Raw genomic sequence first — 144179 nt, 5'->3', positions numbered from 1 at the left:
AAATCAGATCAAATTCATCCAAAAATTATTTTTGAAGAGTACATTAAAACTGGATCCTGGTCATATTATGGATCGAAGTTAAGCGAAATGTGCTTGTGATACATCCTACCATACTCTGTACTAATTATAAGGAATATAGTTAGTCCTGCCTAAAATGGTAGCGAGTCTCTAGAAAAGACAAAAAATAATTAAATATTGCAGGAAACAAAAACATGGAAAAAATCAGCAAATAAAAGAGTCTCTATATGTAAGTTCTCTTGAATATTCAAAAAGAAAATAAAGAAAAAATTGTAAAAAAGATTGGTAGGGTCTCACCAAATACAGTTGAAGCAGGGTATTTGAATGTTGCATTACCAGGTAGTGTGTGTCATAAAGACCATTCACTTCAACAAGTTCATCAGGGATCCGCTGGATTCCCCTATCCGTTTGGACGGTAGTAATCCCTCTGTGTACGTTGTGCGTTGTATGCAAATTTGCTCCAGGTCCAGTTCACTGGGGGGGCTGCGCGCTCGGGATCATCCTCCCTTCAAAGACCCTGGCGGTGTATGAGAAGATCAGGCTATTTAACGCCAGTACGTGAGGTGCGCCCGCCATTTCCAGCAAGGCATGCCCTTCGCACGGCTGTACACGTCATTACGTCACTATTGGTGACGTGATGTATCAATACAATCAACCTTATTAACAAAACTGGATTCCAACATACAGAATATGTTACCCTTATTCGGTTCACAAAACATTAAACACACTTAATACAGAGAGAGGGAACTTGAGGCAATAAGATTATGAATGCCAGTTGGTAATGTGGAATAAATTAAACTGCTAAAAAGCCTAACCAGAACAGACAATTATTGTAAATAACATGTCTATTATAATCTAAGGAGAAAAACATTTCTTAAACTCCTTTTGCTTGGAAAAAGGAAAAATGGGAAAAGAATGTGAGGAAATATATATTTTAGTTTTTTCGTATCTTGTAATATCTTTTTTTATTGGACTAACAGAATTTTTTCACTACAAGCTTTCGGGAGAACCTCCCTTTCTCAAGTCTAAAGGGTTTCTGAGCAAGACTACACATAGAATTCAAAGTTGAGTTGTGATACAGGGATTAAAGCTACATGAGTGCAGATAAGACACAGGTTTGATAGAAAATAGACACCATTCTTGCAGAGGGTCATAAATATATTTCTGAAGATCAGAGTGAGGGGGGAGCGGGAGAAAAAAAAACAAGCAGACAGTGCAGACGATGGTACACTTTATACATATATACACACACAAAAATATAATATATATATATATATATATATATACATACAGTTTCAAGAAAAAGTATGTGAACCCTTTGGAATGATATGGATTTCTGCACAAATTAATCATAAAATGTGATCTGATCATCATCTAAGTCACAACAATAGACAATCACAGTCTGCTTAAACTAATAACACACAAAGAATTAAATGTTGCCATGTTTTTATTGAACACACCATGTAAACATTCACAGTGCAGGTGGAAAAAGTATGTGAACCCCTAGACTAATGACATCTCCAAGAGCTAATTGGAGTGAGATGTCAGCCAACTGGAGTCCAGTCAATGAGATGAGATTGGAGGTGTTGGTTACAGCTGCCCTGCCCTATAAAAAAACACACACCAGTTCTGGGTTTGCTTTTCACAAGAAGCATTGCCTGATGTGAATGATGCCTCGCACAAAAGAGCTCTCAGAAGACCTACGATTAAGAATTGTTGACTTGCATAAAGCTGGAAAGCTCCTTCGGCACATGGATTTAATAAAAGGCCCAGGATTCAAATTTTATTAAGAAATGGAGATGAGTATTATGGTGCACTCTTTTTTTTTTGTTTCCCTCAGCAGCAAAAAAAAATAAATATTAAAAACCAGTATAACAATCAAGTGTCATGACGTAGCACGCACATATGTTCTGCCAGAGGGAGGTGCTGGGTGAAGCTAGGACGCGCAGGCTTTTTGCCGTGATGCGGGGATCATTATGTTTACAGAGGACAGAATATCATTGATAGTCAGATCGCCTAAAATTGAGTGCTGAACGCAGTCCATCTGAAGGTCACCTGCAGGACACTGTACATTGAATGACTACAGGTCACTTGCACCTTTTACTCCCCAAAAAACATTGAGACTAATAGAAGATCAATTTCCAAAGAGCAAAGAGAAGAATTGAACCTTTCTATAAACACCACACAGAATCAAGATATACAGATAAATTCTCCATTAAATATAACGCAACAGTCATTGGAAGAGTCCCTGAATAAAATCTATATTAAAATAAAGCAAGATCTTGACTCAAGTATTTCTATGCTCAAAGTTGAGCTCACTCATTTAACTACTACTCTAACAGAACAAACCCAAACAATACAGAAATTACAAGAAGAGAATACGAATCTGTTTTCATCAAATAAACTATTAGAAGATAGAGTTGATAAACTGGAGAACAAGTTAATGGGTATAGAAGATCGCTCCAGAAGGAATAATATTAAAATCAGAGGAATTCCTGAGTCCGTTTCCCAAGTAAATCTCGAAAAATACCTTATATCCCTTTTCTCATCTCTAATACCAGTCATATGTCTGGAAAATCACCCCTTTGAAAGATTTCACCGTCTTTTCAAGCCACAAAACATTTCTCCAACTTCTCCTAGGGACATAATTGTTAAATTCACAAATGGTTACATTAAAAACCTGGTAATGCAAGCAAATCAGAAATCTCCCCCTACCGATCCTCAATTTATGGATATCAAATTGTTTCCTGATTTATCGCTAGCGACCAGACAGGCAAGAAGGAAATTCAAGTAAACTACTGCAACTCTTAGAGCAAATAATATTAGATACAAGTGGAACTTTCCGACAGCACTAGTAATATTCTATCAGGACCATTTTTATACACTCAAGGATCCAACGGCGGCAAGAGAATTAATCTTAAAATGGTAAATTTAACTATCATAATGCACAGTTAGGAAGCCTGTTTTTAAAAAAAAAATACAATTATGTGTATACTTTAAGAGGTTTCTGGTCTGCTCCAGTCCTCTCGCCCCACCACCTGCTCCCTAGATCCAATTCCCTTGCATCTCATCCATACTCTGTCTTCTTCTCTTTCTCCACCTCTCACTAAAATTCTCAATCTCTCTCTCCTCTGGCATATTTCCATCGCCATTCAAACATGCAATTATAACCCCAATTCTAAAGAAGCCCAACCTTGACCCTAACTGCCCATCCAACTACCGTCCTATCTCGCTACTGCCTTTTGCATTCAAGATCCTTGAAAGATTTGTGTATGTGAGATTGACAGACTTTCTTGAGTCCAACTCTCTGCTAGACCCACTTCAGTCTGGTTTCCGCGCTAAGTACTCTGTGGAAACCGCACTGACCAAAGTATCCAATGATCTACTGGATGCCAAATCTCGTGGTCACTACTCTATCCTAATTCTCCTTGACCTGTCTGCGGCTTTTGACACTGTTGATCATCAACAGCTTCTTCTCATCCTCCACAATATCGGTCTACAAGATATTGCTCTCTCCTGGTGCTCCTCCTACCTCTCACAGCGCTCTTATAGTGTTTGTTTCTCTGGCTCTGCTTCTTCTCCCCAACACCTCTCTGTTGGTGTCCCCCAAGATTCAGTCCACTGTTCTCTATCTATACTGCCTCCCTTGGAAAACTCATTAGCTCCTTTTGGCTTTCAATATCATTTCTATGCGTATGATATGCAAATATACCTGTCCTCTCCTGATCTCTCCCCGTAGCTCTTGACTAGTGTCTCTGATTGCCTCTCTGCTATTTCTAACTGGATGGCTGCCCACTTCCTTAAACTCAACTTGACATAAAAACTGAAATTCTGGTCTTTCCTCCCCCAAGTGTTGCTACTCCTGTGTCTGTCTCCCTCCAAGTCAACGGTTCTACCATCAGCCCCACCACGCAGGCTCGCTGCCTAGGTTTTCTTTTTTACTCCGACCTCTCCTTCACGCCTCATGTTCAGTCTATTGCCAAATCCTGTCGCTTCCATCTCAAAAACATTGCGCGCATCCGACCCTACTTAATGCCAGATGCGACTACGGTGCTGGTCCATTCCACTGTCCTTTCTCGCCTTGACTACTGTAATCTGCTTCTCAGTAGTCATATAGGGCACAATTTAAAATTCTGGTTCTTGCTTTCAAATCTCTACATAATGCTGCTCCCACCTATCTATCCTCCCTAATACACAAGTATGTCCCATCTAGTCCCTTACGATCTGCTGAAGACTTACGTCTATCGTCTGTCCGAACTCCCACCTTTTGTGTCACTTTACCCCACTCCCTCTAGCATGTAAGCTAATTGAGCAGGGCCCTCAAACCCTCTGTTCCTGTGTGTCCAACTTGTCTGGTTACAACTACATGTCTGTTTGTCCACCCATTGTAAAGCGCTGCGGAATTTGTTGCCGCTATATAAATAATAACATAATAATAATAGTAATATTCTTAGTAGTCATATTAATAGCTAATATTCCAATAATGGGATTTGTAGCATGGTATGCTTAATTCCCACTTGGATATATGATTACATTTATAATTTAGCAATACTAAGTTGAAGACAAGGGTGTAAAAAGTCATATCCAGTCTATCTAGAAAATTTACTATAGCATAAAATGTATTACTTTGAGAGTTCCTGAAGTTAATGGAAATTGTTTTATAAATAATGAGACAACATTACATAATATCCTATTTTGAAAAAATAATTTTGTGCTTCATGTATTAATTTTCCTAGCTATCACCCAAACCTCGCTACCTGCGTAAAAAAAAGTAGCAGGTACTAGTTGGACAGGTTGATATGTTCAACCTTTTGTCTAATAATAAAACTATCTACACAAGGTATAGACAAACATAAAAACATGGAAACATAGAATGTGACGGCAGATAAGAACCATTTGGCCCATCTAGTCTGCCCAATATTTAGAAAGTAATGACAAGTAATGTTTTATTTTATGTTTATCAGTGGTGTAGGACTGCAATGTCAGGCTTAGGAGTTGTAAAGGTATTTAATGGTATTTAGGTGTGTTTCATCGAATATCCAGGGGCTTAAAGGACCACTCTAGGCACCCAGACCACTTCAGCTTAATGAAGTGGTATGGGTGCCAGGTCCAGCTAGGGTTAACTAATTTTTTTATAAACATAGCAGTTTCAGAGAAACTGCTATGTTTATCAATTAGTTAAGCCTTCCCCTATTTCCTCTAGTGGCTGTCTCACTGACAGCCGCTAGAGGCGCTTGCGTGATTCTCACTGTGAAAATCACAGTGAGAGCACGCAAGCGTCCATAGGAAAGCATTATGAATGCTTTCCTATGCGACCGGCTGAATGCGCGCGCAGCTCTTGCCGCGCGTGCGCATTCAGCCGACGGGGAGGAACGGAGGCGGAGAGGAGGAGGAGAGCTCCCCGCCCAGCGCTGGAAAAAGGTAAGTTTTAACCCTTTTCCCCTTTCCAGAGCCGGGCGGGAGGGGGTCCCTGAGGGTGGGGGCACCCTCAGGGCACTCTAGTGCCAGGAAAACGAGTATGCTTTCCTGGCACTAGAGTGGTCCTTTAACTCTCCTCAAAAACTGATGACTTTGTGAACATGTTTAAAAGAAAATAAGCTGAATATAGCTTTTATCCAGAAAACCCATTGGATCTCTTCTCCTACTAAAATATGGCACTTTAATAACTTCCCGATATGCCAACCTGGAAGGCAATCATAAAAAAGGGGTGTAGCTATTGTTTTGTCAAAAAATCTTAAATTTGAACATGTTCATTGAGAAAGTGAGCCTAACGGCAGATTTCTGCTTCTAATTGCTAAGATAAATGACACGATATTCACTCTGGTGAATATATATGCTCCGAATGATTTCTCATTGGGTTTCCTGGAAGATTGTATTTCCAAAATTGAAATGGTCAAGTGTAGAAACGTAATTATTGGTGGTGATTTTAATTGTGTTCCCAACTTAAAGCTAGACAAAAACAAAATTAACAATAAAGACTGGGATCCAAAAATGAAGACTTCCGCCAATAAATGTTGTCAATTTTTGCTGGAAAATTCCCTATACGACTGTTGGAGAACTTTTAACCCAGGTTCAAGAGACTTATACCTATTTCCCCCATGTCCATCAGTCCTACTCCTGTAGAGATTTTTTTTTAGTTAGACCCGATCTTTTGGATTCAGTTGTTGAATCTAGGATTGGTTCAATTAACGTGTCAGACCATGCCCCAGTAGTTCTAACACTTAAACCCCCACATTGTTTTAAAATTAGAAACTGATGGAGACTAAACAAAAAGCTATTATCAATAGATAAGGTAAATTCTGAATTAACTACAGAACTCGACTACTTCATTAAAACCAATGATAATGGTTTTAATGAGGTTTCTACATCCACAGTTTGGTGCACTTTAAAAAGCTTCGCCAGAGGGGTCCTTATAAAAGCAGGGTCAAGACAAAAGAAAAATAATGATGAAAATATTTCTAATCTATATATTAAGTTGGCCAAACTAGAAAGAGTAAATAAGGCTCAAATAACCCAAGCTATTACAAACAAAATCTCATCTCTGAAACAAGCCATTAATAAAAAAAATCTTGGATGAGGTGAATAAATCTATTATATTTCTTAAACAAAAATGGTATCACAATAACAATAAAGTTAGTAAAGTGCTTACGAATAAATTGAAAAACACTTCTATGGATAAAGCTATCAAAAAAAATAATAGTAGGGGACAAGTGCTGTTTAAGCCCTAAGGAACTAGCCCAGATTTTGTAGATACGCATACTGCTTTATATAATTTACCAGATTCCAGGGTTACAAATTTAGAAATGGGTGAATTTCTGAATACATTGTCTATCTAGTAAAACTTAATGAATTGAATGCACCCATAACCACTACAGAAATAATTAATTCAATAAAAAACCTTAACTCTAATAAAGCTCCAGGACTGGATGGCTTTTCAGCAAGGTTCTATAAAACATCTTGGTCCCTACTGGTGCTCCTCTTACCTCTCCCTATTATTGAAAGTATAACATGAAGTTTCTTCTAAAAATCCCTTAGCCTCTATTATTCCGATTCCTAAACTAGGTAAGGATCCAACAAATATATTAAACTATAGACCAAACTCATTAATTATACTGAAAAAAGTGGTATAAACTATATACCAACAAGTGGAGCGCTATATCAATATAAATATAAAATAATAGAGGGGTACAATTACCCCATTAGTACAGTAACATAGTTGGGAATATACACTAGACTCTAGACTAGAGGGTACATACAGAAAAAAACAGAAAATATATATAGTGCAGATGGTTTCAAATGAGGATGGGTGGTAAGAGTAAGTAACTAGAACCATTCACATGGACTGGTAAAAAGTAATATAAAATAATTTATTTGTAATAACTTAAAACAAAGCGGTACTAAATATATAGAATAAAAAGTCCCAAATCAGCTAAAACGCATTTCACTCTTCAATTAGCTACAGCTGACTGAGGAAGCTCATAGAAGAGTGAAACGTGTTTTAGCTGATTTTGGACTTTTATTTGGACTTTTTATTCTATATATTTAGTACCACTTTGTTTTAATTTGTTACAAATAAATTATTTTATATTACTTTTTACCAATTAGTCCATTGAGTCCTTCAAAGCATTCAGGAACTCCATTGGGGAGTGCCATCCCAACGAAATTGGCACACTGCTGATCACCCTTAAAGCTGGGAACTTAAGGCTCTTGTCAAGGTGAGCACAATAATTACCATAAGTACAAAATTATACTCCAATACAATACTGCACATTTGGTCTGTTTCTTCTTGTTCTATATCCCTGGAGGAACATCTTTGGAACAGGGGTTGTGTTGTTGCCCAAAGAGCAAAAAGGATTAACTTACGGAGCCAATACCACATAGGCTCCAATCCATGTGAGTGGTTCTAGTTACTTACTCTTACTACCCATCCTCATTTGAAACCATCTGCACTATATATCTTTTCTGTTTGTTTCTGTATGTACCCTCTAGTGTATATTCCCAAGTATGTTACTGTACTAACGGGGTAAGTGTACCCCTCTATTATTTTATATTTATATTGATATAGCGCTCCACTTGTTGGTATATAGTTTGTCACTTTTTTTCAGTATCTATAATTGATTGTAGAAAAAGGGTATTCCACTTTTCGTGTTGAGCTGCTTCTTCTGTCTAGGCACTTTATAGTATCACCTACTATCTCTGCAAAGAGAGAGCTGTTTCCTTAAACCTAGATATTAAAATGTATTCCCATATCTTGGCTAATAGAATGAAATTGGTTATTCCCGGTTTAATATCGGTTGATCAGTCTGGCTTCATCAGGGACAGAGGTACAACATACATAGAATACGTAATTTAATAATTAAGAGTAACCTTATGATTTCAGAAATGGTAATTTTAGCCCTCAATGCTGAAAAAGCATTCAATAGAGTCAATTAGATATTTTTATAAAGAGTATTAAATACATTTGGTTTTGTTGGTCCTTTTAAAGATAAAATCATGTCATAATATACTGACCTTATTTTTTTAAATCAACTTCAATTTCAATAAAAAAATGGTACAAGGCAGGGCTGACCATTGGCTCCATTATTATATGTATTATCTATTGAGCCATTGGCTATTCTTATAAGAAATTAAAACAATTGAGCGAGATTACAAAATCTCCATATTTGCCGATGATGTGCTTCTGTCCCTGATGAAACCCTTAATTGCTATTCCAGAGGTGTTCAAAGTAATTGAAATATTTGGGAAAATTTATAACTATAAAATAAACATAAAGAAAACTCAAATTTTGGCTCTGAACATATCTGAGGTAGAACTATCCACTCCTAAATCTAAATTTCAGTTCAATTGGAACTTGGAGCATATTGAATATTTAAGAATTAAATTATCCTTTAATATTCAGGATATTATACACAATAACTATGGGGATATTTATACCTTAATTGGTAAGCAATTTAATAAATGGAGTCAAATTGAAATTTCATGGCTGGGACGATTTATTATAGTCAATGCTTATTCAATTCCAAAATTGTTATTTTTATTTAGGTCTTTACCTTTTAGACTAGGCAAGGATAGGATTTTACAATTCCAAGGATTATTTTCAAACTTTATTTGGACAAATAAACGTCCATGAAGATCCTACAAAACAATTATGATAAAGGTGGTATTTCATTTCTGCAAAGTTACATCAAACGTGCCTAATCGCAAATGTAATGATATGGAATAAACAAAATATTCAAAGATATGCATGGTACCAGATAGAGCAAGAAAATTATCCATATGTCAATTTAAATACTGTATTCTGGTCAATTAACTTTGACGTAAAGAAACAAATAAATTATTTAAATACTTTGATTATGGACATGCTAGAAGTTTTGAAAAATGATCAAAATTAAACTTAATCTTTCAGATTCGATTCTCATACAAGCCCCATTTGAAACTCTGCATTATGATGTGATTGATTTGGATCTCTACAATTGGAAATTACAAGGGATAAATAAATATGCAGATCTTTTTGATAATAAAAAATGTATTCGTTTCCCGGATTTACAAGATAAATACAATATACCCTATAATATACCCAATAGCAAACTTTTCGTTACCTAAGGATCAAACATTTTCTAAACTCAAAACAGGTTATATTTGAACACTCTATCTTTGATTATTTAGATAGTGTAGGTATAAAGGCCTTAAGTTAATATCCCAATCTTCTAAACTTATACAAGGGGGGAAAGACGTGGAAAAAATACTACCAATAGTGAAATGAGAAAAGTACCTTAATATAAACCATACCCCTTTTGAATGGTACCGTACCACCGTTCAATTAAAACAATACATTCATTGTAAATCTTTGCTAGAACGTCATTTAAAGATCTTGTATAGATGGTACTTGGTTCCTTCTAAACTACATAGAATGTTTGAAGCCGATTCGCCTATATGCTGGAGAAGCCATAAGGAGACTGGTACAATATTTCATATTTGGTTTACCTGTGAGATACTAAATGATATTAAGATGTGTATATCTTCTCTGATTTTAGACTCAACCCAAGAGATAATAATTCTCACATGCTATTTTTATTTAATTTAGATATTCCATTAATGGAAGAAAAGGTAAATATTTAAGTACACATATTCTTTATGCTTTGAAGATTACTATAGCTCGTCACTGGAAATCTGACTGATCCTCCACTATGGCCAGAAATTTTAAACCAAATATCAGTATATAATGGAATGTAACTGTACTACTACATCAGGTAAATCTGTTTCATGTTACGATTTATGGCAACCCTGAATAGTATATAGGGAAAATGAAAACTTACTTTGTATTGAGGATGGCTTAGAGGTTTAAGAGAATTATTTTCATGATTTCCTAATAAAACAAAAGTTCCCTTGGATATACTGAAACTGTCGCACCCTACCGCTGAGCCCCATGGGTTTCAGTCCTCAATTATGTACGTCCACATTTTTTTTTTCATTTTTTTGTGTCTTTTATTTGTTTTTGTTTGATGTGAGTACACTGCAGTGAATTTGACTTATCTCTGTACTAGATCTATATGAATGTACTATGTCGGTATGTAATGAAATATTGGATCTGTTTGTATTTGTTTCTTCTGTTTTTGGTAATGTTGATAACAAAATAAAAAATTAATAGATATAAAAAAAATCAGTAAAACAACACATATATAACATAAGAGGTGAGCAACAGGAACAGCCATTGAGCATAATATCCTTCCTCTTTCTTTGCTGCTCCCTCAGTTAAGTACAGTTAAGTACAACCTGATCCCATGGTTTTTTATTGTGGGATCGATATATTAATGCTATTTCATTTTGTTTGGCCATATGTTTCTTGTTATTATTTTAATTGTTTTATTTAATTTTTCATATTTTATATCAGTTTTTATTAATTTAATTATTTTATGATCAGGCTTTAGCCTAATTTGTTCCCCCTTTTGTATCTTTGTTTCCTTTCAACCTACATGGCCCTACAATATATTCTAATAAGCCTCAGGGATGTTGTTGTTTTTGTTTTGTTTTTCCCCTTTTGGTGCTTTGCACTGTTTGCTTGTCTGGCTGTTATTTATTGAAAGCAACGCTTGTGCGTCTTTTCATTCCCTTATATATTCATTCACGGCACGACTTTTGCACCTTTTTTCTTTCGCGCTCGGACCCCAAACGTTTTCTTCTTTATTTTACTTTGTCTGTTTGGGACATAACGCTTTCCTCATTCATATTGTGTGATTTTTCGCACCCTTTTCATTGTCAGCCCTGCACCCTGTCTGACAACCTTGTTGGGCTTTAGTAGTTCAGGCGGCCAGACGGCTCTTAGCTTCCTCTGAATACTTATTCCATTATTTGCTCCTGTGGGTATTTATACTTTATACCCTTTTTTTCCTTTTTTTTCGGTAAATCAACCCTATAATTTATATTCACTTTAGTTTTTTAATTACTCATAAATATTTTATTTTATCTACCGAGCTCCATAAGTAAATTCTTCTCAAAATTGTGCCTAAGCTTGCGAACTTAGCTCTGAATGAGCCGGGTGCCCAAGCTAAATTAATGCTTTTTGGAAATTCTTCTGTGAAAGAATTAGGAGCACTTGTCCATACCTTCTAAGGATTTGGATACATCTGTGTGTGTGTATATGTGTGTGTCTGTGTGTGTCTGTGAGTGTATGTGTGTGCATGGGTTTATATATGCATATAAGTGTATATTATTATTTATTTTTTGGGGGGGAGGGTGTATCTTGGGTGAGTTCCCACATTTTATTCACCAGGACTAGACCCCTGGATATTACCATATTGTCCTCTCTCATCCAGCTTAAGTGCGAGGTTATGTATGATGGTCGACATAGTTTTCTTCTTCGGAGTTGATTTTCCTGTTCCTGAATTTTTTTTTATTTTTTTATTATTATTTTCTGTGATCTTTCGGTTGGCAAGAAATAGGAAGTGATTTACTGGGTACCACCTATTATGCCAAGCAAAGTATAGGAAGACTCACCTCTTATGTTATATGTCCATTATTATAATTATTTTTAATGTTATTTTTCTTTGCTGCTGAGGGAAATAAAGAAAGAGTGCAGCATAATACTCGCTTCGGTGTCATTAATAAAATCATTACTTTACGTCATGTTAATAGTAAAATCTCGGAATTAATATGTAAAATGCCCAAACCATTTTATATACTAATAATAAGTTTGTCTGCAATTTCCCCACCCTTTGTGTAATATCCCTATCACTGAGTCAGTGCATTGATTTCTAAGGTCTTGCAGATAACACACTCAGAGATTTGAATGTGCACAAAACTGATTTATGATGATTCTTTTAATTTTAGTGTAAAAGCTGAAAGGGCCAAAGATTGACATCCTTTTTTTATTCCAATCAACAGTCAGATGGAGACACTAAAGAAAGGCAGATTAGATGTGAAAAGAAACAAAAATATTGTTTTAATGCAAATTTCAGATAAGCTTGCACTAAGTATATTCATGGAGACTTTGTGGACATGAATGGACGTTATATAACCTTAATGTTGTATAGGAAGTCCCATAATTTACAGTGTCAATGTAATGCAAGCCACGCCAGCTCCATAGGATGTAAATTAAAAAAAAGTGACTTAAATCTCTTACTTAAAACAGTTTAGAGCTCCAAATGACATATGATATGGGATGAGACACATGGAGTTGTTTAACCATTAGTCCACAGGACAATGGCAAGTTCTTTAGAGGTAGCCCAATTCATCACCATGCCAATGCTATAAAGCTTGCAAACACTGAAGATAATATGACTCTAGGGAAATGGTCTTTAAAACATAAAAGGTTTACATTGGAAACCAAAATGCTTCCATGTGGCAGTGATTTCAGTCACTTGGAACTGGTTACTAATCTGAGCTCAGTAACACTCTCTACAATATGTTTCCACTTTAACTCTTCCTTTGTTAAATGGGATAGTTATCTGAGCTTGTTTTCCTATATAAAACAGTGAAATTGGTGGTCCTTAACGGAAACCTAAAAACATAGTAACTTTCTCGTTTTTTACTTATTCACTAAAGTATGATTTTTTGGGAACTTAATGTGAATTCGAATTTTAAGACAATATAACAAGTTAACTATGCGTTCGGTATGGCTAACTTTTTAGTTTATATTGAACTCTGTTTTAAAAGTTCCACACGTTCACATTTTTAGTAATAAACCAGTCAGGATATTCTACTAAAGGCTAAATGTAACTATCCGTAATTGTGAGATAGACTGGCACACAAACTGATATTAGCCCACACACACACATTCATAGACACACACTGGCAAATATAAAGACAGCAGCGCATGATTAAACATAATGTGACCATAAGAACCTGTTTGGGGCCCAGGGGTTAAAAAGGGGTCCCAAGGGGGGCGAGGCTTGGATGCTATACTGGATGGTCGCAGATACAATGAGCTCCAGATCAATCTTGCATTAAAAGCAACCTTAACCCCTTCAGGACGGAGTCAATAGTGCACATTCTGATCAAAACAAAACGTAAACAAAAACTGGAATTTGCGCTATATGTCTGTTCAACCGTAATTCACCGCTGTCACATTAGGTGCACCCACACTTATTATATATCATTTTGTTCAGGAGAAACAGGGCTTTAATTTATCATTAACTATTTATATATGGAACATAATTTATTATGAATACAATGTAAAAAAAATGTGAGAAAATAAGATTTTTTTAAAATTTGCTTTTCCGTCTGACATTTTAACTGTGAATGTCATAATACTGTTAGGTTTTACTGCGCAAAAATGCACATATTTGTAATCAGCGATGTGTCACGAGTACAACAGTACCCCCCATTAACAGGTTTTATGTTGTTTTGGAAAGTTACAGGGTCAAATATAGAACATTCCATTTTCAAATTGAAATTTTCCAGATTAGTAATGTTACCTTTGAGACGGTGTGGTAGCCCAGGATTGAGAATTACCCCCATAATGGCATAGCATTTGAAAAAGTAGACAAGCCAAGGTATTGAAAGTGGGGTATGTTTAGTCTTTTTTAGTAGCCACTTAGTCACAAACACTGGCCAAAGTTAGCGTTCATATTTGTTTTTGTGTGAAAAAAACAATAAACAAATATTTGGCCAGTGTTTGTGACTAAGTGGCTACTAAGAAAGACTGGACATACCAAACTTGCAATACCTCGGGTTATTCTACTTTTGCAAAAGGTATGCCATCATGGGGGTAATTCTCATTCCTGGGCTACCATACGCTCTCAAAGGCAACATAACCAATCTGGCAAATTTCAATGTGAAAAAAAATGAAATGCAAGCCTTATATGTGACTCTCTAACAGGGCCGGACTGGGGATACAAAGCAGCCCTGGAAAAAAAAAATCTATGCCAGCCCCATAAGTCATTGCCCCATATATAATGTCTTGCCACCCCAGATGGTTGAGTAATATATATATATATATATATATATATATATATATATATATATATATTTCTTTTTCTAATATATAATATTGGTCCTTTTAATTTAATAATACATTACGCATACTCACATGCAGTGTTTACATTGCTTCCTAGTGACACCTCTAGTGACAGTCACTCAGACAGTCACTAGAGGTGCTTCCTGTGTCAGTGCTGCACAGCGTGACTGCACAGTGTGCAGCACCTTTGCAGCCAATCCTATGGCAGAGCATTGGATTGGCTCAGATCATCATGCTTGATGATCTCAGCCATAGAGGCAGGGCCAGTCGAGGGGAGACCAGCACTGCGTGGGGAGAAAAAAAAAAGGTGAGTAAAAACACTTTTTAAATACACACAGACACACAGATACACCATGACACAGACACACAATGACACAGACACACACATAATGACACACGCACACACACAATGACACACGCACACACACAATGACACCGACACACACACCATGACACCGACACACACATAATGACACACGCACACACATAATGACACACGCACACACACCATGACACCGACACACACACCATGACACAGACACACACCATGACACAGACACACACCATGACACAGACACACACCATGACACAGACACACACACGATACAGACACACACACACAATGACAGACACACACACACACACACACACCATGACACACACACCATGACACAGACACACACACCATGACACAGACACACACACAATGACACACACACACACACACCATGACACAGACACACACACACAATGACACAGACACACACATAATGACACACACAATGACACAGACACACACATAATGACACACACACACAATGACACAGACAATGACACAGACACACACACAATGACACAGACACACACACAATGACACATACAGACACACACACTCACACTGACACTGACAGAATTACATATTTTACCTGTTGGTGACCGGCTGGGTGGGCTAGTGGACGCAGGGGGAGGTCTTCTGCTGGCCGCTGGCTGGGGGAGGTCTGCTGGCCGGTGGCCGCTGGCTGGGGGAGGTCTGCTGGCTGGCGGCCGCTGGCTGGGGGAGGTCTGCAGGTTGGCGGGCGCTGGCTTGGGAGGTCTGCTGGGGAGGTCTGCTGGCCGGCGGCCGCTGGCTGGGGAGGTCTGCTGGCCGGTGGCCGCTGGCTGGGGAGGTCTGCTGGCCGGTGGCCGCTGGCTGGGGAGGTCTGCTGGCCGGTGGCCGCTGGCTGGGGAGGTCTGCTGGCCGGTGGCCGCTGGCTGGGGAGGTCTGCTGGCCAGCGGCCGCTGGCTGGGGAGGTCTGCTGGGGAGGTCTGCTGGCCGGCGGCCGCTGGCTGGGGAGGTCTGTTGGCCGGCGGCCGCTGGCTGGGGAGGTCTGTTGGCCGGCGGCCGCTGGCTGGGGAGGTCTGCTGGCTGCCGCAGGGGGAGCAGGCTCTTCTGTCTCTGCTCCCCCGCCCTCGCGCGCTAGCAAGAGACCGGCGCCGGAATATGACGTCATATTCCGGCCCCGGTCTCATTAAGCTGCGCGCGAGGGCGGGGGAGCAGAGACAGAAGAGCCTGCTCCCCCTGCGGCAGCCAGCAGACCTCCCCAGCCAGGTCTGCTGGCCGGCGGCCGTTGGCTGGGGAGGTCTGTTGGCCGGCGGCCGCTGGCTGGGGAGGTCTGCTGGCCAGCGGCCGCTGGCTGGGGAGGTCTGCTGGGGAGGTCTGCTGGCCACCGGTCCCAGCCAGCCGCTGGTCCCAGCCAGCGGCCACCGGCCAGCAGACCTCCCCAGCCAGCGGCCACCGGCCAGCAGACCTCCCCAGCCAGCGGCCGCCGGCCAACAGACCTCCCCAGCCAGCGGCCGCCGGCCAGCAGACCTCCCCAGCCAGCGGCCACCGGCCAGCAGACCTCCCCAGCCAGCGGCCGCCGGCCAACAGACCTCCCCAGCCAGCGGCCGCCGGCCAGCAGACCTCCCCAGCCAGCGGCCGCTGGCTGGGGAGGTCTGCTGGGGAGGTCTGCTGGCCAGCGGCCGCTGGCTGGGGAGGTCTGCTGGCTGCCGCAGGGGGAGCAGGCTCTTCTGTCTCTGCTCCCCCGCCCTCGCGCGCTAGCAAGAGACCGGCGCCGGAATATGACGTCATATTCCGGCCCCGGTCTCATTAAGCTGCGCACGAGGGCGGGGGAGCAGAGACAGAAGAGCCTGCTCCCCCTGCGGCAGCCAGCAGACCTCCCCAGCCAGCGGCCGCTGGCCAGCAGACCTCCCCAGCAGACCTCCCCAGCCAGCGGCCGCTGGCTGGGGAGGTCTGCTGGCCGGCGGCCGCTGGCTGGGGAGGTCTGTTGGCCGGCGGCCGCTGGCTGGGGAGGTCTGCTGGCCGGTGGCCGCTGGCTGGGGAGGTCTGCTGGCCGGTGGCCGCTGGCTGGGGAGGTCTGCTGGCCAGCGGCCGCTGGCTGGGGAGGTCTGCTGGGGAGGTCTGCTGGCCAGCGGCCGCTGGCTGGGGAGGTCTGCTGGCCGGCGGCCGCTGGCTGGGGAGGTCTGTTGGCCGGCGGCCGCTGGCTGGGGAGGTCTGCTGGCTGCCGCAGGGGGAGCAGGCTCTTCTGTCTCTGCTCCCCCGCCCTCGCGCGCTAGCAAGAGACCGGCGCCGGAATATGACGTCATATTCCGGCCCCGGTCTCATTAAGCTGCGCGCGAGGGCGGGGGAGCAGAGACAGAAGAGCCTGCTCCCCCTGCGGCAGCCAGCCAGCAGACCTCCCCAGCCAGCGGCCGCCGGCCAACAGACCCAGCTGTCTGCCCGGCCCCAGGTGCCGGCGGCCCACCGGGAAATTTCCCGGTATCCCGGTGGGCCAGTCCGGCCCTGCTCTCTAACTTTCCAAAACACCATAAAACCTGTACATGGGGGGTACTGTTATTCTCGGGAGACTTCACTAAACACAAATATTAGTGTTTTAAAACAGTAAAACATATTACAACAATAATATAGACCATAAAAGTGCAGTTCGCTTGTAAAAAATGCGAAAAACTTCACTTTTACTTAAAATATCATCGTTGTAATACAATTTACCAGTTTGAAACACTAATATTTTAGTTCAACGAAGTCTCCCGAGTAAAACAGTACCCCCTATGTACAGGTTTTATGGTGTCTTGGAGAGTTGCAGGGTCAAATATAGTGCTTGTGAATTAAATTCTCTGCACTTTCTCCCTGTGTTGTCAGGCATGTCAATCACATTTTAATTAATCAAATCACATAATTACGTTAAAAGATTATTTAAATATACACGAAGAATTTTAATATATATGCATTTATAGGTATTTAAATTCTACGTGTATACTAATGTAATCTTTTATGTAATTATATGTATTTATCTATATATAAATATATTTGCAGTTATTTGCATTTTATATATAGATAGATATATATAGAATGTCATTCTAAGTGTATTTTGTTACCGATATATATATATTAATAACAAAATACAGTTAGAATGAAATTACATATGCATATATAATTTATATAAAATTTTGTTTCAATATTTTATTTATTTATTTTATTATTTTATTTATTTATTATTTTAATTATACATATTTATATATAATATATATATGTACATCTATTATATACATATTATATATATGTAACGTCATTCTAAGTGTATTTTAATATTAATATATATACTTATATTAATATTAAAATACACTTTGTATGACGCTACATATATATAATATGTATATATATTATATATATAATATATATATATATATATATATATATATATATATATTTATATATATATATTGTGACAAAAGTACTCCTTTCCCTTGGTACCTTGTCCTGGGATTGGGGTGTTACACACAGTCTTTTCAGGCTTTAGAGACACTTCACACGCTGGATAAGGTAAAAGGACTTGCTCTTTTATTGTGGTTCCAAAATAAATGCACAGTAAGGTATAAAGGTAACAAAAATATATAAAACAAAAGTCTTGCTCTTCTGAGCACTAACTAAACAAAATAATCAGCTAACTGGGTTGGATGGCTTGTCCATTTCCCAACATAAACATAAACATAAACATAAACAACCTTACTGTTTCAGGGTTTTCAGCTCTCTGTTTCCACTCACAGAAACCAAACACAATCTCCCTCCTTCCTTGGCAGGGGAGTACTTAATAGCACCGGTAATTGACAATCCTTTTCAGGTGAGTTAAATTAGGATTCAAACTCTGGAACTGGACTTCTCACCTGTAGGTTACAAGCAACTTCCAAAATGGGGAGTGGAGCACTGGCCCACCCTACTCTCCAAGTACTCCACCCCAGGGCCCAAATATACACATATTTGATGATGGACCACAGGTTCTCAATGGGGTTCAGATCAGGTGAACAAGGAGGCCATGTCATTAGATTTTCTTCTTTTATACCCTTTCTTGCCAGCCACGCTGTGGAGTACTTGGACGAGTGTGATGGACCATTGTCCTGCATGAAAATCATGTTTTTCTTGAAGGATGCAGACTTCTTCCTGTACCACTGCTTGAAGAAGGTGTCTTCCAGAAACTGGCAGTAGGACTGGGAGTTGAGCTTGACTCCATCCTCAACTCGAAAAGGCCCCACAAGCTCATCTTTGATGATACCAGCCCAAACCAGTACTCCACCTCCACCTCAGTCCATAAAACCTTAGAAAAATCAGTCTTGAGATATTTCTTGGCCCAGTCTTGACGTTTCAGCTTGTGTGTCTTGTTCAGTGGTGGTCGTCTCTCAGCCTTTCTTACCTTGGCCATGTCTCTGAGTATTGCACACCTTGTGCTTTTGGGCACTCCAGTGATGTTGCAGCTCTGAAATATGGCTAAACTGGTGGCAAGTGGCATCTTGGCAGCTGCACGCTTGACTTTTCTCAGTTCATGAGCAGTTATTTTGCGCCTTGGTTTCTCCACACGCTTCTTGCGACCCTGTTGACTATTTTGAATGAAACGCTTGATTGTTCGATGATCACGCTTCAGAAGCTTTGCAATTTTAAGAGTGCTGCATCCCTCTGCAAGATATCTCACTATTTTTGACTTTTCTGAGCCTGTCAAGTCCTTCTTTTGACCCATTTTGCCAAAGGAAAGGAAGTTGCCTAATAATTATGCACACCTGAAATAGGGAGTTGATGTCATTAGACCACACCCCTTCTCATTACAGAGATGCACATCACCTAATATGCTTAATTGGTAGTAGGCTTTCGAGCCTATACTGCTTGGAGTAGGACAACAGGCATAAAGAGGATGATGTGGTCAAAATACTCATTTGCCTAATAATTCTGCACTCCCTGTATATATATATATATAAATATATTTAATTTATTTTTAAACATGTTTAATTTTTTTTTTTTTTACTTTCCTACCAGCAGGGGGACTGTCTGATATTTCAAACAGTCCCCCTGCTGGCAGATCCATAGCCAGCTAAAGGGGGCCATGTGCTCTTTGAGAGCGATCACATGGCCCCCGGGGGCCTCATCTGTCAGGCAGCCCCCCAGAAGAGGATCGCGGCGGAGGTAAGTAAATCTCACCTCCAGGGATAGAAAGCCGTTACGGCGTACCATGCCGCCGCAACGGCTTTAAAGCCCACTTAAAGCGGGACGGCATGGTACGTCCTAACGGCGTTAAGGGGTTAAGAGTGAACAATCCCTAAAACTGGACTTTCCCACACGAGTACGCTCATCTGGCACCTTCTGGACAAATATGATGTGGGTATCCAAACCTGTCATTCATGTGCAGAGCATCTAAGGCCTCTAGCTTGTTGCGCCTGGTGTATACTCGGCGGGAGAAGCGGCCGATCTCCCTGCCAGTGGTTCCCTGGTCTTTTTTCTCTGCAGATCCTCAGATCCTTCTGGGCCGGTGGGGGTTATCCCGGCCTCCACCAAGCAAATACCTCTGTGTCGTTCCTGAGTAAATACTGTGAAGGAGGCTTACACGCTGCCTGTCCAAGATGCCACCGCTCATCTACTGCTGCTCGAAAACGGTAAAACATTATTTTCTGCATCATTTAACCCCTTAAGGACACATGACATGTGTGACATGTCATGATTCCCTTTTATTACAGAAGTTTGCCCTTCTCCTTAGTGGGGATCCAAGTTATGAATAACCATCCGCAACCCACGCACCGGAGTGCAGCAGGGGGTCTGTAAAAGTCTGTGAAAGTTTGGAGCTGGTTCCCGATCCCGCCTGGGGCTGCGGCAATGCTGCACGATGCGGCGCCTCAATAAGCCCGAATTCCCTAATGCACCTGCCTGGACCCAGCTGTGCAGATGCAGGTGTGTGCTGAGTGGACTGTGTTCAGCCGACCCGAGCATATACACTTGCTCAGTTACCACTGTTTGTTCTTTTCCCAAGCTACTGTTTGCATTCTCACTTTAAACACTACTGTCTTGAGCTTCGTGATTGATCTACTTGGTGGCTTTCTCCTCATGTTTTCCTCTTTTGCAGTCAAAATTTTCAGTAGAATTATTATTTCTATCTTTTTCTCTCTGTTCTGACTCACACGTGTTTTCAATATATTTTAAAATAGTGCACTTCCCTTACATGCCATGCCTATGTATCAATATGTACGCTACTGAAAGCTTGTCAATGCTGTCGTGGCATCACAAGTGTTTCTATAAATTGTTGCACTGCAAAAATAAAGAATATAAATAAAAAAATTAAAGAGATGACTACCCCACGAGAAACATCTACACACTCAGTAGAGAACCCCCCAATCTCACGACTTAGACGAATTCACTAGGAACACTTCACCACCCCCTTGACCCCTTAAGGAAACATGAGATGTGTGACATGTCATGATTCCCTTTTATTCCAGAAGTTTGGTCCTTAAGGGGTTAAAACCGCTTCATACTCACGGATATTCACACCTTATCATTAACATAAGTGAATGGGACACGATTAAAAAATTACATGTTTAACTTGAACGGACCTGCGAGTCCAATGCATACTATAAAAAAATATCAATGGTTTCTGCCACTCTAAGAGGCCCGCGCGCCTTGCTGTTGGAATTTTTCAACCATTCTGTATTAATACTGTCATGAAAAACATTTAAAAAAAACAAGTAATAAAAATAATTTTTACCTAAAAATAAATAAATAAATTTAAAGCGGTCCCAAAACCATGATTTTGCTTGTTCCATTAACCACCCCTATGTAAAGAATGAAGGTGGCCCCAAACTGGTAATAAACAAGTAAGGTGGACTTCATGATGGCCTGGTTGTCACACCATGCCCTCTTGCCAACAGACGTACAAGTATCACCTCATGATCCAGTGGATAATTGCATGAAGGACTTCTTATGATGCAATTCATACATTGTTACCTCTGCAGCTGCCACTGCTGGCCTTACCAGAACCTCCCTTTTATGTCAATGAGTCACGACATACAATAATTTGATTTATTTTTCGGACCAATAGTGTACTGAAGGGATTCTAAATGGCTACCTTCTTTTTTGGAAGAAGACAAGACATTTTACTTTTCTTGGTCTGACCCTCTACCTTTTCATTAACCTTGCATAAACCCCTCTCTACCTTAACCTATGTGTGACAGACCACCTGGTTACTGAGGAACAGTGCTTCTAACCACCACCTCCCTCAGAAAGGAGCTGTTATCACCATATCACCTTTTCACATTCCAGGTCGTGCCTCCCAGACCAGTGCCCTTCCTAGCAGCCTCTTGGAGCATCAGAGACCCGCAGGAAGGCTACAGAGGCACGTCTGACAGGGAGTAACCATCAAACACCCTGGAACTCTTGATTAGATCGTGGACCAGCCATGGTCTGGTAAAACAAGCGCTCTCAGTCCCAGAACCACCTGGCAGGGTGCTTTTTGGAGGGAAAATATAGGAGGTGGTGAGGCATCCAGGACTTGAGGAGCTCCATATATTCACAGAAAGTGCTGTTGTTTTGGGTGACCGGGATTTTCTATACAGCGTCATGGAACTCTGTGCCGGATCAGAGTATGGCTGTACCCTAGTCCAAATTTAACTTTCCTCTAAACTCTGGACAGCCACCTCCTATCCAAATGCTTTTTGGACAGAGTGGGAGCTCAGAACATAGCTTTCCAGTGACACCATTTGTTTGAGGATATGGGCATTGGAAACCTATGTTTGTGCCAAGGTGTCTCGCCGTTAATTAAATTAGTTGGAATAGAAGCAGATTCTTGATTCATGTTGGTGGAAGGGTAGGCACCCCTCGGGGTTTGCAGGGATCTCTGCATGTCCAGTTGCACAACTTCAGGTGGTGTATCCCACTAGTAAGTTGAGTTGGTGTGATCTGGGGATAAATTCCACCACTGCTGATGGGTCCAGATGAGATAGGCCTTTAGTATTCACCTGCTGTGGATTTTTGCAAGCCCAACTTTCAGAGATTGGACTCCAGTTCCTGTGGGCTCCAAGCCAATAGGTATTCCCCAGTGGTAGGGATTAGCCTTAGAGCAAAGATGTTGCTGCTGTGGTTGTAGTGTTTTTCTCCAGGCAAGGTCCATAAACAGCATCAGAATCATGCCCTCGATTTTGATTGGGGTTTTCCCTCGAGCAGCTGATAACAATTGGGCCTTGTCTTGGAGGTTTTGAAAGCAGACAATGAGGCCTTCTGTAGTGGTGGTGCGGCAAGTATCTGGTTTTGGGTGCCGAAACTTCCCATCTAGCTTCACAATTTTTGCCTGTTTAGGCGGCAATAAAGTGGCGAGGAGGCGTCGGATGAAGTGTGGTAAATCAGTAAGTCTTGTGGTTTCAGGTACCCCACAGATTTTTAAACTATGTCTCTGATCATTCATTACCCAGACTTTGTCAGCTGTCACTTGTTTTTGTCATTGGAAGTCAGCAACTTTCTGTTGCATCGAGGTAAGGACGGTTTCTTGAGTACTTGTTAAGGCCTCAAGTAGAGCGAACCCCGTAGTAGTGCCTTCAGTGGTGTCTTTATAGTAGGCTAAGTCCACCGATATATTGGGCTAGCATACAGTTCAATAATTCTGCTGTGACCAGTTCCCCAGCTCGAGGTGGTTTGACTTTGTGTGCTGGTGGTGGCCCAAATGAAGCCCCCTCTTCAGGATCAAAAGAGATGTCCTTAGACAAGTAAGAAGAGCCATCCTTCCCCAACGCCATTTTCCTCCATGCTGCCCTCTGTGAGCTCCATAGAAGATTGCCGATGTCATGGCTGGTAGGGGCATTATCAGCCTTTGATTTTTTGGTTTTCCAGAAAATAATGTTTTCTATGGGCTAGAGTCTGGTTTGCAAGATTGTCCGTACCTAAATTACATCTGTTTGGTCAAACTTATCACTAAGTGTCTGCTTCGGTTGACACCTAGCTGCACACACACACAAGGTAATACAAACAAATTTAATGCTATAAGCATTTGAGGCAGATCATTTCATGGCTGAGCTTTGGTGACATAATGTGACAATGTCCGTGTGAAAGTTATTGACCTATGCCTTACAGGCTATTCTACTGACAATATTTATCTTTAGGATTCTTGGTCAGGTTAGATGAAAATTCATAACAATTTATATTCTATAAAGACTGGGATATATTTTCACACAATCACAGTTTAAATTCCCACAATGTTGTTGTAATGTTCACATTTGAATGGGTGAGAGAGTCACCAGGGTCAAGTTGCACTGTTGGATGGATTTGCAAAGCCTGAATTCTTGGCATCTGGCTCTTGTGTATACCTTCTAAGCAGCCCTATTTGACTGCACCTACCAGCATGCAAATACAATATGAGGCAACTCTTAGCCATCTGTGCCATGTGCAACGATCAATGATATACGTGAACTCAAAGTACTGGGTGACAGGAAGGCTCAATCAAAAGATTGTTAACTCTCTGGCCTCTTCTGACTTTCAAACATTTATGTCAGGTAGAAATTATGGAAAGTTATCATCAAGTTTACACATGAAGGATTTTATGGTGAGTTCAGTCCAAGAAGTGATCTTATTTCAATAGAAAAGCAGATCTTTGTGGACATGTTTCATTACCACTAATTGAAAGCATACGTTACAGCTGTGTGGTGGGGAAAAGCTGGAGCGTCTTCTTAATAGCTTTGAAGCTTTGTGTTTTGAATTAAAAAAGACGTCACATTTGGTCTAAAAATTTTACACTATGCTAATAGATGATTTATTGTTTTTGCCCACCTCTGTGCACCATTGGGCCTTGGGGTTAAATATACATTAAGTAGGAGAGCAATATCAGAATACATTGGTCTCCATTTACTTGGCCTATGATTATACAGTTGCCATTCTTGACGTGCCCACCTAACGTTGCTATATTATACTTAAATTCAGGTTAGTGAGAACAAAAAAAATCATTACAAAGGGGGCAATCCAAGCAACCACACAAGTCAAGCATAATGCCGCAGTTACAGTTAGTTATGCTGTAGTTGTTGTAGTTTTTTTTTTATTAATCTTTAGTTTAAAAACATTTTATTTTACATTATAAGTGCCCCTTTCTGCTCACCCCCTGGCCACTGGGGATGGCTATGCTCTGCATACTCCCCTGAGCATGAATCACTTAGCTCTTTTAAGAGCTTGTTCCTGATATGCTATCCTTGGAGGAGAGGTCTTCCCCACACAGTCCTGGATGCTGGAGGCTCATACAGGGTGGAAGGAAGAGGTCTTTCCCACACAGTCCTGGAGGACAGAAGCTGATCCAGGGTGGAAGGAAGACGGCGAGACTCCAGTCAAGCTACGGCGGTTGCGGTGGTTGTGGTGTCCGGTTAGGTGCTTGTGGTTCTCGGCGCAAGCTAGGAAGTGTCCATCAATGGAGGGTACTTGGTCGGAGTACGGGGAGCTCCGTTACACATATCTTTTCTCCCTTGCCTTGCCAGCCTCACCCCAGCTGGCCCCACCTCCATGGCTGAAATCACCAGTCTTGCCAAGTAGACAACTTGAAATAAATGGATCACCCATTTCCATAATGATGCAATGAGATTATAGACCATGCACACTGTAGAGTATGCAGCTATTCTAACGATGCTGTATTTGTAAAATTACTATAATGGAAAATGTAAGTAATGCTGCAACTGAGGTTTTTATTTTTTTTGCGTATTTATGCTCTTAAATGAATGTAAATCAGATGTATAAGTTTGTAAAAAAGAAACAATTAGAAAAGTGCAGTCATGAGAAAAAGAAAGTACACTCTCTTTCAATTTTATGGTTGTACATATCAGGAGATCATAACAATCATCTGTTACAGGTCTTGAAATTAGGTAAATATAACCTCAGATGAACAACAATACATGACATTACACTGTGTCATAATATATTTAACAAAAATAAAGCCAACATGAAGAATCCGTGTCTGAAAAGCCAAGTACATCTTTACTGCTTACATATGAATTAAAGGGACACTCCAGGCACCCAGACCACTTCTGCTCATTGGAGTGGTCTGGGTGCCAACTCCCACTACCCTTAACCCTGCAAGTGTAATTATTGCAGTTTTTCATAAACTGCAATAATTACATTGCAGGGTTAACTCCTCCTCTAGTGGCTGTCTACTAGACAGCCACTAGAGGTCACTTCCTAGTTTCTAGCACAGGTTTCCTGTGCTAGAGCGTCACTGGACGTCCTCACGCTGTGTGAGGACCTCCAGCGTCGCTCAAAACCCCATAGGAAAGCATTGAAATGATTTTTCAATGCTTTCCTATGGGGAGACGTAATGCGCATGCCTCAGACTCTAGAGGCCTCAGTTAGCATATCAAATATTACAGTTCATGACAGTACAATTACAAAAAGACTGAATAAGTATGGTTTGTTTCGAAAGGTTTCTCTCTAAAAAGAACATGGCAGCACAACTTAGGCAGCACAGATGAACACAGCACAAGACTTCTGGAACAATGTCCTTTGAACAGACAAGACCAAAGTGGAGATGTTTGGTCATAATGCACTGCACCACGATTGTCGAGAACCAAACACAGAAAATCAGCAAAAACACCTCATACACAACTGTCAAGTAGTTGAGTGGTGATGAATTGGGCTTGTTTTGTAGCCACATGAACTGGGAAGCTTGCAGTCATTGAGTTGACCACCAAAGAATTCTAGAGTCAAATGTGAGACCATCTGTCCAATAGCTAAAGTTTGGACGAAATTGGGTCATACAACAGGACACTGATTCCAAGCACACCAGCAAATCTACAATCCTGAAAAAGAAAATAATTAAAGTGTTGCAACGGCCTAGTCAAAGTCCTCACCTCAACCTGCTTAAATGCTGTAGTGGGACCTTAAAGGGACACTATAGTCACCTGAACAACTTCAGCTTAATGAGGTTGTTCAGGTAAGAAACTATAGCTCCCTGCAGCCTTTCTCATGTAAACACTGTATTTTCTGAGATAATACAGTGTTTACATTGAAAGCTAGGAACACCTCCAGATGCAGTCACTCAGAGTGAACCAGAAGGACTTCGGAGTTGATGGAGGCATAATATGCCTCTATTCACTCAGATCTGCTGTCAGCAGAGCACAGGGCAGCACGGTGCACAGCATCCTGTGATTCAGTATCTCCTCCCTCTGCATGCAGACACTTAACTTCCCTCATAGAGTGTAATGCTTACATGAATATATGTGGAACACAACTGCAGATAACTCAGGATTTAGATTAATGACTAGGATAGTAGAGAATAGTACAGGTACTGTATCTTTAATTCAGTGGTGGTTTGTTTAAACGGAGTAAGCAGCTTATGATAGGTATGCAGTATAACAGGAAGCAATTTACCAGTCCATGGAATCAAGCAATTAAGATTTGTAGGTTGCAGCAGGTAAGAGTTAGTTTGGAGTGAGAGGTAAGCAGACTTGAAAGCAGGCAGAATCCAATACGGTTGATATTATTACTTAGCTTTTAAATGGAGGAAGTCCAGGTTTGCCTAAGTTCTCCTCCGGGGAGGAGAGAGTTTTTTTAGCAGTAAAGAGAAGGTCCTTTTACATTCCGTGGTCGAGGTGAGGAGAGAGTGGGGCAACAGTTTCCAGTCCGGGTTCGATACACAAAAGGGTTTGAAGATACTTGCTAGCCGGTTTTGATATTCGCGGTAAAGCTTTTCAATAATCTAGCGTTGTGAATCTGGCGCGGTCTCCCTATGTAGCGTGGGGAGGCCGCATCAGAGAAGGGGGTGTGGCCAAGCTCCCTCTACCCGGAAGTGTCAGGGTAGCGGTAATGCCGGCAGTTAAGACATAACACAGAGATTCATTGATTCAATTCATCTCTATGAGGAGATGCTGATTGGCCATGTTTGTGTTCCTGACCCTATAGTGATCCTTTAAGAGAACTGTGCCTGAACAAATCCAACAAACCTCAATAAATTGAAACACAGTCATTGGAGACGACCCTCCACCAAGGGAGGGAGGTAGATGCATTCCTGGAGTGAGCTCCGCGCTCTCTCCATATACAGGCCCTCCTTAGCATGATAAGAAATGTGACGCTTAATAATGTATGGACAGGCCGCCAATGCATTTTATGATAGCTACTAAATGAGGGGAGATGGGTTAAGGGTCTCTACTTACACGACAATTCCCGCAGCAGACTCTGCGGACGGGTGTTTTCACCTTTCGCTGGGTTAGAGTTGGGTGAGGTCTCATGAGTTGGTGGGAGGGATACGAGTGCGGGGGGTGGGGTGGGAGGGGGATCGGGACTCATCAGTTACTGACTATGGGGTAAAATGGGTTGATATAACAAAGGCGGCTATTGTGAAGGCAGGCTGCAGATCAGGGGGTGACGAAGGACATTGGATCAGTGTACATGAGGCTTCAGAAGTGGGGCGCAAGGAACGGTGGAGGGGACTGGGGATAACTGGTTTCTAGTTATATTTGTTTTCCTTTTGAAATGTTGATATACGAATTATTTCTGTTTGGTTATAATCAGTGGCGTTACCAAAACTGTGGGACACGCAATGATGGGGTACTAGTGAAGCGGAATTGACACGAAACACAATTTTTGTACCACTCTTTTGTGGGGCCTGGGCTATGGGCCTCAAACCATACTCGTGCAAAGACCCTTACAGCGGAGTTCTGGGGACGTTCGCATCTCTGTCTTCTTACTGGAGCGACCCCTAAGTGATTCTCATCTTAGCACGAGTCCCCCTTCTTTCAAGGAAGGAGGCTTCGGGGCTTCCTTTGCCCCACTAGGGATATTTCCTTTTGGAACCTTCCACCCCTTTTTTACTCTGTCTACTTCCTTACACCTCACATACTCTAATCCACACACACACATAGGTGAAAATCTTCTGGACCTGACGAGGATGGCGTAAGGACCTGGGTACTGTCCCTTATATGCGGGTCACATAAGCTCAAGTCTAATCTCATAGGGAACACCTGGTAGCTAACCCCCACCTGGATCAGAGGGACATGTTTAACCTCATATTCGCTCTTCTCTACAAGCTCACTCTCTCTACTCTCTTTATTTCCACTCTGCTCCTGGCACTTTCTATCGCCCTAACTTTTCGTCGTTTGTGGTACAGTCCGGGGTTCCAGGTTCTTCTGGGGCTCCTGCAGCTGGAGGAGGGGGAGTGGGGGACCTGGTAGCGTGCCTCCCTGTCCGTCCGTACTCTTAACTGTAGGGGATTGAATATTCCTGAACCACGAAAACATCTATTGTGGGAGTAAAAGAAAAGACACATCTCGATCCGCTGATCCGCTGGGGCGTTTCCTATTCCTGAAAGGCATCATAGCCGACAAGCTATATACATTGGTATAAATATATTTTCCCAATACAAAACCGGCACAATTTCTTCGGGGGTCGTTGAATAAACTAAAGGACTTCTCAGAAGGCACACTTATACTGGGAGGGGACTTTAATGTTCCCCTAGATCCACTACTTGATTCTTCATTGGGACATAGCTGCATATCCCAACTGTGCATTCGCTCTATCCGCAAATCACTGGGGGACCTGGGCCTGAAGGACTATTGGAGGGTACTTCATCCCACCGTCAAAGACTTCACACACTAGTCTGCATTCCATGATCGTCATTCCCGCATTGACTACCTGTTTATCCAGCAGGAGGATCTCTCCCGATTGCGGACAGCCACTATTGGACCCGCAACATGGTCGGATCATGGGCAGGTTAGCACAGAACTGTAATCCCCGTTATTTCGACCTGCGACTTGGACGTGGCGATTGAATGAGACCCTACTTCAGGACCCTGGGGTGCGGGAAGAGATAACCCAGGCCCTGGATTTCTACTTCCAAGAAAACGGATCAGAGGAGACGTCCCCAATATCAATCTGGGAGGCACATAAGAGTATCATACGTGGCACACTCATTTGCACAGCTTCACGGAAAAAGAAAGCGGCCCTGGAGGAGATGACTGACCTTTACAAGACCATATCGAAATTGGAACTCCAACACAAACAAACTCAACCAGTCGAAATATATGGGGAATTGATGGAGGCCAGACGATGGATGAAAGAACTCCTTTCCTGTATTTTCGCTTATTACACTATTTCAGTAATTTCTTTTTTACGCTCATGCACACAAAGGTGGCAAATTTCTAGCTCGCCTGTTGAAGGGTAACACTCCACGTATAACGATTCGCAAACTGTGCTTATCTTCAGGGATTTCCTCATCAAAGGACATTGCTGAGGAATTCCAACGCTACTATAGTTCTTTATATAACCTGACTACGCCAGACGGGAATGCCTCGGAACAGATTGACCTTACGCAAGTTCATGATTATTTTCAGACCAATGTCAAGAAAAAGGTTAGCCACGAAATCGCAACTACATTGGATGCGCAGATTGACGCAGAGGAATTACCCGTAGCTCTTAAAAGAACCAAAGTCGGCAGGGCACCGGGCCCCAAGCCACGATGGATTCTCCACGGGCTACTACAAGCACTTCTCCATGATACTCCTACCGTGGCTGACAAAAACACTCAATGTTGCGTGTTGGAGAGGTGGAGTTTTGGGGCAAAATCCTTAGCTGCAACCATAATGGTCTTGCTCAAGCCTGGGAAGGACCCGGTGCACTGCAATAGTTATCGCCCGATCTACCTATTGAATGTGGACACCAAGCTGTTTACAAAGGCGTTGGCAACCAGACTACAACTCGTCTTGCCAACTTTAGTCCACGCAGATGCTCCCGGGTCGGGAGGCACGAGATAGTACATTGCGCCTCTTCTCTATACAACACCATGTGAGGAAATTTCAGAAACGCTTCATACTGCTATCAACAGATGCTGAGAAGGCGTCGGGTTAACTAGTTGTACATGCTGGGGAAGATGGGATTAGGACAGATATTCATCACCTGGATTTCTGCCCTGTATGACAAGCCACGCGGGCCTGACTGCTGACTTTGGGATTAGCAACGGAACCAGGCAGGGATGCCCTCTGTCCCCGCTTCTGTTTGATATGACTGTGGAGCCTCTACTCCAGGAGATTCGCCAGAACCCCGATGTTCAAGGTTATTCCTGGCAGGGAGTGGAACACAAGGTCGCTGTATATGCGGATGATCTTCTCTTCTTTGTCTCTAACCCAGGAGTCACACTGCCCTGCTTGCTTTCAGAGTTTGAAAGATTCGTTAGGCTCTTCGGATTTAAGCTCAACTTAACAAAATGTGAGGTGCTAAACGTCATGCTCCTGGCGGAGGAATACACTGCACTGAACGCGATATTCCCATTCCATTGGTGCTTCGGTAAAATGAAGTACCTTGGAATATGGGTGACTACAGACCTACGGGATGTTTACCAACCTAATTTTGCACTTCTGCTGAAGGGGATATTGGCGGACCTGGACAAATGGGCTTACCCGCATGTAACATGGCACGGATGAATAGCAGCGCTTAAAATTAATGTGCTCCCTAAGGTTTTCTACCTTTTCCAGACCATCCCACTAGAGTTACCGGCGTCCTTTTTTTCCACACTGAAAACGTCAATCATTGATACGGGGAGAGATCCTGGTTATGCCATGAGCTGTTATGCATGCCTCGACACAGGGGAGGCCTAGCGCTACCCAACTTCAAAAAGTATCATCAAGTCATGGCATTGCAGCGTATCCTTGAATGGCACAAAAGCGACACACAAAAACAATGGGTGGCCCCAGATGGGGGAGGGGGGCGCGCCGGGGCGAGCTTGAAGTCAGCAGTATAGATGGGAGGATCGGCGAGAGAAACTACAGGGACAGTGGAGACCGGGTAGTGCAAACATTGAGTGGATGTCGATCAGAGAACTGCCACATATCTCACCTACCCCTAGACCCTCACTCCCAGTAACGAACAATAGCAACACAGGGGGAGGACTTCCCTCAAGTGCTTGGCCATTTCTGGGGGAGAGAGAATATATCCCCATTGCAAAGCCCTGAGAGAGAGGTCGCTACGATCTGCTGGAGAGGCCAAGAGAAAGGGGGACGCTAATACATCTCTGGTGGGAGTGCCGGGACATTATTCCATATTGGGAAAAGATCAAAGTGGATGTGAGAAGGAACCTAGGAGACGAAACCGAATGGTCGGACGAACTGGCTTTAGTGCACATATCCTCGCAGCCGGTCTCCCGCTACAAGAAATCGATTTTATGCCATTTACTCCATTTAGCTTTACTTTTGTTAAATAAACCATGGAACGGTGTAATATGTTGTGTTGTTGTTCACCTGAGGTTTGTATTTACCTAAGTTGAAGACCTGCGAAGGAACAGTTGATTGTTATTATATCCTGATATTTAAAACATTAGAATCTGAAGAGACTGCAAATTCCTTTTTCCTTGACTGTATGAAAGAACAATTAAAAAATGGTATGAAATCAGAAAGTTAGATATTTCACATAATCTGTTGTGGTCGTGGAGTGGTGTCATTGCCCGTTGAGTTTCCCATGGACACATAAATCAAAGTAAGAGATGGTGTGAGTGTACAATAAACAGGTGCTGGGAGAAGAGGCAATTAAGGACGAATGAATGAAGAAAAATAAAAACAAATGAAGTAAGGAAATAGGAGGATGAATAATACTAAGATGAAAATGGGGTTATTCACTAAAGTAAAAATTCTAAGTGAATTTCAAATTCAAGGTAAAAAAAAACCAGCCAAACTGGAAAAGTGCTCTGTCAGCTACGCTTCCAGTTCAGCTACTTTGGCCTTAAATGTTCTAATAGTTTGGGTCATTTTATCTGACCTGGAAAAGAACCTCGAAAAGCTTATTGTCTAATATGCATTGTAAGTCCAATAAAAAAGTATCACTGCTTACTAACTGCAATACCCATGTTATTAGCATCTGAATGACTGCAAGCTACAAGTTATAATTGCAAATTATTTACATATAAACAGATAAATATGTCTCCTGTAAGAGTCCAACCTAGTCTATGTTTAATGCATTTTGCAGACTATATTTAACACCGATAATATAAGCCTATACAACATTACCACTAAAACATGAGAAAATGTGACAAGAATGTACAAAATAAACCAAACCAAGCCAGAGGTGGGGCTCTCAGAATACTGCATGGAGGTATATTCATTGTTATACTAGATATGTCCCAGATAATTCAGCAGGCAATAAAAAAAACCACTTGAGTGAAAGGTAACTTTACAGTATAAAAGACATGTCTGTTCATTAAAAACAAATTATGGAAAAATGCTCCAAGATACACAATGTAATTAGAACCACTCGTTTCTAACCCACTATGTGATCAGATTTAAAGGGACACTCCAGGCACCCAGACCACTTCTGCCCATTGGAGTGGTCTGGGTGCCAACTCCCACTACCCTTAACCCTGCAAGTGTAATTATTGCAGTTTACATAAACTGCTATAATTACATTGCAGGGTTAACTCCTCCTCTAGTGGCTGTCTACTAGACAGCCACTAGAGGGCACTTCCGGGATTCTAGCACAGGTTTTCTGTGCTAGAGCGTCGCTGGACGTCCTCACGCTATGTGAGCACCTCCAGCGTTGCTAAAATCCCCATAGGAAAGCATTGAAAAGGAGGTAACTCTGAAACATATTTGGTGGGAGTGTTATATTCTTGACTCGTTAAAGCAAGCGACATCTACAAAAATCAAGAATATTTTTTACAAAACAATGAACCTCTCTCCACAATTATTTTTGTTACATATGAATATTCCTACCAAAAGTAAACTTATAAAATATTTAATAATTCATATATTAATGGCGGTTAAAATTTGCCAGATATTGGTAAACAGTAAATATCCCCTCATGGAGAGAGGTGGAATTTCAAATAGGATATTAGCAATTAATGGAGAAACAGGTATATAGATTTCTATATCTCAACATGACAAATATACACATCAAGATATGGGAACCCTGGATAACTGAGACATCCATTAACCAATAATGTAGAGCATACTAATAAAAACAGGTCCTTAAAGTTAGAAACTTTCATCAGATATTCTCTAATGGCTTTGGTGCACTGTTTGAATGAGTAGTTTGTCATGAATGTTTTATATGTTTAGTTTTATAAGGCATGACTATAGGGGAAGCAAGGTCTCAACATATTGGCTGATATAGATTACGATGGTACAATAGGTTGGATATTGATACCCTATGGCCGGTCTTACGTCTAATAAAAATAATATAATTTTTTTTTTTATAGAAATTTCATTATATATATAACAACATATGATGAATTGGTATTTATTCTATTATTAAGAGATAATGGCACAAACCTATGGGATAGATACCTTTCTGATGTTTTAAAAAATAAATAAATTCAATGCTTTCCTATGGAGAGGTCTAATGCGCATGCCCCGCCGGCTGACGTGATGAAGGGGAGGAGCGTGGTCGGAGGAAGAAGCAGCGACGAGGGACATCGGCGGGGGTCTCAGGTAAGTCCCTGAAGGGGCTTTGACCCCTTCAGCAACTGGGGATGGGAGGGAGAGGGGACCTGCAGTGCCAGAAAATCGGAGTCCCTTTAAGAAGGTCGTTATTACATTGCTCCGTCTCTAACCTATCACCACTTATAACAGTTATATTCACCTTATAAATGTCAACCTTTCAATACAATTTTCAAGTTCCCCTAGTACTGACATTTGTGCCGCACAACATTGTCTTTGGGTATTCCAATTAAAGCACACATGGCATTGGCAGCTCAAAATTCTGTTCATGAATTACATTTTAACATGGCTAAGGTTAAGGACTTGGTAGAGTCTGAAAAAATGCCCATTATCCTCATTTAGCTTGATTGAGATAGCTAGTTAAACAGACTGACGGTGGAAGGTGGGAAAACGCCTCGAGTAAGACATTATATTAAAATGGATGCTTGTGCCTGGACATCATGTGGCTACATTACAACATCCCATGAGGAATATTGGGAAGTGGATGCCAAGGACAGAGTTGCAAGTAATCCTCCATTAAAAAGTGAAAACTCTTAAGATCTGGCAGAGACAACCAAGGCTGGCTTTTTTTTGTTTTTATTATTTATAAAGCACCAACAAATTCTGTAGTGCTGTACAATGGGTGGACTAACAGACACGTAATTGTTTGAAATATGTTTATTGGTATCATGTCTAGAGTTCTCTTATCGGACAGATTTTTATGAAAGCAAACAGTCGCCTGCGCAGAGGCTAAATTATCGGTTTAAAAGGGTTAATGCAGAATATCACCTGCGCAGAGGCGAATTAGTCAGTACATATAAACATATATAAACTTTGCAGAAATGCATTTGTACATATTTCAGCACAGACTGCGCATAATGAACAGCTGTACCATGTTACGCTAGCTGCCCGTGAACGTGAAGCTTCATGGTTATGTATCTTATACCCGTGCTTTGTGGGCTTAAACACATATATGTCTTAATAAAAACGTATCGAAAACTAATAGTGCAAAAACTGTATGCATGGTACATGAGCTCACATATCCGCTTAAACATGTGTTACAGTAATCATATACGGCTGAAGTATCACATCAGTCAACTGTCTTAATGCAGTAATAAGTATGTAATCTGGGCGTTTAAGAAAAGCCTTTGGTGAGCTGTTGTGGCCGCGTTAATAGTGACGTGTAGCTACATGTGTGGTGTGCGTCTTGTTTTATATCCATCTGGTTATCTAGTCAACTAAAATAAACGGCCTTAAGCGGGGGCCCTAGGGGGCTTTTGAAAAGTAAATAGCTAGTGACGTGTAGCTACATGTGGAGCGTGCGTCTTCCTATTGGGATATGTTAGCATTTTAACCTACATCATGGTTGACATCCATCTGGCTATCTAGTCAACAAGAATAAACGGCCTTAAGCGGGTGCCCTAGAGGGCTTTTGAAATATGAATAGCAAGTGGCGTTTAGCTATATGTGTAGCGTGCGTCTTTCTATTGGGATATGTTAGCATTTTAACCTACATCATGTTTTACATCCATCTGGTTATCTGGGCAACGAAAATAATAATAATAATAATAAACGGTCTCAAGCGCAGGCCCTAGGGGGCTTTTGAGATGTAAATAGCATGGTCATAATTTTAACTAAGCATAAATAACACAAGGAAACAATGGCATATGTAGCCTTAGCAAAACTGATTCGAGCTTCAGAATAACAAAAACGATTATCCAGGGCCTTATCAGCTTCCTGTGATTCAGTGAATGAGTTCCAGTGGCCTTATCAGGGGCTTGACCGTTCCATCCCAACTTTGGAAAGTAAATGCAAACGTGGAAATTAAGTATGTGAACTGTAGAACAGAGCTTTGTTATTTAATCATGGCCAGACTAAACAGTGTCTTTACATGGTGTGGAGTGAGTGAAGCAATATCCGTTACCTCAGGTGAGGGCCGATCCCACACCTGCCGTTGTGGGCCCTTTAGGCCGTTTATCCTCCGTCAGTCCTCCCCGAGTCATATCCAGCTCCCCCGCGTGATGCCCTGAGGTTCCGTGGGCACTCAGAGTCCGGATTGGTCTTACAGACCCCCCACCAAGAGTCCTCGTCCCATCCGTCTCCTGCACCTCCCCAGCACCCCATATGCATCTGTGAAGCGTCTGGGCCTTCTCACCCCACTGAGCGCCGGCCACATACTTGGGACTGGGTCCACCCTCTCACGGCGACCGGTATACCGGAAAGGCTGGTGTGTTCCCGTCCCACAGGACTCACGGTGTCGGGGGCATAGTTCCTCTGGGCCACCCCCGAACCCAGCGGCCGGGTCCATATCTTCTCTCGGGGGGGGGGGGGCTGGTTGCTCAGGGGTCCTTCCGTACGACAGCAGCTGTCGGGGCCCGATCTTTTCCCCATCTGAGTGGACGGAGGCCTCCCTCTTCATCCGTATCGGTGTCTGCTGGCGGGCTGTGCCAGTTCAGGCGGTCAGCGTGGGACCAATGCGGGAGCTCCCGCCATTGTGTGGGCCGCCGCCATGCGGCCGGGATGACCCCCGCCGGCCAGGGGGGGGAAGCGGGGCCGAGCCCAGGGCCGGAGCAGGTCTCTGTGTGTGCTGGTACCTCTTGCAGTGCGTCCGTCTCTCACCCTGGTGTCTCATTTGGATGTGTCTCCGAGTCGTTTGTATGTCCTCGGCGGCCGCTTGCATGGAGGCTTATGGTGGCAAGAAGGCCGAGGGTAGCTGTTTTAGCACATCCCGGTTGCGTCTTCCAGGTATCTGGTTAAAGCCGGGGTTGTTCTCTATTGAGTGGAGGCGGACAATCCGTCCTTGACACGGTTGGTAATGTCTCTTTACGATGTTTTAGTAGGCTCGGTGCTGGAGCCTAAGCAGATGGCTGCCAGTCGGCCCGGCGGCCCGGCCCCGCCCCCCTAAAAGACACGTAATTGTAACCAAAGTTGGACGCACAGAAAAGGAAGGGTTGAGGTCCCTGCTCATGAGCTTACATGCTAGAGGGAGTGGAGTATAGTGACACAAAGGGTAAAGGTAGGGGTAGAAAAGTGGGTTGCTAGAAAAGTATTCACTGAGGACCTAGTAGGTTATTTTTGACAGTTGCAGGAGAGGAGTCAGGCTGCAGGGAGGGAAAGATGTTAACAGTTTAATTGATACGCTTTCCTGAAAAAGGGAGTTTTCAATGATTTTTTGAAAGAATGGAGACTGGGTGAAAGTCTAACGGAGAAGGAAGTTCTAGAGGAGCAGTGCAAGAGAAATCTTGAAGGCAAGCATCAAAGGTGGGAGTAGCGACAGAGGATAGTCTTTGGCAGAGTGCAGGGGCCTTACCGCAGCATTCATTATAGACTGCAACAGAGCAAGCTGGGAACACGTAAGACCACTGAGAAGGAGATTGCAGTAGTCAAGGGAAGAGAGAACAACAGCAGGGACCAGCACCGTAGCAATGTCCGACGTTAAAAAGGGCGGATGTGCGCTATGTTTTTTATGTTCTAAATTTCTATGGGCTTAGGTCATGAACAAAACCCTGCAAATACTACACCACAACACGATCTGTATTCAGTTGGAGCTGTTATACCACAGTTCCAGTGTAGCACTGCACTATACCAATAGCCTAGGCAGGGCCGCCACCAGAAATTTTGGGGCCCCTAACTGAGCTCAGGGTCTGTGCCCCGCCTCCAAAACCGCCCACAGAGACCGCTTTCAAATCCCGCCCACAGGAATACACACACAGACACAAACACATTCACTGATACAAAAGGACAGAGATACACACACACACACACACTGATACATACTAACAGACACACATACTGATACGCATATAGGCATACATACTGACACACAAATACTGAGACATACACACATATACAGACACACAGGCGTACATAGTGATAGACACATACTAACATAGATACAGACACACATGCATAAGGACATACAGACACATTCATAATGACATACAGACAGACATTCATACTGACATGCAGACATACGTACACACATAATGACATGCATACAGATAGACATACATGCATACATACAGACATACATACATTCAAACAGACATACATTCATACTGGCATACATGCATGCATTCATACAGACAGACATACATACATACACACATTCATAATGACATGCAGACATACATACACTGACATTCATACACACATAATGACATGCATACAGATAGACAGACATACATACATACATACATACATTCATACTGGCATACATACATCCATACAGACACTGAAATCCATACATACACTGATATTCATAATGACATACAGACATACATACACTGACATGCATACAGACAGACATACACACACATTCATAATGACATGCATACATACATACACTGACATTCATACACATGACATGCATACAGATAGACATACATGCATACAGACATACATTCACACACAGACAGACATACAGAAAGACACACAGACAGACATACATACACACAGACAGACATACATACATTCATACTGGCATACATACATCCATACAGACACTGAAATCCATACATACACTGATATTCATAATGACATACAGACATACATACACTGACATTCATACACACATAATGACATGCATACAGATAGACATACATGCATACAGACAGACATACACACACATTCATAATGACATGCATACATACATACACTGACATTCATACACATGACATGCATACAGATAGACATACATGCATACAGACATACATTCACACACAGACACACAGACACACAGACATACACACAGACAGACAGACAGACAGACATACAAACAGACAGAGACATACACACAAACATACATACATACACAAATATAGACAGACATAAACACATATAGACAGATATACATACACACAAACATACATTCACACACACACAGAGCTCATTTTCCAGCCACCCTCCTGTTTCTTACCTTGTCTTTGCAGGAGGGTGGCTGGCTGGGGCTGATGGGACTGGCAGTCGGCTGGCTCTCCCTCTTCATTGTCGGGCGGGTGCTCCCTCCTCCCGCGCGGAGTGAGCTGGGAGGAAGTGACCACTTCCTCCCAGCAGCACTTGCGCTGCGGCGGCAATTTATTTTTTAAAGGGGCCCGGTCGCGCTATACCACGACCACAGCGCAGACCGGGCCCCTGAAGATATGGAGCCCATCGGGTGGCCCTAAGTGCATGGGCCACCCGATGGGCCCCATCAGCGTGCGGGCGCCGGTGCAATTGCACCGGTGGCAGTTCCGCCGCTACACGTGGGGCCCGGGTGGCCGGGCCGCCGGGCCCGTGACAACCGTTATGGTTGTCACCCCCTGATGGCGGCCCTGAGCCTAGGGATGGCTCTGTAATGAGCAAGTTCAACATGATTAATATGTACCATTCATTCTGAGGTCTCTGATTGCTCTTCATACTGATATCTCTACATACTTCACTATGATTATTTAAGTTTCATGCTGATTTCTGTACCAAAATGTGGTTTCTTCTCTTGAGCAGTTTTCTCTCTCATTTCAGGAAGACTGCAGGGCAATTTGTACAGAAATAACCACTTTAAGGAACCATTTTGGTGATAACGCAGCCAATCTGAGCAAATTCATCTAGGTCACATCATTCAAACCTAAGGTTGGTTCCTGTCAAAGAATGGTGGGTAGCAACTAACAGGTGTACAACAATCTACTATAGTATACAATCAAACTGCATTGTATATAACTTGATTTATCTAATATGAGATATAACAATATTGCACTACTATTTGCATGCTTTCTAATTTTGGTCTGACATGATAAAATCCTGCAAATTCGATCTGTTTAGTTCCTTAACAATGGAGGCAACTATATAAGTTCTGACCAAAAGAAAACATAGAATCTGAGCTATACAGGTGATACTCGAAAAATTAAAATATTGTGCAAAAGTTCATTTATTTCAGTAATGCAACGTAAAAGGGAAAACTAATATATGAGATAGACGCATTACATGCAAAGCAAGATAGTTCAAGTCGTGATTTGTCATAAGTGCGATGATTATGGCTTACAGCTCATGAAAACCCCAAATCTACAACCTCCGTAAATTAGAATATTACATGCAATCAATAAAACAAGTAGTGTACATAGAACAATATGTGACCTCTGAAAAGTATAAGCATGCATATGGACTCAGTACTTGGTTTGGGAGTGGCATGGAAGCTATCAGCCTGTGGCACTGCTGAGGTGTTATGGAAGACCAGGATGCTTCAATAGCTGCCTTCAGCTCTTCTGCATTGTTCGGTCTCACGTCTCTCATCTTTCTTTTGGCAATGCCCCATAGATTCTCTATGGGGTTCAGGTCAGGCGAGTTTGCTGGCCAATCAAGCACAGTAATCCCACGGTCATTGAACCAGGCTTTGGCAGTGTGGGCAGGTGCCAAGTCCTGCTGGAAAATGAAGTCAGCATCCCCATAAAGCTTGTCTGCGGAAGGAAGCATGAAGTGCTCCAAAATCTCCTGGTAGACGGGTGCGTTGACCCTGGACTTAATGAAGCACAGTGGACCAACACCAGCAGATGACATGGCTCCCCAAATCAACACAGACTGTGGAAACTTCACACTGAACTTCAAGCATCTTGCAGTGTGTGCCTCTCCATTCTTCCTCCAGACTCTGGGTCCTTGGTTTCCAAATGAGATGCAAAAGTTGCTTTAATCAGAAAAGAGGACTTTGGACCACTGAGCAACAGACCAGGTCTGTTTTTCTTTAGCCCATGTATGACACTTCTGACGTTGTTTGTTGTTCAGAAGCGGCTTGACAAGAAGAATACGACATCTGAAGCCCAAGTCCAGGATTCATCTGTGTGTGGTGGCTCTTGATGTACTGACTCCAGCCTCAGTCCACACCTTGTGAAAGTCCCCAACACTTTTGAATGGCCTTTTCCTGAAATCCTCTCCAGGCTGCGGTCATCCCTGCTGCTTGTGCACCTTTTTCTTCCACACTTTTCCCTTCCACATAACTTTCTATCAATGTGCTTTGATACAGCACTTTGGGAACATCCAACTTCCTTCGCAATTACCTTTTGAGGCTTTCCCTCCTTATGGAGGGTGTCAATGATGGTTTTCTGCACAACTGTCAGGTCAGTAGTCTTCCCCATGATTGTGATTACTACTTAACCAGACAGAAACCATTTAAAGGCCCGGAAACCCTTTGCAGGTGTTATGGCTCACTTAGCTGATTAGAGTGGGACACTGTGAGCCTAGAATATTGCACCGTTTCACAATATTCTAATTTACGGAGATTGTGGATTTGGGGTTTTCATGAGCTGTAAGCCATAATCATCGCACGTATGACAAATCACGGCTTGAACTATCTTGCTTTGCATGTAATGCGTCTCTCTCATATATTAGTTTCTCCTTTTACGTTGCATTACTGAAATAAATTAACTTTAGCGCAATATTCTAATTTTTCGAGTATCACCTGTATGTCTGTTCAACCATAATTCACCTCTTTCATATTACGTGCACCCACACTTATTATATACCATTTTGTTCAGGAGAATTAGGACTTTCATTGCACATCAAATATTTAAATATGAAACATAGTTTAATAAGAATAAAACCTAAAAAAGTGTGAGAATGTAAAAAGTTATTTTACAAACTCTGCATGTCATTTTAACTTCGAATGTCATAATACTGTTAGCTTTTACTGCACTAAAATACATATATGTCTCACAAGTACAACAGTACCCCAAATGCCCAGGTTTTATGTGGTTTTGGAAAGTTACAGAGTCAAATATAGGGATTTCACCTTTTAGTTTATACACATTGAAATTTGACAGGGGGGGTGTGGCCGAAACGTCGATGAGACTAGACGTGTCTCGATAGAGCTCCGCTACAACCGCGCCAATAGCTAACAAAAGCGACCTTTACCTTGATAAATTATCCCCCACAGGGCTTCCGAAAATGAAGAGGCTCCCCAAGAAGCAGAGAAAAAAAATCGCGGAGGCTGGGGGCTCCGTCCTCGATCACTTCACCACACAGAGGCATGGAGGGAGTGGCGGCCTATAACGGAGGCTCTACGAGGAGCAGGCCTGAAATACGCATGGGGATTCCCCTTCAAGTTAATGGTATTCTAGGGAGACCGGGCGCATATACTGACACCGGGAGGTGAACCTCAATGATTCTTCAGGAGCCTTGGGATACAACCACCCCCCGTACTTCCAAATATCTCAATGTACCCAGAAGATCTTCAACAGCTACAGAACGAGTGGCGAGACGTAGGAGAGAGGGGCCATCGCTGATGCGCAGAGGGTATCGTATTATACTTGCACCATACACGGCCGTTCAAAGCCTTGTACTAGTTTAACCCCTTAAGGACCAAACTTCTGGAATAAATGTCATGTCATGTGTCCTTAAGGGGTTAAAGTGGTTGGGTTTATTGCGTTCTCTTTGGGTGGGGAGTTTTTTGCCTTCCTACATGGCATGGCGATATCCACCTTTTGATTCATGTACTTGGGGAACGGATATGGAGGCCCGCTTTACTTGTTACCCTTTTAAGTTCCAGTTACATTTCAGGTTTTTTTTTAATTTTATATCGTCAAGTTGCTCCTTCCTGATGCGGTGCTCTCCACGGGGAGGGAGGGATTTTTTTTTCTATTCCAAGGGTGCTCCACTGACTTATTGGGAGGGGGAGTGGGATACATGGTCTATAATAGCTTTAATGCCCCAGAGGATGGCCCCTGTGTGGGGCACATGCTACAAGGGCCCCGGGGCTCCTGTTCCGGTACAGCACACGGGGATGTGGGGGGCGCATGAAAACTCGCACCCTACGAAGGCCAAAGCTATATGTATTTGAAATATATAATCAGAGCAACGCGGCAGCTGTGGCTTGACTTCACCCGTAACAGACGTTCCACTCTTGAGAGACTTAAGAGACAAATGATATCATGGTCTTGGACACAATGGGGCGCATGGGGGTATGACTTGTATACTCTTTAGTAAACCCTATTGGGGACGCGATGATGTTGATCCTTCACCATACCAGGTGGTAGTTAGAACAGTGAGCCCCTCCCTCCCCCCCAGGTCACTCCAGAATCCTTACAAAGTGGAGCACACGAGAGGCTCAGAGGTAGAATTATATTTAAAATACAAAAAAAAAAAAAGGAAACAGGGGTGGGATTTTGCATTCATGCCTTATATGGGATCCTTCTCGGTGCGGCTTTGGGGGGCGGCGGGGGTGAGGGAGCCCCTGGGGGGTCACCGGGGCTAGAGGCTGGACAAGCAACGACAAAACTAAAGAACCGGGTCCAATGCAGCAGAGAAACACAATACACTATAATGCTTAAGATCACTACACTGAACGTGAAGGGCCTTAATGCCCCTAAGAAGCTCCGTCTCATGTTCAAAGAATTAAAGAGGCTAAAAACGGATATAGCATATGTTCAGGTAACCCACTTGCCTAAACAGGCCAATTTCAGTTTGAAAGACCATACATTCAAAGGATCATATGAAGCCAGATCGCACCGTAAGCATAACGGAGTGGCTATTCTTATCAGAAACAGTTGCCCCTTTCAGAAGATAGCCCAGGAAACGGACCCAGAGGGCCGATATATTATCGTCTCGGGCATTTTACACTCGCATACCATCCACCTGATTAATGTGTATGCACCGAACCAACCGGACCCCACGTTCTGGAACGCGCTCCGGGAAAAAATCCCAACACTACCACACGGTATGGCATTTGTGGGAGGGGACTTCAAAGCGACCCTGTGCCCATCGGATAGAAGCACAAGAGATGGAACACTGAGGTCCCGAGGGGGGGGGGGGAGAGAAGTCAAGATTGATTATTTAAAGAATTTATAGCGGACACAGGGTTAGTGGATGTGTGGCGAGCACACCACCGGGGAGACAAGGACTATTCATACTATTCGGCACCTCATGGTACGTACTCTAGGATAGACCTCTTCTTGACCAACGCGACGGGCACGTCCAGAATAGTGGGTCAATGATTGGTAATATATCATGGTCAGACCATGCCGATGTGTCCATCACATTGGGTAATTTGTGCATGGCTTCACCATGGATGTGGAGACTGATCACGTCACTATTGCGAGATCCTGAGTCAAGAGAACAGATATGGACAGAATTACTGGAGTATTTCACCACAAATAACACCCCGGACGTCAGTGCGAGCACGATATGGGCGGCTCATAAAGCAGTGGTAAGGGGTATCCTTAAAAAACTAGCTACTAGAAGGAAGAAACTGAAACACGACTGGAAACCCTGATGGGACATTTGAGGACCCTTGAACAGAAACACCAAACAGCCCCTGACAATGAGATCTATAGGTTATTACTAGATGATACAGCTAGATCCATGGTTTGTTCAAAACTGACTTTTTACGAAAAGTCCAATACAATTGATTCACTCCTCGCCAGGACATTGCGACCTAGGCAGGAACAGTCTCATATCACAGCCATCAGACGGTACAACGAAATCAAAACCAAACAAGATCGCGAAGGTATTTGAGGAATTCTACAAACAATTATACAATCATACACCGGATAAGAACACTTACGACGAACACGAAGAAGAACATATCCTCAGATATCCAAGTAGCCTCGGGATGACCAAACTTGGGAGAGTGGCGGTAAGTAACCTTGCTGTAGAAATTACCGAAGATGAAGTATATAGAGCCATTTCAAGCCTGAAAGGTAACAGAGCACCGGGACCTGATGGATTTGATGGTACCTATTATAAGACCTTCAAGGAGGAACTTACACCTCAATTGGTGACACTTTTCGACGACGTAAGTCGGAGATGACTTTTGGACCCAGACATGGCTCTTGCTACCATCGTATTGATACAGAAGCCCGGCAAGGACACGCTCCAACCAGAAAATTACAGACCTATATCTCTGATTAACCAAGATCTGAAAATCTTGGCGAAAATCCAAGCTGATAGACTGAATCCACTGCTGAACTCACTCATACATGCAGACCAAGTGGGATTCATTCAGGGCAGACAACTGTTCGAGAATACCAGGAGGAACATAGACCTGATTTGGAAACAGGTGGCCTCCGGGACACCCAAGTTAGTGGTCTCCATCGATGCAGAAAAGGCCTTTGATAGGGTGAGGTGGCAGTTTCTGTTTACGGTGTTGAAGCACCTGGGATTCCCAGAAGAATTTATAACGATTACGAAAGCGATGTATCATGAAGTGCGGGCACAGGTACAGATTACGGGTTCTCCACTGAAGCCATTTCGGCTCTACAACGGAACCAGGCAGGGGTGCCCACTCTCTCCCCTCCTGTTTGTACTAGCATTGGAACCCTTGATGCAAGCGATAAGACAACATTCAGGAATTGGAGGAGTACGAGTAGGAGACAGAGAGTTCACCGTCTCGGCATACGCAGATGACGTCCTCCTGACCATTACGAACCCCATGGAATCTATGTCGGCACTGCAGGACGTGATAAAAGAATATGGAGAAGCATCTGGATATAAAGCTAACATGGAAAAGTCCAGCGCTATGCCAATCGGCCTGCAAGTGGCTAAAGCAAGTCAGATACGGGAGACCTACCGAATTAGGATGGAAAGAGAATCCTTGAAATACTTGGGTATACACCTAACAGCAGACCCAGTACGCCTGTACTCCGCTAACTATGGTCCCTTGATTAGGACCTTGACAGGAGACTTAGAAAAGTGGACGGATAAACCCATCTCTTGGATAGGACAGATTAACTCTGTTAAAATGAATATCCTCCCACGTATCCTATTCTTATTCCAAGCATTGCATATCCGCGTTACTAGAACACAACTGACACCGCTACAAAGATCGATAGGAGACTTCATTTGGCAGAACAAGAGGCACAGGATATCTAGACAGGTTCTTTACAGACGTAAAGACAGAGGGGGACTGGTTCTACCAAACTTATACTTTTATTACCTTGCGGCCCAGTAGACGCAGGTGGCTATGTGGCAGTCCCCGCCGGAAGTGAGAAGATGGGTTGAAATTGAAATAGAATCCATGATGGTGGGCTGGGACATTCCCCAATTCACTATGTGGGTCTCAAGGGAACATAGACCTATGATACGAGTGACTTGCCCGGCCATACTAAACTCACTTCAAATATGGGACGCAAACAAAATCAAGTATGGATTGGCAGCCTCCCCCCGACTCCAATTCTTAGAAATAGAGAATTTCAACCCGTAATGGCTTCTAGAGATTTCCGTAACTTAGAAAGAACAGGACTACAACGGATCCACCAGTTATATCACAACGGGAACCTCGTCCAATTTGAAGAACTTCAACAAGATAACCACTTAACCCCAACCGATTTCTTCAGATATATTCAGATCCGGGATTTCGCTAGGAAACCACACATAAAGGCAGCAGCTCAGGTAAGGCTGACTTTTTATGAGAAACTATGCTTAGACGGAGTGACCCCCAGGGGCATGATAACTCATGTATGCCCACCTCAGCACTGAAAACTCAGAATGTGGAAGGTTGACTTACACCGACCAGTGGGAGACGGATCTGGAAGGAGTGGAATGGCAAGAAATATGGGAAGCGAATAGCCCAAGGAACATACCTCCACATGTGGTGGGAATGCCCATAAATAAGTAGATTTTGGAAGGCAGTTGAGGATTTACTGAAACAAACATTTAACAGGCCCCTAGTTCTAGATCCGTGGATATATTTATTGAATAGGTCTATCGACGGATGGACCAAGAGAGAGCAGAAACTAGTCCATCAAATAATTAAGTGCGCGACGAGCGATAGCAACCGCATGGCTCTCACCAGAGGGTCCGGAGTTTCCGGGAGTGATATCCAGGATCAAAGAAGGTAGGATAATGGACGACCTGACAGCAAGGGTGAAGGGGACGACAGTAGCATTTCTAAGACTCTGGGAGCCATGGGATACTAGCATAGTGGGATCCAGCGAAGAGAGATAAGACCGAATAAGAGAAGTAAAGGTGAACTAGCAGTGGAGGTCCCCTTCTTGTTAGGGACAATGCCATCACATAAGGCACAAGGGGCCCCTGATCGCCCCCGTCCTCCTGGGTCTCCCCCCATCCCCCGGATGCTGCACCCAATCTTTCTTTTTTCTTGAACTATCTACTCTGTTTTTCTGTTCTGATCTCTTTTTTCTTACTTCATGACTCCTAAGGGAAGGATACCTTTCTCAATTTTAATTTTGTTTTTCTATTTTTTAAATACATTTCCTCAAGCATGGTCAAAATAATGAAGGAACAGGGAGATCTAGAGCTAATGGATAGATATTAAAATAGGACTCCTATAGTTGTGTCTGAATGCCTGAAAAATATAAAACCATCGATGGGAGACAAGCATCAACAATGTAAAGGAAGGGTATCACAAGGTTCATCTGGAGCACATTCTGCATTCTAATGTAAAACCAATGTTGGCTTCTGCGTAAGCAAAATTATTATTGTATACCTGTTACTCCTGTCGAGTAGAAAAAATAAAGAATTTATAAAAAGAAATTTGACAGGTTTACTGGGCCTATGTTGCCTTTGAGACCATATGGAAGCCCAGGAATAAAGATTACCTCCATCATGGCATACCATCTGCAAAAGTAGAGAACCCAGGGTATTCAAAATGAGGTATACGTCAAGTCTTTTTTAATAGCCATTAAGTCACAAACCTGGCCAAAGTTAGTATTCTTATTTTTATTTTTGCACAAAAAGCACACTTTCATTGGTGATATATCATCATCATACCTTCTACTGCTTTAAATTTGTGTTCAGTCATGTCTCATGAGAACAACCGTACCACCCAGTGTACAGGTTTTATGGGGCTTTGAAAAGTTACAAGGTCAAATATAGGGTTTCTAAATAAATTCTCTGGAATTTCTGCCTTGGTTGTCAGTCAGACCCCTTAATATATAATTAATAAAATCACTTAATTATGTCACAATAATAAAAATAATACATAAATATACATGCAGAATTAAATTACATTTAATTTTTATTTAGCCTAATTATATTATATATTGCGGGAACTACCAGACAACACATGCAGTCCCCCGGCAGTGAATCTGTCAATTACGCCGATCCGAGTCTTATGATTGCAGTGTCATTGCGATAACATGATGCGGATGGGCAGGATTGGCTGCCTAGGCTGTCAGCCAGTCCCACAGCTTGCAATCACCATGGAGGGAAGGCATCCAGGCCAGGGGGAGCCCCTATGCCGTTAAAGCCTTCCTTTTGTAGAATGGCTGAGCACCCACTTCGTCAGGAAAGGGATAAGATATACTGGACACCATTATCATCTGGATAACTATTTTGTATATCGTGTCCTATATGAATATAAGAAGTCTGGTTAAAGCAATAGGAGATTAAGGTTATGGATTTTTTCTCACCTAAAAAAAGAAAAGGACACAGAGAAAAAAAGATTTTGAATTAAGATAAGAGTTGTTTTTAATTTACATAGCATATTAATCATAAATAAGGAATTAATGGCGCACTGTGCTGCACTAGTTACCCCCTATGCTAATACAAAAATAGCTTTCATCTACAACTGGCCCTTTATGAACATAATAAAAACACAATTGTAAGCTCTTCTTGTAAATTGACTCCAAGATTGTGCACGTAACATTAAATCCCATCAGTAAAGACAGCACTCAGATATGATGCTATCTCGTATGTACAGCTATGAAACCTTTTCTTTTTTTTTCACATTTCACAGCTTTGAGTTGAAAAGATGTTTCACACACAATGCTCCTTAAAAGCATTAAATGTATGGATTATTGCATTTTGTTGGTTTGTTTCAGTGGTTGCAGGATGGAACTGGATTTTTCTAGTGAAATACTGCTTTGTTATTAACAGGGAAAAAGAACCTCACATTAAAACATCTATTCTAAAAAAAATTGTCCATAAGATGCCAAAAGTGAAAGGAATTTGGAGTAGAAAGAAAAAAAAAAAATTATATACAGATTTTATTTGAGAGGGATGAAGAAGTGTTAGATGGAGGTGTGGTGGAAAAAAAAATAGTTAACCTTTCACTGGCAAAGTCTGTGTTCTCCCGAGGACGAAAATAATGGCTTAACATTGGCAGTTTTGCTGGAAACCCTAAGATTTTTTTTTTTTCTTGTTGCCTGACCTTAATAGAGCTTTCGTCATTAAAACTTATTGATGGCAGAAGTGGAGAACCACCTTTTCAAATCGCTCATATTGGTAAGCCCATACCACAGAAACGTTACACGGCTAGAGTAGCCAGGGTGTTCTTCAAAGCTCACTGAAGCACCATGTTCAGTCTGAAAGTGAGGGGGAACGGATTGAGCGTCCACTGGCAGGGCTGTTTGAGAATGGAAGTGGTTCTCGCTCTTTGTCTTTGCTTTCATGCTTGTGTTTATGCTTGTGTTTGTGCTTGTGCTTCTTCTTCTTTTTCTTGTGATCGTGGTGATGGTGATGATGGTGATCACTGTGTTTAGACATGCTGGATTCTTTGATAGAAGATGACAGAGGCGTTGCGGGCACAGAAAGAAGGTGCATGTCCAAAGATGCCTGTTCTCTTCCTACGGAAAAAAGAAAACGTTAGAATTTAGGGTGCATCTGGATTTGTTAGAGATTCCAGAGTAAGGTCATCCTGAAATCGGAGAGATTATTGCTGTGGCAATTTACTAAGCAGTGCATTTTATTTTACATTTAGATAATTGAAAATGCAGTCTTAGAGACATTGAGAATGATGAAATGTATCAACCCATAGATCCACTCTAATAACTAAACCTTGTCCAATGCTCTGCAATTTGTAATGTAAAAAGTACACTATAGGTCAGGTTAAAATGATCTATAATGAATTAGGGTATTATGAATAAGTGGCACATTTGTGATTTCAAGAATAGGGATTTCAACATTGGATTTAGGTATGCAGAACAATAGAATGGGATAAGTAGAGCATTGTTAGGGAGTTTGAGCTACTATATTAGAGACAGAGGTAAATTAATGCACTATGCCAGTGAGATAACTAAGCAGGTCTTCAACTGCAGTTGCTCAGTCATATACTCAACCCCTGGCAAGGCAAACCGATTGCATTTTTTTTTTTTACCTGTGGAGTCTATGGGAAAGATTGATTCGGAATTGATTTGTTCTGGTATTGATTAACAGGAATTCAATCAAATTGCTTTTGCACAAGTTTAACATAAACTAAACAGCACAATGCATGATTTGTAATTGCAGGAGACAGGATAGAATGGCATCCAGGGGGACCTCACCAAAGCAGAGTCTGCAATACTGCTCTGTCAGTCCTCAAAGTAAAGCTACACCTCAAAATGAAAATACAGATACTGCAAGTCTCAATAACTCAACCATCCTTTGTGTGGATGATCTATATTGCCTTATAACATTGTAACTAAGGCTATACCTCATAAAATTAAATAAACAGAGCCAGTGCTCCCCAAAGTGCTCCACACTGGGTGAATGATGGTTGCAATGCCTTGCTTGCTATTATGTTCCTCTCTTGTGTCAAGCATAGGTTAAGCATTACAAGCAAACTCTAATTTTACAAATCTTCAGCTGGGTTAAGAGAATACCTTCTGTGTAGATCTAATATGGTGAAGAAGGTTAGTTGTAGTATGTTGTATATCAGTATGTTAACAGGTTTCCATGAGTATAGGATAAATAGTGTAAATGGCTAATGTACCAAAAGGGTGAGATCAGCGTTGAAGTAAAAAGTGTTAAGAACAGATGTGTTCCGTCATCTTTCTTTGTTGCAAAGAAGTGTCTTGTGAGACCTTTATATAACCTTCTTAGGAAGGGCCTGGAGGGGCGGGTTGTAGTGTTTTCATTTAATTAAAGAAACCAAACATTAATAAGAAGCAGGGGCTTTGACCTTCCACATCCAGATGTTGTCAATTTGTACAGAGTCTTAAGAGTTTAAAATGAACACAAAAAAAAGTAGGCCCTAAAAGCTAGGATTGTGGATTCCCCTTCATTATGCAAATTTTTTATGTCAAAATCATAAGTATATGATACATTCTGGACATGTAAAATTATAGGTTGATTTATAAAGTTCCGCAGCAGATTAAATCGGTCAAGTATCTTATATTTCTTTTTCTTAAATCTTTTTACAAATTTAATGGGAAAAATGTAATAAAGCAGCATATTACAGTCAATGCAGTAAAAAAAACAACTAATATTTCTTTGATGTGGGGCGAATCTGATGTCTAGTAATGTTTTATCCGAAAATGTAAACTAAAAAATATTTGTTACATATGAAGACTGAATCACTGATTTTTTTTAAAAACAAATACATTTGTATATATGCAGGCCCAGAGTCACGGAGACAAACCTTCCTAAACATTAAATACAAATCTGTAATTCAGTCTTGTTACACAATAAAACACTTGTGCATCCTCTCACAAACGTGACTTGCTGAAGTTGTCACAGTCTAAAGGCGAGTCCTTGAGGAAAGTCTAATAGTATATTAAATTATGTAATAAAGAAAGACATTAATCTCTGTCAAACTTAAGTGGAGTTCACTAATACACTTAACTGTTCATTTTTCGACAGCCACCTTTAGCACAACATGTGCAATGTTTTGAGTAGAAGGCCCTGAAAAGCATTTGTGTGCTGTATACTCCTTTTGTTTATTGATTTGGGATGTACCGCTGTTTTTCAAATCCATATTACCATCCAGACAAAACCTTTAAAGTGAATCGATGTAAAAACGATTATACCTGGTGTGGATGGCCGTTCAAGCATGTTCAGATGATGATATATGAAAGCTTGACTGTCATGGACAGTATCCATATCGATCTCTTCTTCTTCCTGAAAAATTGAGAGAATTTAAAATAAAACTATACAGACAGTTAAAAGGAGGAGTCCCCTACATATCAGATTTCATGCGAGATCAGAGGGGAAAAAGATAGCATTTACCCATAAACACAAAATTATCCAATGTGATGACAATCATAGACTTTAACATTGATGATGGATTTTCCTTTTTAAAGCAATACTTGAAAGGACACTCTAAACACCACTGGTACTATTGCTTATTGTAGTGGTTATGATGCAAGGAGTGTCTTGGAGGTGTCCCTTGGGCTGTGTCAAGCATTCATATTTGAACAGAGTTGGATGGATTGTGTGGACAGCAATGACAGGCTCCAAAAACCGGACTAAACCAACCATTGCTGTCCAAATTTGGACAGAAAACGCCAAATTATATTTGTAGCAGTAATGATGGGCTTTGGGTACCAGTAAAACCCATTTTTGTCAAACTGCTTGGTTTGGAGGTGTTGCATTCATCAAAATGTTAAGAAGGATCAGCACCGTCATTACTCTTGCAACCACCACTGGTATATCCTGTGGTCCCAATTACACTCTGATTTCATTTCCCCTGCTTGTGGACACTTAAGGAGTAACCATGGAACATGTGCTATGGTTGCAGTTCTGGAGAGCAGGAGAACCACCTGTAGTGGTAGAGATCTATGATGCAGAATTTATTGGTATGTGGTTATATTTGCTAGCAATTCTGCTAACATGATGGTATAGAACAGGGGTAGGCAACCTACGGCACTAGTGCCTTTGCACGGCACTTAAGGCTGCTAGAGCCAAACAGGCTCTGGCCTATGAGGAGTCCCAGTAAAACTTCAGATATCTGCTAATCCAAAAAGGTGGTGAAGGACAATCCTCAATTTATGCATTGCAGCACGTAGAGGAAGTGATCTCAGATCACTTCCTCCCAGCACTTGTGAATGGGAAACCACACAGTAGTAGAGCAGCACGCAGTTGCAGCGCCTGTCTTTGACATGTACCTGGCCGGCCTGGTCCCCACTGGAACCCAGGGAAGTCACCGACACTGCTAGATATACACAGAAATGCTGAAAAACTCTTCCCACCATACAAATAATACGGACAGCCCACACACAAACATACACACAATCCACACAAACATACACACAATCCGAACAAACGCAACACCACTATCAATCCACATACATGCACACAACCCCACATGCAGCCTCTCACATGCAATACCCCAAACAGCCCCCACACACTACCAAACACACAATGTGACATATCCATCCACACACACAATTCCACAAGCAGCCCCCATACACAGCTTACATTAATATGTATCATACACAATACCATAAACTACTCATCAACATATACAATATAATAGCTCATATACGCAGGGCCGTCTTTAACACGGGGCAAACGGGGCAGCTGCACCGTGAGCCCCGCTGGCCTCAACTATTTCTCACCCCCCGGCTGGTAATCCGCATACTAAGGAGGCCCACCAGCTGGCCCATGCACAAAGGGCCACCCGGTGAGCTTCTGTCAGCAGAGGTCTGGTCGAGCGCTGAGGCGCTTTAACAGCGTGAGTGGGCCCCTTGCTTTTCAGCAACAGGCTGGGAGGAAGGGACGGTCGTGCATCACTTCCTCCCACAAAGAGAGGAGGGTGCGGGAAAGAAGAGTATGCAGAGTGGAGGGGGGCTGGCCGAGAGAGACAGACCCCAACTCCCAACACCTTCAGCCACCAGCAGGAAAGGTAGGAAACTGGAGGGTGAGTTTTAAAGTGTAAATTTTGTGTGTGTTAGTATGCTTGTGTGTCAGTATATCTATCTGTGTGTGTGTCTGTATGTTTATGTCTGTCTGTGTGTGTCAGCATGTCTGTGTGTGTGTGTCAGCATGTCTGTGTGTGTGTGTCAGCATGTCTGTGTGTGTGTGTGTCAGCGTTGGGGTGGAGGACGTGATTGCACGCCTGGGGACGGGGGACAGGGTCCAGGGGGCCCCAAGCAAATGCTTTGCCCAGGGTCCAGTCAATATTAAAGACGGCCCTGCATATACGCACATATACAACGATACAAAGCAATTACAGTAAAAATAACAAGCAGAATACGGCAGCATACACACCTCAATTTAAAAAAAATAGGACCGCACGCTACGGGACATCACAATCCTATATCGGCACAGTGCTGCTAAAAGGTTGCCTACCTCTGGTATAGAACGTACTAAACATCTAACCTTCTCCACCCCATACGAGTAGATCTAAACAGAAGGTATTCTCTAGACCCAGCTGAAGATGTAAAACAACATGTAGAGTCACCCAGGCCACTTCAATTAATTGGCCTTGGTGCAGTGGTCTTGTCATTTTAACCATTCAAGGTAGAACATTGCCATTTTGCTAGAGGCGCTTCTGCCGAAATGAAGTAAAACTTGGACACGTGATGTTGTAACCACCACAGGAAAGTATTGATTCAATGCCTTCCTATGGGCGCATGTGCACCACAATATGGAGAACTGGATTGGACCATGCCAGAGGAGACCATGCTTCCTCCATGACAGTGTGGGAGAAGCGGTACGCAGTGCTGAGCAAGTCTCTGCACTGATAAAAGTTAAGTAAAAACCTTTTATTAACATAGAATGTGATGGCAGATAAGAACCATTCGGCCCATCTAGTCTGCCCAATGTTCTAAATACTTTCATTAGTCCCTGGCCTTATCTTATATCTAGGATAGCCTTATGCCTATCCCACGCATTCTTAAACTACCTCACTGTCTTAACCTCTACCACTTCAGCTGGAAGGCTGTTCCATGCATCCACTACCCTCTCAGTAAAGTATTACTTCCTGATATTATTTTTAAACCTTTTGCCCCTCTAATTTAAGACTATGTCCTCTTGTTGTGGTAGTTCTCCTTCTTGTTGATTCCCTTTATGTATATATTATTATCGCACTCACAGGGGGCTTTATATTTAAGACAGGGACACATGGACACTAGGAATACAGATTTGTATCCATAACGCTTAAGTGTACCTTTAACTTATTACTTAATGACAGGTACACTTTAAAAATTAAGAAATGCTAAAGAGACAATTAAAAGGCATGTATTATATACTAACAATGTTCATGTTTTTTTTTTTGTTTGTTTTTTTAAATCAAATGAACCCCCTCCCCCACCCATATTTTAAAACATAACTGATGGTACTTTCCACTTGCAAAGGAATCTTGGCTGGACACATTTTGAGAAATATGTGTAAAACAATACTTTATACAGGAAAGCAAGATGAATACAGTCGGTTCTTCTCCAAGTGCTGTATTAGTACTGCTATGAAAACCGGTTCATCACTATAAACACAAAAGCACGAGAGCCTCTAACCTTACCTGGGGCACCCATGAGAATATGTATAAATAAAACCATTAGGCCATGGCTAGAATGCAGACTTCCCTTATCCTGATAGCCAAGCTGATGCTACATTTTCTTACTCTGAATTTGAGTTTCCCTTTATTGTTGTCCTCAATCTTCTCCAGTACCTGCCCAGGCTCCAGCTGTGAGTCGAGAGCGATGTCAGCTTTCCTTTTCACACCTTGTGTTAGGGACAATGCACTCGGCACATTTTCCTTAACAATAGAGTCTTCATCCTAAATAAAAACACACGTTTTATTAACCCAGCATGTGTTTCCTCTATTTTATTATGGAGTCTTAGTGGGTAATATGAATATACTTTAGTTTCTTTGAAATTCTTCAATTTAAAAAAAAAAAAATTGATTAAAATAAGCCTAAACGCTTAACATATTAGACAGGTTTATTAATTACTGCTGGCAAGGTAGCTCAGTGGGCTAACACATCATTAGTAGAATCTGTTCAACCCTTGGGTCGAAGGTTCGCAGCAGGGTTGACTCAGCCCTTCATCCTTCAGAGATCCATAAAATGAGTACCATTAAATAGTAACAACCCCTGGATGTTGTCTAAGGTAACATCCCCAGGACATACTTGAAAACCACGTGATCTGAATCTGCCTTTCCTGGTTAAATACTTTGTTATTATTACTATTATTATTATTATTATTATGAAGCAAATTGCAGCAGGTATGCATGATATTTTATACTGGTGATCTGCAAGTCAGTCGACAATACTTAATGAAGCAATATGTGTAGTATCAATACAAAGTTCAAGTACAAAAACTCTGCAGAAAGCCTCTATATCCTCCACACTGGGGCTATAAATGTCAAACAAGTGTTTTGCTATATTATGGTGTGAAAAATCAAACAGCATACCTAATGTGTTCTTGTCTTAATCTCTGCATACTATTCCAAGAGTCGGATCGCATTTAAATCTTTGCCCAGCAGAGGCTTATGGGATATGCAGCAATTTATTTGTTACATAGGCAAGTGGAACTGTTGAATAAGCCAAAAGTAGCCTTAATGTGACCATTAGCCTACGAACTGATTTGGGAAGAGGTGGGGACTTAAATAGTGTGCATGCACACACCATTCAAACCTTTGCAGCAGGAGCTTCTTCCTCTGGCATATCAGAAAAAAGGGGGAAGTCTTACAACTGCATAATCCCCCCCCCCCCCCCAAATTTCCATACCCCTAACAAACTGTGTGCAGGAAATTAGAGTATATTGGTCCTCCAAACTGAAAAGCAATAAGTTATAGTTTTTGGTGAGCCTCTGTTAGACGATCTGCTATTTTATTATAATTCTCAATAGTTTTGAATTTAGCATGGCATATTTTGGAGATAATGCTTTCTGGTGATAGACCAACAAAGTTTTTCAGCTTATCATTGTAGTACATTTGCATCAAATGACAAAAGTATTAATCTACCATCAAGAATATATTTAGAGGCAAAAAGCGATACAATTCAAATATACAGTATGGTTTAGGCACTTGCAAGCGGAGTGGAAAACAAATATAACAACTTACAAACACCAGTACTAGAATATGATGCTATTCTCCGCTTTGTTTTAAATCTCTACATATTCTACAGTTCTTGGCATATTTCTGATCCCACCAATAGCTGGTGTCACCTACGGTGAAGGTGACTATCATAAGAGGAAGAATGTATATGTACACATGCATGTTACCAGCATGAATTTCAATGCTGGAAGGTTCAAATATAAACAGAATAAAACATAAAACCAAAGTCTGTGAATGCAGTGGTTACTTATTTTTTAGAGTATACGTTAATCAGCCACAACATTGCTTGTATTGCGGGCATTAATAAAAATATTTTTATTTAAAGGTCAAGTTCTCTATTAAAACAAGCAGTTTAGTATGCTGTAGTTTCCCGTAAAATGAGACGTGTTTACCATTAGTACGATACAAGCTGGCAGTGTTTTCAAGCAAGTCACCAGAGGCGAACCTGAAAAGCTTATTTACATCACAGCAGCTGCCCCTTTCTCAACGCATAGAACGTACACGATCACTTCCATAACACTGCCAATATTGTGGATTATTTCAGGTTATAAAGATTGTATTAATCTTACATTGCTTGGAAATCCTGTGACTTGCCCGTGCATGTTGGCACTTGGCACGGACTCCAGGTTACTTGTTATGGGCTCTGGGATGATGGTAGGATTGAGAACAGCTTTCTTTTCCTTCAGATTAAGAACTAATCCAAGTTCTGGCAAAGGCAGACATGAGGGTCTGCTGAGACCAAAGAGTATGTGATATAGGTCTACTGCCCCGCATCGTAATCTCCAATCATGTGAGGTGCCTGAAATGGAACATTCAAATGGTTAGTTTGGACATGATGTTCACGGTTTACTGCTCAAAGTGTACCATTTCGTTGATGGCAAATACATCTTAAGGAGATGTGCTATCACTCCTCTTTTTACTAATCCTATACATTGGTGTAGGATATTTGCTTACATACGTAAATAAGTAAATCTCTTCAGCAACACAGAGGCAAAGTTCCAACATATTGAGGTTCTCAAAGAGGAAAATGAAACTAATAAAATGCTCTTTTGCATTGTAAGCCTAAATTATTACACAAGTAAGCAAAGCACATGGACAGCTTAAAGGGAAATGTTATATCATAGGTAATTTCTACACTTATACAAAAATAATGTTAGAGAAAAAGTTAGAGAAGCCTAAAAAAAACACAACTAGAACCTCAAGCAGAGCGATGACTGTGTTCTCCAGATGTCTTTGCCACACTAAACCTAATCCGACAAGGAAAGAAGACCTGTCCAAGTTGCAGATACATAGTCTAGTATTCCACACAATGTGAAAATGGGATCTGAGATAGCTGTAACTCCCTTAATAATCTTTATACACTTTTTACTTTCCTACTAGCATCTCTTTGAAGGACATTGAAGAATAAGAAGGTGCTGCTTTTAACTGAACACTATAGTGTTAGGAATACAAATCTTTTTTTTAAATGTATTTTTTCCAGTGTCGAGGATCTCTTGGCGCTGCTTACCTCTCTGCCACCTGTGACGTCACGGAGCAGGCATGGCCTCCTCCGCCAAACTCCAATCCAATGCTTCTCATAAAGGAGCATTGGGGATCTAATGCACATTCACAGCCAGCGCAGTGCTTACACTCACACTGACCCAGAGGACAGCACTGAATCAATGCTTATCTATGGGGTTTTCACGTCACTAGCACCGGGTCCGCTTCACTTTCCTATTTGGCAACACATTATAAGCATCGGGTCCTGAATTAAGGACTTAAATACAATACATCATCATCCTGATTAAAATCGTCCGTTTTTAAAAACAAAATTATATGTGGACAAATTGTGCAGGGGAGAACACAAAAAGGGAGACGCTACACAGGGGTAGGCAACCGTCGGCACTCCAGAAGGTGTATATTACAACTCCCATAATTATCTTACAGCCATGGTACTGGTAAAGCATCAAGGGAGATGTGGTTCAAAACATCTGGAGTGCCTCAAGCAGAGCGGTAATGGCTGTTCTCAAGTTGTCTTTGCCACATTCAACCTAGTCCCAAGGAAAGAAGACCCGTCCAAATGGACAGTCACAGAATCTGAAAGGTATGATAAATAACTGCTAAACAGGTGGCAGATACATAGTCTAGTATTCCACACTAGTATGCCTATTCCTGTGTAGCACGTGTTGGGCCTTGCAAGGCATGGGGACGTGCTACACAATGTCACACTTCTATCTTTGGGAAATCAGAGAATGGCGCAAGGAACAATTCGGTCAGTCCATGTATGTTGTGATATTAATGTGATCCTTTGGCAGTTTACACGGGGAACTGTACTTACCATTATATGGAAATGTAAAAGCTGGTTCCCCTCGGAATACATAAAAGCATGTCTAAACCTATCTGCCAATTTTAAATTTTGCGTAGCAAAAAAAATGATATTTCATTAGAATGCTCTGTAAGCACTGAGGCTTTAACGTCTACAATAATTCACCAACAAAACATTAAACATGAAATGCTCCCTGGAGAGAGCTCCTCTATACAGAATCATTTTTAATGTTTGTGTCCATTTGGATTCAACAATAAATGTTTTAATGGTTTCTACTAGTGCGTGAAGTGTGTCAAGATCTGAACATAATCCAGACATGGTGTACTTTTATACCGGAACCAGATAGGATAAACAACATGAATTCTGTATTTTGGAGAGGACTCGAGAACTCTGGGAAAGAGTCAATCCTCAGGGTCCGTTTTTTTTGTTAACATCTGGCAGTCTTCAGAGCTTGGCAAGCAGCCTCTGTGTTCACCCCACACCCCCCAGAGCGCAATGAAAACTGATTGGAAAAAAATAAATTAAATAAAAAAAAATAAAAACTCAGAGCAGAAAAAGCACAATAGAATCCTTGTTCATACGTACACAACAGTCTGTTGCTTTAGAGACATAAATCATTTGCATTTTGTTTCTCTAGCCCTACATTTGTAAACCACACCAGTTAACCATTGAAGTGCAGTAGAGTGAGCTATAGGATTTGCACTCATTTAACTCCGAATGTAAAAAACAAAAAACACAACAACAAATTATGTAGTATTGTCTTCTTGGGTTAGATCTGCAGAAAAGAATATTGGATGTAAGCAATAGTAACTTGATTAGAAAAGTAAAAACATTAGGCAAAAAATAAACCACGTGTAGAGCTTAGGCAAACGTAAAAAAATAATAATACATCTCTTCATTTTTTTTTTTTTTTATATTATTGTTATCGATCAATAAAAATTCGGTAGGAAATATTTGTCCAATGAACAGACAGAAAATTTATTCTGGGAGCTCTGTTGAGAGCATAGCAGTTTTTGCATTATTCTACAGTTATTCACTGCAAGAGACTGAATTAACCTCTTCCATATTATGGGGGTGGGGGGGGGGGGGTGAAAAGCTAATAGGGAGTATTGCTACCACCTTCAATATATCTAGCTTTATTTTGGAGAATGTGACACCGACCAAGCTGTGAATCATGCAATTACAAAGAAGAGGTGGCGGAGGACCAAGGTCAAGAGATCATCTTATTGAGGAGTACACCAACAGGCATACTCTAGCACAGTTGTCTCTTGAGGAACAGAGACACCTGCATTAGCATTTAGTTAGAACATATCAAGGTGCTACTAAAAGATCATCACCACATCAGTGTTCATTTTGTCGACTAACAATTCTAGTCGACTAAGATTTTTGTGATTTAGTCGACTAACACAAACAATTCAGATGACTACAATAAGACTAAAACGGCATTTTAGTCAATAGACTATGACTAAAACTAAATTGAAATCTAGTTTTAGTCATAGTTCGCCAAAATTAACACTGCACAGAGGGGCTGTGGAACGGGCAAAAGAGACAGACCAGGGCTTGGGAGAGAGACATCTAGAGGGGCTAAGGAAGGGGCAAAACAGACAGCTAGAGGCTGTCAACTAAAGTCAACTAAAACTAGACTAAAACAAAAACAATTCAGATGACTAAAATACGACTAAAACTAAAATGGCTTTTTAGTAAAGACTATGACTAAAACCAAATAGAAATGTGCCACCAAAATTAACACTGCACCACATCTGCAAGGATGACTTGTGCGAAATACAGAGTGGACGAAAGGTAAACAAGCGATAGTAGATGAGAAAAGAAGCAGACATAGTGTAATCCATGCAGCGAGACATAGCAAACCGGCACAGGAGACACAATGATTTTCATAATGACAAACATTGTAGGAACAATTTAAAGTAGAATAATGTATACAATAATAAGCGAGCCCGTTTAATGCACTCTTTAGAGTAGAGAATGTGTACGAGCTGGGATGTAATACTTCTGTTCGCCGACATTGCATTACATATTCATAGGGTACATGTGTAGTGAATGTTATTTCTCAATAACACAGACAAGTCTTTCTTGGATTAAAATGGTTATTGTAGCCGGAAAACCTGGCAGAAAAAGGCTTGAAATCACAATGAGGTAGGTTGCTTGGTTATACTGATGGATTTGTAAGTTGTTAGCGGCGACAATATGATATGGGGGTAGAACACCCCTGCTAATCTGGCCAGGAAAGGTAATCTCCTAAATGCATGTTAGGCTGAAGTAAAAAAAACACAACAAAAAAAAAACAACGAATGTAATTCTTTATCTGCTGTCTGGCACCAAAGAAAGATTATTTAGTTTATTTTTACAGTTAATTTTCCAATTATAAATAACTTTTGAAATAAAGCATTTACTTTAAAAGATAATAAGATTTGTATTCACTCTTTCAGCCTGCATTAAAATTCAAAGCGGCAAAATCACTATGGTTTTTATAGTGATTACGGTGCAATGCCTCTGGTTTCTGTCAAGTCTACTTTTCCATTGTTTGGCAAATCCACAGATTCTTCCTACACCCCTGTACTTACAGTGTCTCAATGCATGTGAATTAACAATGTAGGTCTATACTGTAATTGTCTTATCCAGGGAAGACGTGGGCTATTGCTGTCAAAATATTGTGAAATGACAAATAGGTAATCAAGGGTTTTATTTTGCCTTTGGTACACGTTTCAGTAGTCACATTAATATTCATGGTAAAAGAAAACGAAAGGGCAAGTAGATTAAACTAAAATGGGGTTACAAAAGGACAACCGTTAGACTTTCCTTCCACTTGGGCAGCTTTGGGAAACATTACGACACAAAAAGTGATTTTCCTCTGGAACTTGAGAATTACCTCATAGCCACCAGCTGTGATTATTAGCTCAAATATCAAACACTAAATTAGTGCCCAGGTGCCATCCTGCTAATGGTATATCCGTTGACAGCCCTTGTATGTAAACTCAAAAGGAACCATAGATGTGAAAGTTTTAACACAGCAATGGTTTGTTATAAACAGGCTTCTGTTATATTAACAACCACTATAACTTGCCAGATTGATCATAAGGAATGAGAACTTAACAGTATTTGGGGGATGTGCAGAGAAGTTTAAATAAAATTGAAATGTTTAAAAAGTGGTAAACAGGAATACAAAGCTTCTTACTTATTTTCCATGTTGTGAGAAAAGTAGAAACAATAAGCCAAACTCAGATCTTTAAACATAAGGAAAGTACATTTAATCTAGTGATGGCTGTTGATATGTAGCACATTTTTTTTTTTATTACTCCATGGCTTTAATTTGTTTGATATGATCCCATATGACATTAAGATCACCTCTTTCATATATATCGAATGTTATGCATTTTCAGAACGTTATCAGAGAAATAAAATCTATGGCAACTATAATGTTAAAGTTTCTAGATTGAATATTTATTACTGCAAGTACAGCATTACACAAAAGAAAAAAACAAAAACAAAACACTAAAACAAAAGCCCCTACCCACAATTGTTAGATATGAGACAAAACAAAGACCTGGAAGGAAGGGAGTGTGATCTTTTAACGGTCTCTCTGCGGAGAATACATACATTTGGCCGTCGTTCTTTAAGAAGGCTTATATCTCCTGCCACGTGGTTTACAATAAGGTTTAGGCCGCTCTTTACATGAAGGGTTTAAATATCCCCTTCACACATCTTGACAGGAGCTTGGGCAGAATAAAATTGTCCAGGCTCCCTGAAAGAGGCCCCAGCGGATAATTAACCTTGTAGTCTGTGTGTGGTATCCCCTGGGATTCATAAACTGTGGTTAAATGCATATGTTGATCTCCATGCTCTTTTTCCTCAATGAACTGCTTCAGAAACAAGTGTTTACACTGTATCCTAGCTTTGACCATTTACTAACGCAGACCAGCAATTCTTCCCGCTTTGCAGTCAAACTCAAGAGTGTGAGCAAAATAAAAACCAAAAACAAAAAAACTGCTACGGTTGAATTACTTTAGCTTTACTTTCAATCCTCACCACTGATTTAGCTGCTATAATGCTGGGATAAAACGAGGGCAATGTTGGCAAGCTACTCTTTGTATCATGATCACATAATTGATTTGAAATAGCCATGGTGCTTGGATACTGTATGCGCACAGTTTCATCAACAAATGCTGCCCATACAAAGTTATCTAATATTACCGTAGGAGGTGTAATGCCACCACCAATAATGTCATTAGCAGCTCGGTACAAGAATTCCAGGCTGCTAATGTCAATTCCAGGCATAAAAGGCATCTTCCATCACCAAGCTTGGCATGTTGGTAAGGGATGACCAATGGCTGCACAAATCCCCCTCCGTGCAGTCCTGAGACCTCTCGACCATCCTGAGTCCAGTGAAATTACATCACAGGAGAAGGATCAGGCTGCAGGAAGAACTGGTCTAGGCGCAGGGTCACAGGTGAGTTTATTGATTAAATGTTTTTAATTTTATTTTAAAGGGGAGCCCATACAAGCAAGGCTTACTCCATCCAATAATAGTGTTTTATTAAAACCTTTAAGTAATGAATGTCGGGATGTTCTATAAATTGGTCCAGTACATTTAGAGCACAAAGTAAATTGGGTTCTAAAAACATTTCGAACTAAACACATCATCACATGTATTATGAGAGATAACGCTTGTCAGGGGAGGGCTTCCAGCCTTAGGCCTGGGGGGAAATCCAGTCAAGTGGCCCATTGTACCACCAAATCAGCGCACCATCCATGCCCACCTTTTCCTGATTTAATAACGGATATTGATGTTATGAAGCAAGGCAAATATGATACAATGTGGTTTATGTGGGGGTGATGGTGTGAAGCAGGGTATTGTTGTGGGGGGATGGTAATGGTGTGAGGGATGGGGGTGTTGGTAGGAGGGGGGATGTTGGTGTGGGGTAGGGGTGTTGGTGTGAGGGAAGGGGGGGTGATGATGTGAAGGAGGTGGGGTGATGATGTGAGAGAGGGGGTGACTAAATAATGGGGAGGGGAGGTGATGGTGAGAGGGAGGGGGTGAATAATGCGTGGGAGGGGAGGTGATGGTGAGAGGGGGGGTACTAATTCGTGGGAGAGGAGGTGATGGTGAGGGGGGGGGGTTAATAATGTGTGGGAGGGGGACTACATACCTTCTGTCATTCACTGGTGGTCCAGTGGAAACAGATTGTGCTGCTATTTTGTCCTTTTGTTAGGATATTTAATATTTGCAATTTGTTTTTATTATTGGGTCCCTGAGGAAGTCTTCTGTTAGACGAAACATGTTGGACCATATTTGTTTTTTACCTTTTATACTTATGAAATAAAGCATATTATTTTTACCATTTCCCGAGTTCGGACTTCCATATTGTGGCATCACCACCAACCAGTTGAGAGGGAATTCTGGATATACCCCCCAAACATCTAAGGGAAGGCACCCCAAGGCGATCCTATTATCTACATCTTGTGAGTTCTACTTATATTGGTGCAGTTCTATTGTTTATTTTTTTAATTTTAGTATTACACTATTGTATTGTGTTTTTTCAGCTATACTCCTCTGCCATTTATATACATAAAATGCTCTGATTGGCCAGATCTCACGAGACACACTGTGGAGCTGCATACCAGCGGCTACGGGTGCTCTCAGGCAGCCTGCAGGGGCCTCGCACCTGGCGGCATACTGAACAAGCCGCCGGGCCCCCTCCTGGTGTCAGGTCCTCGGTCACTGACCTCCGTCCCTGCCGCTTGTTTATCACCTTCTTAATGTAGCTAATGTCAAGTGTGTCTTCAATCTATGACAAAATTTCCAAGAACTCACTGCAACAGCATTCTTAACATCAACATCACTGTCTAACAACAGTTAAAGGAAGAGAACTTGCACAAATTGCTGAAATAGGTCTACCTGAATTCATAAGCTTCCAGAGCTGGTCCACAAGAGCTTCATTACACAAAGGAGACTCCATGCTCTTTGTAAATGGGGGGTTCTTTGACAACATGTAAAAAATCTTGTGCCTGAAAAAGACAGAAAACAAACGTTTAGTCATTGAGAACATGTATTGCAGTTTCTCAGTGGCTGACAAGATATTTATACTGGAATTAAAAATGATAGTTAGGAACAACATCAACAGCAATAATAGAAACAAAAGGTCACAATGATTATTGCAACAGAAAAATAAGTACAGCCAACCAAGTGAATAATAATTTGCTAAAGATAAACAGACACATATAAATCTAACCAAAAAGAACATAAAATGTAACTAAACCAATGCCATTAAAGGAACATAGACTTGGTACCCCATTCGGTAAGTAGTCAAACCATTCTAAAATACAGGTCGTCCTAAACATAGAGAAGAATAAGTTAAAGAGCTCTGTTTCTCCCCTGTTTATGTTCAGAAGCTCTAGCCAACATGGCAATGTGCACAAAGGTTATTATTCTGATTTAAAAAATGTCAGCATTTCAACTATTCAAGACTTGTATAATAAATGGTCAGTTGGTATAAGTCAGTGATGGCGAACCTGTGGCACGCGTGCCACAGGTGGCACGCCGGGCCCTCTCTGTGGGCACGCGGCCATAGGTTCACCATCAATGCAGAGTAGGCACCTGCCTGCCCAAAACGGCAGGCGCCTACTCTGCTTCCGTGTCGGGAGGCAGGGGGAGGGATCTGTGAAGCAGCTCCCCTGTCCTCCCGCACAATGCTGTGTGGAGCGTTGCCGCGCGTTACCATGGCAATGCTCCACACAGCATCGCGCGGGAGGACAGGGGAGCTGCTTCACAGATCCCTCCCCCTGCAGTGCTTACCACCACCGGACCACCAGGGATGGCTGTGTTCCCACCCCCCCCCCCCTACTTCATTAAAGGTAAGAAGGAGGGAGGGGGGGATACTAACACACAGCACCCCTACCCCCCAGAAGTACCCTTACCCCCCAGAAGTACCCCTATCCCCAGCAGTACCCGTAACCCCCAGCATTACCCCTAACCCCCAGCATTACCCCTAACCCCCGCAGCACCCCTACCCACACACAGTACCCCTACCCCCCAGCAGTACCCCTACCCCCCACAGCAGTACCCCTAACCCCCACAGCAGTACCCCTACCCCCCACGGCACCCCTACCCCCACAGCACCCCTAACCCCCAGCAGTACCCCTAACCCCCAGCAGTACCCCTACCCCCCCACAGCACCCCTACTCCCCCAGAAGTACCCCTACCCCCCAGAAGTACCCCTACCCCCCACAGCACTCCTACCCCCCAAAGCACCCCTACCCCCCCACAGCACCCCTACTCCCCCAGAAGTACCCCTACCCCCCCAGAAGTACCCCTACCCCCCACAGCACTCCTACCCCCCAAAGCACCCCTACCCCCCCACAGCACCTCTACCCCCCAGCAGTACCCCTACCCCCACAGCACCCCTACCCCCACAGCAGTACCCCTACCCCCCACAGCACCCCTTATCCCCCAGAAGTACCCCTACCCCCCAAAGCACCCCTACCCCCCCACAGCACCTCTACCCCCCAGCAGTACCCCTACCCCCACAGCACCCCTACCCCCCACAGCACCCCTACCCCCCCACAGCACCCCTACCCCCACAGCACCCCTACCCCCCACAGCACTCCTACCCCCCACAGCACCCCTACCCCCCCAACAGCACCCCTACCCCCCCACACAGTACCCTTACCCCCCAGCAGTACCCCTACCCCCCACAGCACCACCTCTACCCCCCACAGCACCCCTACCCCCCCACACACAGTACCCCTACCCCCCGCAGCACCACCTCTACCCCCCACAGCAGTACCCCTACCCCCCACAGCACCCCTACCCCCCACACAGCACAGCACCCCTCTCACACACACATTACCCCTCATACACACACACATACAGCACCCACCCACACAGCACCCCCACAAACACACACAGCACCCCCCACACACACAGCACCGCACACCTCAATGCAGTATGTGTGTGTATTCAGCAGTCTGTGTGTGTGCGTGTATTCAGCCGACTGTGTGTGTGTACTCAGCAGTCTGTCTGTATGTGTATTCAGCAGACTGTGTGTATATTCATCAGTCTCTGTATTCAGCAGTCTTGTGTGTGTGTGTATTCAGCAGACTGTGTGTGTATATTCATCAGTCTCTGTATTCAGCAGTCTTGTGTGTGTGTGTATTCAGCAGACTGTGTGTGTATATTCATCAGTCTCTGTATTCAGCAGTCTGTGTGTGTATGTATTGCATTTGTTGGAGATACTAATAAATATAAGCTTAATTTTATCTATTTATATCATTATTTAAAATGTGTATCATTGAACTCTCTGTGTTCTTTTTAAACAAAAGTTATTAGTTCGGACAACGTACGAGTTGTTTTTTCTAAACTTAAACCTCAGTATTTGGATTTAATTGCCGTGTTGGCACTTTAAGGAAAAAAAAGTTGGCACTCTGACTCAAAAAGGTTCGCCATCACTGGTATAAGTGATGTTTTAAGGAAACTCAGATCCTATCAGTAATAGTGAGGTCAGTCGTATCTTGAAAACCTATAGATGGAATGACAGCATACTACATGTATTCCTAACCCTATAGTGTTAACACGACCATCTAGCCCACCTGGGCCCCTCATGCCTCCATAAATCTAGTGAAAATCTTACTGTATTCAAGCCAGAAGCTGTAATTCTGCATGCTGAGACTCAGGAAAAACAAGCAGTCTGCTGACATGTGATAGCCTGATCCAATCACAGTGCTTCCCCATAGGATTGGCTGAGACTGACAAGGAGGCAGATCAGGGGCAGAGCCAGCATGATTCAAACACAGCCCTGACCAATCAGCATCTCCTCATAGAGATGCATTGAATCAATGGTGTCTGCATGCAGTGGGAGGAGATACTGAATCACAGGATGCTCTTGCACAGCAGATATGAGTGGATGGAGGCATATTACGCCTCCATCAACTCAGAAGTCCCTCTAGTTCAATCTGAGTGACTGCACCTGGAGGTGTTCCTAGCTTTCAATGTAAACACTGTATTTTCTCAGAAAATACAGTGTTTACATGAGAAAGGCTGTAGGGAGCTATAGTTCTCACCTGAAAAACCTCATTAAGCTGAAGTTGTTCAGGTGACTATCGTGTCCCTTTAAAGTCTCAGGTCTGGCACAACTGGTTTGAAACAGCCACGATATATAGAAGCGGGCTCCACGGACACATTGGTAATAACGTAATGTATGACAGGGCTTAAAATGTCAACTCGGTACTAGAAACCCCGAGTGAGCTATCTGCCCTGGATGTACAAATTCAACCCTGGTGTGTCATAGATGCTGTCGGCTTGCAGTGGAGAGTAAGTAGCCTGGTCAATAGACAAGGACTTGACATTTTAGGCCCTGATACAGGAGTGTTGAAACTGCCGGCTTGCATGTGTTGGAAAAAGTACTTATATTCCTGGTCCAAACAATAGCTGCGGAAATTTAAGCACTGTTGTCCAAATAAATCTGAAGTTTGACAGTCACTAGAGGTATTTAACCTCCACAATGGCTATATTTTACATTGCAAGGTTAAAACTACAGTAACATGGCACTCAGACCACTTCATTGAGAAAAAGTGGTCTGGGTGCCTAGAGTGTGCCTTTAAGGTTATTAAAGTATTAGATAGCAACTTGTGGCAAATATGGCTGCACAGCCTGAGTCACTATATATAGATGTTTCTACTTTTAAAATTTTAAGTTCAAAAGGACAAACTTTTTTATTTTTTATTTTAATGTTCCTTTGACTTGCTGAACTATTCTTTTTTTAGATGTAACATTAAAAAAACAAAAAACAAAACCGAAATAATAAAAAAAACACAAAGATATTTTAAAGAGAATTAACATAACGCAATAAAATATTGGAAATTTGCTTTTTTTAATGAGGTGCTCTGCTTTCTTTTAAATTTATATTTAAAATTTAACAAATAACATCGGAATTCAGTTCAGTCCTGGAACAGCCAGGAAAGCTCAACTTAAAAACTATACAATCAATAGGTGGATGAAGAGATCGTTTTTTTTTTTTTTAAATAGTGTTACTTCTGTTTAACGTAGGCTCCATACAGATACGTGCAATATTACAGACTTTCATTTACCTTTTTACGGCTTTTGCCAATCATTATAATCTGCAACATACACATATTATACAGCGCTACGGAATTTGCTGGCGCTCTATAAATAATATTAATAATAATTATACAAGTGAAATATTCACTGAAATTATTTGATTTATGTGTATACTAAACGTCATTATGGAAAAAAGCTTTTTCAATGTATCTCAGTGTTAATTAGGTAACACAGTCATAGAGTCATATAATATGTCAAAGAGTTTAACACAGAAATAACCTATTTTCCATTAATAAAATCTATGAAATAGCAGTTATTCAGAAATAAAAACCAGGATTAACACACACCGCCTGCCACGCTTGGATATAATTCGGGGCAATTTCTTTTCAGTAGAAATTCTGTTATACCCAATTACATAATATATTAGGTCATTAGCAGTGGTGAGCATATTACAAAGCATTCAGTCTTACAAACACATGCAGTCTCAAATAATTCCTCTAGAAAGACTGGTACATTCTGTCTGAGTACGAGCGCTTGTAATGGGGGCAATTGCACGCCTGTTTTTAATTCCGCTCAGTGTTTATGGAAAATAAATTAACACAAGCCAGGTCAATTCAGTAACTGAAATAATGCTTTACTTCTTCTGTAGCCTTCCAGTTGTAGGGCAGCTTTTGCCCATATCTCAGCAATAACGGTGTTGAGCTTCATAAAGGGGCCCCTGGCAATTTTATGATCTTTTTTTAAAGCTAAGTTACTGTTCTAGAATATGAGAAAACATCCTCTCCAGACTGAACTGAGGTTTGTTTCCGGCACTGCAAGACTATACAAATGGAGGAGGTGAACCTAAAGAGACTGCAGCAGCAGAATGAACACGCACAAATTAAAGAGGTATCCAAGAGTTAAACAGGATTTTATTAAAGACACGGAGGCTCCTATTATGCTTCTCTTTCTTTATTTTCCCTCAGCAGCGAAGAGAGAAATGAGTGAAAAAGAGAAAAACATATCATTAACATATATACATATTCAACATATTCCACAGTGCTACATTGGGGAACCTCCCCCTTTTAGTATATAAGGTGTAGCACTCTCTTCCTCTTCCTCTTTCTTCGCTGCTCCCTCAGACCAGCTAAGTACATTTATTGACTATATCATTATACTGTCATCTATACCTACTCTGCCTGCAGTTTTATCTGCAGGGTTTGGTTCTAAGTTTTATTCATTCCTTATACTGTTTTTTTCTTTCCTTTGGGGTGGGCTCTTGCCCCTCTTCACCCTGACCGGGTTTTGACCCGACCCGTTTTTCACCCGGGTCCCTGGGCTCCTCTGTGCCCCTGACTATCCCCCCACCCCACCCTTGTCGTTTTCGACAACCGTTATATCCCGCCTTCCTTACTCCACGGCGGTCTTTCACACCTTCTCGGTTCCGCCGCGGGCGCGTTCTGCGCATGCGCGGACACTCGCGGCGGCCATTTTCTTGGTTTCCCGTCGCCGATAGTGCCGGCGACCATTTTAAGCCTCATTACTCGGCGTGTTTTTGCTCCGAGGAGGCTGCTTGACCCCGCTCCTGCTCTTACCGGGTATTTTTTCTCTCCTGCTCTGTCCTTTGTGCGTGGGTTAAGCAATCCAGCACCTCTGTCCTTTAGCCTTACATTAACTGCTAGTCTGTTACCATGCAGTCTGCCTGTGGTGATTTGAATCCCCACCCTGTCCCACTTAAGGGTACCACAGCATCTGATTCCCAGGCCGACTCCAACCTTATAGGTTCTGAGGAATTCCAATCCCTTTTGGACACTACTATGTCCACCTCTATTAACAAGGCCATCTCCTCGGCCATGGGAGCTATGTCATCTAGTATCTCCCTATCTATCTCTCAGGCCCTTAGACAGGCCCTTCCCGCCCAGTCGGGCACAGGGCCCTCTCCCAACTCCCTTGATGAGTTTAGCCCAGGGCGCAAGGCGCCTGCCAAGCGCAAACACACCGCTGACCCTCCCCACACCCAGGTACAGCCTGGTTTGAATGACACGCCTCAGGCTGTCGATGATGGCGCGCAACAACCGCGCAGTAGAGCTACTGGCCGGGCTACGGCGGCCAGGGAATGGAAACGGGCACGTGCCCATGATTTATTGTCCGATTCGGACGAGGATGGGGACGAGGAGTCAGACAACCAATTCTCAGATCCCTACGGGGACGAGGTTTCAGGGGACGATGACCTACCAGGGTCACAATTCCCTTCCAGGCAAACCAAGGCCAAAACCCCTTCAGGGGCCCATGATGCAGAGCTAACCTCTGACGAGAAAGATGCCCTGGTCTTTGACCCGGACAACCTCAGGCACCCCCGCTCCGCGGAATGGGAACCCGCGACCCATATAGCCCGATACCTGGCCCTTAGGGTACGGAAATCCCTCTCACAGGAGGGCCGGAACAAGCTGAGGGCAGAATGCCCACGCCCGATCATACCCGATGCGGTAGCCAAGACCCCTGAGGTAGACCCCCAGATTGTGCAGTTTCCGGGCAAGTCGGGTTGGAAACCCAAAAAAGGCCTAGACTACTCCATGCGGAACTGTCAGGACAAGTTCCTTGACACCCTGGGCCCGGTCACCAAATTGTATGAGCTGCTAGAGACGGCTCAGTCGACTGGGGCTCCAGTAGACTTTGAGGTGGCGTTCGGCTGGCTCCAGCGCCTGATTTGCATGATAGGCAACGCCAATACGGCCATGTCGACAGAGCGCAGGAAAGCCATCCTGCTTAAGATTGAGCCCAAGCTCGCAAGCATGGCCTCTAACGAGCCCGGTGCCTCCGCAAACGGCCTTCTATTTGGAGAATCCTTTGTAAAGGACCTAGGGTCTTACGTAAAGACATTCACGGCCTTGGACAAGGCCCAATCCTCCATTAAGAGGGTTTTTAGCCCAAAGGTTTTTGGCGGGGCCGGTAGAGGTAGGAGCCGTCTACCCGGCCGCAACCCCCGGGGTTTCTCAAGACCGGGCAGAGGCTCCTTCAACCAACAGAGACCGACCCAGGAACGGTCCTTCACCCCATTTTTCCCCTCGCGAGGACGGGCTTGGCATCCCCGCGGCAGTCGAGGAGCACCCACGGCAAAACGCCCTTATGGTGAGTACCATGTTCCCCCTTTCTTCCCATATACAGGTAGGGGGCAGACTGACCCGGTTCGCCCGGGCATGGTCACTTGTCACGTCAGACAGTTGGGTGTTACAGGCAATAAGGGGTTACCAGCTAGAACTAACCGCTCCCCCCATTCAGCCCTCTCCCCCAAGGGCGATTCACATGCCATCTGCACACTTAGATCTCATCTCTACGGAGATCAGGGAATTACAGGCCAAGAAGGCCATAGAAGAGATCCCTCTAGACACACCGGGTTTCGTAAGCAACCTTTTTCTAGTGCCCAAAAAGGGAGGCGGGGTACGCCCGGTTATCAACCTGCGGCCCCTAAATGCCTTCATACAATACAGGCACTTCAAGATGGAGGGCATTCACTGCCTCAGAGACCTACTCCTACCCGGAGACTGGATGGTCAAATTAGATTTACAAGATGCTTACCTAACGATCCCAGTAGCCTCGATTCACAGGAACCTACTCCAGTTCTGCTGGGAAGGCAAGAAGTGGCGTTTCACATGCCTACCTTTCGGCCTGTCCTCCGCCCCGTGGTGTTTCACGAAGGTCCTAAAACCAGTGGTGACCTTCCTCAGGTTACACGGAGTCCGCCTTATCATTTACCTGGACGACATCCTAATACTCTCCGGGACTCGATCCCTCTTACTAGAACACTTAGGGTGGGCCCTACACCTCATACAGAACCTAGGCTTCCTTGTAAATTGGAAGAAGTCGGTTCTGATCCCCTCTCAACAAATGGAATTCCTCGGATTCCGTATCGACTCCGTACTACAGGTTCTCTGCCTCCCAACAGAGAAGATGTCCAACATCAAGAGGGAAATAAAGAAACTGATGCAAAGGCCGGACATATCCCTACGCCAACTGGCGCGGGTAATCGGCCTGTTAGCGGCCTCTATCCAGGCGATTTTCCCAGGCCCGCTACACTACAGAGCCTTACAACGGCTGAAAGCGGCCTGCCTGAGAAGTGGCCACTCGTACGAATCTCACATTTCCCTGGACACAGAGTCGAGGGAGGAACTGAACTGGTGGCTAACCCACATGGAAGCTTGGAACGGCCGAGCGATCTTCGGGTCCACTCCAGACCTGGTGATCGAATCGGACGCCAGCTTACATGGCTGGGGCGCGCGCTGCGGCAATATATCCACAGGAGGCAGGTGGTCCACGGAGGAGTCCTTCTTACACATAAACTCTCTGGAACTGCTGGCGGCCTCGTTCGCCATTCGCAGTCTGTCTCCCAGAGGCATCTCATGCTCGATCCTCCTCAAGCTGGACAATGTCTCAGCCGTAAGATACATAAACCATCTAGGGGGAACCAGGTCTCGCATCCTAGCGGTTTTGGCCAGAGACTTCTGGAACTACTGCTTACAAAACAGCGTGTCCGTTACCGCGGAACACATCCCGGGCCTAGACAACTACACCGCGGACTGGAACTCCCGCTACCTGAGGGACTCGGGAGATTGGAAACTGCTACCGAAATTATTCCGCAGAATCTCGTCCCTGTGGGGACCTTTGAGCATGGATCTGTTCGCATCCAGACTCAACACACAACTACCGAAGTTCTGCAGCTGGAGACCAGACCCGGAGGCAGTAGCGACAGACGCTTTCCTCCAAGATTGGTCCGAGGGCAGGGCTTACGCCTTCCCTCCGTTCAACCTGATAGCTCGTTGCCTGGCGCACCTCCGGCGCTTCAAGAGCTCATTGGTACTGATAACCCCGTGCTGGAGATCTCAACCTTGGTTCCCACATCTGCTGGAGATGGCGATAGACCACCCACGGCTACTGCCGGACCATCCATCGCTATTGACCAACCCAGATGGGGAGAACCACCCCCTGGTGGAACAGGGCCTTCTCCGCCTCATGGCGTGGCTCCTTTCCGGGGACCCTGGGAGATCACGGAGGTTTCGAACACGACTGTGCGGCTCCTGGCAAACGCATGGGCACCTGGTACACGACAAGCCTATGCTGCAGCATGGAGACAGTGGGCCAATTGGTGCTTGGGACGATCATTGGATCCGATATCAGCCCCTGTGAAATCGGTACTAGATTTCCTTACGCACCTGTTCGAATCAGGCAAAGCCTTCCGCACGGTCAATGTTTTCCGCTCGGCCATCTCAGCCGGGCACGACCAGGTGGACGGCCTCCCACTGGGTCAGAATCCTCTGATTTGTCGTTTGCTCAAGGGAGTTCGTTTCTCACGTCCCCCCACATCCAGATACGGGTCCTTCTGGGACGTCACCTGTGTGTTCAGACTCATAGATGGCTGGCCCACTAACGTAGATCTTTCTCTTAAACAATTGTCAGCAAAACTACTGATGCTGCTTTGCCTTCTATCCTGCAAACGGGTATCAGACGTGAGAGCCTTGGACTGGCGAGCACGTTCATTCACCCCGGAGGGGGTGTCATTCGATATTTCACGAAGAACGAAGTCGGCCACCAAACAGGTCTGCTATCCGCGGATACCGGGTTTACCTAACTTATGCCCAATAGCGTGCCTAAAAGAATACGAATCTCGCACCTCTACACTACGCCCGTCCAATGACGGGCCTCTGTTCATCTCCCTGAAAAAACCCCATCTGCCGGTATCCACACCGACGCTGGCACGATGGATTAAATGGATACTAGCTACGGCCGGAATAGACGTCTCTGTTTTCTCATCTCACTCTGTTAGAGGCGCCATGGCCTCTAAAGCTTCGGCGGCCGGTTGCCGCTTGGAAGACATTCTGAAGGCTGCAGATTGGTCTACGGAATCCACATTCAGGAACTTTTACTTTAGACCGATACAACATTTTTCAGATAAAGTCATTGCTCAGCTTTAAACAAGCATAATAGGAGCCTCCGTGTCTTTAATAAAATTCCTAGATTTTACTAGTAGCATGACGTAAAGTCATGATTTTATTAATGACACGGAGGCGAGTATTATTCCCTCCCTCCCTCCCTGGGTTGGAGGTGATGATATGGTTTTTCTATTGCATTCTATCCTTTCTGGACTATATCACGACTTACTCCTTTAGGACGGGTCTTCCTGGCCCATAGTCTATTTATTTATGCTGTATAGATTTTACGCTCTCTGTCGTTTGGCTTAGTTTACTTTAACTTTAATTGATCATGATCATCGCACTTTATGTTATGTCTAGTTAATATGTCATTTATTCCTTTTCAGAAGTCAAGATTACTATATATAAAGTGGAAAATATTACACCCAGTTGCAAGTTGAGATTTTACCATATTTTCTCCCCTCTCTCATTTTAGCGTGATTTCAATTACTTATGGAACTAACAGGAGCTTCGCAGTTGACTCCGCATTTCCAGGAAGATATGTTCAGCTTCCCGAGTTTAAAGTTCAAATTCGAGTTCTGGTTCGGTTTACGGGTCTTCGGATCGCGACGAAAGAGGAAGAGGAAGAGAGTGCTACACCTTATATACTAAAAGGGGGAGGTTCCCCAATGTAGCACTGTGGAATATGTTGAATATGTATATATGTTAATGATATGTTTTTCTCTTTTTCACTCATTTCTCTCTTCGCTGCTGAGGGAAAATAAAGAAAGAGAAGCATAATAGGAGCCTCCGTGTCATTAATAAAATCATGACTTTACGTCATGCTACTAGTAAAATCTAGGAATTATGTGGTTATTCACTAAACTGAGAACTATGAAGAATCGAAAAGGAAATTCTAGATCAAAATGTTATCATGTCCTCCGTGTAAAAATTAAACAACATAAAACAATAGAACACAAAAACGAAAATCTACACAATTTTATTCAAATACCAGATTTGGGGCCTGCCAATTGCAAACTTTATGACTTTTCAAATATTTGTGCGGTATTTGGCATTTTGCTCCAAAACAGTGATTGTTAAGATATCACAATGTAGGTTTCTAGGAATTTTCTACAGCAGAAAGCTGGCAACTCAACAACCAACTCTACAAAGCATCATGGTAGTTGCTGTTCTTACCGACTAGGGATGTACTTTTAGGTCATCCTTGACAATGTGGAAGAAACAGGGACAAATGTATCCATAGAGATCAACATTGAAAATCAGTAACCAGATTTTTAATAAAAAAAATAAAATAAAAAGTTTTTTTTTTTTTTTTTTTCCCCCATCATGTCATTTATGTTCCCATAAAATGTTTGCTACAGAAAGCAATTTATATTATGCAAGCATGTTTGGATCAACAATTTATTATTCCATGTTTGCCTGTGAGATGATGATATAAATACCACATGAAAGAAACAGGGCTGTTTGGGGGTTTAGTGGTACCAGAAGGCTTAGCTGTGACTTTTGTTTAAAATTAGTAAATATAATGCTTTGTTTTGGAACGGTCCTGAAAACCAAACTATAATCTTTTTAACGTCATATTAACACTATAGTTTTTATTTACGTGCAAACCAAAGTTACAAGATAAATAGATACACATTATCATACTACTCAACATTTAAAATGGACGAGGGACACTTTACTTTTACACAGACTGATTTCTACACACATGTATTCTAGTTTAACCCCTTAAGGACACATGACATGTGTGACATGTCATGATTCCCTTTTATTCCAGAAGTTTGGTCCTTATGGGGTTAAAGACATTACTGTGGCATTTTATTGCTGCGGTTTTCTGCTATAGCTATAAACGAAGACACACAAACAATATGGAGCTCCTAGAAAAGAGGGATACTGAGATAGAAAAGAGGGACAGGGAGATTCGGGCCCAAACAGGGACTGTTCCACCTAAATAGATTCCCTGTTAATTAAAGGAGCACTCCGATTATCATAACTCCATCATACCTTTTTTTTATGAATGGGAAGCTACTGACTGGCTTCAGCTGACCACTCCGTTTCAGAAGCAGCTGAGGGAACTGGAGATCCAGCATTGGAGGCAATCTTTGGGGTTTATATGTTCGAAAATAGTTTAACCCCTTCAGGTAACAAAGCACCGGGGGTACTCTGGGCACCATAACAACTTAATTGTGACTGGGGTGTTCCTTTAAGTAAACCTGTTCATCTAGTAAATGTGAAATACAATATAAACATTTTCTCAACACACCTCTTTCAATGAGAGGAAATAAAACCAGACAAAAAGTGATTTTAATTTTCAGAATGTCTGTTCGGATTCAAATGCTCTATACAGGCACAACACAATCTGTGCCTGCATAAAAAAAAAAATTGATTCACATATTCTTGATTTTGGTATCATGACAGACTGAAATTTGTATTTGCTCTGTATCTTAACGCCGCTTACAGCATTAACTAAATGCTAACAAACATATCTTATTGAATATTAAGTTTTACTTTAAATGTCTGTCCACTGCACAGTGCTCCTGAAAAATTTCAAAATATACATAGATAGATCGATACATATGGCTTAAAATTTGAAGTCCTTATGCTACTAGCTAAATAATTTTTTTTAAATGTATATGTATACACACACACACACAGGATGTGTCAGTATGCTCTAACAATAGTGAGCTTTAATGCTGTTGGGATGCATCGACACGCCCCGTGGTTTTGGTGTGAGCGGGTTTAAATTCCTGCTCACACCTATGAGTCCCAGGTATTAACCAATACCATGGGCACCTATCACCAGGGGGGCATTTTTAGTAGCCCTAAACTTTTTTGATGAGCTACATGCAGGACAATAAGCAGCTCATTAAGTAGCCATTTAAATGCCTATAAGTTGATTGCAGTGAGAGCAGGGTTAAATTCCTGCTCACATCAGGAAACCCAGACAATCAAGGCGTATATGGGGCTCCCCTCTGTCACCTGGGGATATTTTTAGTGGTTCTAGACCAGGGATAGGCAACCTTCAGCACTACATCCCCACTACATAATGCTCTTACACCCATAATGCTGGCAAAGCAGCATGGGAGGTGTAGTTCAAAACATCTGGAGTGCTAAAGGTTGCGTGTTTGCCTGTTCTAGACTGACTGGTGAGCTGTGTGCAAGCCTGTGCTTATGCCTATTGTGATTAGAGCTGGGCTTTGACAGCAGCCCAGCACCAATCACAGTATAATCGACTGGAAAACAAGCTCCATTCATAATTACATAGAATGCAGTGGTCACAGACCAATCTCTCACGTTTTAACTAGGAAACCGATCTTTTGATATCATTACTGATAATAGCAGAGGGTTTCCCTAGGGCTAGGGTTAGAATTAGGAGTATATGTAGGGTTCCAGTTAGTGAGGGTTAGAGTAAGGTAAGAGTTACTGCTGGGTTTGGGTTAATGCTTTTTTTTTTTTTTTTTTTAAGCATAGAGTAGGACTAAGGTTACGTGTGGGTGAACAGTTAACATTAGTGTAAGCATAGGGTTAGGGTTGGTATGCAATTTAGTTAGGGGTTGGTAAAGAGTTAACTAACTATTTAAAACTATTTAGATCCTGGACATATGAGGCATTTAACAATCGGGACTGATGGAGTAAAAATGGATGTGTAAAAATTATTATACGCAATGTGAAAACAAAACATGTTGCATTTAATCACAAGTAATGTTGTGTTAGGTATACATAGAAGATATTAAATGAAAGCCCTTTCTGTCCATTAAAAACCCCCAAATACAATATGTATGGCGGCACTTAAAGAGAAACTATTAAATTATGGTGGAACAAACATCACATCGCACAAATTCTAGGTTTTGTTTTGCTTCAGAACTTGGACAATTGCCTTAATCCTTAAAGGACTAAATAAAGAATAGCCTATGAAAATATGTATAACGATGTAAAGTAATCATCAGAGCGGCCAATATGTACAATACGCTTTGTCTGGAACCTCTGTATACTGACTTTCACAATAAATAAAGAATAAAAATGAAAATAAAAAAATGAATAGCTTATGATGTGGTTTTCCTTTACCACTCAGAATCTCATGTTTGATAAATATAATAATTCTAATACTTAGTAAATCACCAGGCGAATAACCAGTCTGATGTCACGTAAAACAAACAAAACCAATGTTGCTTCATTGTATTTGTTTCTGAAAGCAGGGACACAATGAAGTAGTTGAAATGAATGTTCGGGCAAACAGCGGATAGCATGTATACATTCTCTGGAGAAAATCAAATCACACAATAAATTGTGACCATAACAGTGGACCTACAGAGTAGAGATTGGCAACAATCTGCTTCACTGACATCACGAGCATCTGGGTTATATAATTACATAAATTTAGAGAGGGGAGAGGGGACTCAACCTCCCTCCTGCTGCTGAACAGGCCTATTCATGATTAAATCTGCTTATAACATACTTTATTTATCTAATGGTTAAACATGCAAGCACAAAAGAATGAATGTGCAACTCAACACTATCCTACATTTCATTGCAATGCTTTAACCCCATCTAGTGTGAGCTGACTGATTCACAGCACATGACTTCAGAATTTCTTGCCAACATAATACAGTAGCTCATCCAAACCAGGTAGGGTATACACACACACATATATATATATATATATATATATAAATAAAAGCAGCTACAATATAATGTAAAGGTATTCCCTTGGGTAATTGGGTGTACTCATTAAATTGGCCGAAAATCTAAACTTCCCTTTACAATTAGCCACAATTCTCTGTTCACTGAAAAGGGCCTGTTTTAGTATTACAGATGCATGATTGCCAAATGCTTACAGTGAGTGGTAAGGTGGGAAAGTGATAGAAAAGACTAATACTCCCAGTTGAAGGCAATTGGAGAAGGAAAACATTAACTTTATGAAACACAAGCACCAAAACATCTATATGTTAATGTAGTAGTGGCCTCTGTGCATAGATGCTGTTATTTTTATCTGTTAATGTAAAACAGCAATATTTCCATTTAGCCGAGAACACTCCTATTGGCAATCAATCTAGATCTGCTTTGTATCTAAAGCAGTTTGAAGAGAACTGGAGTAGCACGTAAGTGGTTTCCTACTTACCGAATGTATGGTAAAGGATCAGTTTGGGCCATGCTGAGTAACCACTGCAAGTCTTCATAGCTTCTGTCAACTACAAATACACAGCCATATTAATTTAATATATTGATATATACTACACATCACAAATGTATTCATCATCACAAATGTATTCATAGAGACCATTTCCGGTATTAAGAGTCATTGAAATTCCCTTTCTGGGTTCCAATCATTTTTTATACTGTATTTTAAGGGACATGGTGCATTGAAAAAGGGTTGTACCCGAAACGTCTGTTTATTATTCTGTCCACCAATAAATTTTGGTAGCACTTTGCTTGTGCACATAGCAACATTTTGCGCAGCCTCTATTTGTTTGATTTGTACTGTAGACTTTTTCTACAAAAGCAATAAATCATTTTAAGACGAACTGCAGAAAAATGATTTATTAAAATTATTATATCATGCGACATACCAATATTGTATTCTCTCTCTCCCTTCCCAAATACTGTAACTCTAGCCCACGTCAGTCGACCCCCAGCAATGCACCTGCACATTTTATATCTGCGGCTTCTAGAACCGTGCTGGCTAATCTAATACCATAAATGTATATGAGCTGGATTTCCCATGTTCCTTAGCCAGTTGTTGCAGATAGTGCATTGTACGATCACTATTGCAGGGAAGTCTAACCATCACTGTGCTGGCATACATTTATCTAACTGCCAGTAGAGGCAAATTAAAGCATGCCAAATGCAGCTGTTTTGAAAACGTTGTCAGGCCCTCATCTTAATGTCAAAACCCTAACAGTGCCTGGTGTGAAAAAGGACACTATGGTCAAAATGTTAATGTTTCCACTGGTAATTGCAGATCAAAGATTCACGTTGGTAGTTCGTAAAAATGTCATTGCAGAGTCCCTTTTCTTTCAGGTCACTTAAGGGGACCTACAGAGGGGTGTCATGACTACATCTAAGAAGGCTCAGGAGGAGTGGTGCAGAGTGCTAGTTCCTTAAGCATTAAAATACAAAGAGGAGTTAGCAAGTTAATTCAATGTGGCATTATCAACCTTTTAGCAAGAACCTACTGCAAGCTTCAATACAAGAAGGAATGTACCATAATGCCAATTCTGCTGGAAGGAACACTATACGTTTCCACTCAGTTTATTAGGAAAGGAAAACCACATACATATTTGACTAGCTGTTCTCATAGAGCTTAGTCTTGTGTGTTTTGTTTCCTAAAGAAGTTGATGATTTCTGTACAACGAAGGAAGTAAGTTGTAGACTTGATGACAAGGTGTTCAGTAAAACATTCCTCTGGCCTGGTAAGAGATACTTTTATTTACAAAGACATGTAGTTGATTCCCAAAAGCAATGTTTCTGGCTTCAGTTTCCAATGAAAGAGAAAGAACCAGTTATTAAGAAATTTTAAAAACTTAAGAAAAGTGTCAAATTCATGGGTGGTCAACACCTCTTTTTCCATCTACAACACTAGTGGAAAAAAGAAAGATCACCAACTGTTGCAGGACTAAACCCCGCATGATGCTGAGCTTTAAACCTAGCAGAGACTGCCTCATAGGAGGTGCAACAGCTGGAGACCTGACATTTCATCACCTCTGGACTATAAGGTCACTCATCTCTGATCAGTCATAGCAAGCTGTAAGTGCAATGGAAGAAGAATGTGAGAGAAACAAGATTCCTCTCAGATTCCCTTACTATTAGCAAAAATACATTTATATTACCTTTAGTGTAATCAACAACTGCCTCTAAAGCTGCTACTCTGACATCCACAAAGTGTCCATACTCTGCATACGATTTAAAGAGCGTTGGGTCGCTGGGTACATGTCCATTTTTCTGAAGAATACGAATGGCTCTGAGACAACTAGGAGAAAAAGGGCATCCATTTAAAAATAAAATATAGTTGGTTGCAACTTACTCCAGGTGGCATGGATCAGTAAATGATCACCAGAGCAGCTTGAAAAAGTTTTGGACCGTGAGAATATGTTCAGAAAGGATCAACTCATAGAATGTTCTAACAAACAAGCTTACCTAACTGTTATTATATGTCTATAACTGGGGAGAAGCTTTTCCATATTGAGAAACCGCGTTATCTCTTCTAGAATCAGGCGAACTTCAGCATTCAGGTTATCCAGAGTCCGTGATTCATTGTTAACGCTCACTGCGGGTGTTACTGAATTAGAGAGCGCATCGATCAGTTCCGCCCGATAATAATTGTCTGAAAACTGAATTAAGAATAAGTTAGAATGAAACAGCAATCCAATAATGAATGGGAGTTTTCTGTCCAAACACTCTAGCACATACACTGATCAAAGAAAAAAAAAAAGGTTCTAAAAATTACAGTCAAATAAGAGAAAAATAGGAATATATTTTTAGTGGGAAAAAAATAGTACAGTAAGGTATAGCTTTTAAAATTCAGACTGTAATAATCACAATTATCAGCTTTCTTCTGAGGAGAAAGCAAACGCTAAATTACTCTTAGAAAGTCATGGCATCTTGTACAGCCATATTCTAAAATAATGCAAAAGGGTAATAAGCGCTCTCTTATAAAGGGTGAGCAGCAGTTCACCAACAAGGTGTTCCCTCTACCTTGTGATAAATGGACAGATAAAATAGAAAGGTGAACAGCGCTAAAGATCAGAAATTGTACATACGTTTAGTAGAAATACCGCCCAGCGGAGTAACTTAAAAAGAGGAGAAACAAAGATACAAATAATGGTAAAGTATGCATGAACGATATAATTCCACAAGAACAAAGGTGTTATATTCACACTCACACTTTGAGGAGCTATATCAGCTCGGTGTTAAGAGCTTGGACGGAATAATCCCCGTCTATGGATTTCTTGAGGTTCCAGATCGTTGGTGAGTTTATAGGTGTAAGTATTCGTTATATGAAAAACAAGGGTAAAATACGCCACATGGTCTAGTACGTAAATATAAAATATTGTAGTAAGAGTAGATGATCCTACTTACATATACTAGAGCAACGACCTGCTCTAGTTTGGAGAATTTCAGGTGGAATAATCCCCACCTCGGGATATAGTGGACCCAGGTATAGCAGCAAAGCAGTATTAAATAGGAAGGAGGACAAAAAAAAATGACTGGATGGTTTAAAAATTATATATACTTTAATACAATAAGTAAAAAGTGAATAATACACTATAAAACCAGTCCTGTATAAAAGTCCAAAATTCTTCCTCACTTGACGCGTTTCGCCGAAGCTTTCTCAAAAGTGAAAATATAACACCGAGCTGATATAGCTCCTCAAAGTGTGAGTGTGAATATAACACCTTTGTTCTTGTGGAATTATATCGTTCATACATACTGTACCATTATTTGTATCTTTGTTTCTCCTCTTTTTAAGTTACTCCGCTGGCCAGTATTTCTACTAAACGTATGTACAATTTCTGATCTTTAGCGCTGTTCACCTTTCTATTTTATATATTCTAAAATAAATAAGAACACTGCAGTTTGGAAGAGAAAATGTGGCCTTTTGGAATAAAAACAAATAAACCAACTATCCCCAGCACAACAAACTGTATTCTAGCATGTGTGGGCGCCTGGAGTGCACCTTTACGGCGGTAATTCAGGTTTCTAGAGGTGGGGTACACAAAAAATTAAAACACTGTTGCAGTACATAAACAACAGCTTAAATCCCCCTACCTCAGTGCTACAACATAACAGTTTCAATCTTCTAAACTTAATTTCAAAGTGAAAGAATATTGTTGGCACCAAGTTACCAGGCCTGCTCTGTTCTCTATATACTTCAAATTAACCATACAAGCATACCATGTTGACAGTAATGTAACATCACACTCCAGTAACAGGGATAAAAGCAAATGCCGTTTCTGTGCCAATATATAAACAGTTCATTTTCCATAAATAGCTTAAATGTGTTACTTTATATTATAAGTGTTAGCAGGACTGGAAGATTACTTGTCTACACCACTGCGTCAAGTCCCCTACCCACCTCCAAAACAGGGGTGGCCAAAAGGAAGGGACATATACAAAAAAAAACATATAATATTAATCACGATATAGATATAGTTGCTTTAATGTAGAAATGCACTAACATGATGGATATGTTCTATGTATGCATAATCCTTAAAATGTTACTCCAATTACCATGACCATTTTTAGACGTTTTCATGGTGGTAATAGTCTGTATTTGCAGTGTTTCTGATTGAAACACTGGACATCCAGAGATACTTGAACTTTGCTTGGAGTGAAACCGTCCAGTCAAATGTTTTTCTATGGGAAGCATATGACTGGACAACGGCAGATTGAAGGCAGATGGCTCATGGAAATAAAGCGAGGAGGACCTTGCTTGGTGCTAAATTTAGGTTTTTGTTTTTTTTAAACTAAGAAAGGTGAAAAAGATCACTAGTGTCCAACAGGGTATAAGCTGTTCCCATCCACAGTTATCTATGAAAAGTACATGATATATAGTAAGACTGTAGGGTTATTTTTTAAAAGGATATTACACCTCAACATATCTCCTATATACACCTTGGTCTCCTCTCCAGCCGACACAAGGAAGATTCACCTTGGCCACCAATGATAGGCTGAGAGTGTCAGATGAGAGCAAGGGGCATAGCAGATGGGTGATATAACAACAACCTAGGTGTTAAACCGTTATCGATAAGGTAAGACTGAGCACAGAACTTGACATTTTTATAAAGTCCGCAGTGTTGCTTTAACTATGGAAGAAGAAGAAAAAAAAGTCTTTATTCACTAAGTGAAGCACCAATTTTATATTTTAACTTCCCCGTTTGTCTTTAGGGCACACTCGCTCTGCTCTCTGACTTACAATATGGAATTGGGAGATATAACGGACTTGCGTTAATATAAGACAAGAGAAACTCTTTGTTCCCCCCACATGCTACAGGATTGGATTTTGACAACCGACTGTAAGAGAGGATTGATTATAAAATAAATATTAATTTTGGAAAACATACCGCCGACCCTAAGCTCTTCGAAACAACCCTTTCAACACCCATAGTGTACACCAATTCATATAAACAGTTAAAAAATATATATACCCATGCTAAACTAATTAAAATAATTTCCTGGCTACAAGCTACGTAAACAAAATTAGTCAAATATCATTCCAGCTATGATGATTCAACAAGTGGGAACAAGATCAGATATGAAGAGAAGCTTATAATGTTTACCAGATCTAACAGAATTTATTTTCTATATACATATTAATCTTGGGACACCTCCACGCCGGGTGCATAAATGAATCCATTCTTAGGGGTTAGATATTTCAATCCAATGCTTCGAGAATGACGTAGAGGAAAATATATGCTATTTTAAACAATTTAGGAACATGTCAGTGGTGTGTTCAGGCAGCGAACGTGTACAAGATTAACACCACAACATGACAGCGAAATAAACAGATTACTAGCCAATGGAATATAATGAGATGTGAGGTTTTGCACAAAGACATTCACCACTAAGCCACAGGATTTAACCCATGCAGCTCAACAGAAAATGAGAGTTGATCTCTTAAATGTATGAACAACGCAACTCGTAATTCTTTTCACTATATTTTGCCTACGACTCCCGTAACAGGATTTTAAAGAGACATTAAACCATTTATCTGTTGCTCCATTAATAGAATGAGTAAATTAACTCACTCTGCCTAGAAAAAAAAAGACACCATCGTTTGTTTAAGATACATGCCTACTTTACCGAGTAAGAGTTGCCAAGCTCTATATTGAAGAATGAAGGCTGTCTGGGTCTCAAACAAGAACTCCATTTGACATCAGTAAGAGGGTTTTGTATATGTATTCAGGACTCACCATTTCCGCTTGCCACTAGCAAGGAATGTGAAAAGGCAGCTATGGCAGGGATGCACCCCTGCTGAGTGTGCCATGGACCCCCGAAACCCTTGCACTGGCGAGTGAATTTTAGGGGCAGCGTAGGATTTATATTTTAAGACCTGTGTACATTCAAACAAGGAGAACCAAACTAGGAATCCTGTATCATATTTATACAAAACACAGCCACTTATACCAATGCAGTAGCAGTGAAAGAACTAAGCCAGCCATAGCAGCCAGTGTTTTGTGGCAGTTGCAGTAGATTTGCTGCAGGTGCAAGTTAAGTAATTCTTGTGCAGCTGCAACCACTGCAGTTTCCAGGTGGCCTAAAATAACATAATAATGATATTAAAGTATTAACCTGGAAAAGTACTTTTAGTCTTTTGCCAGTGTGCAGATGGTGTTTTTAAAACTATAGGGTCAGGAATACAGGTTTGTGTTCCTGACCCTATAGTCATCCTTTAATACCTCTTTTTTTTGCTTTGTAGGAGCAGCCATCTTTAAAGTTCTATTTAAATCCATTGCAGAAGAGAACTTATTTGCCATGACTATATTTAAATGGGCTTAGATCATATTAATACTTCTGCATGACATCAGAATTTGCAAACATGCACTAGCTCTTACTTAAAGGGACATGCATCACTTTGAGACAACCGTCTCATTCATATCTTTAGCTTTAAATGAGACAGTTGCCTCATTTTGCAGGCTGAAAAAAAAAAGGCCAATCTGATTTTTTTCCCATGTTTACCTGCTTCTTCTCTCTTATGCTTTTCACACTTGCTCCACACTTATCTAACCAACCAGTGTCCTATCCCTAGGAATGCTGGAAAAGTGCATTAAGCATGCCTGACAGATTTACACATGTGCAGTTGGAATATTTATTTATCCTGACAGTAGAAGAGAGAGTCTGATCAGTGTGATCATGCAGAGCAGGCTCCAGTGTCTGATTTCTCTCTCCTGCTGCACAATGATGTCCTATTTTTGTCATTAGTGGGCTGGTCTGAAACAGAGGTGGGCATGTAAGAGGTAGGAAGTGGCAGGGTGGAGGGCTGAAGAAACTCCCCTAGTTGATGGACATTTCCCAACCATGCAATCTGACCACAATTTATACTTTTAAAAATATTTTTACTTTATTTTGGTGTACCGTATATACTCGAGTATAAGTCGAGTTTTTCGGCACATTTTTTGTGCTGAAAAACCCCAACTCGACTTATACTCAAGTCACTGTCTGTATTATGGCAATTTACATTACCATAATACAGACAATGGGGCTGTGTGCGTTTACTTACCTCTCCTGCAGCTCCTGTCAGCCAGTCCCCCTCTTGGCTCTCTACTTGTGAGTGCAAACTACCATTATTTATATTTCTTGTCACTAAAATCATACATACTTCACCATTTGAGATTTCTCTTTTTTTTTTGTTCTGCATATTTCACCTTATTTGGGACTACCTGATACCCCTAAAATTAGGGGTAAGTATTTACAAGCGCTCCACTTAAGGGTTTTTGAGGTGGTTTCTCTTCGTATTAACCCTCTCAAATCCCCTATTGTTCTACTATACTTCTGGGACCAGAGAGATCCGTACATAAGTGTTGTAGCAGCTATTTAAAATGTATTTCAGTTATTGTCGTTTAACCCCTTAAGGACACATGACATGTCTGACATGTCATGATTCCCTTTTATTCCAGAAGTTTGGTCCTTAAGGGGTTAAGCGCCTATCTAGCACACAGAACACACTTTTTTCTTTTACTTTTTTTCTTTTTTTAAAGATTGTAAAATGATGCATGTCCCTTTAACCCCTTAAGGACCAAACTTCTGGAATAAAAGGGAATCATGACATGTCACACATGGCATGTGTCCTTAAGGGGTTAAACTGCATAATCTTTGGATGGATGAGCTGTGCTTCTGGCCAAATAGGACTTAAAACACATATGTCCCCATTAGAAAGAATAAACTAGAAAATCTGCCCCCATCGGAAAGGATAAACCAGAAAATCTGCCCCCATTGGAAAGGATAAACCAGAAAATCTGCCCCCATTGGACACGATAAACCCGAAAAAGCACTTCTGCTCCAGGTAAACATTTTTCCTTGTGAAAGATAGCCAACATATAGATTTCTTTATAAGTACCTGAAGTTTGGTTCCTGCTTGATTATAGGGAGAAGTGCCCACATCTGTTTCTTCCTACAATGCATGGCAATGTCACTTGTTTGGTATTTAGGAACCCAATAATGTTGTCAACAACTGAACAGGTAAACTAAAAATAAAATGTGGTCTTTGCATTTTCTAGCAATTTGCCTATAACAATGTACAGACAACATTAAACAAAGTAGCACCACATCATGCTAGCATCAACAATACATTTTAACGGTCAATACAACATGTTTTGTTTCATACCTTGTTTTTCCTATTGTCATTGTACTTTATAAGGTCTAAAATAAACGAAAGAACTTCTTTTGGGCAGAGATTATGAACATCTCTCAGCAAAGCCATTGCAACTGGCATAGTCTGAAAAAAACACAAAAGAAACAAATATTTATTGTAAATAAAACCAAAACCATGCAGTTGAAAGTTCACCATACTGGACACATTTTTATTTAATTTACTGAGGTCCTCAGACTAACAAGCTTTCATTTCTTTTATTAGGTTGTCAAAATTAATGAGTCTGACAGCTCCACCTGCTGCTTGGAAGTGAAATAACAGTGATAGTATTTAAAGGGACACTCCAGGCACCCAGACCACTTCTACCCATTGGAGTGGTCTGGGTGCCAACTCCCACTACCCTTAACCCTGCAAGTGTAATTATTGCAGTTTTTTATAAACTGCAATAATTACCTTGCAGGGTTAACTCCACCTCTAGTGGCTGTCTACTAGACAGCCACTTGAGGGCACTTCCTGGTTCCTAGCACAGGAAACCTGTGCTAGAGCTTCGCTGGACGTCCTCACTCTGTGTGAGGACCTCCAGCGTCGCTCATTTTCCAATAGGAAAGCATTGAAATTAATTTTCAATGTTTCCTATGGGGAGCGCTAATGCGGATGCGTGGCATTGCCGCGCATGCGCATTAGGTCTGCTCAGCCGGTGGGCGGGATCCGTCTCGCCCACCGGCCGGAGTCAGAAGGAGGAGTGGTGCGGAGGAGGAAGCAGCGACGAGGGACATCGTCGCTGCCTCAGGTAAGTTACTGAAGGGGTTTTCCTTTAAGTACAGTTATTTAGGTATGGGACATTATAACAAAAACACAAGATATTTAACAGACAAAAATTGAAATATGACCAAACGTGACTTAGTTGCTTATTACAATGTGCCACAGATCATTCATATCAAAGGCTTTACTAAAATAATCATTAAAATCAATTAGCAGGATTATATTGGACACCAAGAAGGTTAGGCTTTTAAAATGTATAATTTAATGTAGGCCAGAGGCAAGTAAAAAATAAATGCAAGGGAATCTAAAATATCAGACAAGTTAATTGATATTACTTAAGAAATTGACATACATTATCACTGTTCCACCATTGTAGAGTTTTAACTCAATATTCACAATGTATGTAATATATATATATATATAGACAAATACACACACTTTATAATAATAAAAAATATATATAAATGGATTGCTCAATAGAGGACTGCACTTGTTGGCTTTGATTGGAGTCCTGCTTTGGTCTAAGCAGTAACATTCAGCTTCTCCGGCTACAGAAGATCAGATTGCATTGAGGGCGTCCAGCATAATCCAGATAAGTTATCACGCTGTACTACAACGATTTGACATCTTACCATGCCTGGTACTGTAATCTCACTAGCACATATATGTCCCCAAAGCGTCTTTATAAAATAGCATCTGACTGGACGAAGATCAATTAATGATTGATTATTTTGCCATTTCTATGCTGAACTCCTTTCAATAAATATCATTATTGGTTAGGATGCTTACCTTCTGCAGAAAATAGCTTTGGAAATTCATGAAGTTGTTTGTTTTCACAATGTTAGGGCAGCTCTTACAACAGAACATGCGAGTAAAGAGGGATTTCATGGCCGGAGGTCCGGTCCATGTGCTCACCATCGAATTGGCAATCTATAGAAATAAATAACAAACACTAGCAACTTAAAAGGTAAGCACACACCATAGCAAGTTGCCTGTGGCAAAAATAGCCAGATTTGGTTTGTTTGGATGAGAAACTATTCTGATGGCAGGTGATTGGTTTAACAAATACATAAAAAAAACTAAATCAATGCACCATAGATCTGCCCCTGGAACAGACTAAACAGGAGGTGGGGTATAGGTTAATGTGCAGGGAAAAAAATCATTGTGCAATGATCAATATTGGCTCATTCACCCTCACAAAAACACAATAGTTTTTTTTTTTTCTTCTTCTTCTTCTTCAAATCAGTTGGTTGCCATGCTGCCTAAAACATTTTGGTGCGTGTGGTAGCAGTCTTTATGGACTACAATGAAGAATCACTGAGAATTTGTACATGTAATAGGATAAGGCAAGAGGAGATCAGAGAATGGATGAAAGATCGTCACTGGAGACAGAGAACACATTAAAAAATACTAGTATCTGATTGATTAGGATTATACAAGATACAAATTAATGTGAAAAAAGGAGGCAAAAAAAAAGCTGATCAGGAAAAAAAAAATTCTCCAAACTAGTCATAGTCACGACTAATCAGATTTAATTTGCAAAAACAAAGTGTCCATATGTGCTTAGGCTGGAATACAAGAATGTCATCTAAAGAGTTTTTTTTTTTTTTTTTTTTTTTTTTTATAAACATAATAAATCAAGGTGTCCTTTAATAATAATCTCAGATTATGCCAAACTTTATGGCACAAAAAAAAATAAATCGGGGCGGGGCCTAGCAAAGTACTCGACCAAGCATGGAATCGAGCCTCCTGCCGCTCAAACACTGACCCACAAAGGGATTTAATTGTTGAAGACGGCGGCTGGAGCGTTCCGGCACGGAAAACCGGGATGCCGACCCCCAACAATCATGCAGAGCGGTTGCGGCCTAGAGAGGACCCTGGGCGGGAGAGACGGCCGACCTCCAGTCCTCTGTCTCTTACCCCAGCAGAACCACACAGAGTCCCGTTCCTCCCCCCCGGAGTGGTGGGGCCTGAACAAGCCACAAAGCGACGCTCTGAACAGCAACTCGACACACAAGATGGCGGACGTACTTACCTGCCACAGCCAACCAAAGCGAGTACCCATACACTGCGGACCGGTGGCCCAAGGGACCCTGGAGTCAAGGCTTGATGCCATCCTGGCGGCCTTTTGGGCGAAGCTGGTGGCAACAGCAACAAATCCCAAACGAGAACCCCAAACGACAGCCCAGAGGCAGAGGACACAAAATGGCCGCGGACCACACAACGGCACACGGCGGCGCCCAACACTCACCACAACTGGCAACCGCCTCCGGGGAAAGGGAAACATCCACAGACCGCCTCCCCAACAGCGGAGTAAATTACCCGCAAGGCGACGCAAGACCGCGACCCGGCCCTGTTCTCCCTCCCTCGATGAGGACAGACTTGGGCGGTGCTGGGTCCCCGGTCGGCGGCACGAAGAAACGGACCTCAACACAGGCCTGGGACCAGGGGCCTCCTCACCTCACCTCTGCCCGGCAGACAGACATGGAGCCCTCAGAGGCTCGATCCACCAGGCGCACTCCATAGCCGACCTGGACAGAGACTAAAAAACGTGGCCCACCGAAGGCATCGGCTGAATATCTGGCCCTCTGAGACAGGCGCTACCCTATGGTTACCGAATCCACTACCATTGCCGACCACCCATACTGCTCACACAGAGGCTCACCGGACCCACTAGCCAGAGACTCAGGCTATTATTGGGACTGTCACTCACCAGGAAGATCAGGTACCAGGGCAGGGGACAGGATGACACTACTATAACGCGCTACCTGGACATATCAGTCGCTACCATGCTTGTATACCCATGACTGACTCGTACCAACCCTTGCCTGGACTCCATGAACTACACCGTTCACCCAGTTACCTACCCTTGTAGTCCCGATGGCACACCACCCGATCTGCACCGCGGAGCATCTTGATACTCTGATGTTATTTTTGATGTCTGTCATTGTGCTAACCTAGCCTGACTCCTGTATCGCACAGAGTAACCCAATACAAAACGCCTAGTGACACCCTTAATTGTCTCCAAGCTACCCAGTGCATATATCTAATCTGTGTTCCCCATTCGACTATATTAGACTAAGCACTGATTATCCTTTCTGGTTATAGTTCCTAAAAAACATGCAATGTTATCACCATACCAGAGTAATGCTATACCTTTTAACTCGTTAGTTATAGCTGTTGTTAATCTATGCTTAATGGCAAAGTGTTTTTTTTTTCTCATCATTTCATTGACATGCCTACCATAAATGCCGATTCACTCAACCTATTATAACTGACCAAAAGTTACGTACACATCCTGTTTACAAAAAAATGTGCAACTGACCCGTGTCATGATAATGTTTGCTGTAATATGCCTGTACCTGCTATTGTGGCACAGAAGGCTTGTCTGTATACCCTATTGCACGAAAATAAAGAATACAAAAAAAAAAGTCTCTATATTGTACAAGCTTACCTTAGCAAGGCAGAAACATGCCATCATTCTAACTCGGTAGAAGCACTGTTCTTGCTCCAAGATGTCGGTCAACGCCAACCGTGACGCAGGAGTCGGAAAGGATTCCAGTGCAAGAATCGATTCTTCTTGTGCAACAACATCTCTTTCATAACGCAACTGATATTGCCACATGAAATCTGCCTGTTCAAACTCAACCTTTCTCAAAACAGACATGTCTGGATCAATTCTTATCCAGAGCAATGGGGAATCAGCACTGCAAAGAGACATATCATACAGGTATAAAAATGTTACTACATTACAGGAGGCTTTATATATGTTTAAGTCTCTCTTTACTAGAACTCCACAGCAGTACAAGTTATTCTACAAATATCAGCCAATCAGAAATCCTAAAATAAAATAGAAAATAAAATTATGACTTGACAAGAGGGTGAGGAGAGTTCAGAGAGGTTTTTTAAGGAAGTTAAAACAGTCACAAATGTTTCCCCATACATTGTACTGGGATAATGTTATTTATTATCAGCATTTATTTAGCACCAACCAACATCCTTTACAATTATACAATGGGGATATTTAACAAGGAGTTATCCCAAGGAGACAAATACACACACAACCTTTAAAGTAAAATAGACACATATGTTAAATGTCTTAGAAATACACAACTTACTCCATTGCAGATAGATCCATGTCTACCTCTTCCCCATTCATCAGAGGGATTTTTTTCTTTTTATTTCTGTCAAGAAAAAAAACAAAAAAACACAACAGTTACTATTGTATAACACAGTGTTCTAAGGCATGGGTGTCATGTCAAACCGGGCCAATCAATTATAATAATTCCCTCTAAGCCGTCAACTTAATAGGCTACAATTCCCGTAATCCTCTGCAAACCAAGCCTTTAACTGGAGGAACACGATTAAGAACCCAATGAACGCTCAAAAACTTATATAATCTGTCCAGTAAGCCCAGCTGCCTTTTTAAGCTCATTTGATAGATTGTTATGGAGTAAAAACATATAAACTGATTTATTTAAAGGAAACACTATAAGCAGGTTCAGGTCAGTGGAACTGTGTAAGACATTGTAGGTTTATGAGAGATTAATGAACGTTCAAAGCCTTTCAAAAACCATATTCCTTAGTGAGGTACTAAGTGGAAACACATGCAACTTTATGAATATCTGTCCAAAACACTTCACGTCACATCAAAAACAGATGAAGGAGCAAAGGATAACCAGGGTCCAAAGTGACACTGTATACCAAGCACACAAATATCACTAGGAGGGACACGACAACAGTTAGCACCGCAGAAAAAATGAGTATGTTGGCTCCTCTTTTAAGCTGGACCATATAGGTTTACGTCAGCAGGTATTAGGTTAGTGTGCAGTGTTTTCTAAAATACTACAGACTAACTGCGTATCTTACTTTTACTTATTTTTTGAAGTGGGATTAAAACAAAGTCTAGGACTCAGTAACAAAGATAAACTTTCCTTCAATTCATGCATCACAGAGCATAGAGCACCTGTATCACAAACTATTATTATCACACTCCTATCTTATTTGATATTAGACATGTGCACCATTGAAATTTTCGTTTCGTACGAATGATTTCATACTAAATAAAAATTTCCTTCGTCAATCCCGAATCGTTTACAAACCATTCGTTTTTTAATGAAATTTGTTAAAAAAGAAACAATTGTTTTCATCCATTAAGATGAAAACAGCACTGCACACGCTCCAAAAAAAAAAAAAGTCAAGGAGGGAGCCAGCAGCGCTACCAGCTCCCTCATTGTAATAAATAAATAACTATTTCTACCCCCCCCCCCCGCATTAAAATCTATGGGGGTCACCATGACCCCCATATTAATAAAAGGGAGTTTAAATCCTCCTGCATGCCCCTACTCGCAGCTTGTCGCCTAAACAGCGAGTAACCAGTGGCTGCTCGCTGTCATTTCAAACTAAATATGGGGGTCACTTTGACAACCATATTGATAAAAGGCAGGTTAAATCCTCCCACAGGCCCCCCCTACTCGCGACAATTACCTTCTGCTTTTCGAGTGGCACGGTATATCATGCTTGAGACTGTTTTCTTCAATCTGTAGAGTATGGTTAAATGAACCATCGAGTTCTTGAACAGTCACTTTAAGGGGTCCCTGTATAAAAAAAAAAAAAAAAAAGCAAGAAATTGAGTTGTGGTACAGGAGATTATACCATGTATTACTTTTAGTTCCAATTGTATATGTCCACCAGACGATTAAAAGTTTTCAAAACAGAAATAACTAAATATTTACAAATAATCAAATCTACACATGCACATGAATGGCAGCAAATTAAGATCTTAAGAGGGTATCAAACTTTTTGCATTTAATTTAATTGCACATTATAATGATGTTATTTTTTTAGTTGGCTCATTTTGGCAGTTACCCGTACAAAATTGGGTTGGAATAATTGGGCCAATACTGGGGGCCATGAAACAATAGCAGGTTAAGCATTATAAAATAAGCATTATAAACTTGTGCATGATGTGCACAGTCAGTGAGGAATTAAAAAAAAAATCTGATGAATATGATACTTGTCTTCTAAATTAAAGGATGACATTGCACCATAACCACTTCATCAAACTGAAGTGATTATGGTGCAAATACTCTGTTAATGCAACCATTCTTTTTTCTTTTTTTAATATATATTTAATTCAAAAGATAAAGAACTATTTTTTTTCTTTGTGTAAGAGTCCATTAAATGTGAATAGATTCCATCTATGTATTTTCTATGATATTTTGTCATAGCAACTCCTTAATTAAAATGCCATTATTTAAGTGAGTTTTTATTTTCCTTTCATTACATTTTTTTTTTTTTTTTTAATATCTGTGTTTAGTCTTCCCTGTGCCAGGTGGGCCATTAAAGGAACATTTTGGACACCATGACAACCTCATCTCAAAGAAGTTAAGGTGCCAGGAAGGTCATGGATGCCATCTTACCTGCATTAGTTACACCGTTTACGAATGGTTTAACCCCAAAGTTGTGTAGACATCCACTTTGCCAACTGGTTTCCAGCAATGTCTTGGGCCTCGGTACATACCTTTGTCAAACAGTTTAGTGAATGAGAAGCTAGTGAGAGGCTCAGAGCGTAGGCCAATCCTTGGCTTTATCATTGAAGCCTCAGACATCGCTGGAAACCAGCTGGCAGAACAGATGAGCTCCATCTTCACAACTTTGGAGATTTTCTCCCTCTCTTAATCCAAAAAGAAAGGGAAAAAATTAAAGTATAGCCCCTGCCATGGATGTGGTACATCTATTTAAAACGTTGCAAAAGACAAAAGGTTGTTTGCCATTTCTAGTTCAGGCAGGTAGGTCTTTATTAAAACAACAGCCCCTTACCACATATTTCTGTGTTCCCAACGATGTATAGTCCTGCTTGATTTCCAATTCCAAAACATTTCTTTTTCTATTAAATGCAAAACTGCCATAAAACTTGACTACACCGCTTTGGTCTCTGGAAGATACTGTTAAGTCTTAACCAAGCATGTTCAATTATGTGGCTTCTTAGCATAAACACTGTACATGTAATCCTTGCATATTTGAAGGGAACATAAATTACAAACACACACAACACATATACATTTGTCACTCAATGCTAATAATGAGGCCATTCTTCTAAATGAAAAAGGAAACAAATGGTGCATTGCAACAGCACTTGCTATGTGTTGCTTTGCAGCTGTGTTTCTACATGAGAACACAAATATGGAACATCCCCTGGAATGGCTGATGTTACCAGGACCTTCTCTCGCAGGTGCTATTGTGATTCCAACAGGATCTCCCCAAGTATTTAACACAGGAACATATTATGTGCCACATATAAATATACTTCTATAGCAATCCAGAGACAAAAAAAAAATAAGATAGCTTTGACGGGCATGATTCAAAAAATTATCTTATCTCACAGCTCACAGATACAGACAATGAAAATAAAGATTCTTTTTTTCCCCATGCAAACTGTTGATCACCTGGACCACAGAGGTTTACTGATTTCTTTGTGTTTGACTCTACTGGATGTCCTCCAAACCCCAGCAATTTGCACTATATAAAGTATCCAGAAAACAAAGTAAATAACGTTTGCACACATGTACCAAGTTAGCGCAGACAATAATGAAACCCACTCAGAACAGAGAAGGATACACCCACTGTTTTATTAAAGGTTGGATGTCTTTTCCAGAAACGTTAGAGATGGATTTCAGAAACCCAGATGTGGAAACCAACATCTGACTCCACATGTGGGACTGGAACTTCTGAGAGGAAGCTGTGCTGGCCAAACTTAAAAGCTTGTTGAAAACCTGCAATGAAAAAAGAAAAACAAAACTACAATATAGGTTCTAAAACTGAAAGGTGAATATGAATATTGTGCCACTGTCTAAGCATCACATGTGAAGAATCAAGAATATGTGTTTTTTCTTTTTAGCAAAAAAAACAAACCATTACAGATATACATATTTATTTATTTTTAAATCACATCCAACAAAACATTTAGACCATTTTGTCACAACATGTATACTCATGCTAGCTTACATTTAGAAAAATGGAATTTGTACCACCCGTCACTAGTGCTAGTTTTCAACTTGCTTACAAATACATAACAGTAGAGTGGCTGTAAATGGTGACTCCCTAACATCGCCCTGCTATGCAGATACCTATGGAGATTGGCAGAGGTTATACCGCACAGATTATTTTGTTGCTTGCAATGGCATGTATCATACAGATTTTTGGTTTTTAATCTTTGTGGACATTATGTCCACATAAGGTCAGTTTAACTCTGAACAAAATTATAAACGCAACACTTGTTTTTGCCCCCATTTTTCATGAGCTGAACGCAAAGATCTAAGACTTTTTCTATGTACACAAAAGGCCTATTTCTAGCCAATATTGGTCACAAATCTGTCTAAATCTGTGTTAGTGAGCATTTCTCTTTTGCCGAGATAATCCATTTACCTCACAGGTGTGGCATATCAAGATGCTGATTAGACAGCATGATTATTGCAAAGGTGTGCCTTAGGCTGGCCACAATAATATAAATAAATAAAAGTATATATGAAACATTAACAGGGTTATTCATGAAAGTGAGAATTTAAAGTAAATTTCTAATTTAAGCACAAAATTGCCGATTGGAAAAAGTCAGTTTTGCTTTTATAGTTTGACTACTTTGGACTAAATGTGAAATACACTTTGATTTCTCACTTTAGAGAATAACTCCGTTAATGTGTCAAAATAATAGCAACATACGGTTTCCTTTTTATATATACATAAAACTGCGGTTCTATGTTATATTTATAGGCTAGGGATGCCTCTTATAGTTCAAGTAAATGTCCTGGATTTTGTTTTTCAAATTTATAATAACAGTGAAGACGCTAACTTATATTGTATATATTGTATCGAAAAATACGATATGTATCAAAGAAAAAGCAAAACTATAAACGTTAATCGAAGTCTAAACTAACACTTTATTTAAAAAAGATTTTTTAATATAGGCTTAAACTTTTGGCCAACGTTCCTCCCTAAATTTTACCGTCGCCCAATATTGCATATTCAAATATTTTCACAGTCCTTCTGCCATCAGGGTTTTGATAGGCCCTGCATGCCAGGAAGTTGTCAGTAATAGTTTAATGAGCTACCAGGAAACAGGACAGTTTTGCCAACTTCTAACTGACCATGCTGGCTTGAGTCCACAATGACTGAATCTGCTACCAGAAAATCAGACCGTTTTGAGTGAAGCTTGTACAGGACCATGCTGGCCAGGGTCAACAATGGATCCATTTCATCTGGGTTCTCCAGATTGTCTCTGAAGATTCAGGTACCATCAGAGGGTAAAGTGCTGAAGTGGCTGCTAAATCAACTTGTAATTGGAGTTTGCCTTTTATTCTTGTGTCTGCTTCAATAACCCATTTGACTATTAGGAAATGCAATCATGTGCAGCTCAAAGAAACACATCAAAGCAAAAGGAGGGGGAAAAAAGGTGTTAATTTTGGCAGTAAATAGAACACCCAGTGTAAAGGATATTAAATTTAACTAATATGGTATGTATAAGGAAAAACGACAGAAGGACAAGAGGCTAACTTGACGCTGAATATTGCTCTATGACAAGAAAAAAAAGGGTTAAGAGAAATCTGCACGTTTGCAACAGTTTATCATATCGCAAAAGCAGAAGAGCATCATATTTATTATGGATTTTTTATAATTTTTAAGGGAAAGCACCACCAAAATATCCCCTTGGATAGGCTATGGTGCACAGAGCTGGCTTATCCTAATCTCCATTAATTCTATTAATTGTTGCTGCTCCACCGAGAAGTTTCTGGCTACTAGATATTGCAGAATCAAAGCCCACAAACCCCATGTTAAGCAAGTGAAACCCATCCCCACGGTTGCTTTTACCTGCAGCATGAATTCCATACTGATGCGGTTTTCTATCAGTCGCATGACAAGGTGAGCTTTGCACTGGAACATGCTGTAATACTCCCAGGACAAGGTATGAGGGTGTTTTATAGAGAAGTGGAGGTGTGAAGAAGGGCTGCAAAATAAAATCGTGAAAAATTAATGTTTGTCAATAATAATTCTGCAAACAGCCCTCCATTAAATTAGAAGGTATGAACAATTCAACAATATGTGCAATTCCTTTATGAAAGCCACATAAAGGCAACTAAGGATTGCAGAAATGTTTGAGCTCTATTAATAATTTAATTCATACTACTGAAGTTCAGAAAGAGAAGGAGTAGAATGTGAATTGTGAAATCAAGTGGCACAGCAGCCAGTGAATCAATATCAGTAAATATTGGGGATTCATGGAGGTCTGTCTTACATTTAGGATGAATTGCTTTATTAGTGCACTGTGGCTGGGTACAAAAAAAAAAAATACAATAAACATATGAATGGAATCCTACAAGCACAGAGATGGTCATTAACCAGAAAGAGTGTCAACATGGACTGCGCACAACTGATTCACTCCCATGTCAAAGAGCAGTTACCGGGGTGACTCAAGAAATGCTTTTACAGGTATTTGCCATAAGGGGACGCTGCATATGGAGACAAATTCTGCAATAACAGGCCAAGATATTGGTGTACGGATGTACATATAGCCATCCAAGTTATAGTAAAGTCTCTTAAAGTAACAGATTTGTTATGTGCAAAATATATGCATTTATGGTAAGCCACATACGAATGAAAACGTTCACTTTCTCTAGATTGTAAGCTTGTTTGACCTTGTTTCTTAGTAACTCTTGTAATAGTTGGTCTCAGTTGTTTTCTCTTGTATCCTGACATTTAATTTGTAAAAATCTCCAGAATATGTTGGCGTTAATGAAATTATTTTGTATTATTTGTATTTATATAAGGACATTTCTGGCATTCCCTCCCCATACACCTTCAGGTAACTACATTGGGATGTTCCCATGGAATCTTCATCATCCCTTTTCTTTGATGGCTAAGTACAGTATGTGTAACACCTAGTGTTTGGTTTTTATATTTTATGTTACAGGAGGACATTACATGTCATATGGCTACAGTAACGTTGGGATACTGTTAGGGCTCTGCATATTGACTAGAGGTCACGCTGCAATTTCACCACACCTCCCATTGTTCTCTCTTTGTAATTACGTCTACCTGCCCGCTTTTCCTAGCTCTACATCACAGCATCCTCATCACTGGTTTAGACAGCAGGGATACAGGCTTTTCAATACAACAGTTTTTACCTCCGATCCTCGTAATCGAACTTCATCATGCTCTTACTCATCACTAATTTTGTCCCACAGTTTTCAGCGTATAGTTAACACAATGTTTCTCTCCTGCATTCATTCCCATATGAGCCCATACACTATGATAAAAAGCTAGTAATTTATTTTTTTACATTTCTATTTAACAAACTTAAACACTAAACAATGTGCCAATGTGATTCTGTAACTTTTATATACTTTCCAGGAAGGTGTTGTGGGGGGAGGTGGGGCTTTCATTAAGCATAAAAACATCTTATCTCATAGCTTAATGACATTTTGCTAACACCCCTGCAGTTACCCTGCTCAGTCATCTGCCTTTTAGAAGTGAAATCTGTGTAAGCAGTCCTAGCTACACCTCCCCCTGGCTGGGATTCACACAGCCTCCATGAAAAATAATGGCTTCATTTTCAATCAGATCTTACAGCACAGTGTGTTTAATTAACAGAGCAGGAAATAAGTGCTAAAGTAAACAATCTCCCACAGCGAGCTTTGTGGCCTCGTGGTTTATGATCATGTCTCCAGAACCCTTCTAGAACAATTTTCCCATAGCCAAAAACTCCTTTTCACAAGAAATGAATAGGAGCTTTACACACAACTGAAAGGAATACAAAAAGTAAACTGACTCACTTGTCCTTTTCTTTGCCAGAAGAAAATATGGGATGGAGTAAAACCCCTCCTGTTCTCAGTTCATGGGCTACAATCATGTCCAGCTCCTAATATTAAAAATAAAATCCATTAACTGAAATAAATAAGGGCGGGGTCAAGAGCAGAAGAAATCATCGATGTACGTAAACCAATTATGGAGGACATCGTTGGCTAATAATTGTGTAATATACTAACCAATAATGTTGGGTTTCTTGCAGGAATATTGTTTTTTTTTTTTCTTCTTCTAATACATACTCATCCAAACTATTTCTCACTGAGCTGCCTGACGAGCAAGTATAATTAACATCACATTAAACTGTGAAGCGTATTTAAATGGAGTTGAAGGAAGAAACACACAAAACACACGAAAATCATAACAAAACCAACTGTGACTTACACATGAAATGATGTGCTGGGAACAGAACTATGCTGTATAACCATTTTTTAGGCAGGTAGCACGGCGAGATTACATTTAATACCTGGGTGAACACCATGCTCTTGTTTATGGCAATGATTTAACTTGGATTCTAGATATTATCAGCAGCACTCTATTTATGGGTAGAGAGGAGGGAACGTAGCATAGAAAGGTGGGGATACATAATATTGAGGACATCAAACTGGGGTTAAGCCCCAGGTGTCTCCGGAACCTAGCTCTAGACATGCCGCACTCTCACATCCACATAGTGCGGCACACACAGCACTGTGGGGGTTAATTGAATGTAGATAGTATATACTTCAGATGTAGCAGGACTGCCACACATACAATCACAGTTAAAAACACTAAAGATCCACTTTACATAACATGACTCAAATGCTAGCATAATTTAGGCAACAATTTTCTTTCTAAAGTTTTTTTCTAAATGACAAAACATAATAGGAGGAGAAACGGCTGTGTTGATGCTAATACTTACATACTTATTCACTAATCAGTGAATTGCTACTAATTAAACAGCAAATTAAATTTTTTAGTTCAAAATAGCCCAGCTGCAGAAATGATCAGATTCCCAAATCATGGTTAAATAAACAACCCTGCTTGTTTCAGGTGGTCTTCAATATTAAACTTTATAAGTCAGGAGAAATTGTGTAGAGAAAAAGGGTGAGGGAGTGTAATCCTGGAAATGTAAACATAGATGTTTCTCACTTCTTTGATCCAGTGACGATATTGATTGACACCAAATGTTTTCTTCATCCAGAGGCCGTAAATATATCCAGATATGCCTTTCAGAACCCACTCGTCAGACCTGCAAAAACGAGGAACATCATAAACTCGTATGAATGGCAGCAGGATGGCTGGCAATGTCACACGCTGTGACTGAAGGTAAATTGTGTGTTTAGCATGAAATCCAGTTTTCTACCAAACACAGGTTAGTACTACACAAAATATTTATCATTAAAGTATTAAATATTACAATAAAATACGTGTAGGCATCATGGCCTCACAAAATAAACAGAATTTATAAAAAAAAAATGGGAAATAATATGTTAGTAATATTTGTGATCTATTCTACTCTGGAAAATAACCATGTACCATCCATTTTCTGGTTATATATCTTCACGGATCAGCCACAACACTAAAACCACTGACAGGTGAAGTGAATAGAGTTGATTATATTGTTATAATGGCACCTGTCAAGGGATGGGATATATTAGGCAGCAAGTGAACAGTCCGTTCTTAAATTTCATGTGTTGGAAGTAGGAAAAATGGGCAAGGTGAAAGACCTGCATTAGTCTGAAAAGAGCCAAATAGTGATGGCTAGACGACAGAGTCAGAGCATCTCCAAAGTCTTGTGGGGTGTCAACGCAAATCAAACCCATGGAGATCTCACCACCTTACAATTCACATGACTTAAAGGATCTGCTGCCAATTTCTTGGTGCCAGATATCACAGGACACGTTCAGAGGTCTTGTGGAGTCTGTACTTTGATGTATCAGAGCTGTTTTTGCAGTACAAGATGACATGTACAATATTAGGCAGGTGGTTTTAATGTTGTGGTTGATCAGTGTATGTGCATATATGTAAAAGTGTTAAAGAAACATTACAGCAATTGGTTCCTGACCCACAAATGAAAGAAATAAAACAAAATTACTTACCTTTTGACTCTCGCTGTGCTGTTCGGTCCGCAGTCCCTGTGCTTTCTTCGCGAATTGGATTTGGACTCCCATAGGGAATCAATGCATTAAACATTGCAGGACCTCATCCAGGAAGTCTCTCGAGTAGCCATCTGCGTGAGAGTCACTAGCGGTGGACTTACACAGCATTGTAAACACTGCCTTTCCTCAAAAAAGGCAGCGTTTACATGGCTGACCCTATAGTGACTGGCTTTAAGCCCCAGAATCACATTAAACAGTAGTGGTTCTGGTGACTATAGTGTCCCTTTCACCATGCTTCCTGAGAGATAACCAAGCAAGGTATGCTCAAAAGTATGTGTTTATCATCCTCCATGTACAAGAACAGACAGGCGTTATTTTTTATTATTGCTTCACTAATATATTGTTTATTAATGAGAATTGCTCATTAATATGTGTGTCATATTAATGATAATCAAAGTTTGTAAATATTTGTTTTATATTATTGTGAGCTATTAGTCGTCTCATTTTATTTTTTTGTTACTTTCCATATTGTTCAAAATTTAGTCGCTCAGCTGCCGATTTATGTTTATTCATATTTTTTTATATATTACCCACATATTTTATTTTTTAACAGACATGCATTTGTCAATATTCACACAGTCAGGCAGTATAGTTTACTCACCATGACATTCTGGAAATGAAGCATCCAAAAAACTGCTGGGCCAAAGACTGAGCCAGACATCTTCTAGTCAATGGAGTTTGGTCTATGATCATAGCACTATGCAGAAGGTTTGTGCTACAAGAAATATGAACCAAAAATATCAAAATAGGGCAAAGAAAAAACAGCAAACATAAAAATACTTTCCTAAATTCACCTTAATGACATTTTTAAAAGTCAGTATGGCCTTAAACATTTAGCAGTTTATAAATGCTCACCATGTAACATGGAAGCAATGTCCAGAAAATACAATCAATAAGGATGGCCAGGTTTGCACTTCAAATGACACTTTTGCATTTTCCATTTTTTCAAATAAACTTGAACCGATTAGTGAAAGAGAACCATGTGGCAACTGGGTAAGCTTGTGCCTTGCCATAACAGAATGCTCACCCAATGACATTTCCAGATACATGGATTGAAGTGGTCAAGGTACACTATGAGGTGAGGCTGTGACGAGAGGGGAGGCTGTGACGAGGGGGGAGGCTGTGACGAGGGGGGAGGCTGTGACGAGGGGGGAGGCTGTGACGAGGGGGGAGGCTGTGACGAGGGGGGAGGCTGTGACGAGGGGGGAGGCTGTGACGAGGGGGGAGGCTGTGACGAGGTGTTAGGGTGTGATAAAGGGTAAGGCTATAATAAAGGGTTAGGGTGTGATAAGGGGTAAGATGGTAGATTTGAGGGGGGTGTAGTATGGTCAGGGTGTGATGAGTGAGAGAGTGTATTATGGTCAGGATAGACATGGATGAGAAATGCAGGGGAAATGATAAATGATGACAAAACCTTACTTGATGGTCTCAAAAGAGGTACAGATAAAAATATATATATGTGCTGGGAACATATATACTCACTGTGGATGAAAGAGAGGTGGATCTACATTGTATGTTGATTAGTGGACCAGAGTTCAGGTTATTTTGTTGTGGGGGGTGAATATGCCTCAGAGAAGCAAGTGAATCAAAAGAACTGGGCAATGCTGATAGAGGACAGTTTAGTATTAAGTATAAGGAGGGTAAGTGATGGGAGGGAGAAACAATTAAGGACGAGGGTAGGAAGATTAATGGGTCTAGGTTTATATACATTATTTTGGCAGCTTAAGTGGGGGGAGGAATTGCAGGAGAAAAGTGGCCAAGTAAGGGTAAGCAAACGATTTGAGCTCAGGTTAAATTGTAGGGTCCTGTCAAAAATATGAACGTATTAGGGGGCTGTTAGGATTATAGATGCACCAAAGCCAGAATGGAGTCATTAAAAAAAGTGGAGGTGTGCCAATAATCAAGTTAAAGGTGACAATGATTTGAGGGGAGAGTTGGTTTAGCATGGAGTACATTCTTTAAAAAAAACCAAAAAAAAACATTAAGGGTACCTATGACAATGATAGAAATTTAAGGGAGATTAATGCTCATACCAACCTGAAAATACTCATGGATGCGTACGAAGATACTTCAAGGTAAGCTTCATCAACAAAAACGGTTTTAAAACAGGAATACGGATAACGGCATGTAAGGATCTCTTCATAAAACTCAAACACTTCATGCAGATATGAGGTAGTATGTTTGAGGAGTGGGAGCAGCTGAGGTAAACAGAAGTGGGTTACCTGGGAAAACAAGAATAGATTGTCAATGAGAAGGGTTTAATATATCAAAGAGAAAACACTTGCAAGCTGCTTTTTCATATATCCCTCAGACACGCAGAAAACATTTTTTTCTACTAAATTAGAAATTTGAGGTAAAATACCAAAACACCATTTAAAGTTACTGTAACAATTCCTTGAAATGGTTCACTTCACTTTCCAATCTATCACTTTAAGAGTCTAATTGAAGTTCATGGATCCACCTATTTAAACCTTCAACTTCAATGTCTCAGTGAACAACTAATGTGTCTCTACCTGTGTGCAGTTGACCCTTCTCCTGGATATTCCTATAGATGGATTTACTGTTGCCAAACCTGATAGGACTTTAACAAACCTTCTGGATTGTCCCTATAATATTCAAACTAACCGGATTATCACCTAAACATTGCTCTCAATCCTGGTGATTATCCTTTATTCTCCCAGATTGACCACTCATACTGGTGAGTAGTCTGTATTTTTAACTTGTTTGACAAATCTACTGTTTAAAATATTAGTTACATTTCTAGATAAGGTGCAGATAGACTGCAATCGTGCATTACCTCATGCATGTATGGGTCAACCAGGATCTCAAATGGACCAACTGCAAGGGAGATGTTAGGAGAAGCTGTGGGTATTGCAAGTGTGTAGTGGAAGGTCTTCTTCCTCATGTCAGGAGTGTAAACCGTTTCAATTAGATCTCCATTTGAAACCGCCACCATGGACGCATCAACTGTAAACTCCAGCTTCCATGTGCAGAGCTCAGAGTAAGAATCAACACAAGGAAACCAAAACCTACAGGCACAAAAAAAATGAGACAAAAAAATATGAGAAGCATGAAGGAGAGCCTCTAAGAGCAGTTTATTTGTTACAGATTACATATTTATCTTGTATGTTAATATGAGAAAAGATTCCACAAAAATATTGTATACATAGCGACACTCTACACACCATGCAGTGTTACCAAATTCTTTATATTTGAGAGGTGACTTTATGCACCCTCGAAAGGATTTGAAAGTTGTTGTTTTTTGTATACACCACTCCATGATACTGTATTCAACAAGTCCATAGGACTATGCAGGCAACGACCCCTAGGTAACTAGATCATTTATTAAATACTTTAGCTGCACACTAAATAAATAATGTTTAGTTATTACACATATTTACTGCAAACGTTGTGCAAGAGGTTTCTCTACACTGTTGTAGCTGTAAGTTAGCTTCTCATCTTCTCAATTGAATTTAGCTACAACTCCCAAAAGGCCTTGCTTTAATCAGTTCCCGCTATGGGACTATTGTCACTGCAGAAGCTGCAAGGCCTGCCGATATTTAACACATTTTAGCAAATTGTTTATGCATATATTTTTGTAAAAAAAATAAAATAATCATAATAATAAGTAGTTAACTCCAGCCTGTATTGTCCCTTTGAAGTTACCATACCTGGTAGAGTTCTGATATCCATATGAGAATACATGAGCTCCCCGCTCTGCCATGCTGCCTTCGACATTGGGTACCACAAAATGCAGCCCACCTTTTGGCTGATCCAAGGAGAATTCAATGTTTACTTTCAGACCTTTCAGCTCTGTAGAGAGTACACAACAATATTTCACAAAATTATTACTTGTAATTATATACTGATCATACAAGAGAATTTAAATGTAAAAAGAATATAGCAAGTTTAAAGCCAAGTGAAACAATAAATGATATTGAAATTACAACCAAACTGCTATATCTCTGCCAAAAATAACCAAGCTGGAAAAGGTCTGCAAAACTCCTACAAAAATCTGTTATTGTGTCCTAAATTGCACAAATTGGTTGTTGGTTCACCCAAACTCACTCTACAGTAAAGAAACATCTTGAAGAAAATCGCTACATGTAATGGTACCTCAGACAACAGTAAACAAGTACCAGTGACTGCAGATCTTTACTGCACCAAAAAAATGTAAGAAGGTGGTTCATGGGATTAATAACGAACAACAACAAATAAAAAATACTGCTCTGTATCCCTCCAAGACCAGTCCCAACATAGGACAAGGGAGGCACAAATTAGTTTAAATCCCATTAAAAAAAATAAAAAAGTTTTTAGAAACTTTGTTACTAAGCAAAATGACCCTATACAGTGATAAGCTATTTATCAAAATATGCTTGCATTTATGGAAGTCATGTATCCCACACCTTTGTACACAATCATCTCTACCTACCATCAACATGCTTCCACAATTCAGATGGAACTTTGATGCAAAGCTCTCCATTTCCAGCATCTGGATCGACTGCACTTACGGCGGCTGCATAGGTATTGGAAAAGTAGTTGAGATTCCTCCTACAAGAACAGTAAATAAATGAACCAGCTATTAGACTAAATATAGCGACTGCTCAACATGGCCCTGCACAATTGTGTAAACTACACTTCCCATAATGCTTAACAAACCTGTCTGCTTAAATATCATCTGTGACAGCTATTCATTGTTGGACTAGCTAGCAGTAATGAAGAAAACATTCACCTGCATTTGCAGGGTTTATGCTCTTTGAAGCAAGGTTTTTAATGATTTAAATCCAGCTGATGGGGAACAGGTAAAATGGGCGTTAGGCATGCAACTTAAATGGGGTTTGTTTACCTATTGGGAAAAATTGTAGTGAAATGAAAACAACAATGCAAAATATAGGCCAGATCGTTGCAGTTTGGATTTCAAATTACCACAAGCGAATTAGCTTTAATATGTCTGATAACAAGTTTAAGAACTAAATTGGTTAAAACCTGCTACACAGCAGAGACTTTTCCATAGCTTAGCTATCACTGCTTCTGTCCAAGCTTAACCCCTTAAGGACACACGATGGAAATATTCCGCCATAATACTCTTTTATTCCAGAAGTTTAGTCCTTAAGGGGTTAATCTTCGGAGGATGCTTAGGGCTGTAGTAATGGAATGCAATGTGCCAGGAAAATAATGAAACTTTTATAATAAATCTATTGAGGTCCAGGACCCTATCCAACAGTGCTACTTTAAGAACTGTGATTCTGTTTATACATTAATATATATGTATACATATACATTTTATCCTCTGGGTTCATATAGTGGTTGATTTAAATCAGAGTTTATTGAGAAAGCATTGATGAAGAACAAGATTTCACAGCAATTTAAAAGTGCAATCATAGGTGTATCAGCAAGAACAACACTAGACTCCAGAAAGTACATCACATGTGACCATTAATAAGAAAATAAATAAAAAATGAATACATTCAAATTAGGAGTGACACGCAAGAGTGGCTGAACAGAATCCAGCTGGCAAAGCCGTAAAGGGAATGGAAGCTTAGAATGTGGACTGGAGAGGGTTCATTTAAAGATTGTAATGATCCACTTAATAATTTTAAAGCAATCTGCTGACTAGACTCAGAGGGTGCTGCACCTTGCTCATAGAATTCTTAAAGGGACATGGTTGTTCTCAAACATGTATGACCAGATCAGCTTCATGTAAATATAAAAAAAAAACTAGATCTAATCCATGTTTGGTGAAACCTCCAGCTTTGCTTAGAGGCAGATTATCTCTGCCTCCCCCAAGGTGGCTGCTAACAGATATGAATGACTGCATCACTAACACCTGCAGTAATATTCAATACTGACATTAGTCCTTCATACACTGTGGATCACCAGAACCGAACCAGTAGATAACATGGCAAATTGCATGTTCTGATAGGCTATTAGTATTTTTACATTAAATATGTCTCTTTATTGCTTTAGATTACTGGATCCCCTTATTTTTAAGTTGTTATGCGGTTAGAGTGCTCCTCTAAAAAAAAAAAGTAAATTTGTTCTAGGGCTGGGAGAGGCTCTTTACATTCTGACTTTTGTCCCATTAGATGCTTCTCATTGCAGGGAGGACATAAAATGCATGTGCAACATTTGCCATGATCCGCGAATGCAACACTTCGTAGTGAGAAGCAGTGAATACAATGCTTCTCACAAAACATTCAGCATTGCATTTACTTTGCATGCTGATCATAGAAATCAAATATATTCAATAAATGACCCTATTTGTGTCTTAATCACCTAGTGACTGTCTGAATAACAACCACTTCAGGCACAGGAACTGCAAAATGTAAACAGTGCCATTTCTCACTTTTTTCATCTGTTAGGCAATTAAGATGAAGTGCTTTTTTTTGTGATTGCATGTAGTTAAAAGCGTGATTGTGGCTTTAATGTACATAAATTATATTTGGGTAACAGGGCTACTTCGATAAAAACTACTAAAACATGGCACTGTCATAAAACTATTATAATCTGCCCTTAATAATTAATTAATCCAACTTCAATTCAATCATCTTACACGGCATCTCCAGGTAACACAGCACTTCTAAACATGACTTCTGTACTTGTATGCTAGGCCAATAAAATGTGCTGTATCCTGCTAAAACCACAGTTTTATAGCAGAGATTCACATTAATCAAGTGTCCTTATTAATACTAATACCTTTTCCTCTGGGACCTTTCAATCCTCCCTGCTTGGCCAGGGTTTCAAGGATGCAAAAAAGTAAACAGCATAATGACGGTGGAGGTCAATAAAGTACTATTTACAGACTGACAAGTCTACTGTTGCAATGCTGTCTGCTTAGCAAAGATCCTGGCATTGGTCTTGGCATATTCAATGTTGCTATGTTAGGCTTAGCTTGAGACAGGACCACTATGGTAAATCTGTTTGGAAACCAAGGTGACTGGTGTGAAGCCAAAGAAAGAAACGGGGAGTTATGAAATGATTCTCAGAAAATGATTAGTTGCAGCTTCTCGTATGTACTTGTACCGTGCGCAACTCTGTCCACTTCTAGAAGCAAGAAGTTCTATAAATGCCAAATCAATACAGTTTAAGCTGCAAACGTAACGTGTATAACAGACAGCAGTAACTATGTAAGATATAACGGATAGCAGTAGCACTATCTGATGTGACAGGACAGGAGGGGGCAAAACTATATATCCCATGCAGAACAACTGTGGGGACTATGGAGAGCCATAATGGACCCCTCTCCCTGGGGTCCAGTGGGGCTGCTGGGAGGCGTGCTGCAGTGTTTCAATCAGAGGCGGCAAGGGAGCTGTGCTCCCTCGCGCCCCGTCTAATAATGCCTGGAGTCGGAATATGACGTCATATTCCGGCTCCTGCTGCATCAGCATATTCCGACTCCAGGCACTATTAGACGGGGCGCGAGGGAGCAGAGCAGGGAGATCACAGCTCCCTCGCCGCCTCTGATTGAAACACTGCAGCACGCCTCCCAGCAGCCCCACTGGACCCCAGGGAGAGGGGAAACACCAGGTAAGCCGGAGTGGGCGTTTGGTTAGTGAAGCCCAAGGCAAATGTCTAGTTTGCCTTGGGCTAATTACACCCCCTCCCTTCTCCCCGTGTAGGGTACCGACAGATTATACCCTTTTTCGGCTAAAATGGGATAGGCTTATTTTCGGTGCATCCCAAATAAATAAAAAATGTTTACATGTTTTTATTTATTTGTATTTAATATATATATATACACACATATATATATATATATATATATATATATATAAATGAAATCATTTTTTTTTTTTTTGCTTTACTAATATTTTTATTTATTTTTCAGCAACAGGAAGACTGCCCCTCTGCATGCAGCACTATAGACACCTATTGCGGCCGTGTAACCGCTCTTTCAGACCGGGAGCAACGCCGATTGGGAGCGGTGGATGGCGGCGATCAGGTGAGTGCAAAGGATGATGGGGATGTTCTATGCCGCCCTCTGGCATTTAGGTTTGGTTCCTTAAGGACGGCATAGAACGCCCGCCGTCCTTAAGGGGTTAAAGGAAGACTACAGGGTCAGGAACACAAACAGTGTTAAAACCACCATCTAATACCCCTGCTAGCCCCTTAGATACAGCAACATGTAACCTTTATTGCAGTCTGCTGCTGCTGGCTCCGCCCCTGATCTGCCTGCTTGGATGACATCATCAGAAGTAGTGTTCTGAGCCACTCACAGTGTTTACATAGGAAAGCATTGGATTGGCTGAGCTTGTAAAGAAGGCAGATCAGGGCAGAGCCAGCACAAGTCATACACAGCCCTGGCCAATCAACATCTTCTCATAGAGATGTATTAAATCAATGCATCTCTATGAGGAAAATTCAGTGTCTCCATGCAGAGGGTGGAGACACTGAATGACAGTCACACTGTGCAGCACTGCCCCAGGAAACACCTCTAGTAGCCATCTGAGGAGTGGCCAGTGGATGTATCCCTAGGCTGTAATGTAAACACTAAATTTCCTCTGAAAAGACTGTTTACTGCAAAAAAGCCTGACTGATTATACTCACCAGAACAAATACAATGAGCTGTAGTTGTTCTGGTAACTATAGTGTCTCTTTAACCCCTTAAGGACCAAACTTATGAAATAAAAGGGAATCATGACATGTCACACATGTCATGTGTCCTTTAGGGGTTAACCTCCCTGTCGTCACTCCACAGAAACAAAAAGGCAATTGTGCAGTGTGACTGAAAAAAATCATTAAAAAAAAAATCAAATCTTGTAACTTAACCATAGTTGGACTTTAAATCTCTCTGCGAACCACATGAGATTTATGTGGTTCTAACTCAAAGACCGAACCTAAGTTAGATACATAGTTTCAATAAAGCAGCTTACAGAACAAAAAAAAAAGAACATTGTACAACAGTGTATTTTACACACTTTACAAATGGTCCTGTTTCAAATACTTAAAGGAAAAGACTACTGTCCAAATAGATTTTTTTTTTTTAAATTTTTTTTTAATGAATACACTGTATGACCCACATGATTTGTTTTCCATAGGGGGTATACATACAAATAGCTAGCAGTTCTCTTGTCTGCTGCCCTAGCAAACCCTCCACTTCCTCCCCAGTCCAGATGTTATGTGGCTGTCCAATCACAGACTTCCCAATGCAGCTCAATGAGAAGTCTTTGTAAGACAGGTGCTCTGGGCAATTGCTGCCTAAGAAGCTTAACTCCATTGAGCTAAGCAGGGAGTAACAGGACATGTTGCATGCTTGAATGCTAGAGGGAATATCAAGGTTAATTTATAAAAGTGTGACTGTGACAAACGCCCTGTGGTCTCGTCGTTTGCCACAAGCTCCTAGAGGAGCCTGCTTGCCAGCCTCCTGCCTCAGGAGTATGTGCCCTGCAATATACCTTGCCCAATGCACTTTAAGGCTCCGTTCGTGTACTTTATGTACTTTTGTACTCCAGAATGAGAGACCGACCGTTAGCCTTGATTCCCTGCAACTGTTTTGGGCATAGGACCATGTCCACGGTCGGTCAAATAATTGACTTCCATGAAAATCCCGAACCCCTGAACCGATCTGGATGATTTTTGGATATGTTGGTCACACAGATCGGGGCTATCAGGGGATGCTATGTGGGGGGGTTTTGTGTTTTGAAGGTTTCGTAAAAATTTTTATGATTTCTGTGCCTAGAGATAATGGAGTTTAATACAGTGCTGACTCAATTATCTCCCAGGCACAGGGGAGGGATTGACCTATTTTGTATGGGAGTGTCCTGGACCTGAGAGCCAATGTAATCATGTGTATGTTTTTACTGTAGTCTACACTCTGGTCCAGGGTGGAGTGCCCCTTGCATGGGAACCTACATATAAGGCCAGTTGTGGCTGCCAAAAAACAGATTTGTTTTACCCTCCATGAAGTCAAGGCTCATGTTTGGGGGATTGGAGAGCTATATTCACTCTGGGGATTGCTATAATCACTATACTCCCTTGGCTTACAACAATTGCTCTTGTAAGAGCAGCCTGCTTTGCTTTCTGGAGTTGGAGAGGTCTACCCACTAGAAGCTTTGTCTCAAATACCTATGGTATCCTTTAGATTGTAAGCTCACGGGCCATCTAGCTAAGCACTTTGTATAAAAGAGCTCCAATGGCTAGATATCAGCTTACGGGCAGGGCTCTCTCTACCTCTTGTATTTGTCTGTGTATATTGTACAGCGCTGCGGAATCTGTTGGCGCTTTATAAATAGCAGTGATAAATAAACAAATAAGCTGGATCCTGGTCTTGGGTCCAGGGTGGGTGGAGGACAGTGAGACCCCAACCAAGCTGCGGCGGTTTGTGGGGTTTACAGTGGTTATGGTACTTAATGATTACTAGGAAGCAGCGATTGACGGAAGTACCCGGTCCGTCACAGTGACTTCTTATTGAAATCACTTTTTTTGTAAAATGAGAAAAAGAACACACATAAAGCATTTTAGCAAGTGGTTTAGGGGTCTGCAGTGCCCTTTTATAAACCTATACCAGAGGAGGGGAGGAATCATAGGCTATGATACTCACTGTTTGGACTCATGGTGACAAACTTCCAAGGTTGGGTCATTGTAAATGAATGCCGCTTCCAGGTCATTCACCCTCACGCGATATATCCTGCACTGCTTGCTGTTCAGTTTTATCCTGTTCAAGTTAGCGACCGTGGGGAATATGGTTAATTCAACGTAGCCCTGCCAATGAAATCAATAAACACGGATATCAGCAATAGCTCATAAAAGTTAAATATTGGAACCAAGCTACAGAAAATACCGTTTTCACCCCACAGCCTTTAAGAACATTGTAGTAGGAGTCTGCCAATCACATGAACAATGCTTTCCGTCTTTAAGAGTGTGGTGTGATGCATAAAGCATTACAAATTCAATTAATTTGCAAGATAAACACAGGATGCATTATATATTTTCATTCAGAAAGCACATACGGATGAAGAGATCACTTCTACAAACATGGAAAACAGACTCCCTCCAATTTAAATTTTACAGGAATATGGTACCTGGTGATTACCACAATTACATAGGTGGTTAATAGCATATTATAAGAAAAAAATAATAATTACGTAGAGAATGGTATTACTCTGTCATGCAGAAATCATGTGAATGACCGTTTGAAAAAGATTTGTTATGACATTAGGGCATAGATTTTCCTGAGCCAAGAAGACAACTCTTCTAAGAGTAGATATTAACTAGTTACCAATCTATTATGGAGTAATGAACAGCACTCTGAAATTAATTCATTCATTAGTCAAGACCAGGTAAGCACTCAGCTGCCACACAAAGTCTCTCACAGAATTAGGGAGCATAAAAATGGTAGTGAACACCCATACAGTGCAAGCATTCTACACTTAAAGAACCACTATAGGCACCCAGACCACTTCAGCTCAATGAAGTGGTCTGGGTGCCAGGTCCCTCTAGTTTTAACCCTGCAGCTGTAAGCACAGCAGTTTCAGAGAAACTGCTATGTTTACATTGATGGTTAATCCAATCTCCAGTGGCTGTCTCCCTGAAAATCGCATTGAGGACACGCTGACGTCCATAGGAAAGCATTGAGTAATGCTTTCCTATGGTCAGTTTGAATGCGCGTGCGGCTCTGTACCGTGCATGCCCATTCGGAGCTGACGTCGGCAGGGGGAGGAGAGGTCACCAGCACAGAGAGAGCCCGGTGCTGGATTAAAGGGACACTCCAGTGCCAGGAAAACAAATTGTTTTCCTGGCACCCCAGGTCCCCTCTCCCTCCCCCCCCCCCCCCCCATCCCATGTTGCTGAAGGGGTGAAAACCCCTTCAGTGACTTACCTGAGACCACCGCCGATGTCCCTCGGCGGTGCTTTAGGGTCCGCCCACGCCGACGGAGGAGACCGATTGCGTATGTGCGGCCGCCGGCAGGATGCTTTCAATGCTTTCCTATGGGGATTTTAGCGACGCTGGAGGTCTTCACATAGCGTGAGGACGTCCAGCGACGCTAAAGCACAGAAAACCTGTGCTATAGACCAAGAAGTGCCAGTCTTGTAGACAGCGACTAGAGGAGGAGTTAACCCTGCAAGGTAATTATTGCAGTTTATAAAAAAATTCAATAATTACGCAGGGTTAAGAGTAGTGGGAGTTGGCACCCAGACCACTCCAATGGGCAGAAGTGGTCTGGGTGCCTGGAGTGTCCCTTTAAGGTAAGTGGCTGAAAGGGTTGTAACCCCTTCAGTCCAGCGGGTGCACCTAATAACCCTATAGTGCCCGAAAACGAGTTTGTTTTCCTAGCACTATAGTGCTCCTTTAAGTACTTATATGGGAGTATAATGCATAGTTTCGAAATGTGATAGCACAGAGAATGGTATGGATACAGACTTATTAATACATTGCTGTAACAACAACAAAATACAGGGAGACAGGGCCTGCACCATAACCTACATTAAAAGAGTAGTCATTTTATGAATGACTTATTAAAAGAGAATTAAGATTATTACTATAAAGATTGCCCAATTTGCCAAAGTAATCCCAACTGGTTCGCAACAGATCAAGTTAATCACTCTTTTGTAAAAACCTTTACAAACATGTAATAATGTAGACTTTTATACTTACAATCACTGCCTTTCTTTGGAAGTGTATGTTGGTGATGCAGACAACTTGATGAGTCGTGCAGAAACAAAGAAAAAAAACAAAAATAAAGTTACTTTTCAAGTAAACTTAAATCACAACTTGATTGCATTCTATAAAGGAGTAAAATGGCCAGCAACTTTGCAGCAGAAAATGTCAATTCACAATTTTAAAGGGACACCAGGGTCACCAGAACAACTGCAGATTATAGTATTTTCTGGTGAGGATAATCATTCCCTGCATCTTATTCTTTATGTCATTCTCGCTTACTTGTTAGTGCCATTTCTCTTCTGCCCCTTTCTTCATATTTTATCCATGCCCTAGGTTAGGGGTAGACAACCTTCGGTACTCCTGATGTTATGAACTACATCCCCCGTAATGCTCTTAGAGCCATAATGCTGGAAAAGCATCAAGGAAGATGTAGTCCACAACATCAGTAGTGCCGGTGGTGGCCTACCCTGCCCATTGTTATCCTCTTTTGGGTGAATGCTACAAAGTATATTGATGGAAATGAAGAGACTTTCAAGTCGTATGTCCTGTTAAGGTCTAAATATATCACGCTCTGTATATAGCTATACAGTGTGTACACATCACGCTGTGTATATAGCTATACAGTGTGTACACATCACGCTGTGTATATAGCTATACAGTGTGTACACATCACGCTGTGTATATAGCTATACAGTGTGTACACATCACGCTGTGTATATAGCTATACAGTGTGTACACATCACGCTGTGTATATAGCTATACAGTGTGTACACATCACGCTGTGTATATAGCTATACCGTGTGCACACATAACGCTGTGTATATACACTGGGCACATGTCACGCTGTGTATATAGCTATAAACTGGGTATATAACATGCTGTGTGTGTGTATATATAGCTATTCAGTGGGTACATATCACGCTGTGTGTGTAAATAGCTATAGGTACACATCATGCTATGTATACAGGAAGCATGTCAAGCTCGCGGGCCTCATAAGGCCCACAATAAATATCTTTGCAACCCAGCGAGCTTGTCATGTTAAAGGGACACTATAGTCACCCAGACCACTTGAGGTGGTCAATGAAGTGGTCTGGGTGCCAGGTCCCTCAGATGTAAACATAGCAGTTTCAGAGAAACTGCTATGTTTACATTAGGGGTTAATCCAGCCTCTAGTGGCTGTCTTCTGGACAGCCACTAGAGCCTCTGTTGCGATTTTGGATGTGAAATTTGCATCCAACGTGCAGAACGTCCATAAGAAAGCATAGAGAAATGTTTTCCTATGGACTGTTTGAATGCGCGCGTGGCACTTGCCGTGCATACGCATTCCGCTCGACTCTAGAGCTGACGTCGGTGGTGAAGGAGAGGTCACCAGCGCCAAGGGAGCCCGGTGCTGGATAAAGGTAAGCTGCTGAAAGGATTTTAACCCCTTCAGCGCCAAGGGAGGGAGACCGCTTTGTTTTCCTGACACTGTGATCCCCTAAGGCAGAATAGGCACCTGCTCGCCCCACATTGCAGGTGCTTACTCTGCTGAAATTTACCAGGCCGAGTGAGAAGGTTGCGCGCGCCCTCTGTAGCGATGCCGGGTGCCTGAATATGTTGTCATTCCAGCATCATTAAACTGCGCGCGTGAGGACTCCGGAGATGCATACTGGCAACAGCAATGTGAGTGGAGTCTGTTTGGTGGCTAATATTGGTTTGTTGGGATTTAGTAGAGGGGGCGGGGAAGTGCTTGGATTTAGTATAGAGGGGGAGACTGGGGTTTAGTAGAGGTGGGTGCTTTTTTTTTATACTGTACTTTTCAAAATAAACCTAAGTTTCTATGAAAACAGAAATTTTTACTTACCGTAAATTCTTTTTTTCTTAATATGGTGGCAGTACCTGTGGGTTTTGCTCCTTCCTGTGGACAAGCATCTAACAAGCTTAATTAAATCAACAAAACCCCTCCCCCTTGCCCTATAAAAAGGGCTATCCGGCAAAACCAACCTCAGTAAGTAGCAAGAAAAATCCCCAATAGAACTCATACTGTAACCAAGAAAATGTAATATAGAGGGAGGGAAGCTGTACTGCTACCATATTAAGAAAAAAATAATTTACGGTAAGTAAAAATTTCTGTTTTTTCTGTCATATGGTGGCAGTACCTGTGGGATATAGCAAGATCCTTAACTCGGGCGGGTCCAATGTCACCGTAGGTCGCAACTTATACGCCTAAAAAGCAGTTTCAGAGGATGAGAACATCTCTAACCTGTAGAGCCTTATGAAAATGTGGAATGGAAGCCCAAGATGGTGCCTAACAGAAGGCCACTAGAAAAAACAAGTGTACTTACTGACCCAGAGGCAGCCAATACTCCAAGCGTCCTGAGAGAAGCCGGAACTTGAAGACCACCGGGAGAAAATGGCCAACCAACGTACTCGCCTGAGTCAAATGAAACAAAAGAGTTGCAGGAATCACTGTATCCTTACACCTTTTATGGGAGGATAACAAACAGAGGACCAGAATAACTGAGCTCTTCAGTCCTAGGAAGAGAGATATTACAAAGCTCCTTCAAGCTACAAAAAAACATAAATTTTACTTACCGTAAATTTCTTTTTCCTGAAGATTAGAGGCAGTGCTTATACCACAGGGATATCCAATCTGGAGGGAAAAAACAGGCAGGCAAATCTCCAAACATTTAAACCCTCCCCTAATTACCTCCTTTCCCATAAGTAGCAGCTCCTCCTGATCATACCCAGAAAATACATAAGCCAAATAGCTGCAAAATTACTGAGTTTATTAGAAAAAAGGGGCGGGAATGTAGCACTGCCTCTAATCTTCAGGAAAAAGAAATTTACGGTAAGTAAAATTTATGTTTTTCCCTTCAGATTAGAGGCAGTGCTTATACCACAGGGATATAATAAAGCAGATCCTGAGGGCGGGTTCATTTCACTACAGCTTGAAGCACCTTGCGCCCAAAAGCAGCATCCTCCGAGGCCAGTATGTCCAACTTGTAGTGTCTCGAGAAAGTATGGAGAGAGGACCAAGTAGCAGCCGAACAAATCTGAGAGGGAGATGCAGCTGCTCGGAGAGCCCAAGACGTCGAAACCGCTCTAGTAGAGTGGGCCTTTATAGGGCCTGGATGTTCCATGCCATTCTTGGAATAAGCCAACAGAATACAATCCTTCAGCCATCTAGCCAGAGAACTCTTCGAAACCTTCATGCCTTTCCTAGTGCCTCTGAATAGGACAAAAAGACTATTATCCTTCCTGAAGGATTCCGTAGATTTTAGGTATTGTAAAAGACATCTCTTTACGTCTAGGCAGTGAAATTTGCTTTCCAAGGCATTAGATGGATTCTGACAAAAAGTCGGTAAGACCACTTCCTGGTTGACGTTCGAAACCGAAAAAACTTTAGGTATAAAAGAAGGATCGAGCTTTAGAACCACCTTGTCCTGATGGAAAACTAAAAAAGGAAAATTCGCCCGAAGAGCTTGAATCTCACAAATTCTTTTAGCTGATGTAATAGCCACCAAAAAGACAGTTTTTAACGAAATAATCTTCAGGGAAGCTTCCTCCAATGGTTCAAAGGGCGGCTCACAAAGCGCTGAAAGAACCAAGTTAAGATCCCAGGGAGGATAGGTTTCCCTAACATAGGGCACCAAACGAGTTAGAGCTCTGAAGAACCTCGAAATCAGAATATTAGAGGCCAAGCATCTGAGGGAGAAGAAACTGATAGCAGAAACCTGCAATTTCAATGAAGCAGGTTTAAGACCTTTAGCAAATCCCATCTGAAGGAAACTTAGAATCTTCTGGATGGATGCGGAAACAGGGTTGACTTTAAATCTACAACACCACTGACAGAATATCTTCCAAATTCTAGCGTAGATCTTTGAAGTAGATTCCTTGTTAGTTGCCAACAGGATCTTTATCACTTCAGTATCCAGACCGTTGCTCTCTAGAATCTGGCGTTCAGAAACCAGGCTGTCAAATGGAATCTTCGAAGGGTCGGCAGAGGCACCATGGCGTCCTCTAGTATTTCTCCTGAAAGTGGGAGCTTCCAAAATGTGGCCCCTGGAAAATTCAGGAGAACCGAGAACCAACTTCTTCTTGGCCACCATGGAAGGATAAGGATAATACGTACACTTTCCAGTCTTACTTTTTGAAGTATTCTGGGAATAAGCACTACTGGCGGAAAGGCATAAGCCAGGTTGAACTTCCATGGAACTGACAGGGCATCTATGATATCCGGCCTGTCTGTTGGATTTAGGGATGCAAAACGTCTTGTCTTCCTGTTCATTCTGGAAGCCATCAGATCTATCTCCGGAACACCGAAGCGGTCTGTGATGAACTTGAAAGTTCTGCATGACAGGGACCAATCTGCTTGTTTCAAATGATGCCTGCTCAGGGCATCTGCCACCACATTGAATTTCCCTAAAATGTGAACTGCTGAAATTGACATCAGGTGCACTTCTGACCACAGCATGATCATTGAACAAAGGCTTTCTAACTTTGTTGATCTCGTACCTCCCTGTCTGTTCAAATATGCCACTGTCGTTCGATTGTCTGAGCGGATTTGAATATGTCGATCTTTGATAAGCATCTGAAATGCCAAGAGTGCCATCCACACGGCCTTTAATTCCCTGAAGTTCGAGGAATTTTTCATATCCTTCTCTTGCCAGGACCCCTGCTTCTTGATGTCTCCCAGATGGGCCCCCCAGCCCAGGGCAGAGGCGTCTGTCGTAATTATAGTGAAGGACTTCATCCGGAATGACAGACCCTCGTGCAGGAATCGAGAAGATGTCCACCACTGCAGACTTCTCAAAGTTAGCTTGTTGAACCTCATAAGCCCATCCAGGCCGAGTTCCTGTCGATTCCAGACTTGCAGAATGTTTCTTTGTAGAGGTCTCATTCTGGATTTTGCCCAACCGACTGCCGGGATTGAGGCTGTAAACAGACCCAGTAAGCCCATGGCTTCTCTGATTGAAAACACAATTTTTCTTCTGAGATTCCGAATTAATCGCTTGATTTTTAGTTTCTTCTCTTCTGGCAGGAATATCTTCATTGCGATAGAATCCAAAATCAGACCCAGGAACTGGATCCTTTGAACTGGCACTAGTTCCGATTTGTTGAAATTTATTAGCCAGCCATGCTTTTCTAGCGATTCTATCGCTGTCCCCAGGTCTAGCTGTAGTTGACCTTGGGACTCTGCAATCAACAGCCAGTCGTCCAAATATGGAATGACAGAGATGCCCATACCTCTTAGAAAAGCTGAAACGACTACTAGCAGCTTTGTGAATACCCTGGGTGCTGATGACAGGCCGAAAGGTAATGCTCTGAATTGGTAATGTTTGATTACTGATCGGCAGCACACAGCGAACCTTAGAAGACTTTTGCTGGATTCTGCTATGGGCACATGAAGATAGGCATCTTTTAAATCCAGGGACGCAAACCAACTTTTTGGATGAATAAGCAGAGTAGCGGACTTTATTGTTTCCATGAGGAACTTCTTTTTGATAATCCACCTGTTTACGGCTTTTAGATCTAAAATGGGTCTGAACGAACCATCTGGCTTTGGAACCAAGAAAAGTCTTGAATAGGTGCCCCGAAAACTTTCCTTGAGAGGAACTTCTTCCACCACTCTTTTCAGTAATAGAGTCGATACTTCTCGCATTAGAGAGAGTTCCATCTCTAGAGAATGAACCTCGGAACATAGAAACATTTCCATTGGGGCTTGTGATAATTCTAGAGCGTATCCGTGTTTTATCACTGTGAGAACCCAGCGATCTGATGTTGTTCCTTTCCAGTGCTCTAGGAAGTGACTCAGCCTTCCACCCACAGGCCTGGCGTCATAACTTTTTATTTCTTCTGTCAGAAAATCTTTCCTTCTTCCTATAATCAAAGGCTTTTTTATGCTGACCCCTGAAATAGTTTCTACGAAAGGAACTTCTAAATGAGGGAAGCGACTCCGCTTTACGTCTTCTAAACTGTTTCTTAAATGATTCTGGTAAAGCTTTCCTTCCTTCCTTCATCTGTTTTAACAATTCATCCAGTTTTGAACCAAAAAGTCTTCCTGGTTCAAAGGATAGGTCACACAGTGAATTCCTAGATGCTGTATCTGCTGACCAATTTTTGAGCCAAAGCGCTCTTCTGGCGACTGTTGAAGTACCTATATTCTTGGCCGAAATTTTTAGGCTTTCTGCAGACGCATCTACCAAAAAATCAGATGCCATCCTGATATTCTTTTATAGCTTTACCGGGTCTTCCTTAGTTTCTCCCGTATAAACTTTTTCTAGTTCTTCCAACCAAAGTCTTTGGGCCTTGGCAACAGATGACCCCGTAATCAAAGCTTTAGCTTGGGCTGCAGAAGATATGAACAACTTTTTTAAGGAGGAGTCAATGCGTTTGTCCATGACATCCTTGAGCCCGCTTGTGTCTCCAATCGGTAAAGTAGTTTTCTTAGAGATTTGAGCAATAGGAACGTCCACTACAGGGACCGTATCCAGCTTACAGTCTTGTTCCGATGCTAAGGAAAAAAGAGTTTTAAAATGTCTAGACAGAAACGGCTTGTGACTAGGGAATTTCCACTCTTTTAAAATCAATTCCTTAATCTGTGGGAGAAAAGGAAACACTTTGGACTTTTTCCCTGTTTCCTCAATTCCAAAAATGCACTGCACTTCTTTAATCAATTTCCCAAGTGCTTCATCTGGGAAGGCAAACTCCTCATCTGAAGAATCACTACCTGAAATTTCCTCATACTCAGAACCACTAGTTACTGAACTAGTATCAGAAGCTTCCCAAGATCTCAGTCTTTTCTTAGCATGTTTTACAACTTGCGAATCTTGGGCAACCGAGGCCTGGACTGACTGTAATGCAGCCGACTGCATATCCACAAATGTTTGCTGCATACTTTGTTGCAACCAGCTGAGGAAAGTAGACATTTCTGTTCTTTTTGCTTCCTCTGAAGCTTCTTTAGAACACACTGAGCAAAGTTTCTTTTTGTAACCATCTGGCATAGGTTGGCTACACACAGAGCTGATTAAATGCTTGGCTTTAGATGAACATTTCCCCTTTTCAGCAACTTTATCCAAATTTTCCGGATTAGACATACTGAAAAGAGAAAACAAAAAAGGGAAAACAATCAAATTTTTTCTCCTTATCGATTCAGGCTATGACCCATTTAATTAAAAACTTAATCAGTCTTACCTTAAATGGCCTGAGAGTGTGTTGGAGGGCAGGTGAGATAACACTCTTTACAACCGATCTGAGAGCTCCTGGCAAACAGAGGTTGCTGCTGGTAAATGCTCATATAAGTCCTGAAACCAAAAAGAACGCCCAGTTCAAATTTGGCGCCTGAATCAAGGTTCGCATTGCGCATGCGCATAGCGCTCCGCGACTCCCTAGTGGAACGCAACGCAACCTGTGTGTGCGTTCCACCGCAGGACTTCCCAGCCGACGCACGCCTGCGTCCTTCGTCAGACCGGCACCTGGCACGGCATTAGACGGCAACATAAAACTTGAGGGACCACGCCGTCCGGCGTGTTAAAGGCTACTTACCCGGACATGAAGGAAGCAGTGCCCCCAGAGCCTCAGCCCTTCTCACCTGCTTCCTGGAGAACCTCCTGTCTAACCTCCCCTGCCGAAGGCAGGCAAAGAACTGGGTATGATCAGGAGGAGCTGCTACTTATGGGAAAGGAGGTAATTAGGGGAGGGTTTAAATGTTTGGAGATTTGCCTGCCTGTTTTTTCCCTCCAGATTGGATATCCCTGTGGTATAAGCACTGCCTCTAATCTGAAGGGAAAAAAAATGTTTAGCGTGAAGAACCACCGTGTCCACGAGCAATACTGAAAAAATCATCTGGGGATGAAAACGACTGAAGCTCTCTGAACCTTTTAGCCGATAAGATGGCCCCCAAGAAGGTGTCCTGGAGAACCCCTTTATGTAAACCCTAAGAACCGCAGGATCCTCAGGCTTCAAGGCCTGGACCTCAAAGCAGAAAACGCCGAAGCCTGCCGAACAAAAAACCAGGAGACATTAAAGCAAGGGTTTTTAGACGAATGAAACACACCAGCAGGGGTGTTCCCAAAATCCCCCCCAAAAAATTCTAACCCTTATCAGAAAGTAGACCTATAAACAGAATATACAGTTGCCAAGCAACATAGCCAAACAAATCTTCTCGCAGACCTAGATGATGAAGAAGAACCCTAGCCGTAGTCAGGCTATTAACCTGAAACTCTACAGAACCACTAGGGTAGATCCCTATATATCATGAGACCGATAGAGCTTTGAACGTTTGGGAATCAGAATCTTTTATGCTCAGCATGGAATAAGAACCAGGATAAGGCTCCGATAGACCTAATTTTATAAGACAACTAGAAAAAAAAAAAAACGTAAGCGGAAGTAAGACACATTACAAAGAGAGAGTTATCCAACACCGAGGGACCTGTACTGAAACAGGAAGTTACTTGGTCGTTGAAAAGTTTGTCAACAGAGCCCTGGCTGGAACAACAATTTTCCACTCCAGAGAGTCAAATTACACGGACATAAGGACCAAACTTCCTAATTCCAAATACCCTCTCTGAGCTCGACGGCTATAACAATCCCTCTGAAAGGGACTACCGAAATATCTACTAGATGAATTTGCACCTCAGCAAGATAACCGCATGCAGGAGAGAGAGAGAGAGCGCCTACACCGGTTCCTCCCTGCCGGTTGATGTACCAACCCTGTACAAGTGTGCGCATGAATATTTACAGCCTTCTGCCGTATCTACGGACTGAAGAGATGAAGGGCGGCAATACACCTTAAAACCCCTGGAATCTGCGGATTTTCCCTTAATCATTACCACGAAACATGAAGGGGATTAAATTTGAGCATCTGTAGCGATCCCCAACCAGAAGACATTAGACGGAAGACAGACTTCCTGAAATGAACTCTATCTAATTTGAAAATTGGATCCGTTACTACCAACACCCCTTCTTCTATGATCGGGGAGAGAAAACAGTGGGATTTCTTTTTTTTTTTTTTTTTACATGTTACGAGATCTAGGGACTCTTATGAATAGGCAATAGAATATATGGATTGCTGGGGAAACGTCGGTCTCAGAAATTTTTCCCTCAGTACGCTCCGTCTGATCTCCAAAAAATTTAAATAACCGCCTTAATATACACAACTGTACTTCTTTAGACAGTACCGAGGTTACACGCTAATCACCTGATACAAGTAACGGAAATTATTAGACAACTGCAATTTCTGAAACGATTGGGGCAGAGGTTAATCCTGTTCTGCAGTGTGTTGAGCAAAAAAAAAAAGAAAAAACTAATAACAAAAACATCTCTGGATCTGGCAGCACCCTGAAAACACATTGTGTGTGTTCGTTAACCGTCCAAATTGCCAGAGATATCAGTAACCTATACTGAATCTTGTATGAACAGAAAGCATACCTACACAACCTATGCCATATACCAGGGTTACGCAACTCCTGTGGAGATGATATAGATATAGATATATGAGCTTCTGTGAAGATGCCATCTCTATACCGTCTAATGAGCATACATCTCCTGGTAACTCATCCATAGAGAAACTAGTGAAGACACATACTGAGGCCCTGTCTTCCCAGTACCTCATACATAAGGCATATAGAGGCTGTTTTTTTTTTTTTTTTTTTTTTAATATATAAAAGGAATATATAGGAGTATATAAAAGGAAATGAACCCTCCTAAAATCGCCTATAGTGGTTACTGAAGTTGAGACCTCACATCAACTCGACAGAGTATATAGTAGATGCATATACTAAGGCTGAGTCCTCAACTAACTCCTAAACAGAGCATGCACGGAGGTTGAGTTCTCATTCCTAACGAATACAGTGCATACAACTAATGAAGCAGAGTCCACACTTCAAACTCGGCATAGAGCATATAGTGGGTGCATCTACTAAGGTCGAGTGGATAACAAAACAATGCGACATAGAGCATCTAGTGGATACATCTAAAGAGGTTCTTGCCCTTATACAAGGACTTAATAGTGTGTACCCCTACGGAGGCTGAGTCATCTTAGACACTCACACACAGAGCATATAGTGGGTACATATACTGTGCACAGCAACTCGTCATAGTGCCTATAGTGAGTGCATATACTGCTCACAGAACTCGTCCGAGCATATCGTGAGTACATTTACTCTCACAGCAACACGTCATATAGCATATAGTGAGTACATAAATTGCTCACATCAACTCGCCGTAGTGCCTATAGTGAGTACATATACTGCTCATAGTAACTTGTCATAGAACATATAGTGGTTACATATACTGTTCACAGCAACACGACAGTGCATATAGAGAAAATATATACTGCTCATAGTAACTCGTCATAGAACATATAGTGGTTACATATACTGTTCACAGCCACTCGTCATAGTGCATATAGTGAGTATATATACTGCTCATAGTAACTCGTCATAGAACCTATAGTGATTACATATACTGTTCACAGAAACACGTCGTAGTGCATATATTGCATACATCTTCTGCACACAGCAATTCGTCATCGTGCATATAGTGAGTACATATACTGCTCACAGCAATTCGTCATAGTGCATATAGTGAGTACATATACTGCTCATAGTCACTCGTCCTAGAACATATAGTGGTTACATATACTGTTCACAGCAACTCGTCATAGTGCATATACTGCATACATCTTCTGCACACAGCAATTCGTCATAGTGCATATAGTGAGTACATATACTGCTCACAGCAATTCGTCATAGTGCATATAGTGAGTACATATACTGCTCACAGCAATTCGTCAGAGCATATAGAGAGTACCTATACTGCTCACAGCAATTCATCATAGTGCATATAGTGAGTACATATACTGCTCACAGCAATTCGTCATAGAGCATATAGAGTACCTATACTGCTCACAGCAATTCATCATAGTGCATATCGTGGGAACATATACTGTTCACAGCAAATCGTCATCTTCGTCCTCTTCTTACCTCGTGGCTTCACACTTTGCAAATGAAGTGTCTAAACTTTTACAGAGATCATTTTGAAGGAAAGATTAATTCACCTTACCTCAAAATGCCTCTGAACCGTGTGGGGGGTTGGTGACACGGCGTACCACTTCTGGCAAGCATCCATGCTGTCAGTGGGTACTGCACAGCTTCGTCTAAGCCGAGCATCAAACTTGGCTCTTTTTTTTTTTTTTTAAATAAAGTTTCGGCATGCGCACCACCGGAAACTTTTGGTGGAACGCATCACCTCCCGGGCGTGCGTTCCACCGCTGTGCGCAGGTCATCAAGACCGCCTCCAGAAAGTATTCGCCGGAACCTTCTCGGCATAAAAGGCAATGTATCCATTTGCTCCGTAACCATAACGGAGGTAGCATGGTCTCTCAGCTAACCGCCCGGGCAGCTCTCGGACCGAAATCCCCCAGACCAGCAGCCTGTGTGTCTCACCCTCCAGATGCTGTGTCCTTCCCTCTTGGGACAAGAAAGGAAACTGAGGTTGGTTTTGCCGGATAGCCCTTTTTATAGGGCAAGGGGGAGGGGTTTTGTTGATTTAATTAAGCTTGTTAAGATGCTTGTCCACAGGAAGAAGCAAAACCCACAGGTACTGCCACCATATGACAGAAAAAAATCTGCGACCCACATAAACTTAAACCTTGTTTATTTGGCCCGTGCTAGCCTTTGAGTTTGACATGCTTGGTATACAGCCATACAGTGGATTAAGTACTTGGGGGGAGGTGGGCAATGGTATTGTAGATCTACAATTTCCATGATGCTTTGCGAGACCTGAGGCTGGCAGAGCACCATGAGAGTCGCAGTTGTAAAAGATCTGGGGGTCTGTCCTTCTTTGTGGCTGCTTTTACACATACAGATCTAGTTACTACGTCTGCCTTCTCACTCACAGATCTTGTTACTACAGCAATATTAGAGGGTTATTATAGCATATTGTACAGTTATTACAGCCATATCAGATTGTTATTACATCCCTATTGTAGCCATATAGGAGGGTTATTACAGCCATATTGTAATCTTATTACAGCCATATTGTACAGTTATTACAGCCATATCAGAGTGTTATTAAAGCCATATTATAATATTATTACTGCCATATCAGAGGGTTATTACAGCCATATTGTACAGTTATTACAGCTATATTATAATGTTATTACCGCCATATCAGAGTGTTATTATAGCCATATTATAATGTTATTACAGCCATATTATAATGTTATTACTGCCATATCAGAGTGTTATTATAGCCATATTATATTGTTATTACAGCCATATCAGAGTGTTATTATAGCCATATTATAATGTTATTACTGCCATATCAGAGTGTTATTATAGCCATATTATAATGTTATTACAGCCATATCAGTGTTATTATAGCCATATTATAATGTTATTGCAGCAATATCAGAGTGTTATTATAGCCATATTATGTTATTACAGTAATATCAGTGTTATTATAGCCATATTATAATGTTATTACAGCCATATCAGATTGTTATCACAGCCCTATGTGAGGATACTTATAGTTTATAGTATAATGTTATTACAGCCATATCAGATTGTTATTATAGCCCGTGACCACCTCCTGTCCGTTGTCCGCACTCGTGCGGCCAACTTGCGCTTGCAGGACTTCTCGCGGGCGGCTCCCTTCCTATGGAATAGCCTGCCTACCGCCATCAGACTCTCCCCTAGTCTTGCATCTTTTAAGAAGTGCCTTAAAACCCATCTCTTTAGGAAAGCTTATGGCCTCCAAGACTAACCCCGACCTCACATACCTGTCTCTTGCCCTCTCCTAAAGGGCAGCCCACCTTATTTGATTGCAAATTCCTGTCCTAATGTGTTTTACACCGCACCTCCTATAGAATGTAAGCTCGATTGAGCAGGGTCCTCTTCAACCTATTGTTCCTGTAAGTTTATTTGTAATTGTCCTATTTATAGTTAAATCCCCTCTCATAATATTGTAAAGCGCTACGGAATCTGTTGGCGCTATATAAATGGCAATAATAATAATAATAATAATAATAATGTTATTACAGCCATATTATAATGTTATTGAGGCCCTATGTGAGGATACTTATAGTTTATATTGTAATGTTATTACAGCCATATTATAATGCTATTACAGCCCTATGTGAGGCCCTATGGGAGGATACTTATAGTTTATATTGTAATGTTATTACAGCCATATTATAATGTTATTATAGCCCTATGGGAGGATACTAATAGTTTATATTGTAATGTTATTACAGCCATATTAGAATGTTATTATAGCCCTATGGGAGGATACTTATAGTTTATATTGTAATGTTATTACAGCCATATTATAATGCTATTACAGCCCTATGTGAGGATACTTATAGTTTATATTGCAATGTTATTACAGCCATATTAGAATGTTATTACAGCCCTATGTGAGGATACTTATAGTTTATATTGTAATGTTATTACAGCCATAGTATAATGTTATTATAGCCCTATGTGAGGCCCTATGGGAGGATACTTATAGTTTATATAGTAATGTTATTACAGCCATATTATAATGTTATTATAGCCCTATGTGAGGATACTTATAGTTTATATTGTAATGTTATTACAGCCATAGTATAATGTTATTGAGGCCCTATGGGAGGATACTGCTAGTTTATGTTGTAATGTTATTACAGCCATATTAGGATGTTATTACAGCCCTATGTGAGGATACTTATAGTTTATATTGTAATGTTATTACAGCCATATTAGGATGTTATTACAGCCCTATGTGAGGATACTTATAGTTTATATTGTAATGTTATTACAGCCATAGTATAATGTTATTGAGGCCCTATGGGAGGATACTTATAGTTTATATTGTAATGTTATTACAGCCATAGTATAATGTTATTGAGGCCCTATGGGAGGATACTTATAGTTTATATTGTAATGTTATTACAGCCATATTATAATGTTATTGAGGCCCTATGGGAGGATACTTATAGTTTATATTGTAATGTTATTACAGCCATAGTATAATGTTATTGAGGCCCTATGGGAGGATACTTATAGTTTATAAGGCCGCGGGCTCTCGAAGCCCTTGTCTCCTTTCTTTCTGTTCATGGTGCCGGCTCTTTGTTCCGCTCTGTCCCCCCGGGTTTGTTACTGAGATCGTTCGCAGCCTGGCCCCAACCACCAGCCCCTCGGGGGGCCCCCGCTGCCCGGGCCGTGTGGCCCCGTTGCTATGGTGACACACAGCTGTAACAGCGGAACCAGCCCAATCCAAAGTTTCCAGGAACATCCACTCCGGCCCTTCCGCTTTCCGCCAGGGCACCTCTCGCGAGATCACATGGCTGCGAGACGGAGATCCCGTGCGTCCCCAGAGCGTGACGAGGGCACGAGGCCGCCATCTTTACTGTTGGCACACAGTTCAAAGCACGGAGAATCGAAGTGTAGCCTTTTTTTTTTTTTTGAGAGACAGACACCGTTTAATAGAATACCGGCAAAAATAAAACAACGAAAAAAAGAAAATGTAATTCCTTTAACGTTAGACTGCGCACTGCATTTCCCGTCATGCTGTGCGGCCCTGAAGGCGGGAAAACGCAAAGCACTCGGGCTGTCCTGACAGATCGTGAGCGGCTCACTCGCTGTTGGGGTGGGGGGCGTGGCTTCCTGTGTGGCGGGAAGCTGTGCAGGCTGTCTGCGGTAACCATGGTAACAGCCGGCGGTTCTCCCCCGTGTCCCGGTGATTAGGAGCTGCCGTGGCTCGTACAGGGAGTAAGTAACCGCCATTGTCCCCTTCCCACGGAGCATCACTCCCAGCCAGTGGGTAATAGACGTTATAGAGGGAGTCAATAAACTGGAAGCTGGGCATTTAACCGGCCCACAATGCTCAGCCAGCCATGGCAGTCTGTGTCTAACATTATAGAGTGGCTTTAAAACCAGCCGAGTAGGAACAAATTGACTGTTTTGCCCTAAAATTGTGAAATTACTGGTTTGCTCACACAGTGTATAGCAGTTTTTAATAAAACATTTGAAAAAGTGGAAAACTCTGTTATTTTATTATTATTATTATTGTTATTTATAAAGCGCCAACAGATGCCGCAGCGCTGTACAATTATTCTATGTTGAATACGGTTGCACATGTCCACTAACGTGCCTCTATTGTGTCTGTCACAGCAGTGTTCCGATATTGGGTCTCACATCAAGGCAAAGAATCCGGGATCCAATGGACCGGACACGGGAAGAAGTGGCGGCCACTTTGCAGATCGCGAAGGTAAACGCAGAGGACTTCCGCAGCACGGTGCATTGCCTTTCGTTCAATCATGCCTTTAATTCTGGGGACTACAGTCTGATGGAGCTGGACGATGCCCTGTGCAAGGAGATTGAGGCTGGTGGCAGGTAGGCAGAATATATATATATATTGTATAAACACGTTTTTACATTATCCATGCACCTGCAGCCTCACTGCTCATCCTTAGACCTAGATGGTACGTTTATTCACAGGAAATTTCCACTAATTAAATCTACATGGGAAAAACTGAGGCTGAAAAAAATGGCTGATCTGCAAAGAAATCTCCAACTCGGCTATCGTCACAACTGGCTATTAACACTAATTTTTGCCATTCAGGTTCAGTTAAAAAAAAAATTGTAGTTTATTTTTTTCCCACTCTCTCATCCAATAGTGTGTAGTGTTAATGTAACAAGCATGTGGTGTGTGTGTGTGTGTGTGTGTGTGTTGTCTGTGTTATGGGCAAATGCAAATATTACAAATTTTAGGATGAAATGTTGTATTTCTTAAACTGTGTACTTTGTCTTTAAGATATATTGCAAACTGACTAGGTGTTAGAAATGGAACATATATTGTTTTTCATAGATGTTTCTTTAAGCAATAACCTCAGTGCATAATATGTTTGCGCCATTTTGTCCCAGACGAATTACAATAACAATAATGCATAAACAAGCTTCTATGACTCTTGCAGTACCCAATATACTGTGGTAACCTTAATAGATAAGGATGTCCAGACTTTAAGATGCCATCTTGAACTAAGTCAGGAAAATTTCCATGACGTATGCACCCTTTAGTAATGACCTTGTATGTTTGCCAAATTAAGGGAGGTCCTAAAATGAATAAAGTAAAAAGTGTTACTTTTTCATATATGAACTACGGTAACCCTAAAATGTTGACACCTAAGGTATAAATAGGTGTACTTTTAAAATGTTAATACAGAGGAGAGACTTGGAGACAGACGTTGCTCCATCTTAAAATGACAGAGATGCTGACATGATGACATGTTCAGAAGGGTATGTTAACCTATTAATGGTCTTTGTAAGCATTTCATTTCATCTTAGAAACTCTGCTATAATGGATTTTATATGTCTATATTTATATTTTTATATAATAGATATCTAAAAGACAAAACTATTGCTTCCAAGACAATCCTTATTTTATATTGTATTCTCAATTATTTATATATTTTAAATAGAGGATCTCTTACACTAACTATATAAAATTATAGCTAAGATATCTGTCTGGTTAGCCCTACTAAGTTCTATGCTTTAAGACATTATAGTGGTAAATAAGGGAACCAGCCGCGGTTACACCTGAATATAATTTGCATGCGTGTGGTATGGGCTGGCAGTATGTATTGTGTGGGGTGTGCTGTATGTTCCAAGCATCTGGCAATACAAACTTCACATCCCTGGATTATACAGTTATGTGAAAGTCTCTACAGCCACTGATTGTAGAGCACATGTATGAGATTTGCAGCAGAAACAATACAATCTGCGGATACAGAGGGATTGGGGACCTAAGCAGGTCGTTTCTTTTTAAACTAACTAGATATTCCCTAACAAATGTCATGTTTAGGTGCCTGTAGTGTCCCACCTAAAGGGACATGCCAGACCCCTAAATCACTTTAGCTTGCTGAAGTAGTTTGTGTGAAGATTGTGTCTTCTTATTTCATTTTACAAAGAGTTCAGTAGAAATTGGCACTTGTATAAAATATCCTTGTTACACCGCTCAGTTGTCAGACAACCGTTTCTGTTATTTCCTTGTTGCTTAGCTCATTGGAACTAAACTCATTAGCCAGAAATTGTCCTTGTTGAGCTGTATTGGGAAGTCTGATTGTTTAGAAGGGTAAGGGCAAAGGTATCAGACAAGAGACCTGCAGATTTTGCAAGCTGTTTTTAGATATGTCCCCAATTACATGATACATATACAAGTTAATTTGAGGTATATCTACTAAACAGAGATAATAAAAAAAAAATGATTTGGGCAGTGACATGTCCCTATAGAATAACTATACACCATTACTGGGTTTGCTGTAAGAAGATCATACTTACAGCGCCATAGAAAAAAAGTATATGCTGCATAATGCCACTTGTGTTTTTAATAATAAAGTTCACCTTTTGATTTTTTTGTAGTCTTGTCATTCGAGGGGAGAAAAGTGATCATGCTGTTCTTTGTAGTGAAAGCAAAACCTACGATCTTAAAATCGCAGATACGTCCAACTTGCTTCTCTTTATTCCTGGATGTAAAACCCCCGACCAGTTGCTTGTTGATCAACAGGAACTAAATGTTGTTCGATGTGAGGTAAAGTATATGTGCAGAGAACCTGGCTTTTCAATGATTTATATTTGAATTTAATGGTTGCACACTGACACAGCATGGAAAGTTCCTGTATTTGACGTGTTTGATATTATGGGTGTCTCTTTTAATGGGCTTGAATTTATTGATTAGATTGTCCACTGTGACCCAACGCATGATTAATGTTTCAAATTGTATAAGCTGTGCTCAGTGGACTACGTTTATATGCTTTTATGTCCTGGCATGCTATTCAAACTGTTTGAGCTAACTTTTATTGTTGTATTTTGCACATTCATTTATGAGAAGTGTTTAACATTAGTTAATTTAGATACTGTCCCTCATGTTATCTGTAAATAGCATTGGTTCCATTCTTCATTTTTTTTAAAGAAAATTACAATGAATATTTCGCATACTCGTCATTTTCGTCTTTTGTTGTTCTCAGGAATATGCCACATAAATATATACCACACTTGCAATTATACTTTATATTAATCTTTTGCTAAGAAATATGCTCTTTAGGTAATTTAGAATGCATACATGCTTACCCAGCTACATGTTTCAGATTGCTGGTTTCTCTAACCATTACTGGGAACTTCGAAGATGCCGACCAAAGCTGAAAAAATTGAAGAAACTTCTGATGGAAAATACTTATGACGGACCAGAAAATCAGGGTAATGGAGACAACGACACTTCATTGGTGAGAAATTAACAAAGGGTTGCTTAAGTTGTTGATATTAGATTTTTGTTACATTGACAGCCTTTGATGTTTGCATATGGTGTGCATTTGTCTAGGTAAGTTAGCTTACCTAGACAAATGCACACTGTATGATTAATACATTGAAAAAATGACATTTAAAATTGATAGGAAGAAATTACAGGAATACTCTGTAAATAATTTAAATAACTATAATTAAAGGGACACTATAGTCACCAGAACAACTACAGCTTGTTAAATTTGTTCTTGTGAGTAGAATCATTACCTTCAGGTTTTTTTGCTGTAAACACTGTCTTTTCAGAGAAAATGCAGTGTTTACATTACAGCGTAGTGATAACTTCACTGGCCACTCCTCAGATGGCTGTTGGAGATCCTTCCTGGGTCATGGCTGCCTAAAATGCATCCAGACATTCCCTCTGCATGCATACACTGAACTTTCCTCATAGAGATTCATTAATTCAATTCATCTTTATGAGGAGATGCCGATTGGCCAGGGCTGTATTTGAATCACGCTGGTTCTTCCCCTGATCTGCCTCCTTGTCAGTCTCAGCCAATCCTATGGGGAAGCACTGTGATTAAATCAGGCTACCACTTCTGATGATGTCAGCAGACTGCTTGTTTTTCTGAGTCTAACAGCATGCAGAGTTACAGCTTCAGGCTTAAATACAGTAAGATTTATACTATATTTATGGAGGCATGATGGGCCATGGGGCGCTAGATAGTGGTTTTAACACTATAGGGTCCAGAGGGTCAGGAATACATGTTTGTTCTCCTGACCCTATTGTGATCCTTTAAATTTAGTTATTTATAAAGTTAAAGGGACACTCTAGGCACCCGGACCACTTCATCTCATTTGAGTGGTCTGGGTGCCTTGGCCCTCTACCCTTAACCAAGTTTGTCAAAACACTGTGGTTTTTGCTAAACCGCAGTGTTTTGATTAAATTGAAAATCCCACCTCCAGCTGCCTTCTCTTACCTAGCCGCTAGATGGTGCTTCCGCATCCATAGGAGAGGAAAGGTGAGTTACGACGTGCGACGCCCCCACGCACTGTATGAGGACGTCGCACATCACGTGGGTCTAATGCAGCTTCGCAAGGGGATTCAATGAATCTCTGCGTGAAGCGTGCGAGGGGCGGGGCGCTGCGTTAGATGCGCATGCGCTCTTGCTTCCCAATGAGTATGAGCTCATTGGCGGAGGGAAGGAGAGTGGGTCAGCTGATCGGATGACGCGGAAGGGGGTGTAGACGACGGAGGATGGATGTGTGACGCGGCGCTGGAAATAAGGTAAGAATTATAATATTTATTGAAGTTTATATGTCTTGCAAGGGGGGTTACAGAGGTGCAGGGGATGGGTAGAATTTAGTTTGGGAGGAAAATAAGCTGTATTTTCGGTGAGTAGAGTTTCCCTTTAATGTAATTTTTCCTTTTTTTTTTTTTTTTTTTTAAGCTTGTCATTGTTAGGTCTCCCTGTGAAAGCTGAATAATTATGTTAAACTCAATGTTCATTCAGTACTATCCTAGTCTCAGCACTGCATCCTCTTTAGGCAGTAAGATTATCATAATGCACAATCTCTGCTTAGTCCTATGAGAATTCAACATGAATTTCAAATTTAAGGTCCAAAATAGCTGAACTGAGAACACAACTAATTTTGGAGATTTTTTTTCTTTTCCAATTCTGTTACGTTGGCCTTAATTTTGAAATTTAATTTGAATTCCCAGCCATTTTCACTATAGTGAATAACCTTGATAGAGACGATATAGGGTTCTACTGGGCATTAACGGCTTGTGCTCAACCAATTGGATGTTTCTCCTAGAGCATTAAATCCAGTGCTTCTATATGAGAAGCATTCAGCGACATGCTGTGCAAGAGGATGCAGATTGTAAAGACATTAAATTATTTAAAGTCTTTTCTAGCAAAACACACTGCAGAATATTACATATTCTAGGCTTATGTGTCATTGGTTGTCTGGTTGAATATAGGACAGATGGGGTGAATAGGTCATGTCTTTCTTTGTATAATTATGTATGTATGTTCGTTCAGATTTGATTGGTTTAAGCACACAAGACCGACTTTATCACACGCATCCTTTATATTAACTTGAGTTAGGGTGTAGTTGTGTTCCATTTTCCACATCAGCTCTCTAGAGAAAGATCTCTCCTGAACTTTTTCTTTTGAAACATCAAGCTATGTTTAAATATGTATTTGTATTTATTTAGCAGTAATAAATATACTTAAAATAAGAAGTCAGATGTGTGGTTTATAATTTTGGGGAATTTCCAGGAGTGTTTGAATATATATCAGATTAGTTTTATTCATTTTTTTATTTCTCTGAAATGGCAATGCTTACGTTTGTTAGGACAGGGGTAGCATCTAGGCTTCAAAACCACTGCATTAAACTGTAGTGGTTTTGGTGCTTAGTGTCCCTTTTAAACAATTACACACATTACTCCTAGATGTTATCACCATCTAATGTGTAGATTAAGAAGATATTGACCTGTAGATACCGCCACATACCCCCTTTTCTATTGTACAAGAATGTAACCTTTGGGGCCGAATTATCCAAACTGGGGAAAAATCTCCAATTCGTGCAGCTTTCCTGCTATGTTTTAGTCTAAAATGTGCGTTGTTCTTGCCATTTGTGGTCTAGTCCATTTTTTATGATTCACATTTCACATATATTTTTTTCTCTTTTAATGTTTATATTAGTATACCACAGATGATCTATTGAATCAAATTCAAGCCAGCAACGAAGAGTTGTTAGAGCACTTGAAAGTTATACATGCGTGTAATATTAAAGGTATGTTTGTTGCTGCCCTATTTTATAACAATCCTTGAATATTGCATTAACACCTTTTTATTAAGCTTCTGTTTTGGTCTAATGTAAGAGTATTCTCTAAAGAACTTTGAAAAGTATTATATAAAAATAATATTAATATTCTTATGCTGTCTGCTTTTTGTGGCTGTATACAAAACCTGTTGAAGACCCCTAAGACTTAATGAGATAAACTAATCTTGTAATCAAATAGCAGTTTTTTTTGTTTTTAAATAAAATCTAGCCCGTAATGATTTGTCTGTACCAGAGCCTGTGTTAAGTCAGGTGAAAAAAAGGTATTTTTGCATGACATTTGAGCCGCGATGCAGGCCCATAGACTGAGTATATTGTGCTTAACTCCTTAAGGACCAAACTTCTGGAATAAAAGGGAATCATGACATGTCACACATGTCATGTGTCCGTAACGGGTTAAATGGTAATTAGAGTTTACACATGATGGGATTTGTTTTCACTTATACTGTTAAAAAAAAAAAAAAAAAAAAAAAGCATCCATATATTTTATGAATCAAAACTGTAAGGAGGGGGTAACCACATAAATGGTTTCAAATCTCAACTGAACTTTGTGAATTATGACAGTTATGCAGTGTTTCATCTATGGATTATGCTATCTAAATGAATCTGCCAATTATAGTTAAATAAAAAAACACAAATCTATTAATTCAAAGTTGAAACCAAGCTTTAAAGTTTGACTTTACATGTAGCCTGTGTAGTTATGACACGCAAATTCGTGAAGCGTTCCATATTTTTTTTTAGGTTAACACAGTAAAGGAGTTTAAGCATGCGTGGGATAGGCATAAGGCTATCCTAACTATAAGATAAGGGCAGGGACTAATGAAAGTATTTAGAAAATTGGGCAGACTTGATGGGCCGACTGGTTCTTATCTGCCGTCACATTCTATGTTTCTATAACTGGCCTCTTATCTTATCTGCTCTGAAAGCACAATCATGGGAACTATGGGAGATAATGCATGGACACTCTAAACACATAACCACTATAGTAAACAGTACAATAAGAAGGGGTTATGATGCAAGATGTCTTTGGATGTAGTCCTTTTCTGAGTTTTTTGTCCAAACTGTGATTGGTTTCACTTTCTCATTATCCATGGAAATCTGTGCCTTTACACTGTGCTCTCAGCTTGTCATTAATATCCCAATTTGTGTTGATGAATTTTGACATTTAGTCTTTAGAGAAATTCTAGGTGCTTGCACATTCCCCATTCTGTCGCATTCAACATTTTCTTAGTAATCCTGTGTGATAAATACTGCCTCTTTGGAAAAAAAATGATAAGGAATAGCCTATTTATTTTGTATTAATCTGCGTTACAGGTTTTTGGAGAATTCTTGATTTTGATTATGAAATGAAGATTCTTAACCATGTGACTCAGCTAGTTGATTCTGAGTCGTGGTCGTTCAGTAAAGTTCCTTTAAATGAATGTCTTCAGGAGTTGAGACCCCTGGAGCCAGAGTCAGTATATTATTTTTTTGTCAATTTATTTATTTGTTTTTTTTCCAGTGCATTCCCTTTCCCTTTGTTAAAAAAAATTAAAAAAAGCAATTAAATTCAAAGATAATGCAGTGCTTAGACAGTAACCTCTCTGCAGTCAGCGCTCCCTCTGATGAAGTCATTAATTCCGATGCCTTCTGTCCAGTTCAGTGCTTCTGATAGCATTTGGGAGCATGTGCGGAAACTGTCACTCTTCATTGAGCCGATGTTGTTTCTTTATTGTCCTCACGTGATGGCCTATATAACATTGTGAATCACGTATTTGCTTTGTTTTCATTATTTGTGTATTCTGTATGTGGAAAACCTACAGAAACATATTCTCATTCGCGTACAATCTTTGTTGTCTTGTCTTCTGTTTTTCATATAAAAAATAAAAAGTCAAGGGGAATGCATATTTTATGTTATTATTTTTGCACAGTTCTCTCTGATAAGAAGTTAACTAGCTTTAGTATGAGCTAAAATGTAATTTTATATAGCTTAATTTAGTAAATCTCCAAATGATCACATCCTGCTGGTAAAGAGCTCTTAGTGTGAACTTATAGACAATAGATGATTATTTATATAGTACCAATAATTTCCACAGCGCTGTACAATGTTGACAATGTTCCATTTAATAGTATTTTTCCTTCCTTGTATGGTGAGAGCCCACAAGCCATGACATATGGGATAAAGTTCTTCCCTATTTGAGAAGGTAGAAAGACCCATGAAACAATGCTCCATTACTCTACTTCCTCTTTTGCCCCTCCTATAGAATCCCCAGTTCTGTTTCTGCATCAAAGGAGGAAGGTGAAATCTTGAAGGAAGTAAGACTACTTATTTTTTACAAGCAAGAATTTGTAGGTGTTTCATCTCAAGGAACAACCGTTCCTCTTGCTAAGTCCTTTATGTCCCAGGGGTTGACTGATCAGTGAAGTTTTTTTTTATATTCAATGTCATCCAATGATGCCTTCACATGAAGGTCCCTTGGGTTGGTGCCCTTTGTGGATGGCTGGGCTTGAGCTTCAGATGATGCATATCCTCTCTGGAGGCACATCCGATAAGTGCCAGTAATGCTATTTTTATGACCTCCCAGGTTATGCTGTCCTCTGTAGATCACCCTAGGGCAGGGGTAGGCAACCTTTGTCACTCCAGATGTTGCATACTACATATCTCTTTATGTTTTGCCAGCATTATGGCTATAAGACCATTATAGGGAATGCTGTCCATAACATCTGGAGTGCCGAATGTTGCCTACCCGTAATCTAAATGAGTGACATTGGAGGCCCACTTGTTATTTCTCTTTTTTCCCCAAGTCTGTGCTTTTGAGCAGTGTTACAGGGATGCAACCTGTTTCAGGGGCGCTCAGTTGATTTGTATGTGTGTGTATGTATGTATATATGTATATATGTATGTATGTGTGTATATATATATATATTTTCATTCCGATGCCTTCTGTCCATTTTTTTTTTTTTTTTTTCTTTTTTCTGACCTAAGTCTTCCCTCTATCCAGGTCACACGGCAGGACACTATCCAGGTTTACAGTGTCCTTCAGTCACAGTTGACAGGCTCCTGCCAGTTTCTTGAATTATAAAGTTCAAAGGTTTTACAGAGACTAGAACATTTCTAGCAGATCCCTATTCACAAATACTGTTTATCACTTGGAGGTCCAACAGATTATTTTGATAGGTTTTTCTCTTCGCTTTACAAAGTTATTTTTCCAGATTAGAAATACAGAATATTAATTTAACAAATTTACAAATCTTACACTGTTTTTTTGTTTGCTTTTCTTCACAAGCATAAGTATGGACAACTGCTAATTAAAGTTCCAACTGTTAATTACTTGGTCTATTTAACACTGCTTTCTGGTTTTATTTTGCAAGGGAAATGATTGAGCACTGTCTAAACTGCTATGGCAAGAAGTTTCAGGAGGATGGTAAGATCAATTGTGTGTTGTTTATTTTATCATCTTTTTCAACACTATTCCATTCCTATGGATCTTTGCATTTTTCCCCTCTCCGTCCTTTAGGAGATGTTTTTTTTGTCCTAGAGTTACATGTAAATAGCACAACTTGGGGATATCTTGTCATGCTTATAAATTTCAAGTTATCATTATTTTCTTTTGACATGTATATATTTTGACAATCAAAGTTTGAATTGCAAAACAAAGTAGGTTTGGCTACTTACCACGTGATAAAGATGAAATTCCATAATTATTTAATGGAATATGTTTGAGCCATTATTATTATGTAGGTCTCTGTGGGACTTTGGTTGTATAATTGTTGCTCAATATCGTCTTCTTGAAGGAACACGCCAAACACCATAACCACTGTAGCCAAGTGAGTCAAAAGCTTTTGCTTAGGAGCTTCTGTTCGCTCTCCTGAACTATGCGCTGCACCATCAGGCTTGGCTCTGAGCGTAGAACTTTTAGCTAGAGTACAGGCAGGGTGGGCCTTGCTGTAATTGGTTTGGTGCTTGGATTATTTATTTATTAAATCTAATTTTGAATTAAGAACTGGCTCCAATTCAATGGTTGCCATAGTCTCTGTATTCTAGAGAGTATCCGGACAGAGTTAAATGTGAGTTTTATTTTAACTTGATCTTTTTCCTGTTTTTAGATGTCTATTTTGCCCTCAATGAGGACAAAATATGCAGAGCTACAGCCCAAATGCTCCTCCAGAATGCAGTAAAGTTTAACCTTGCTGAATTTCAGGAAGTGTGGCAGCAGAGCGTCCCAGAAGGCATGATGACTAGGACTGACCAATTAAAGGCAGGTTACTTTTCTGTTTTCGTTTGTATAATTCACGAACCTAAAGCAAATGTGAACTTAACATTAATATCACAGTATCATTCTACAAGATGCTGCCTCATTTTACTATGTCGTACAAGAACAGACTAGATCAAACACCAATATAGAGTGATGTTTAAATAAAATTCACTTATCGCTAATAAATACAAAGCAGTTTCCTCTCAGGATATTCCAGACTGTATCCTGTACATAAGATTTTGCCAAACAAGAGTATAGAGGATATAGCTGACCACCTACAGATGGAGGACAAAATAATACAATAGTGTAATACAGTTAAAACAAATATTAATGCACGCCAGATTACAACGCACTCACAAGATTCAAGAGTATAGTATCACCTCAGAGTGCCTGCCCTTAGATAGTTTGGGGGGGTATATCCAAGGATCCTTCTCCTCTGATGCTATCACCACCATGAATTGGAAGGTAAGACCCAGGGAGTGGTTGGATGAAATGCTTGGCTTTATTATACTAATAACAAATGTAAATACTTGCTATTGACTGCCAATTATTTGTAGCAAATCTCCACGCTCTGATGCTTCCTTCAGGTACATCCCGTTCAAAAACGTCTCCGGAAATGCTGGTTTTCCCATAGGTTTTCGTGGAACATTAGTGTGCCTCCCAATAAAATCATGCAGAAAAAGCCTCACACATGGCATGGAGCACCTTTTTATGTTTTTAATGAATGACGGAAATACCCATGGACAAGTGAATAGAAGTCGCCAGCAGCTTCTATTTACTCACTCTGATGGTCATTATCTTTTATTTCCTGGAATTATTGAAATACATTTGCCTTACTCCATACGTTCAATTAAGTGTTTTCAGACACAACAAGCATGGATGTCGGTCTATAAAATGGACTTTGAAGCTTATGTCAGGGGGTAGGTGGGTCAAAGTCAGTTTAGAGTGTCTTCCTGATACAAATATGAATGATGTATTTATTTTTTACTCTCCATTTTGCTTGTTTACTGGTGCTGTAATATATTGTGAGTATTTACAGGAGTTGTATAACCTGGATGGATTGCATAACTTTTAGTTTTTGTAACAGAAAGTAGATAACAGTAGGTCTTCCATATCCTCTCCACTTTCTTAAAAAAAAATCTGATCTTTCAGGGTTTGGCCTTGGTGGATCGAACATCTAGACCAGAGACTATCTGTCTGTTGAAAACTGAGGACTTACCAGAAGACACCCAGGAGCGGTTTAACAGCTTATTTACTATGAGAGAGAAGTGGATGGAAGCGGACATCGCTCCATATATAAAGTAAATAATTGATATGTTTGTGAATCAGTTACCTACTCATTTAGAATCTTCAGGATTAACCCTGCAGATCAGTTTTTCCAATACCCGAGCTCTCAATTTCTGCATAAAATCTCCCCTACCCCACTCAACTGGCCTTGAGGTGGTAGAAGTGATAATTAAAGAAGATCCTACCTGCTTTAATTACCATAAACATTGGCTGGAGTGTAGCATGGGCTGCTTACTGAACAAACCTGATTAATCAAGGAATTGTTCATTTTAGGATGCATTTGGCCCTTCTATTGTTCATTTTTAATTTTCTTTTCTTTGTGTGACAGGTATACTCTTGTTATATTTGCCTTTAATAATATGTATGTTGCTACTTGGTTCAAGTTATATTTACTCCACCATACCAAAGTTCTCAATAAGTGAATTTTGATAGTCAATTGGTTGTGATGAATAAGCAAAAGCTGAAAGGACAAGGTCGGTAATTTGCCCATGAATTCTTGATAACATAAGAACACTCATTTGTCTACTTCTATAAGGCAGACGCTGCCCCTATGATGTCTGCATATGTTTGTTGCATTGTATCTATTTATGCCTTTCTTTTGATGCACAGTACATTTTTATCATCTGTGACTGATTTTCTCTGTTATTTTCTAGGGACCTGTGCGGGGAGAAGCAAACCATCGGAGCACTGTTGACTAAATATGCCCGGTGTTCTGTTCAGAATGGTATTAAATTATATAATTCCAGGCGGCCAATTTCATAAATTCATTCTGTGGAATATGTATGTACATTTTATATGAAAATGTTTACTATTTTCTATTAGTTGGCAACAAATTGGGGTTAATTAAATTGGTAATTTTGAGGAACCGAAAAGGGGATTGCACATATTAGGCAAAAATATATAACGGGGAAAAAAAGACTCCTTTTTCAACTCGGCTAGGCTATTTTAGCCTTTTTTTCCACTTCTGTGCAATTCCAAGTTTAGGAAATAAACCTCATGTAAATGTCACTGCATTTTATAAATGTGTTTACCTGCTATAAGTTAGATCTCTAAGATTTTTAGAAAAGCATTGTTTGTTATGTTTATACATACTGTCTGCTTTAAGTCATTGTTTCCTTTAACATTTAGATGCCATTCTGAATAGAAGTAATAAAATCATTATTAATCTTGGAATCCTGTGTAATGCTCTTACTGTTTTTTTTTTGTTTTTGTTTTTTTTTCATTTATTTTGAATGTAGTGGTATTTGAATGTCCTTGAATGTAGTGGTATTTGCTCCATGTGTTTTACACAGTATTCAGATAAAATGTTTAGGAACTTTCTGTAGTAACAACATACAGTAGAGAGGGAAAAGTAAAAGTAGGTGCTGTTAAGCTTTCAAGTATATGAACAGTTTACTGCAAGACCTTCTGGATTATATCAACACCCCAGGACAAACATGAAAGATTCTGATGTCTAATGGCCTGCAGGAAAGGGTTCTCGATGCCAGTTCTAATTTCTGTGTTGCCATGGGAATCTGGCACCAAGATTTTGTTTCCCAGAACAGAACCTTTTAAAACGGATAGTTTAAAAGAGGAGGTATCCGAAAGGGGGGAAAATAAAAATTATTTGGAGAGGTGAGAGGAGAATAATTTAAAAAAACATTTTTTTTTTTTCACAGCCAAATTTCTGTAGTCACAGCTTGACTATTTAATTAGCAGGTTAGCAAAAAAAATATTATTTTTATTTACTTTTTTTCTGTCATATGGTGGCAGTCACATATGGGTTTTGCTCCTCCCTGTGGACAAGACTTTTAACAAGTTATTAAAAAGGATCCTCCCC

General features: G+C 41.1%; 2 protein-coding genes across 3 annotated transcripts; one reads left to right on the top strand and one right to left on the bottom strand.

The window, feature by feature from the left end:
* Window positions 1-48533: 48533 nt before the first annotated feature.
* Window positions 48534-130026, bottom strand: TAF2 (TATA-box binding protein associated factor 2). Of its 2 annotated transcripts, XM_063451108.1 has the most exons (27): window positions 129760-130026; window positions 115723-115777; window positions 113668-113828; window positions 107560-107678; window positions 106799-106940; window positions 105925-106156; window positions 105165-105349; window positions 103729-103842; window positions 102118-102217; window positions 100959-101044; window positions 98998-99133; window positions 96754-96908; window positions 95956-96070; window positions 94621-94730; window positions 93252-93317; window positions 92588-92840; window positions 89923-90063; window positions 88387-88497; window positions 88120-88173; window positions 82200-82393; window positions 81893-82032; window positions 80185-80254; window positions 65005-65114; window positions 57355-57584; window positions 55349-55504; window positions 51816-51906; window positions 48534-49655 (listed from the first exon to the last, which is right to left on the bottom strand). In XM_063451108.1, the coding sequence occupies exons 1-27, from the start codon at window positions 129810-129812 to the stop codon at window positions 49390-49392; spliced, it is 3645 nt and encodes a 1214-aa protein (XP_063307178.1). In that variant the 5' UTR covers window positions 129813-130026; the 3' UTR covers window positions 48534-49389. The 2 variants fall into 2 exon arrangements, with proteins under 2 accessions (XP_063307178.1, XP_063307179.1); XM_063451109.1 differs by lacking the exon at window positions 88120-88173.
* A 287-nt stretch (window positions 130027-130313) lies between these two features.
* On the top strand, window positions 130314-143315 carry DSCC1 (DNA replication and sister chromatid cohesion 1). Its single transcript, XM_063450268.1, has 10 exons — window positions 130314-130466; window positions 130869-131090; window positions 133116-133284; window positions 133841-133975; window positions 136700-136790; window positions 138153-138291; window positions 140190-140254; window positions 140925-141076; window positions 142226-142374; window positions 143014-143315. The coding sequence occupies exons 2-10, from the start codon at window positions 130918-130920 to the stop codon at window positions 143120-143122; spliced, it is 1182 nt and encodes a 393-aa protein (XP_063306338.1). The 5' UTR covers window positions 130314-130466; window positions 130869-130917; the 3' UTR covers window positions 143123-143315.
* Window positions 143316-144179: the final 864 nt, after the last annotated feature.

Source organism: Pelobates fuscus, chromosome 4 (assembly GCF_036172605.1).
Source record: "Pelobates fuscus isolate aPelFus1 chromosome 4, aPelFus1.pri, whole genome shotgun sequence".
NCBI classification, from domain to species: Eukaryota; Metazoa; Chordata; class Amphibia; order Anura; family Pelobatidae; genus Pelobates; species Pelobates fuscus.
This window is presented reverse-complemented; position numbering and strand designations above follow the sequence as displayed.

What these genes read in the sequence shown, in the direction of transcription:
- TAF2 (XM_063451108.1), bottom strand. Translation starts at nt 129,812, where the DNA reads ATGAACAGAAAGAAAGGAGACAAGGGCTTCGAGAGCCCGCGGCCTTAT. An exon ending in ATTGTGGAAGCATGTTGATG is followed by an intron (nt 106,941 to 107,559) that starts GTAGGTAGAGAT and finishes TACTCTCTACAG; the next exon opens with AGCTGAAAGGTCTGAAAGTA. An exon ending in CATGTTTCTGCCTTGCTAAG is followed by an intron (nt 90,064 to 92,587) that starts GTAAGCTTGTAC and finishes TTATTTCTATAG; the next exon opens with ATTGCCAATTCGATGGTGAG.
- DSCC1 (XM_063450268.1), top strand. Translation starts at nt 130,918, where the DNA reads ATGGACCGGACACGGGAAGAAGTGGCGGCCACTTTGCAGATCGCGAAG. An exon ending in CTAGGACTGACCAATTAAAG is followed by an intron (nt 141,077 to 142,225) that starts GCAGGTTACTTT and finishes CTGATCTTTCAG; the next exon opens with GGTTTGGCCTTGGTGGATCG. An exon ending in GACATCGCTCCATATATAAA is followed by an intron (nt 142,375 to 143,013) that starts GTAAATAATTGA and finishes GTTATTTTCTAG; the next exon opens with GGACCTGTGCGGGGAGAAGC.